Here is a 141333-nt window from a genome sequence, read left to right on the forward strand (position 1 = left end):
AGGCGCGCTACCCCTATGCCAGGACGCCAGCTCTTTACTATTATGAATCTTTCAATTAAGTATTTTTCAGCAACAAAATGTGTCGGATTTTAATTACGCATTATTTTCATAATCTTAATCTGCTTTATTCATAGTGTATATGAACCCTCTGAATATAGTTATCATATTGTTGTAGAAAATATAATTGCCATATGCATTTATTTTCTAACTCCCGCGGTACTACCATAACTGCGCTCTCTTATTCTCCATGTAAATTACAAAAATCTTTTTTCTTGAGCTTTTAACAGAGGAAAAAAATCACGTGAATAAATTTTTGATAAAATAATGGAACGATTTGGATTTTATTGAAATAAGGAAATCTGTTGTTGAAAATTGAGTAAAGGCAATGTTTTAAAAAATATGTAAAATTTCTAGGGCGGACACTGCTCGATAATTGAATTGATATCTTTGAAAAGATTATTTTTGCTGTCTCGTATACGAAATACACAAATAGAAAGCGCTGCAAACTTCAAAAAAAGGATAACAACTTGACATTTTGAAGAATCTATGTTTCAGACAACCATGACTCCAAAAAAAACACAGATTTAAAATTAGATCTGTCTATATATCGCTCTTTCAATAGCTTCTTTAGATTAAAAAAAATTAACTGTGCACAGTTTTTGGTCATTATATTACGTAACAAAAAGCCAACTGTAAAACGAACATTTTCTTTTTTAAATTCAAAGCAAGGATTGAAATTTCGTACGATTTTTTCAAACTTGCATAGTAACATGAGTAACATTTGGTATCTTATCATTAGAATTTTAATTATAATTTAAAGTCAAATTTTGATTTAAATTATTCGGAACAGTGCCAAAACGGATTTAGAAAAAGACCTCTCTAATGCCGAGAATTTTTCCGGCATTAGAGAGGTCCCGCTGCTACAGATTAAAATAGTCTTTTGTGTGTCTTGTAGGCAGACTGCAGTTTCTAATTTCCTTAAACTTTTTAAATGATATATTTATTTTTATTAAACTAAATTCGTTGGCGTGACAGCCCATGTGGGCCAAGGCCTACAGTGCCCATATCTGCTTTCTTGACCGAGGGTCCTGGAGTGTAAGGCATATGTCCCGGATAGGCCGGTGAGCCTATCGCGGACCCCCCAGTGTTTAGTTCTCAAGTATGTTTGGTCCTTAGTTTATCGACCCACTGAAGGGATGAAAGGCCGAGTCGACTTTATTCAGTCCGAGGATCGAACCTCGGACCTGTGCGTAGAGAGCGCGAATATTTATTTTTATTACCAATGATTAATTCAAAAATTTGAAATTTCATCAATGACTGAAAAATAAATAATATTGCATGTAGTGTATTCAGATTTCTATCACAATGAGAATATAAGTGCCAATCCTTACAGATATTTTAAGATTGGCGAATCAACTAAGAGACGTAAGCAAGGAAATTTTATAGGGAAAAAAAAAATTCATCGATCAATAAATCAGTATTATAAGGAAATTTCAAAATATATGCATTAAAATTTTTCATTGCTTCAATGCTTAAGCGAAATATCAAAAATTCTTTTTATTCAATATTATTAATTTGTAAACAATTTTATTTATAAAAACCGCTTGATTTTTGTTGGAATACATTCGTTAGGAAATTGCACTTGTTTCTTACATTTTAATGCTATTTTCTTGTAAAATTTCTAAAATTAAAATTCTAGTGCATATCATTTTATCATATTTATTATATTAATTTATTAATATGTTCTATAAACTCTAAAGTAAAGAACAAACAGTCGGGTGGTTTGGTTTTTATATTATAGTGAAAATATATTATATTATAGCATCGTATATTTTATTATAGTTCCGATATTATATTATAGTACAGCATATAAATATGTAATTTAGAGTTTGTAATAATTATCTGTTTCTTACTCAGCTTTTGTTTTTTATTGAAATGATGTTATGGATCATTTTATAACTACATCCTTTTTTAAGAATATCAAATATTTTCAAAACAAAGTATAATTACATTGTTACACAACTTTTTGTACATACATACATATCCGCCAAAAATTTCAAAAAAAAAAAAAAAATGTAGAAGTTGATATGTTAATGGTTTATAAATATTTAAAATTGAAAGTTATTTTTCACTCACGTCTAAATATTTAAAGATTGAATATTGAACCAACTTAGTTCTTGAATTGATAAATATAGCATATTTTTAAATTTATCTCTTTCTTAATGATAATTTAAGTTCTGTGTCGAATAAATTATTTAATAAATCCCTAAAAGATTTTTGATACATATTTCATTATATCTACTCTTTATAAACCTTCTAAAAAATATTTCTTCCAATTTTCAAAACACTTTCTCCATTAAATCACGTATTTCTATTTCATAAGCATCTTTCCAATTTATTTCATGCAAAAATTCAAAAATAGAAATACCTTATAACATTTTTTTTAAATTCCCCCTGAACGTAATCACATACTTAAATAAACTTTCCAAATACTTGATAGAGTAATGTTTATTCAGAATAATTTTTTTTCTTCAATTTATATATAAATAACTAAATATAAATATAAATAACTAAACATGTTTTTCCCCTTTACAATTAAATCACGTATATATTTTCTTCAACAATATCAATCTTCTCGCAAAACATTCGTCTTCCTAATAACGGTGGTAATTTTCAAAAGAAAAAAAAAATGTAGATAAGCAATCAAAGATTTTCTTTAAAAAGCCTTTCGTTTTGCAAAACATTTTCCATCTGTTACCTGAGCTCTGGAGCCCACACGCAGAGTGGGTCTTTTCTAAAAGAGGACCCTCTCGCTTGAATGAACCGCAAAAAGAGACCGAGGTCTTGTTTTTGGCGGGAAGTCAAACATCAATCGACTTAGATGGGATTTAGAGAGGACGGACAAAAGATTGAGGTTGACCCTATTCCTATCTCAGGTGAAGTATCAGCAACCCTGGAACTGGAAACTGTTTTTGTCTGTCCGATACCGTACGCTGAGTTCTTGCTCCAAAACTACAAAACATAAATATAAGTTAGAAAGGAGTTCAGTTAAACCTTAATATAAATAAACGTCCATGTGACTGTGTATGTCTATTCCATATCCCTATCTAACCAACTAGTCCGAATTGAATCAAACTTTGCACATTTATTGCATGCTAATTGTTTGAGATGACCGCTGATTCACCGCGTATATTGGTTATATTTGTTTGTTTGTTTGTTTCTTATGGCACTTGCCACTGACAAGCCCGCTCGAAGACAGCGATTTACGCCTGAGGGGGAACGTCTCTTATTTTTTATAGCAGCGCCAACTAGGGCCAAGAGTACGACTTTGCCACTCACGCATCATTCATTCGCTTGCACAACCCCTTTTTACAGGAGGGCACATTCACACATAGAACAACAGAAGAACAACCATGCCCAAACCGGGACTCGAACCCGGGACGCCCAGATCACGGGGAAGACGCGCTACCCCTATGCCAGGACGCCGGCTTGGTTATATTTGATTTCAGATAAATCTTTATATATATATATATATATATATATATATATATATATATATATATATATATATATATATATATATATATATATATATATATATAATATAAAGATTTATCTGAAATCAAATATAACCAAGCCGGCGTCCTGGCATAGGGGTAGCGCGTCTTCCCCGTGATCTGGGCGTCCCGGGTTCGAGTCCCGGTTTGGGCATGGTTGTTCTATGTGTGAATGTGCCCTCCTGTAAAAAGGGGTTGTGCAAGCGAATGAATGATGCGTGAGTGGCTAAGTCGTACTCTTGGCCCTAGTTGGCGCTGCTATAAAAAATAAGAGACGTCCCCCTCAGGCCTAAATCGCTGTCTTCGTAAGAGCGGGCTTGTCAGTGGCAAGTGCCATAAGAAACAAACAAACAAAACAGAAACTTTCTTCTTTAGCTTTCAACATTGAAAGAAAATCAAGAGATTGAGTATTTGATGAACTAGTGCGAATGTTTTGATTTTCAGGTTAACAATGCAATCTGTTTTTTGGAAATCGGGCAAAAAAAAAAAATCTTTTAAAAAAAATTGCCAAAATTCTGCAAAGATTCATATGATTATTAAATTGGTATCATTGAAAAGAAATTAATTTGAAAAGGTGTAAAATTTTTGTGCCATAATATTATTTATAATTATCGAGGAAAGACTCTCAAATTCACTTTAATTTTTAATTAATTAATTAAAATTCTAAATATGATTTCAAATAATTCTCTCCAAGGCATGTGGGACGCATAGGTACAGTTTAACATTTTAACTATACCTGCAATAACTTAAGTTCCGAGTTTTAAGTTGCAACTTTATCAAAAAAATCAATATGTAATATATTGTGGTACAATAAACTGTGACTTGAAAAGAGCAGTCATCAAAACGTTCCCACACTAGTCACATTCATTCACAGAAGTTAATTAACCGCTCTCATCTTTTGATGACCGTACACATGGCTTCACAAAACGATAAAACACGATCAAAAATTTCTCACGAGAACCAGTGCATTGTCGTCGAAAAAAATGACATCAGGTTAGCGTGATCGGTAGCATCATGGCTTCCCTATAAACTCCCGCGCAAACCACCGACTTGCCCAAGCGTGAACCCACAATCCCATCCCATCCTATCAATCACTTCGTTCACTGACTTGACAGAGACGATTCATGGTAACTCCACTAGAGGGCGCGATTTTGTACTTGTGTCGTATACCGGTGCAAATTACTTTCAAGGTTTGTTATTCTTCTGTTTCGAAAATTTCAGTCATCAATTATCTAAACAATTTATTATAGAGGTGGATGGATTAGCAAACATATTTAGGATCAAAGAAAAATGTTACTGAATAAAGGAATATAAATATAATATTTTATTTTTGATTATAAAAATAAAAACTTTGCATTTTTACTTCTGAAGAAAATGCCTGTAAATATAAAAACAAAGACATATGAAATGCATTTTAATGAGATCCAAGAGCTGAAATATAACTTTTTTTTTTTTTCATTTCCATGAACGGTATATAGATAGTATTAATTTTTATTATTACTACTAATAAGAATTGCACAAATAATATAAAAGTATTAATAAATCCTATAAATCAAAGTAATACAAATTAGCTTTTTAATGCACTGTCCATCTTTTATTATTGCATTTAAGGTTTTTGATGACTGGGGAAAAAAATCCCACTTCAATAACTAAGACCGGGAGAGTAAATTTTCTTGTAAAAGTTCTTCAAAATAATGTTAAGCAAATGATTAATCATTTTAGAACTTTTTTAAATTTTAAAATGTATTTTAGTTAAAAAAATATTCGATATATGTATGATATTAAAATTGTGCTGCCTTAATTCTAAAAATCTATGAAAACAATGTTATCGATAAAATTAATGGGATAAGAAATTTAAAAAAAAACTTATAATGTATGGGAAAATTAATAAAGTTCACTGAATTACAGAAGATTAACCAAAGCAGTTAATAAATAATAAATTATTTGATGTTGTCTAAATAATTAATTATTATATGGGAGAATTAATAAAATTCACCGGATTACAGAAGATTAACCAAAGCAGTTAATAAATAATAAATTATTTGCGGTTGTCTAAATAATAAATTATTTTCGTAAAACTCGAATTAGAAAGTATTAAGATAAACTAGTCGAATATATTTGACGCTGCTCGGATTTAAATACTTTCGTGTATAATATTTGAATGCAAAAACTAATTTTGTATATACTTATAACACGCACAGTTACTTAATTATATATTACGTCACTTGAACCGTCCCTGGATCTTAATCACTTTAAAATAATTATTTTATATTTTTTTCAGTTTTTAACGTCTTTAAATCACTACTTTAAACCTACAAAAAATATCCAACAAAAATTAGAAAAAAATAATGATGCAATAGATCAGAAACATTTGCTACTAATTTCAAAATAGTATGCATTAAATTTTAGAAGAATTAATTAAAATTGAAAAGGAAAATTTCACATTAAGAAACTTGATATTCCTGAAGAAGTAAAATTTTGAATTTTGAAATGGTGTTAAAATATTTCTTGCGAGCTTATTTGCTCCATAGTTACTACAGAAAAACGACAAAATTCTTATTAATTTTTAATTTATTGAATAATTAATTAACTTTTGTACTTGAAAAGTTGATAATACTCTTTCTGTTTCTCTTTTCTTTAACAATAAATATGCAAAATTGGTTAAAATCGGCACAGTCGTTTAGGAGGAGATGTGGAACAAAGGCATAGTAGCTATTTTTCATATTTTTCTGAAGATAAGTAATTTTACTCACCATTTTCAATAATTTATATGTGTTTTAGCATGATAATTTTTTTGAGCTGCTATAATTCCTATAAACTAACTGCATTGTATTGAAAAAAAAAAAAAAAAGCACAAGTGCAACAGTCAGCAGAAATACCTTTGCACCTAAAGCTATCAAATTTGTAACAAATTTGTCACATAAAATTTCATTATTTTATCAAATATTTTATTCGTTTGTTTTTAGAATTGTGTAAAAAAAATCTTAATTGATAGTAAGTTTAAAACAGAGTTTTCACTTTTATCAACACGATAATTTTTCTAAGCTGTCATTCTTTCTGTAAATTGCAAAATTCTTGAACCCAGAATACAACGGCTGGTGCAATCAAGTTAATCAAAGGCAAGATCAAATCTTAAACAAATATAACAATGTTTTAGACTAGAGTTTCGAATTTAATTTCGTTTTTTTTTTTCATTTATTAAATTAGGTAAAAATTACATGGTAAATTTACTACTTATTCAAGCAGCTACGTTAAGGTAATATCATTACGATTCTTATTTTAAGAAAATACATATTAATATTCCCATTTCTAGAGGACAGCATACAGGGATTCGAGACAATCGACAACTTTGATAGGACTGGACATTTAAACTTCATGTCCTCTTTGTTGATAAGCCATTTAGACAATTTCTTTTAATCCACATTATATTATACAAATAATACACATAATTTGTAAATAAGTAATTGATTTATTACTACTTAAATTTAAGAATTATGATTATTTCAAATTAATAAGTATAAGTGTAACTAAGAAATGCTCTAATAACCATTTTCAGAATGCTTACAAATCTAAATAGCAAATACAGGGTGATCACAAACAAGGAATTCGTAAAAACTATTTATTATTTGACAGATGGTCATTTCGATATATTATAAGAATTTTTATATATCGAATTTTTACATATGTCAGTATATTTCAGTATAAGCCCTTTGATATCACGAAGAATGTCAAGGCAGTATTCCAAATCTAGACAAATATTATACAATTGCAGATTTTAGCCGATTTTCATGAATTCAAATCGGTTGTTTCTGTTCTCTGTCAATTTGGGGTTATATACCTAAAGGATAAAATACATAAAACCTTTCCTTTGATTATGGCATTTTGATAATATGGAATGTAAAATAACTATTTATGTAGCAGTTGCGTTATATGTTAAACTAAAAAACTTAAGAACACGATTATTCCACAGTAAAATTTTTGCAATATGTTTCGTTCAATGTTTCGTTTATTATTATTATTATTGGGAAAAGATTTTAAGACACTATATATTTGAAAAATTCAGACATTTCTACTTCACTGAATTTTGGTTTCATATTGAAAGCAATTTCCAACTTTCTCTTACGATAGTTATCTGTCAGGTAACTGAGAAGTATAGGTAAATATTAATCCTTTCATGTCTATTATTATCACCATATAATTAAATTTATATAAAATTACTAGGAGATTTTGTCCTCTGTTCGCTTTTGCTTGCCAACCCCGATGTTGCCCGCTACTGTACGCGATATTTGTTAGTTCCAGTTAGCAAGTTTTTAAACTCCACTGACCGTTCAATGACGGCAGCTTAATCTTTCCATGCTGAGAAAATATATTTTCTAATTGGCCTATTTCCCAGTCAAAATTCAAAGTCCCACAATGAGAGCATTAATTGCTTGTATCTCCAATATTTAAATCTATACTTATAATAAAGCTCAATGTGTGTGTGTGTGTGTGTGTGTGTGTGTGTGTGTGTGTGTGTGTGTGTGTGTGTGTGTGTGTGTGTGTGTGTGTGTGTTGGCGCTCTACAGGCCAGACCGTTCGCCCAACAGCTACGAAATTTGGCACGTGTATACCTTGGAGGCCGGGAATGTGCACCTCGGGGTTGTTTTTTCGAATTTTTAATTAGAATTTTATTTATTTAAAAAATAAGCGAAATTTTGGCGTGTTTCTGCTATAACTTCCGAAAATATTACAGCGCAAAAAAGATTTTTACATCAAGTTAAAGATCAAAAATTTATCTTTTAAATGATACCAATGTTTTAAACCTTAAAATTAAATTTCTATTTTTAATTAATTTTTAAATAAATATTTTAACGATATTTTTCAACATTTTTTTTCGTACAAAATAAAAATTTAGCTGCACGAGCACGTTTCACATTCGTGGGGAAAAATTAGCTTTTTTCAAAGTGTTGCCATCACATTGATTAAATCTCCAATTAAAAATAAATTAAATCTTTTTGGAAATGAAATCTGCAAAAATATAATTTTCAGCACGTGTCTGTAGGAAATGAAACAAATATGAAATATTATTTTTTTCTAAAAAATAAATTCAAGAAAAATTATTTTATGTTCTTTTACACTATCTATATTATTAATCCAATAAATCAGTTTTATTTTAAGACAAGTTTTGTTTAACATGATCAGGATATCCATTCAAATCAGGGCCGCACAGCTAATTTGTAAACCTTTAGTAATAGACACAGATCTTCTAAAATGGTCTAAATGGAAAATGATTATATTTTATGTAACTTGATCCAATAAATGCTCTAATAAATAACGAATTTTTGATTTTACATAAAGCTTCTGCTGTGGAAATCACGTTTAACAAAATGTTCTTGAAACACTAATATTTTAAATAAAAAGAGTTAATTTCCAATCAACTAAATCAATCACTTAAACTGACTGATTTATGAAAATTTGAATATCACTATTCAATAAAAAAGGATAATTTTAGATTTTCCATCGATCGTTTCAAAGAAAATAGGCCAATCAGCGCGCAGGTTTCTCAAGATTAATTGGCCTAAGATTATGAAAATGTCGAGTTTTTCTAAATTTTTAACATTCAAAACTTCATAAATCAGTCTTAGTTGATAGTGGAAAATAGAAACATTCATTCATTTAATTAAAATTTGGTGTGTCCAGAATATTTCTCAGAATATAATACCTTACTGCATTAAATTTAGACTTCATAATTTTTGAAATATATTTATAGGCCGGAAGGAAATATTATTATTGATTTCATTTCAATCCTTTTGAAAGCAAAACTAAAAAACTGAATTTTATGCTGAATCTGAGAAATTTTTCTTGAAATTCTATGAGATATTACATAAATTATGAAAAATATTCTGTAGTTCACACAAGACTTAAATACCGAGCGATTCTGTTTGCAGTACTCATATTCAATAATAATAATAAATAAATAACAATAAAAGTAATAAATAAAATAAAACGCTTGGTTTCATTAAAAAATATCTTTATATTAATTGCAATCTCAGCATTTCCACTTTAAATTAAATTTGAAGTTTTACCGGAAATGACAACAAATTAGGAAAATATATATAGTAAATTGAACAAGACGATCTAAACAACAGTATAAGTTTGGTATGAATATCAAATTTGAAGATTAAAAATGTTTTGTTTGAGAAGCTATTAAGAGACAAGTTACTTAAAATACTATTTAATTGAAAATTGTAGCGAGCGATAATAATGGTGAACCGGCTGGTCGCCAAAGGCGGCTAGTATTGAATAAAGTTTTCCAATTTTGCCGTCAACTTAGCAGCTTCCCGATAAGCTTTTATTTTCAAATTGCCATATTTTTGCCGATCATTTTCCCCCTTCATTTGATATCGCTAGATGTCCCATTACTATTTTTTTTTTAAATGCAGGGGCATAGCGTGTATTGTTATTAGCTTTTCAGACGATTGCTAGCGTCTGAAAATTTCTGTTACTTGTAAAAGATAAAGAAATTGGAAGGCTATCCATTAGTGTTGCCACAAACGGTGTGTTTAAAAGTAGAATTAACAATGATTTTTTTAAAAATTCATTTGCTGTTCATTTGTCTTTAACTAAAATTTTACTTTTCGATTAAATATGACCATTCAACGTTAAGAGCAATATAAATACTACTATGTAATAATAATTTTCAATAAATATTTACAACAATACTAACAGAACAAGCCTCAAATTTCATCGGTCAGGTGACTCGCTATCTACCGATCACAAAGTGAATAAAACGCAATGTTTATATATTATCTAAAATATGCTAAGTAAATTTCATTATAAAAGTTATAAAATACAATAACTTACTATCATTAATCCTAAAGGAAATGTCAAACGTTCTGTCAATTCACATCTGTTGCTAAGAATCTTCTTGGTCCTGTATTGTGCAAGCGACGACAATAGGAGTGATGCATGTTTTACTATTCTATTTTGTTCATTCTTAAAGTTTGGAACTTTGTCTTATGCTAAAAAAAGAAAAGGGAACGTATTTGGCCTTCAAAAACATACCGTCATTTTAAAGTTAAATATCTTAAGCAGGTAAGTATCGCTTGACATTCCGTGAGATTATGTGAATGTTTAGAAAACGTTCGCTTTGTGTCACAAGTAACGAGCATATGTGCACCATATGTGCGAACTACACCCTTCCGAATCTGATTCTTCTATTAGACAATACTGCGTTTGCTCCATTGTTCGATCTGCACTAAGGGAAGAAAAGACGCAGAGGGGATGCAAAGAAAGTCGCACTGGCTTCTCACCCCCCCCCCCCTCTCCGCTATTTATTGCTTGCAAGGACGGCAGTCCTAAGAAAACTTATTCTGTCCACTTTATGTTAAATTAGCGGTAATGACATGAAAAAAATAATTAAAAAGATACACTATGGACACCAAAATAATGTATGATTATTTTTATAATTAAAGGCAGCACGTAAGTTAATGTGATGAAATTCTCAAATAATAAATCAAAATTTAAAATAGTTTATCTTCTGTGTGATGTTTCAATTAATACTAGAATGAAATATTTGAAATTACTGTTTTGTCTGTAGAGTGTCTATTACAATTTCAGTAACAAGATACTTTCTTTTAACATTAAACAAGGAATATTTAATTTAAAAATTGTTTTAGTTTATTATTATTTGAAAAAAAAAATTTTTTTTTCTTGTCTATCTATTGTTTTAACATATTATTTCAACATGCTGAAATTTTGCATTCTCTCTACAAAAATTCATTCAGTTTGAATGAACCACTCAACATTCCAAACCATTCTAAATTATATTTATATGCAATAATAGTGAAAAATTTCGAATTCTTTTCACTATTCTTGCATCGCTCTATAAAAAATCTATGAAATTTCCTGTATAATTTCCTACAATAGTCTATACAATCAATCTACTTATTTTTTTAAAAAAATTCATCGAACCTACAAGTATGAATGAATTCGGAAGCATCTGTTACATTTCTTCAATCTTTTCAGCATTTCTTTGAATAGCATTTTTATTTAAAGTACAAAAATATTTCAAAGACCACTTCTTCAGACGCGTGAACTTTTACTAACAATATTCCTTCTCTCAGAGCACTATATCACGTAAATAATTACTTCCATTATTAACGGAATATAAAACACATATTCTATCTTTTCCCTAACCACAAACTACGCTCAAATACCATAACTTAAAATATATATAAAGCAACCCACATATCTAATTTGAATTGATTGGGTTTCCTTATCTTAAGTGTATAAAAAGAAGAAAGCCAAGATATAATAAATAACAATAAATAAGCTTACAAGAACGCTTGCGCCAAAGGAGAGATTTTTTTTTTTAATTCCTAAAAGTAAAAGCAAATTAACATTATTCAACAGTATTTGTTCGCTTTCTATCAAATAGTTTTTTGAAAGTGTACTAGTTTATTCAGTATAAAAGTCTTTAAACTCTCTGTTATAATATGAATTTACTCGACCCATTACGGATTTGAAATCAGATTGAACTACAATTCATTTATAAATAACTATCTCATATCAAAATAATATTAAAAAATTTCATTACTAATTTTGTTAAAGTTAAATTTTTATTCCATGTTTCATTACACCTGAAATTTTAATTAGATTAGGGAGAACGTAAATGAACAATTATGAACATTTACATATGAATATACACCTAGAATACGTCAGGTGTTACAACACAGATTAGGGGGAATATAATTTAACAATGAACGGATATTTATAAAATGAACTAAATGGAAAAGTTACCTGGGTCTCAAGGCCCAAAGAATGCCTCACTTTGTGGGGAGGAGGGGGCTTAGAAATTAAAAATTGCTAATAAAAATATTAAACATGACCAATTTATAATTTTAAAATCAGAAATATCATTTCCAGCCTCATGCGAAAATACACTTGAACATTTATTGAGATTTTGAAACGTAAGAGTGCCTTGTCGATAACGTTTATTTTACTTTATAATTTGGATTTAGACCAAATTCAAGAATTATTAGGTAGTCTGTAGTACACTTAGTATGTTTGTGTCAATTTATTAATTAGAAAGTCTGAAAATTCTACCCCTTATATTATGAATTTGTCCGCTCAATAATATAAAACATAAGGTTAATTTTAATAAAAATTTTATAATATTTAGTAGTTTTAATTAAATAACTTATTTTTAGAGATTAAAAATTACACATTCATGATTAGTAAAAAAATATATTATCTTCAGTATAGCCATTCGTATTGAATAAAAATATTACACAATTTCAACATTTCATTTATTTTCCTCCGAATTGCCACTGGCAGCTTTTGATAACATTTTATATTATTCTTAATAAACTATTAATAACTTATGGGAAAAGTTAACCTTTCGCAGTTTTTTTGAACATCTTTTGATATAGTTTTTAATTTTTCAATGGGTAGCGATATTTTAAAATTGTTTGCTCAACTCATATTCTCATTTTAATTAAAAATATTGCAACAGACGATAAAGAGATTTGTGTTTTATAACATTAAAAAAAATATTTATTTATTTATTTAATGTTTTAGGGTAGATTCCTATATGAAGACCTATTGCAATGGTTATTATGGCAAGACTTCAGGAAAATTTCGTCACATATTATATATATATATATATATATATATATATATATATATATATAATATGCGTATTACTATTTGACCATATTTTCTTGTAAACAGGATAACTAAAGTCATTTTGTTTGGATTTTCACTGACTTCGAATATGCTGTTCGAAATGTAAAGGGCGATTTCGTAAATGGGCCGTCTAGGTCAAAGGGGGGGGGGGTAATTTTCATTTCGTCATAACTTTCTTAGTATGGAAGATAGAAAAACAAATCCAATTAGCCAATTCAGCGTCTCATTAAGACGACCAACTTTTGTACTTAAAATTTTTCGGCATCTGCAACATCTTAGAAGTTGGGGGCTGAAAAGTGATTTTAACTTCCTAATTTTGACTGTTTCTAACATCAACAATTTATATTGACAGATAGTAACTTGTATGTAAAGAAGCTTCCAGCTTGCAGAGAGGATTTTTTTTAATGCGTGTATTGTCATTCTGGCGATTTAATAATGCATCATTTACTAGTAGATCTGATATATGAAAATCATAATTTTAGCAATATTAGAAGTACTGAAAATTTTGTTCCCAAATACAGAAGCATAAATAAGAGCTTTATATAATTAAATAATTTATTTTTTATTAATAAAAGATATTGGAATAAATGCATCCCGAGCAAGTCAGATATATCATCCCGTTTTCTAAAACGGACGATTTTACCTAATATGCAAATTACACTTATCAGCATTTAAAGATGACTGCGCTATTATCTCACCTTGAAAAGGGTTGAGTGAGTTCATAACAAAAGAACGCATCACACCCCCATGCAATCGAACATCCCTTTCTTTCCCACACCTTCCGGTGGGGGAGGAGGTGGGATTGTTGCCACTCACCTGAAGAGCATCCTACCATCTGGCCGGATAATATTCGTCATTAGAACACTTTCAAACAGCTGCCGACCCCCGATCCCTTCCCCTTTTGGAAGCTCCCTGGCTTTTTGTTTCACTTGGGGGCTGACACGTGACTTCATTTCCGCTGTGGCTGGATGAACGGAACGTTAAATTTTTGGTTCTTTTATCGTTTGCACAGTTCGATGGAGATACAGAGGTGGCATCACACAGCCTGCTGATTGCTTGATGCTAAACATATCGGTCAGAGTCGAATATGTATTTACCTCCCCCACCCTTCCATTCTGATGTACGAGTTTTAATTCGATTGAGAAGATTTGCCTTTCTAGAGAGCGTGGGAAAAGAGAAAAGGCAATCCCATTCGTAATCTTGTTTCGTGTGCGTGTATGTGCAAAATACGTAGATTGGAACAGCTTTATTTAAACTTCTAAAATGTTATGATCGCTGGTAATCCGATATCACTTTTCCGACTTAATGCATCACTTTAAGCATAATAATGATAAAGAAAGAAAGAAAAAGCCATTTAAAAAAATGTTTAATATAAAACAAAGAGGGTGATAATAATGGAATCAAATTTTGAAAAGGGATCAAAAATTTTTTCATGATACATTTTTTTTGGCGGTTTCGTCGTTCTATAGCGTTGGCGCTTGCATTCGTTATGAAAACGAAACATGGTGCATCCTTTAGCCATTTGAGACTGCCTAGACATATACATTTCTCTAACTTTTTTTTTCTTTAAATAGGTATTAGTAAATGTTTAGGTATTAGTTTTAGGTAAATGTTTAGGTATAGGTATTAGTTTTAGGTAAATGTTTAGGTATAGGTATTAGTTTTAGGTAAATGTTTAGGTATAGATATTAGTTTTTTTTGGGGGGGGGAAGGGGAGAGAGGTGATATTTGTCTATTATATCCTAATTTCTAGTTCTAAGGGGCGGGGGATTCTAATTATATAAATCAAACTATTACGAATTGAAAAAGAAACTTATTGCATCCCTTAAAAATTTTGTGTCCCAAATCCGAGACCAAAAATGAGGCGCACCTTGACACTTGCCTCAAGACAAACATTCGCTCCTCCAAGCTCTTACTCTCTTCCGACGAAAAGGTACTTTATTATTCACCTGGTTGTTCCTCATAATAAGTATTCAGAACGACCTTTCCTTTCAAAATTGTAAACACTTACCTGTTGCAAATTTGGTGACAACAAAGCTGGACAACGTTTTATCAGTAACAATGCTTATCATTTCATTTGTTACTGTACATTTTAAAACATCTGTATTTGGTTATCTACGCTTTGTGGTTTGGGGATAAGGTCTGGGATTCGCGGAAGGAGGGTTAGAATCTAAAAATACGATTCCACCGAAGATTACACCTTGAAAAGTGGGTTTGAAAATCATTAAATATGATGTCAAGATTAAACCGTTCTTCGGCTTATATGCACATAAATTTTGGAAGGTGATATGCTGCTTCATGTGTCGTTCTCTGCATTTTTGAGCATTGTGATATAAGTTTAGTAAAGGGACCCAGATATAGCTGTTGAGTTCTTTTGAAATGGGACGAATTTATTTCTAAACTATGTTCTATTGGATATGCTTTTTTATAATACTTCGTTAAAGTTGATGCGATATATAAAACGACACATCTATAAATGAAACAAAGGCGATGATTCTTATTTATGAACAAATGGTGAACGAAAGCAACGACCCGTATTGATTATTACTAGATTTCAAAAAAAAAAAATCTTGTCAGGATTCACTTTTTAGTAGAATTTAATTACAAATTCAAACAGCACAATAAAAAGTTCATTTATTAACAGCTTATAATTTATGATTGTGAGTAATTTATTTATTTAGAAACAATGAAATCTGTCTAAAACAATTAAGCAAAAAATTAACTTTTTTAATTAAAAAATTAAAAATTTTGACTTCGAAACAATGTGCAAACCATTTTTGTGCGATAATATTTTGGAAGTTATTGGAAAAAACTGGCAAAATTCAATTTAATTTTTTTTTTAATTTTGATCACTTTCAAGTCCGCATTCCCACTCTTTAAGGTGTGTTAAATTTGGTAGTTGTAGGCCAAACGGTCTGACCTACACACACATATTAATTGTTATAGTGCCAACACACACACTTATTAATCGTTATTATCAGTAACAATTCAAATCATTTTTTAAAGAGTTTGACTCTCAGGGGAAATTTTTTAATGACTGTTGTTGGAAATTAAGAAAAAAAATCCCAAAATTAAAGAAAGTTTTGCATCTGTATTAAATTGATATCGTTAAAAAGATAATTTTTTTCATTTTATAATACGTATAATCACTTTTATTATTAGAAGAGATCCAAATTAAAGAAGCACCCAGTACAAAAAAATGTCACAGCGATAAAAAACATAATTTTTAAATCTAAAATTGGCAATAAAAAAAGCACTTTTAATAGCTGGCAAATTAATGAATAATAAATAAAGTGATAACAAATATAATCAAATCTTTGTTAATAATTTTGGACATTTTTGGAATCTTAATGAATGAACAATTTACATAAATATTTTATAGCACTTTGAATGCAAAAATTTTAAAATAAAAAAAACCCTAAATAAGCAACACAATTTATTATTAAAAAGGATATTTTTGTTTCTTTTAAAAAATGAGACATTTATTATTGCATTTTTAATGGAATGCATTAGACAACAATACGCCGGCGTCCTGGCATAAGGGTAACGCATCTTCCCCGTGACCTGGGTGCCCTGGGTTCGAGTCCCGGTTCGGGCATGGTTGTTCTTCATCTGTTCTATCTGTGAGATGTGTGAATGTGTCTACCTAGAAAAGGGGGCTGTGCAAGCGAATGTGATGCGTGAATAGCTAAGACGTAATCTTGGCCCTACTAAAACAAGAGACGCTCCTTTGGCTTAAAATCGCTGACTTCTTCAGCGAGCTTGTCCATGGTAAGTGCCATTATAAACAACGGTCCTTAGTTAAATTAATGGTCTGAAAAAAATTCATTAATAATCACTAAATACGCATCGTACGAAAATATTTAAAAGTTCAAAATTAAAAATAATTACTTGTAATTTTCAGCTTTTACTTCGTGTTATAAGCGATAGTTTCATCACTTTGTTAATAAGAACTTTTAGAGATTTGAGCAGAAGTTCAAATTAATAAAGAATTCGAGTTAAAAGCATTCAAATTAATCAAGTTCCCGTATTTTTTAACCAAAGATAGACATGTCATTAATGAGCATTACCTTTGTTGGAAATATTGATGTCATCATTTCAATCAGGTGATGTTCTGTTAGCAGGAGACTGAAAAACAACCTATATTTTACTATGACAAATAATTTTCTCCAAATCTTCTTTTCCAGGTATCGTGTGCGCCATTAAAATCCAATCAATCAATCATCAATCAATCCAGGTATCGTGTGACAACCAGAACCTGGAATAGCAAGCTGGATGATTGATTACAAAGCTGCTTTATCTCAAATTGTCTATGATGTTTTGCTCGATTTTTTAAAGCACTTTCCACCTAGACTTCAAGACGGCAAAATATATCAATTGGTTAGTTTGAATAGCTAGTTTATCTGCGGAGCTTCTTTGATCCGAAATTACATTCTTCAATCTAGATTTTTTAAAGTAATTATCCCTATTTCAGTTTTCATTCTTTATCAGTAAATACCTACCTTCGTCCCTTCTTTACAATCGTACAGGTAAATATAATAGATTTCGAACAAGTGGGTTTTGGCACTGCCACAAATACCAGGTATGTTCATCAGATAGACATTAGTTTCAAAATGCCAAAGAAGCGTTTAAAGTATATTCATTGCCAGGTGTCTTGAATTATTCCACAGGTAACGTTCCATTTTGCTTCCGATCTCTTAAGTAAAATATTGAACAAAAATGTCTTCAAGCCATTTTTTACTTCTGCATTTTGCTGCTAATGACCGATTCGTCACATAATGGAGCTACTCACCTGGCTTAATGGCTCCAGCCTAACCTTAGGGAGGATACTTCTGCATACTGGGGGGGGGGGGGGGAGAAGAGACTAAGAATTCTATGAATGTATCTGATACGAATGCCTTAAGCACCTCTCACTAAAAAACCCGCTAATGTATCCATGCATTAGTTGCAATTTGTTAATCGCTGTCTTTTACAGTTAGTAAATTTTAAAAGCCAGGACATGTCTGATTTTTATGAAAATTACAAAATTGGTACGATTTTCTTTATTATTTTTACTTTTTAATGTAGAAAAATTTATACAAATACGCTAAGAAAATTTTCAAGGTCCTACATTCTGATTTATACCTTGAGATGTTCTGATATTGACTAATTGATTTTTCTCTCTACACTTTAAAAAAAAGGATATTTTATTTCGCAAAATTATCAGTATAAAAGAAAATAATTTGAGTTAATATCAAACGAAAAGTAATAAAAGATTCTAATACTTGAAATAATAATGCAATAAAATTTTAACTCTAATCCAAAACAATATGTTTTTAACACTTATCCTAAATTTCAATTTAAAAAAAAGAAACAAGAACCGTATTAAGTATAATGATAGTGCAAAATATTTCAGATATTGCTAATTGAATTACAATTTTTTTTAAATTGCTGCATTATAAATTAGATTTTAATTTTTGATTTGATTCTAATCAATTTTGATATTACATCACATCAAAATTGTGGTTAAATATTTTGTACCCGAAAGATAATGATTAACATTTATGTAGGTATAGAAAAAAAAGTTCTGTCACAAGTTTTATTTAAAGAATTCTACCTTTGAAACTGATATTTTTTTAATAATATGCTCTTTCTTTTTAAAAAGTTGCCGAAGTTACTAATATATATTTTTTAAATCTGAAATAGTAGTTGTGTTTACAAATATACAATTGTATGAACGTTTTTAAAAACTACTTTACAAAATTAGAGGAAAGTTCTTGACAATGTCCTTTGTATGATCGATTTTATGTTACTTTAAATTAATTATAATTAATTTTATTTATTTATTTTGTAATCTTTGCCAAATAACAAAGAACTGAACCTGAGATGTGAACTTCAAACTAAGCTAAGAATTGAACTAAGCATGAATATCATGTGCTTGACTTGCAATCAGAATTTTTCATTTCATTAATATTCGTGATCTGACCAGTCATTTGAAGTTAAGAAATTAAAAGTTTTTAGTCTGACTACCATAGGTGCAACGCCATTTTCTGTTTTTGGATTTTATGATGCAAGAGCATTTACGAAAATTATAATATGTTAAAACTAAAGATTAAAGATGTTTCAAGGTGATAATATTATAATATAGTTGCATAAGAATAACTGCAAACGATTCTTTAAATGGGGATAATATTTAAACAAAGAAATGAAATCATGATTTCAAAAATTTTTTTAAAGTGAGCATGAAACTTTCATCAAAGAAATGAAGAAAGTCAGAAAATGAAACTGGAAATGTTTGGGAAATTTTGAATCGTAGACCAAGAAAGCAATGAGTTACTGTTAGAATGTTTTCATCTTTTTGTTAAAATGAGATAATTAAACAAGAATGTTTTGATCTTTTTTATCCAAGTAATAGAAGCAAATAAGTAAACTCCGTATGCCTTACACATAAATAAATAATAATAAAATATCGATTTTTCTTTTTATTAAAGTTAGATGAAGATTATTATACAATAGATGCATAATAACATGAAAAACAGAATGAGACATATAATAAGTAATTTATCAATATTATTTAATCCCACAGTACATTAAGCAATCATTTGTCTATGGTTTTTATTTCCAACTATAAGCTTTACTAGACTGTTCCAAAGAGCAGTAATGAGTGTTTGGAACTTATAAATACAATATATAATGAGCTTTTTTTAACTGCTTTTTGATAAAAATTTGTAGAAAAGATCGAATATATGGCTATAGTGTATTAGAATTAGATTCCAACTGCAAATTTGGAAAAATATCTAGATGGCAGTTGAAGGATAGTTCTACCATTAAAAATACTATATTTTGCATTGTAAAAAATATATTGTTAAAAAATGACTTTTATTTTTTACTGCAGGATTGTTTAATGTGAGTTATGTCAGTGGGATATTGTTTAATTCGTAATGCAAGCATTTGACACTTTTTAATTTTCCCGAAAAAACAATTTAAACATATTTTAATAATTTTCCTAAATTATATACAGTACACTCCCGATTATCCGCGGAATTGGGTGGCGCGGCCGCCGCGGAAAAAAAAAGTCGCGGATAATCCGAAAAAAGCTAAAAACGGGTATAGCAAAAGAGAAAACAGTCATTCCAACTTTGAAAAATCGTTTTATGTACAATAACACGTAAAATAAACAGCAGGAAATGTTTAATTAACGCTTAATATTTTAGTATATCACTCAAAACTAACCTAAAATGCATTTTGTTAATGAAAACAGAAAAGTGCTTTGTACTTACGAGAGGCGTCAAGGATACACAGAAAAATTAATACATATGCACTGTTTTAATACTGTAATGCATTATGTAATTACAAAAGCATAACTGTAAAACTGCACCTTTTTGAAGAAATCAGTCAAAAAAAAAAAAAAAAAAAAAAAAAAACCTTTGTGCGGCAGGCGCAGATAATCGGGAGTCTACTGTACAGTTATTCAAAACACAAATATTATTTTGTGAGAAAAATAAAAATTCGAGCATTCTAGGGTTAAAGTAAACAAAGTAACTTACTTCTTGTGTAATTGCAAGATCTCATTTGCTTTTAGTTAACTTTCTCACTTGATTGTCTCCATTCTCGAACTTTTCTTACTTCATTTTGATTTCGATCTTTATCAACCAACTGAAGACGCGATGACTCTTTGGACGGAGTACCTGGACTCTATAGTCCTACATCTCCAAGACCTGATAGTTATTTTTATTTAGACCTGGGTAAAAATATTGCTTTAAGCCTGGATATTGTTGATGCCTTTGTTTTCTTTTTATCTGTAAGGGAATTGTTATTTAATGGCATAGTACAATTCATTCCTCCTTTTTCTTAATCTTCATACTTAATAATGATCTTACCAAGGGAAGGGGGGTGGAGATCGAGAGAACTACCTGTTTCCCGCTCTCTTCTGTTTCCTTGTAGTTATTGCTGATACGACTTCATCTCTTTCAGTTGGTCTTGCTCTGTAATCTTCGTAAGTGCTCTGGTGGTTGACTTTTTTACTCAGCCCTGCTAAGGGCATATACAGTCAACTATTCATTTTTTAAGATGACTAAACCTTCGTCTTAGTACTTTGCGTCCAAGCACACTAGTAGGTGTCTTTGCCCTTCCTCTTCATTGTAATCAATCTGCAAGGAGAAGTGTCCTAGGCACCTTCACGTTAAGTACTAATTCTACTAAACTCAGTGGCACGACAGCCATGTGGGCCAAGGCCTACAATGTCCATATCTGCTTTCTTGACCGAGGGCCCTGGGATGCAAGACATATGTCCCGGTTAGATGATCAGCCTTACGCCGAACCCCCAGTGTTTAGTTCCCAAACATGCTTGGTCCTCAGTGTATCGATCCACTGAAGGGATGAAAGGCTGAGTCGACCTTGCCCAGCCCGAGGATCGAACCTCGGACCTGTGCATTAGTAGCGCCACTACGCCATCGGGGTTGTTGTTTCTTATAGCGCTTCTCATGGACAAGCCCGCTGTTACGAAGACAGCGATTTAAGCCGGTGGGAGAGCGTCTCTTGTTTTTTAATAGGGCCAAGAGTAGGACTACTCATGAAGTTAGCTACTCATGCATCACATTCGCTTGCACAACCCTTTTTTACAGAGGGGCACATTCACACATCTCACAGATAGAACAGATGAAGAACAACCATGCCCGAACCGGGACTCGAACCCAGAATGGCCAAATCACGGGGAAGGCGCGCTACCCCTATGCCAGGACGCCAGCGGTAATTGATTTTATTCCCGAAATGAAATTTGTGTGATTTTGTACTGTAACTGTAACCAAAGCAGATACTTGACACGTATACGTACCGAGAGAGATTTTAACCTACCAAGACTTTCTTAAGTTTAAATTTTATGTGATTTAAAATATTCTTTTTTTGCCACATCCTCTTTTTATCGCATTCTGGATTTTTAATTAATTTATACATTGAAATTTTAAAATTAATCATGTTGGTCACAAATTCTTTCCCTCTATAAAACATTATTATAAAAGGAAACACTGAATATAATGTAAAAACTTTATTATGGAATAATCGTGTTCTTAATTTTTTTCTTTAGTTTCTATACATAGCGCAATTAATGCGAAAATGGTTTCGCATTCCATTGTTATTTAAATGACGCGTTTTTTGGTTTCATAAATTCAAATTGGTTATTAGTGTTCATTTTTAATTTTCGGGTTATATAAAAAACAGAGTATTTGCAACGCTAGTTGAAGATGTTGATATACTCAAAACTAGGCTCTCAGATGCTGCTTCTGTTGCGACAGCCGAAATGTTGGGCAATTCTTGGCGAGAATTGGATTGCCGTCTTGCCATTCTTCGTGAGTACTTGCATTGAAGTTTACTGAGGTAAGTGATTTATAAATGTCTTTACAATACATCGAAACAATCAAATGTCAAATTATATATACAAAAGTATTAGAATCAAGTTAATAGGAAAAACAAAAATCAAATAAAAATTAAACCAAAAAAAATATTAAAAAAATATTAAAAAAGAATCCGGCCTGAAGACTTTTTCAAGGGTCACCCTCAGGCAGGGATTCAAATAAAGGGATTTTTTCTGTCTGTTATATATATATATATATATATATATATATATATATATATATATATAATATTTGCAATGCTTTTATTTTTAGTCAGATAAAATTGTACTTCTTTCGAATTCATAAAAATATCCATAATATTCATATAAATGTAGCTTTTAAAGTGAAAACTCATTAATTGTAAAGAATGTTTGATTAAAGCTGATATTAAAAGTTTTGAAGAAGGCAGAAATTAATGTAGATTGTGAACAGTAAATTAACCATAAGGTCATAAACGCGACGAATTAAACAAATAAAATTTGATATGCGATCTTATACAAGTGTCGTTCCATATCAAATTTTGATTTCAATCGATTAGAAAAAGTACGTTCCAAAATACATATTCGCACGATAGATTCAATAAAAATGCTAGGTTCAAGCCAAAGATCAATATTTCGTAACTATTGTTTGTCAATGCCATACAAAGATCTTACCCATGATCTACAATTTTATACCTAGAAGACGGGAAAACATCTGCATAATAAAGATGCGGGAAAATTTTGGGAAGATCACATAAATAACATTTTTTTTTTTTTAAGACGCCAACGGACAGTCTGGGCCCATTGGACAAGTTTCTGAAGTACAAAGGCATCAGTTAAGTGACCAACGTCTTGGGTGGCAAATTACCTTGTACACTCACTTGCTTTTGTCCTCATTGACCGCGCGTCTTGAAGCGGAGTTCCATTACATGTATTCACTGAAATGCGAGATTTTTTAAAGATAAGCTAATCACTTACCATATTTCTGTTACTCCCAGGCTTAAGCCCTCCTTCATCTCCCCCTGGTTCAAAGTGTCTACTGAAAAACAGAAAATGCTACTTTTCGACAGAGTTCTCTTCTGTCGGGACCGTTTTATCCAGTAGGCTATTTGCTGCAGCTCAGGGGAAGGGGGGAGAAGACATTAATCCAAGGGCATCTAAAAATTTTCTGTAATTGTTTTATTTTAATTTTGTGACAAAAAAATTCGCCGTCATTAAGACAAATAATGAAATAATTTAAATATTTTTTGCATAGAATGTTACAAAATCAGAATATTTACACCAAACCAAAACTATTCATACTTTTGTTAATCGTATAAATAATTGAAAATATTAAATAAGAGCAAAATGTTTATATAATTATTGTCTTATTAACTTATATATATTATCAAAATATAGCAACTCTATTTACTTGAATGAGATCTTTCTTAGATTATAAATGCATACTTGTTTTCGCATCAATTAAATGATACTTTTTAAAATGTTAAATATACAAAGCATTTATATGTATTTTAGTATATTAATTAAATACTAAATATATTATTGTATTTTATAAATATGGGGAACATTAATAGAAGAAATTAACTTTTTTAATAATGTAAATGATAGAATTAATCATTGCTTGCAGTTAAGAAGTGGTAAAAGCCACTTTGCAAAGCCATGTTTTGATATAGTGCCGATTTTTTTGAAATTATATAGTATCAATTAGGGAACAGGCGATTCTTTTCCTCGTTTATTTTAATTAACATTGGTCATGACTTTTCAAATTCCTTATTAGGTCTCTAATAAGATACTATTAGAGAGCCATTAGAAATTGCTACAATTAAGTGTCCCCAATTATGTTAATCCGGAACTTATCATTTATAGACTTCGTGCATTTTTTCAGAAAAACGATTTCCGCCTCCCTTAAAGTTAACTGCTTCTTATCGGATTTTTTCCAATTTAAAAAAAAATATTTAGATAAACATTTTGTTGTACAAAAGCTGATAATCATATTTCACTTTGTAATTATATCCTTTCAGTTGTTCTTTTATCACATAAGCATCCGCGTAAAGTTTATCTTTTGTTAAAAAAAAAGAAAATCTTGAAATTTCTCAAAAGCAGTTGCTGTTACTTCTTTTATCGTCGAAGAAAGTTTAGAAGAAAAGATTTAAGAAAGTTAGAAGAAAGAGAAAGTCGACACGAAATAAATTGATTTACACATGATGAAAATTGCATTTGTATTTCAAATCAATTTGTTGCCCCCCAAAAGTATTCAAACATTTGGAAGAATTTCCCTTTTCCTGTTAATTACTCAATAGAATCATAGTTATTTTTAATGATTTGGGGTATAAATTATTCTGTGTGGGCATTAATATTCTAAAAATGGGCTAACGTATTGAAAGGTTAATGAAAACAAATAAAATGTTTATTTTTCAACCCTTCATTGCATCCTAATAGAGTGGAGATTTCAATTATTTTTTGGGGGAAAAATTTTCCTTATTTGTTCATTAAATTTATTGAATGTTTACATTTTTATACATTTATATTTTCTTATAATGCTATTAAATTCTTTACCCTTATGTTCATTTTGTATAGTATACCTTACATACAACTTTATAAAAATATACTACCACTATAAAATAATTTTTAACTTAGTTTTATTAAACATATATATATAAACTTAAATATGTATGTTTATTATAAAATACACATGCCTAAATGTTTGTTCTTACACATTTTTATATATATATATATATATATATACCTATATATATATTTTTTTTTTTTTGCTTTTCTTCAAAAAAGCAATCTTGCCATGATAAGGGTTAAATAAACTTAATAGATTATCGGATTATTTTTCGAATAAATAAAGTCGTATATGTTCTAAAATTATTTCTGAATAAAGTGAGACAACGGAGAAAATAAAATGTATTGACAATTATTTTCTGTTAGGAACTTTAAATATTCTATTGGCTTTTCTTCAGATATAATGGATGTAAAAAGTAACCTTTTCACATTTTAATATTGTCTATTAAAGGTTGTAATATGGACAACACTTTTTAGCTAGGAATCCTAAGAATTCTATTAGCGTTTCTTCAGGTATTATTAATCTAAAATGTACACATTCCATATTTTAATATTGTGTCAATTAAAAGTTAGAAATTACTATAATATTGACATTGAAATGAGAAGATTAACATTTTTAGCTAAAATATTATATTTTTAGCGTATTGTTCTTATTTAATACTTAATTCACCAAATTTTCTTTGTTTAAATCGTTTTCATTAATAAGGAAATAATGAAAATCATGTTTAAACATAATTCTAAAAAGTAAAAAGCATATTTTAGATCATTTTTATTTTAATAATATGTTATCGTAATTTGTGTAGCACAAACAGTACTCGAAAAATCTTTTGTAAAAGAAAACGCTGAGGAAGCCATTGAAATAATACTGACCAATCATCAAGCTCAATATCTTCAATACTATCTTGAATTATCAATAGCTAAAAGTCAGTAAGTTTTCCTGGCCTGAAATGATAAGTTAAGATTCATACAAAAGACACTGCACGCAGAAGAAACTCAACCGAATGTAAAACACTCAGCAATCAAACACAAAGGCATCTCTAAGATAAGTCAAGCTTTCTATTGTCCCATCGAAGGCTGACATGTAATCTGAAACTCGTAAGTCAACTTGGAGTGATGTATTGATTTTTAAAGAATGTAGCTTTCATATTTGCCCGTTTTGTTTAGATTACTTCATTCTTTATGATTACGAGCTTTGTAATAATCTCGTTTAACAATAACTACTTAGCCGTACAACCCAGCAGATGTGATGGGGGGGGGGCGGAAATGTAATATCATATTAGTGGTTTTCTTTTTCCTTTTATCCTACCCCTGTTAACCTTTTCCTCATTTATGCCGAGGTCATCAAACGAATTTCAATAGCTGCGATTCTTGCAAGCAAAGTGTCTTGTATTTAACACTTGTGAAGCATTGTTCATAGTATTTTATGGGCAAAATATAATATGAATAAAATTCATTTCTACTCAATTTTGCTAATATCAAAATATAGTAAAGTGTAGCATAAATAAAACACTACAATTGAAACACCTCGTATAATTTGAAGGCCTATTTACTTTTACGTGTATCATAACTGTAATCATAAAAAGAAAAATCAAACTTTGGATTTTGACAAATTTCCTCTTTTCAGACTATCTCAAGTTCGAAAAACACATTTTTGGAATTATGTCTGTCCGTGAACAAGATGACTCAAAAATGCTTTTAGCTAGACGGATGAAATTTGGTATCCGTTTAGCTAAAAGCATTTAATTAATCAACCACTCTATCAAATTTTAAATGAAATTCACAGACAAAATCTATCTGCCAGGTTATCGGAATAAAAATGATTGCCATAACTACAATGCTTAAACAGCTTGATGAGTAAAATTTCGTGAAAAAGTTTGGTATCTAAAATATCGATTCTTATTAAAATTTGAACTTAATATGTCAAAGGGTTGTCTTTCGGCTTGTACTTTGGCATTCGAGTAAATACAATAACTTAAATGAATGATATATGATCTTGTGACTGCAACTGTAGATCCTGTCAAATTTTGGTTAAAATCGGCCCGAAAATAAATCTTCAGAAATGCATATTCGAGCAATAGATTCAGTAAAAACGTTACGATTCACGTCAAAAATTTATATTTCGTAACTAATGTTCAGCAATGCCATGCCAAGTATGCATCTGTCAAATTTTGATTAAAATCGGTCAGAAAATAAAGCTTCAAAAATGCATATTCCAGCAATAGATTCAGTAAAAACGTTTCGATTCACGTCAAAAATTTATATTTCGTAACTACTGTTCAGCAATGCCATGCCAAGTATGCATCTGTCAAATTTTGATTAAAATCGGTCAGAAAATAAAGCTTCAAAAATGCATATTCGAGCAATAGATTCAGTAAAAACGTTACGATTCACGTCAAAAATTTATATTTCGTAACTAATGTTCAGCAATGCCATGCTAAGTATGCACCTGTAGTTTCGTGTCGCATTTTGATGCCAATCGGCCGCCAAAAAGATATCCAGAATACATATTATCGTGATACATTCAGCCAAAATGCTAGATTCACGCCAAAGCTCTGTATTTCATGCCTATTTTTCACCAATGCAATGCAAGTTACTCGCAGATTTACCTAAGGTCCACAATTTTGTGCGAGGAAGAGAAAAAGGATCATTATTGGGAATATGCGAAAAAATTTGGGGGAGAATATTCCCAACAGTTTTTTAATAAATTACTTTGATAGTTTAATTCTTATTAGGACAGTTAAGCTATGTAAATTATTTTACGAAAATAATAAAGAATTCGCAATATATATATTTGTACGTTAAAATTTTTATAATTTGATTTTTTTTCGAAAAATTTTCAAATTTAGTACATAGATTTGATTGTGCATCCATTTCAATATTATTATATTATTAATTCATCGTATCGGAAGAGAAAAACAGATGTACCGAAAATATAGTTTATTTCGAAAAAATAAAATTTGAGAACTATTAGAATCTATATAAAATCCGCCCAGTTAATAAACTTAGTAAAATTCTCCAAAAAAATTTTTTCCAAAAATGCTTAATCTTTTAGATTTGAGCATCCAGCAAATTCCCATATCATTTTTAGTTTAATTCTCTTTTAAATAATGTTGGATATTAAAATTAAAAATAAATTCTTTATCATTTATGTATATACTTTATTCTTTTTTAAAATTGTGTTTAATTTTAATATACAATTCATTATTTTAATATATTTCTCATTTCGGTTTCTAATTTAATTATAAGGTCCAGGATAGCCTGGTTGGTAGGGCGTTGGATTCACATTCCTTGGGTTGCGAGTTCGAACCCCGCCGACAGAAGACTTTTTGTGTGTGTGGTGGCTGGCGCACGTATAAATCTGTTGTGGTCATAAAGTCCTTCATGTCGAGAATAATACCACTGGGGGTACAGGTTCAGTGATGATCGTTCTCTGATTCAGGTCTAAATTACGATCTGTGGATGAGTGCATGAAATGCATGAATGAAGTCAACCCCGTAAAAAGGGTTAAAACGCGTGAGTAGCTAAGTCGTACTCTTGGCCCTAGTTGGCGCTACTGAAAAAACAAGACTCTCATTCGGCTTAAATCGCTGACAGATATCTGTCAGCGGTTTTGTAAAGTGCATAAGTCACGACACACAAGACATAATTTAATCATCATACTTTTGATATGCATGAAATGTTGAAATAAAAGAAGTTAAATTTCCGAGTTATTGTCTCAAATTTTGATTTTTTTTTCCCTTTTTATATTTAATAGTCATATACTATTTTTAAGATTTTGTTTAAATTCTTCTGAATATAGTGATACTTGAGATGGTCAGAGAATGAAATAGTAATCTATAAACTTCACTGAATTAATTATCACTTTTAGGAAATTAAATAATAAATTTAAGTAAAATTTCGGAATCCATATGATTGTTTTCAATCTTTCCGGATAATCTTTCATGATTATTCTTTTAGCATGCTATTTTTTTTTTTTTAGTTTAGAGGATTTTCATGAGAAAATATATTGCCTTAAGGAAAGAAAAGCAGCCCTACAGTTCCGGCAACATCCATCAAGAAACCATCCGTCCATGACCTTCAAGAAGGTTACAGACCAGCTGTATGCAAGTCAATTTAGCCTTCTTCTATATTTGCATACCTATGTGAATACAGTAATAAAAAACCGCAAATCTTAATGGGTTTAAGTCTTTTTAGGAAAAGATAGTATTCATACGAAAAAAAACCCCATTTATGGCCCTTCTCAGGTGCCATGAAATTTATCTTCAAAAGGAATTGCCGCTTTTGCTCACTACCCATTCAGGTTTTATCTTTTATCCATTAAAATCTCATTAGAAAAGTAATTTTCACCCTATACGGTAGAGAGAAGGACTTAAATTAATAAAAATTAGCTTAAAGGAAAGAAAAAAATAGTTACAAATTTAGTTTCTTGGAATCTTACTTGACGATGTGTTTTCGTTATCGCATATTTTATATATAGAATTGTAATGTTTACAAATAATTTAATTTCAGTTTGCTTTTTTTAGTTAAAAAAATAGGATTAGTCAATGCACGAATGACACAAGAGTACCTACGCTGTTATGGAATTAAAATGAAATAATTTGAAATGCAAATTCCGTAACAAAATTCCTTTATAAATAACGGATTAAAATGTAGCTGACCACATTTTTTGTGATTGTTTATATATTTATGAATAATATTTTTTCTTGATCTAAATATTTCTTTTTTCTTTTTTTTTTTAAATAAATGTATATAATTAATTTAGACGATAATTTTAAGATTCTTTTTTACTTTTGATATTTTTTCTGATTTCAGCTTTTAAAGTAATAGTATCTTTTTTACCCTTGATGATGATGATGTCGCGTCTGCGTTACCACGGAAAGGGGGTGCAGTAGCTTCTGAGGGTAAAGACCCCTGAGCACCAGAGGGCAGAAGTCTGACTTCAATCTCATATGAAGATGAAACTCTCACATTCGCTTGCACAACCCCTTTTTACAGGGGTGCACATTCACACACCTCACAGGTGAAGAATATCCATGCCCGAACCGGAATTCAAACTCGGGACGCTCAGATCACGGGGAATACGCGCTACCCCTATGCCAGGACGCCGGCAAAACCTTTCACTGGTATTTAATTTTCATAGCAAAAGCTATATAGAACCTGTTTTTCTATGCTGTTAGTGTTTATTTTTTCTCATTTTATAATTTCATAATTTTGACATTTGTTTCATTTTACTTTCTCATCATTTAAATATTTTTTCTGTATTTCCTAAAGTAGTAACGAAACGAGCGAGTGTAGTAACGAAATCATTGTTATTTTTTAGAATGTATAATCTTTAATAAGATCCATTTTCATTACCATTCATAGCCAAAAAATTACAGGCATGGGGACTATGAGACGGTGTTCTATAACAATAAAGAATTTAAACGTTTGTAGAAACGTTTGCTAAGCAGATACAAAAAGAATATTAAACTGGCAACACAACTTATTGACCAAAAATAGATATTTTTCATTTTATGCTATTTACCTATTAATATTTTTTCCTCTGTTAAAAAATATCGAATTTTTCTCTCGTTGGTTTTTTTAGATTATTAGAAATCTAAATAATTTTTCCCAAATCAACAAGAAGGAATTTCCTTTTCAATTTTTAAAATGTTTAAACTATTGATAAAATTGCTTTGTTAAATTTGATTTATTTCAATTTTAAAAAAAAGTTGCAATTAGAAAAACGAACTACAGTTAAGGATAAATAAAATAAAAACATAATAAGCTACTCCAGCCTAACTATTATCAGCTGATATAACGTGTCTATTTTTTCTATAGCGCTTTAGAACTATAGAAAAAAAAATTCATGATATTAAACAAGTGTTATTATTTAAATTTTATTAAACCGATCGATTATTGATGTTTAAAGTTATATTCCATTTAAATATGGCAATTAATTTTAAATACATTATAGTCTTACTCAGAACTATTTAATTGAAAATAGATATTTTGCACAGCTTTCTCCATCGATTATAAGTTCCACCCCCACTTTTGAAAATGCCCAAATACTATCAATGTACTTTAAGTAAACTGCTTTTCCTACATTTTGTCGTTGGTCTTGAATTCGCTTTATACATCTAAGTGCTAATTGCAGCTACCATTTTCACTGATGGCCAAATCTATGGCTCTTGCGCCAAAAAACCAAACCAAACCATTTTCACTGGACCTAACGATCTACTTCACCAAATAATAGATAAAAATTCTGGCTCACCTGAAGACTCAGGTAATAAAGTCAAACATCACATGGCGGCAGGATAAAAAGACGACCTTAGCAACGACCTTCACAGTCGTTCAGTGATGAAATACAAAAGGTATTTTTTCGGTACTTAAAGAGAATTTTCCAGTTTCGTTCTTTAAATTAAAAGTGAAGGAAAAATATCTTTCCAATTTATTTCTCCGCCTCCCCCCTCCCTCAGAAGGCTAATGAAGCATTTCTAACCTTCAAAAAATGAACGATCCCGGCGATTTGTCGCCGATGAAAGAAAACTGTTTGGATATCACTATCAAAAATAATTCTTACTGTTCTATATACATTTCGTCAAACGCGATATATTTTTTCTTCCCTGCGATTTACCTTCGCGCTTTAATTATATAAAAAAAGCTAATTCTAGAATTCCGATGCACGTTGGAACAAAATATCAAAGACCAAGGATTCGAACATCTAGGCTGAAACCTCGTAACGTGATAATGTTTTAGTCTTAATTCATCCGTTTGTCTAGTATGTATACATATTTGACCACGAAAAAAAAATACAGTTAAGTCAATCACAATGCACATGATGAAAAGAATCAGAATGAAAAGCAGTATTCTCACATATAGTTAAAAATATTTTGAAAAATTTATTAAAATTAAAAATTTATAGGAAAAAATTGGTATCAATGAAAAACTTATTTTAGTATTTTTAAAGAGATATAAAAGGGTTAAATTTAAAGAGTAATTATGCTTTGATTGTAATAACATCAAGCCAAAGTTGCAAGTCATGCTTCAAAAAGTATCACTGCCTTGAAATAGACACAATTATATCTTTTCAACGTATTCTAGCGAAATCTCTCGAACTGTGTGCTTTAGCTCTGTTCAAAGAGCTCTTTCTAAGCCCAAACATACCAAGGTTGATGGACTCTGGAAAATAGGTGAAGAGAAATGGAAATAAAAGCCCTGGAAGTTTTACGAAAAGTCCATCGATCATGGAAATCACAGCGCAAACTCATAGCCCACAAAAAAAGTCATCAAATTTAACATTTTAAAAAAAGTTTACGATTTTGATATTAATTAAATGAAATTGATCTAAAATTTTGTTAACACCCTCTATATTACCATTAATGCGTGCAGTGATTAAATTTCAGTTATTATAATTTTTTTAAAAAATTGAATATCAATTATTGTTTGTTTTAGTATCCCGAAAAGTGCAGTTTTTTTATGAACAGTGCCATTTATTAGGGATGCAGGACTAACCACTGGTACAGCTAGCAGATTTCAGACTTTCCATGGTGAGAATTCACTCTTTAGTTGATCCAATGGCATGCAGACGAAGAACAGGAGGCAAGCAGTAGGAGAAGTGGCAACGGGAACTATGAGTCCTGGATGGGAGCTTACGTAGAGCCAGGAGCTACTACGGAAGAGAATGAATTGCCAAAATATCCAAATTAGGATAAGACAATAAGCAATACAAAACAAACCGAAACAAACAGAGAAGAATAGGGGAGAGTTAGACTATACAAACCGCCTTTTGGGGTTTATTTCAATTACGGGGATCGGCTATTACAAAATCGGGGTCATATTGAGGGATTTTTGATATCCTATCTACATCTTTGTAGAATGTAGTATCTAGACTTTGTATAAATTGAACTAAGGAGGGGGGGGGATTCTCAGAAGGCAATTAATATTTTCATTTCTCTGGTACCATCTGGCATTTGCGATAATTCTAAAAGTGCTGGATTCAAAAACTAGAGATTGCTTTTGGGTGTACAAATCCAAACCGTGTGGGCGTAAGTATTGGACAAAGATAGGTTAAGGAAGACAGGTGCCCTATTGGTGATAGCGAGATTAGAGTTTCTGCAGATGAAAGCATATTGTTTCCTTAAAGCCTAGTTGTATTTTTATCTGTGATATACAGGTGTTGCCTTTGAAGTTATGATGTTTATTCAGCCTCACTCCTAGGTATTTAACTTCGTTTTTCCAGTCTATGTCAGTATTATGCATTCTTACTTTAGGCTTGTAGTTGTTTTGCTTGCAGAAGAGAATTGCTTCCATTTTCTCAACGTTAAATTTAATTTTTCTTCCTTGGAACCCTCTTTCTAAACTGTCTATGTAGGATTCTAATGGGGAAAATATATTATTAGGCTATTTTCCCTGAATCGTGATGGCAGTTTCGTGAGCGTAAAGGCTTAATATTTTTCTGCTCTAGGGAATATCATTCATTTAGAAGATTCTACCTCGCTAAGTGATGAGACGTGTAAGGATGAGGAATTCTTTTCTGAATTCTTTGACCTTGATTACCACTCCATTTGATACTTTTTCCACCTTTATAGAAATGAAATAATAATGACTGTGGCAGGAAACTAATTTGCACAGTTTAAGAGAGAAAACGTCGCACGATAGAAGTTTTGTGTCTTATAAATAAAATATAATTTCTAAAGCGGGACTTTTAAATTATTTCATAAAAGAAAAATGAACTAGCGATGCTTTTCTGGAATTATAAATTTAAAAAAAAACACACATCAATGAAATTAGATTTTCTCGAAGAATAACAAACATTATAGATTCTACTGTTAACAGAGAAAAACATTAAATAAATTAGAGGAAGATGATGAATTTATAATACAATAATTAAGTTCATAATAAATTCCAATCTTTATGTTAAAAAAATAAAAGCAAAAAATTGTTATATCGAGCATCAAAAGAAATGTTCCTTAGATACAAGCAGAAAGCACTTGCTGTGTGTGAAATAGAATGCAAATTTCAACAGCCTTATTACATTTATCAAATACAAATTTTTCAAAGATTCAGTCAAAGTAAATTGTCATTAAATACAATGGAATTTTTAACTTGTTAAGCAGGTAATGACTATTGAGCATTATTTTTTTAAACTTGAAATAGCATTCCGAATTTTCAATTAAAAAAAGATTAATGCTTATTTTTTTTTATAAATACTTATATTTTATATCAATATATGTATATTTTATAACAATTATTTGAATTTGGAAAGGGAATAAGTGTAATAATATTCTAAAATTTTACTACGAAATTGAATAATTCCTTTAAGTTCCATTCTATTTATTATTACTTTTTATATTTAGTAACTCCTTAAAAATTAAATATCGGCTGTTTTTTGTCTTGGTAATTTTGGTTTTTTTCGAGATTTCGTCTCTTTTGTTCCCGTCTTAATTCAAGTGATTATGAAATTATTTTAACAATCTGGATAGTTGAATTTATTTAATAAATTCAAATTGTCCTCATTCTAAATATTTTTTAAACATGTAAATTCAAAATTCATTTTAATTTTAGAATTGAGCCAATTTTCGCTTCCCCACAACTTTAAGAATTCAATTTTTACGTGTTCCTAGATCCTAAGTAAAAACCAAGAGCCTAACTAAAATGCTTCTTCAGCTAAATTCGGATAATCACCATTTAAAGTTATATAAGTTCTCAATGCATTTCCGTATTTTTCTTCATAATTATCATTCTCCTTCGTGCATTAATATCATACTGGTTATATATTTGACAAAGAGCCTTTAAATGCATTTAAAAATCGAAGCTTTTGCTTCATCTTCATAAAGGAAAATAAAGCTGCCAATCAAAAAACTTCATCAAAGTTCTTTCCTAAAAAGCGGTATTCATATAAGATTAATAATTTTTAACTAAGCTAAGAAAAGTATTCTAAAAAATAATTTCCGAATCATTCAAACTTCGACTTAACTGTAACTTCTGAGTTGAGCAGGTTATATTTTTTCCAACAAACTAAATGCTGTGCCGACAAATTTCTTTCAAAAACTATATAAACACAAAATATTTTCTTAGATAAAAACTGAACTGTTTTGTTAAATAAGGAAAAATAAAAATTCTGAAAGAACTCCCATGACTGTTCCTTCAATAAATGTTATATAAAAACTTCTTGGCAGAAACTGGCTTAGAGCTCTTTACTGATTTTTTATTTTTCGAAAATTTTAAGAAAACTGTCCAATTTTTATATTTTATGAAAATTCTTTGTTAAAACCAGGATACGCAGTACAAAGAACCAATTAGAAAGGTAAAAAGCAGAGAAAAAAATCATTTCAAAGAAGTAATTACCAACGCAATGTGGGAAAAATATAGCTAGTACAATTTTAAATGAAACTGAAATTCGAGTGATTAAGAAATTATTTTTAGAACGTAAATTATTTGGTTATTAATGATACTAACTGTGGGTACTATTAATAATATCGACAACTGGAATAACTTTGCCACATTTTTCTTTGTTAACTTATAAAGTAATTGAAAGAAATGTATAAAATTATATCAAATCCCTCATAAATTATTAGTTTCGATAGTTAATTTTACATATTATAAAAACATGACTTTTAAAACAAATGTTTATATGTTGAAAAAAATTTAAAAAAACAACATTCAGTGCAATGTTTTTCTGCAAAAACAGACTGCGAAGTTATGTAAAGCCTATAGAAGTCCTCCAAAAACGCATGAAAAAAAAGCTTTTGAACACAGAAAACATTTTACACATTAGTACTAATTCTTTATTGTAAAGAAAGATATGTAAAAATATTTAAAACATACAAATTAGAGTGCTTAAATTCACAAATATTTAGGTATAAAATAATTGCTATTTTGTCAAAAAAAAAAAAAATCCCCATGGTCTTCATTGTAAGGAGAATGAAATACGTAAACGACATTTTATGCATTAGATGTGTTTCATCATACAAGTTTGGGATGGAGAAGGTTTTTCCTTTTTATCATTTATACGAAGATATGATATTTGAAATACTCCACTTCCATACAAGTGAGCGAATTTATCAACAAAATGCTTAACATTCTTTTCTTCTAAAGAACTTTATCACAACATACATTTCAACCTTTAATTCTGAAGAAACTTACCATTCATCCCCTGAATCACGTTGACCATCAATATTTCATTATGTTCATCAGATATGTCATGTAAAGAAAATGTGCAACCAAGCACAATCATTTCGGCCATTCTTCTTATTGTTCTTCCTTTTATCAGCCCCCCCCCCCAATACCTTAATTCGATTTGCTATTGAAATGCTTGGAAGTAACTGATCTTTTCCGAACTACTGTAAAATTGTAGAATCTTCCTTCCCCAAGACATTTTAGAAATAATTGAACAATCATGTGGAAGATTAGAGCATCGAACAAGATCTTATTTGAGCAAACTGGAAAATACCTATTTGTGCTCTTCATCCGTGGTTCAGCATGGAACAGTGAATCAAGAGCACCAAGAAGTATTTCCTAGTTTACATTGCAAGGACTTGTTCGATGTTCTAATCTTCCTCATCACTGTTCAGTTCAGTTAAGCCTGGCGTCTTTGTTTCTTCTGTAACTCACAAAAATTCTTTGAGAAACATTATAACTTTCAAATGCTTTTCCCTTTGTTATTTCCTTATGAATCATAATAGAAACAGCAAATATCATGATAATCTGGGGATACTCAACTTAGTTCTACTACATTTTGTTATCGTAATTATTTCTAACCCTTTAAAAGGCCATTTTTTTTTCTAGTCATGGTATGTTAAAATAGTTTTAAGATTAAGATTGGCTTAAGTAAATTTATTCATTTAGTTTATTAAATAAATTTAACTTGATTAATTAAATAATGACTAATTATTGATTAACAAATAAAGATACATCATTATGAGAAGGAAATTAAACATCTAAATTTTTGTCTAATTGCAAAATTTATCAGAACTTGAGCCAGTCTACATAATTTCATACAAAAATTGAAACATTTCATGGGAAGCATACTTCTCACGGCCCCTGAAAGGGTTAAAACAATCGCGAAAAAACACAAGATCTGAAAAAAAGTTTACAAGAATTTGAGAAAAAGTCAAAATTCTAAATTGACAAAGTGGCTCCATTTTTACTAAGCTATCTGTTATACCATTGCTATATTATTAAGCCTAAATGTGGTATAAAATTTAGATTTAAAAAAAAAGTAATTCTGGAATGGAATTATACGTTTATTTAAGCAAAAGAAGTAATTTTCATTTGCAGTTGAAAGAATGGGCTGTTTGAACATAATTTTACTTCCAAAAAAACATTTGCTCAATAAGGTTAAAACAAAAGCGTCGACTGAAACTTGTAAACAATTTATACGGGCAAAACTGTGTAAACAGCTCATCGCCAAATGTCTTTTCCATGCTTTGAAATTATTGCCACCTTTATTGCTTGGTTATGGAACTTAGTGGTGAACAAAATGTCACTTGCTTTCTTTTTCTTGCACACTTTTTCAAAAACTGGCAAAGTTGGTTTAATTTACTGTAACCGTCCAATTGCATTGAGCCTAATATTATATAATATGTAAACATATTTTTAGCAGATGCGTGGCCGAAGAGAACACACTTTTGAATTTTTAACTTCGATATATTGAATCTCGGGAGACATATTATATACAAGGCAGAAACGATGGTCAAAAGACGTGTCCGTTTTCATCGCAACTCAGGAGTAAAAAAGAACAAAAGAGGCCGAAATTTTTCTCTCGTTAATTTTATATTAAGATTCCTTTAGGGATTTCTTTGACAAGTATAGACATAGGATAGGGAAATGTAGGTATCTTTAAAAGAATATGGTAAACATTAAGGATTTTTATTCCTTCACTCGAAGTGTTGTGAGAAAATATTGAAGTTGGCAGTTTCATGGAATAAGTGTAAAATTAAATAAAAAAGGTGAAATTGGACCAGGAAATAAGAGAGCATATTAGAATGAAGTTAATATGGGCTAAATTAAGATAAAAATTATGAAATCAATTAGGATTTAAATTAGATTTTAAAATATCATTACATATATATCAATATATATAAAATCATATCTTCTCCAGAAGTCTTCAAATATTTATCGATATTCTATTCCTAATAATATATTCCAAGTATTAACTATGTTATTGAATTTGATCAGAATCAGTCGAACATATTTCTAGTTCGAAACGAGGGTTAAAACAAAGATCCCTTCCCCCAAGAAAATCAAGAATTTTTTTGATTTAAAAAAAAATCCTTGTAATTTCTCAAAATTTGACGTTAATTTTTGAACCTTTGTAGCTTTTTAAAAAAGAGGGAATTAGAGCAGAAGATATGGGAAAACGGGTCAGTTTTTTATCATGTGAGAAACATGATGCTGTTTTGGCTTGAGGTTTTTGAAGCGATTTAAAGGCAACAAATTGTGGAAGCCTCAAAATGCGTAGGCAACAAATTGGCGATTTATCCCTTTTATTTTAGAGTCGGCTTTTACAGTATAGCTTTTGAAATATCTATCGTCTGTTAATGTAGTTTTACTTTGGAGTCGGCTTTCACAGTATAACTATTGAAATATCTATCGTCTGTTAATGTAGTTTTATTTTTGGAGTCGGCTTTCACTGTATAGCTTTTGAATTATCTATCGTCTACTGTTGTAGTATTTCCGTTGGAAATCACAATGTTATTGCTTAACTCGCGCAACGTTTTTTTAAAAATAAACCAAAAAAGTTAAAATATTGTTTGTTTAATCGATAAAGATTGTTGGTTCAGGGATAATTTCAATTAATTAAAATTAGGTTATTAGAAAATAATGTAGAAGGTAGTAACATTTGGCGATTTATCGCCAACTGAAGTTACAACTTGATTTCCAAATTATACATTCTATGAATTCTTACTATTTGTCTTAATTAATTTAAGTCATTAATCAGTTTAAACCAGTTTGGAACAATCACGAGACTATCAGATTATGCATGCATCGATATTTAGAAAAACGATGGGTTTTTTTTCATCCCAAAATCGATCTAACTCCAAAATTTTATTTGCCAGGTAGAAAAATTGAAAATGAAAGTTTTTAAAAATTATCATTATAGAGAGAGGGGAGGGGGGGGGGGATAGATCGATAGAAAAGTTTCGTGATTGTTTGAAGCCGGTTTAAACTGGTTAATGACTTAAATTAATTAAGACAAATAATAAAAAATAATAATGTTCTCACATAATAACTTGAAATTTGCGATAGATTTAATTTTTTTAAAACTGAAATAAGGAATTAAATTATTTCCTTACGCGTACTAATATTAAGATTGTTCATATAACAAAGGTACAAAATATTATATTCAAGATATTGATTTTTTTTTTAATAACATAAATATTTTTACGCACAAAAGATGTATAAAGCAGTAGAAGTAACTACTGTCATTTAATATTAAAAAAAAAAAAAATCTTATTGATGAGGTGGGGGTATGAAAGGTTAAAAAATAAAGGAAAAAACTTATAAAAAATGGAAATAAAAAAAAATTCATTTTTTGTTGAAAACGGAACCTGAATCCGACATGCAGTTTCTTTACCCGAAAACTTATTCATAAATTAAAGTCAGCTTCTGCCCGTTAGAAAATCCGATAAAATAAAACTATTTTTTCAATGTAACTACAAACTAAAAATCAATTCATCAGGAACATTAGCATATGTATGAGGTCAAAATAACCCCACGTGATTGTTGACTTTTCAAAGCTGTATCTGGCGTTGAAAACTTGAAAGAGAATGTAAAATTTAACACGCGTTACAAAAAACCTAACAAATCTCATCACAACTAGATAATGAATCTGTGACATCCTTAGTAATCCAACGCCTGGAAATATGTAATCGCAATCCCTGAACCATTCATCCTATACAAACAGTCACTCGTTTAGTGAGACGAGCAAAACAAAACATCATCATTCCCCGTCAAAGATCAGAATACACACTTTTCCTTTCCCCTCCTGTCAGTCGTTGACCAATCAGAAGCAGTCGTTAACGCCTACCCAAGTCCATTGACGTATCGACTTTATGGATGCAGAAGCAACCTCCCACTTTTGTAGAGAAACGCCTCAAACTTGACTGATGACGCATCCGTAGAAGTCGTGTCGTTCGCTTGACTGGAGCCAAAGCACTTGTAACAAAACTCGTTCACTTTCGGTAGTTGATCTCAGAACACGTTTCATGTTAGCGCTGTGTGGTCGCGAGGTTATGGGTTGTGTACTACTTCAGTGTAGTGAAGGTTTCAGCTGTTGATATTGCCTCATAAACTGTGCTTCTTTCAAAGTCATTGATTGGCTGTTGATAAAACTTTACTTAGAAAATAATTGGAGATTTCATTGACTACGGTATTTATTGTTTGGAAATAAGATTCTTTTTATTATTGGAACTTGAACAGATTATAAGAATCTCTTGGATTGAAGTACTAGCTGTCTTTGTAAGATACATCTAGTGATCAAAGTGACTGACTTGAAAAATCACTTGTTAATAATCTTAACTGAAATATCTCAATGGTGCATTTGTTAGAAAACAGAGACGTCCACAATTTGTCTCATGAACTTGCTGCCTCTTTAAGATTTGGCGAAACATCTGATGCTATGAGTGCCGGCACCAAAAAATCTTCCTCAAGTAAGTTGATGATTTTTCTTTTATACATTATTTTTCCAGATCTTTTGTCTATGAATCAAAAGCAGTAATTATTAATTAATTTCATAATTATTCTCGGAATTAAGAAATGGTGTTTTTGTGCTTAATACATTAATCAGCATCAAGAATTAAATTAATCCCTTTGTAACAGTAAGTCTAATATATGTAGCAAACGAACATTTTTGATAATGAAAATTATAGATAAGTTGTCATTAATTTTAAATTCAAGAGATTAAAAATCCCTGGATGGAGGTATATGCATCTAAAATGTTTTTAAAATCTTATATGGAATTATATAAATTATTTAATTATGATATATAAATTATCTAATTGCCTGTTATACAATTGTGATATTTAAAAAATGAAATTTTATTTCTTATAAGTTATTCTTACAAAGAAATCAAAGATAAAAATTTTCATTTTATCTAGAAATAGCTTATTGGTCTTAAGATTTCAGAATCTAGAAGTAACCATTCAATTAAATCTTAAAATTAAAACTTTTTTCTTTCGTGGGCAAGATGTGATGCACGAATATATGTGGCGTTGATTAGAAAAAAATATTCAGCTAAAGATATATAAATAACATTCAACATATCAATTTATTTATTTATTCCTTCTTTTAACTCGCTGAAATAGTTAGCGCATTCGAAATTAGCTGGGAAAAATTGAAAGAATCAGCGTGCAGGTGGAAAATAATCTGATGAAAGAATCGGTAATAGTGAATTAATGATTTCGAAAAGTATATCAATAGCAAAAAAATGCTGTTTTAATGAATTTTCAAACTTTGTGTTTTGTTGACATTTTGCGATCGTATAGCTTTGTCAATTATTTTGCATCTGCAAAATACACAGAAAAAACTGTCATTATATTTTAGAATCATCAATTGAAATATTTATGATTAATATGTATATATTTCCTGGAACTGGAATAACGATAAATACTTAAATTTGAATTATTGGATTACTTATTTTTCGGAATCATAGATTGAAAATTTTACAATTATACCAGTTTGATTGTTATTGAATGCAACAGACATTTAGCATGCTTTCTATCTTTTATGCTTCTCTCTATAGAATTTATTTTTTACATCGTTTCTTTAATTAAAATAATGATGCCATAAAAATCTGCTTCCTTATTTGTATTTTTAAAATGTTTTAGATAATTATTGCTCAGAAAAGATGAAGAATTTTCATTTTATTATGTAATTAATTTCCATGCTCTTATTTGTACTGTAATTTAAAATTGTATGCTAAACATTTATTAGTTATAAAAAATATATAAATGATTTTTCAAATTATATATATTATAAATGAAAGCAATTTTGCATAATATGCTATTATTTTTAACCAATAACATTTTCTTTAAAGGGGGAAGGGAAGGAATTCCGTCAAAAGATGAATCAAGCATTTTTTAAAAACAATAATCCTCAAATCATTACATTTTATTCTTAATGTGTAAATTAACTTCTAGATAATGCATTGCTAAAAATAAAAATCAAGCGATAAATTGAAATTTTTAATGTTTTATTCATTAATGTTTCTCTCTTTCTCTCATTCTCTTAAAAATTTTTTTTATCTTGAGCATTAGATACCCATAAATAGCATTAGAATACTCGGATATATCAAGCTCGAGGTAATATCGAGTGTTTAATTCAAAATGGGGGGGAAAGGTTTCGCTTCGTTATATAAGATAACTCTTGTACTCGAAATATACATTCGTCTTTCTTTTCCAATTCTATTTGAAGCTATTTATAGATTTTTCTATTCCATTAATTTATGGATACCCTAACTGGTATTATAATTCATTATTTAATTTACAGATATTAATTTTAAAGAGTGAGATTTAAAGATGGTCCATTGCTAGAATTATATTTCTGTACTTCCTTTGGGTTTATTATCTACAGTGTTCATTTTTCATGACTCCTAATTTTATTTTTTTATTTCATTTTATCTATTTCACTTATTTCAACACTCCGGAATTTGTATATTTAAATTATTTTCATTAATTTCAATTCTTAACAATATTTAAAGCATGCCTTTTAATTCTAAAAGTATGATATTTCTAATGATTAATCAAATTTCATGCACCGATTTTTAAAAAAATATAGAATTAAGGTATTGACTCGAATTGCAAATTTTTAAAGCAAAAATTCATATTTCTTATTAAAATTTAACTTATTAAAATTATTCAATTCATATTATTAAAAATTCATATTAAAATTCATATCTAATCAGCCTCAATATAAAAAATATTTTTAAAACATTAATTCTTAGTTTTATTTCTAATCGAAAAGTTATTTATGAAATACTTAATAATTTAATATAAGAAATAAGTTATAAAGCATGCACAAACTCAGAGAATAGTCATAGAATTTTTCTAATCTACCATATCTGAATATATTATTGTAATCGCAGTACCTTTTGAATTGGACAGAAATAAAAGAAAAAAAAAATGTCAGTTGATTTAGCGATTTATAACAATACTTGATCAATAAATATAACAGTCTGCATGTATTTATCGACTGTCTTATTATCTTAATCAAATTAAAAAAAGACTGTTTGAAATTTTTTAATTTATTTGAAACGTTTGTTACCTCCAATTTTTAAAATGGTGATTTTGACTAATTAAACCTTATTGAATACAAAAAACATTTCTGAAATGACGTTTGCAAGTGTTCGAGCTCAATTAAAAGCAATGAGTTAGTTAAGGTGAAATTTTGCATTTTGTCATTTCGCGTAATTTATGAATCTATGATGCATTTTGGAGATTTTTCTTGCTTTGAAGTGAGGCTTTTTCTTAAACACACATTCAGTTTTCTTCCATGCGCATTGAAACTGCTCAAAAACTCGCATCAATAAGGCTTTTTAAACATGCCTATGCTGTCACTAAATTTTAAAAAAGAGCATCGCATATAATTTTAGTTATTACATTAATTGGCCTTTGTTATTCAATTGAATGAAATACACTTATTTATTTGATTTAATTTGAACGTAATTAAAAATTAATTTATAAAACATTATTGATATCAGAGGAAAAGAGAGCCTGACAATCAAATTGGAAGTACTGAATAAATTATTGGTTGAATTTTAGAATTGCCCATACATAATTTTGATAATATTCCAAAATTCCAGGCATTGAAATGACAAATGACATAAAATTAAAAATCAATGGCCAACTGGTAATTAGTTTAAAACGGAAGAAAATCCTTTGGGTATTCTGAAGTACTTTTTAATTTCTTATATAGGCTATGAAAATAAATGTCCCTAATAAAATTAGGTGAAATAATCAAGGGATTGAAATCGGCTTATTACAAACATGAACAAACTTCTTAAGGCTATTTGATTTTAATATACATTTTTTTTTCCTGACTTCCTTTGGTTTAAGTCATTTACTGGGTCAAATCATTTACTCTTATTTTCGTCTTCATATCCTTCTTCGTTATGATCTCCCTAAGGAGACAAACATACAGTGTGAAGAATAGGGAAGGGGGTGACGATTCTGAAACGTTACCGATTCGGAGCAATATTGTAAATTCCAATCAATTAAATATTTGGACCAATAAACATATAAATTATCCTAAAATACTGCTAATGTAGTATGTGAAATAATTTATAGAGGGGGAAAATTGCATGATTATTATCATAGATGTTTAGATTTATCATTATTTTGGATATTATCAAGTAAACATTCTAACAAAAAAATTAATAGATTTTATGTCTTTTGCAAATAAGTAGAAAAATAGGTAATTATATTCTCGAATAGGACATTTGTTTTGCTAATTCATTGCAATAATTTTATAAAATATATATTTAAGCACACAATTTTATTAATTTTTTTTCATCTCCAAAAAATTACTTATTGGACAACAAATTGTTTGTTGCTGTTGCAACAACAAAATTGTGTTGCTTTAAAGTATTCGAACTATAATCTTGATGAATAACCCAAAAAGTATATAAAATCACTATCAGTTTTCATAAGCCAGAACTATAAAAAAGATTAGAGGCGTCAATTAGTTAGTTCAAATATAGCAAAACCCATACTTATATAGTTTTATGAGCGGAAACAATGGAAGAAAAAGTGATACAATGCTTAACTTGACTTATACAATGCTTATACTTGGGTTCACACACTGTGAGCTGGCCTGAATTTGAGAGTCAAAAAACATCTTTGCTTTTGCCCAGCTTAAGCAAAATCTTGGGCGAATATTGGTATCAATTCCTTAATTAAGGCAATGAAACATTTCTTCGATTATTGCAAAGTGCATTTCAAGAAAGTTAATAGTTTTGTTTTTAAAACTACTTCTCTATGTACATTTAAAAAAAGAATGCCCGGATTGCCTGATTTCGGTAACCTTCTCCTATTAGTTTAAAAGCTCTGAAAAATCAGATACAAGAATATCTCATTTCAACATCCTCTACATTTCATCTACACAACCCCGCTGTTCAAGAACCATTTTATAATAACCATGAAAACGATATCCAAACTTAATCGCATTTCTAAAATAACCATACTTTTCCTTCCAAACAAGTTAATCACCTAATGAAACACTGAACTAAAGATGATCCGTTATTAAAACCGAAAGCCGTTTTCGATTTCCTGACAACGTCATCAATAATTGCTTCCGTCCGTTACATTTAATGCCCCGAGAACCAAATCACGTCCGTGTATTGTTTTGATGCTGGATAAATCACGGCACCCACACCCACCTGATGAGTGGATGCGTCGCAAACGGAGCGTGCAGTAGCAGATGCTCCCTTCTGACGTCACTTTCCCCTCTCCCGGGGGGCAGGAAATGGCACGAGAAGCTACTGAATCGCGTGATACCTTCCCAAACGATTAGCCACACGTCGGGTGCGTCTCATTTAGTTGTTTCTTCTCTTTTTTTTTTATCATCTGTTTTACGTCATGAGAAAATAAAGAACCCAAGGTCAGTTGTAGGCCGTATTGAAGGGATCTCTATATCAAATAGAGAAGGGTCTCTAGCAGAGTGGGTCATAATCCCACACGAAGCCTAGAAGAGTATTAGGGGGACTTAGAACCTACCCAAGTCAAATCGATAATCATCTGTTATGAAATCGGTTAAGATTCTTTTTTTTTTTTTTTTTTTTTTTTTTTTTGTCCAGTATAAACCAGTCTATTTTTGATACAAATTCATGCAATAGCGGATATAATTTTCAGTAATATGCTAATTTTATATTCGCTATGATATAAAAAATTAAAGTAAAATTTTCTGTTCAAAGTATTTGATAAAATATATCTTCTATTAATACTAAAAGATTCTTCAATTAGTACCTTAATTCATAAAATCTTTATAACTTCCTTGAATTAGTTTCCTGAAAACTTTCTAGCATACTTTCTAATGAAGGTACAATCACTAAGAACGCTTTGTGTGGCATTGATGTACAATAGTTAAAAAACATTAACTTTTGGCATGAATTCAGCATGTTTACTAAATCTATCGTGTCATCCTTGGCGAGTTATTTGGCGATTAATCTCTGGCATGCGGCGAATAGTATCTGAAAATCGAATTTGTGTTTTAGACGAGTTTTTCCCAACCGACTGAAACTGAAATTTGACACAAAACTACACTTGGAGTCACAAAACCCCATACCAAATTTCACGCTTTTAAGTTATCGTGCATACATGTTTCTGAAAGTACAGACCGACAGAGTGTTAGCCCCTCATTGGATTTGGCTCAAGATCTGGTAGGTGTCTAGACTATAGATGTTAATTCTGTGTGTCGAATTTCATCTATCTAGCTCTTTTCATTTTCTAGTTATGGTGCTAAATTATATGCAAACAGACGAATGGGCATACTTCTTCTGACAGATTTTGCTCAAAATTAGATTTTTAAAAAATCTACAATTTAGGTATAAAGACTGTATGCCAAATTTCCTCCGTCTGGATCAAAGCGGTTTTGAATTCTTTGTCACAGACAGACGGACGGACATATTCCAAAAATGTATTTTTCGAACTGAAAGAGTTCTAAAACGTGGAGGTGCGTGGAAACCACGAGTTCGAATTTTTTGACAATTATTATACTTTATTTATACTACGTATGCAAGAAAGTAAAAGCAAACTAAAAAACATTAGTAGCAAGTTTGAAAATTAAGCCTTAGTTTATATTGCTTTCATAATGATGTTTGTAACTTTTAACGATTCTGCTTAATAGGCGCTTTGCTCTTTAAAATGCAGAACTATTAGAATTGCTTCTTAAAATTATCTAATGAGAAAACTATTACCTTATTTTATGCTTGTTTGAATTTTTCTGTAATTAAGAGTGATTCAATTTTTTTTAAATAAAAATTTTTTATTAACCAAAATTAGATTTTATAAATGTTTAGATTTGATTTAAGTACAACATTTAATTTTTAACCTAAGATTGCCCATAAAAGTCAAGAATTTTTTTTTCAAAAGTTTTTATAATTTCTTTTTCTTGTATCCTAGTGAATTCCTTGGAGAACGAATAAATCTGTTAGGTATTAAGTTTGTTTTTTACTTAACAGACGACATTTAAAAGCTTTTTTAGCAACATTTAAAAAAGATTTTCATGCAAGTATGAAACCTGAGACATTATATGGAAGTCCAGAAATTCAAATGTTGCAATTGTTATTTCAGATTTTCAAGAAGTTCAGAATTGTGATTCGAATGAAAAGCAAAATTCAGTTATCAGACAGCAGACAAGTGATTTTTCAATAGAGAGATTTCTAAGGAAAGGTGATAAAAATGAAGACAGATGTAATATAAAAAATGAGGCACAGTTTGAAAGAAAGAAAGGTAATGTAAATAAACTTAATATTTAAATAAAAGGAAATAATTAAAAATTAAAATAAAATGAGTACTTAAAAAAGGAAGTAATTAAAAATTAAAATAAAATGAGTACTTAAAAATTAAAATAAAATGAGTACTTAAAAATTAAAATAAAATGAGTACTTAAAAATTAAAATAAAATGAGTACTTAAAAATTAAAATAAAATGAGTACTTAAAAATTAAAATAAAATGAGTACTTAAAAATTGAAATAAAATGAGTACTTAAAAATTAAAATTAAATGAGTACTTAAAAATTGAAATAAAATGAGTACTTAAAAATTAAAATTAAATGAGTACTTAAAAATTAAAATAAAATGAGTACTTAAAAATTAAAATAAAATGAGTACTTAAAAATTAAAATAAAATGAGTACTTAAAAATTAAAATTTAAAAAAGAAAGTAATTGAAAATTACATAAATATTTAAAAAAGGAAGTAATTAAGAATGAAAATACTTTAAAAAGTAAATAAAATTAATGGTTTTAGTAAGTAAAACAGCCAATAAAATACAAAATAAATAAAATTATTTTAAAAAATTAAATGAATAAAATTTTAATTTTGTAATTAAAATTTTATTTTATTTTTTTAATAAAAAAATAAAAATAAGATAGTATAAAAAATAATAGCTTTGAAATTTTAAGAAACGCTTTAATACAAACAAATCGGCATTTATTTCAGCATCATTCCTGTATAAGTAAAATATTTAATGTGAAATCCTTAACAGGTAGTGTCCGATTGTAGAGCATACGTCAAACTGTTGTATTTTGAAATTTATAATCTACAATAGTGATTCACAGTACTATAAATCAATGAAATTACTATCTATATTCCAAGAACATAGTAATTCTTAATTAAAATATGTTAAACTCTTAATTGAACGCATATGGCAGTCCATTTTCAAAGTAGAAATTCTGTCTAATTAGAAAATGAAAAAAGTCATGTAAGGCACCAGCCTTTGTAACAATTTGCCTTTTGAATATAAAATTATAGGTGGGTATCTTGATTAACAGGCAGATATCGAACCAAATGGTCGAAAAGAATACATTCATACTCTATTTTCATCATAATACTGTAACTATAAAATGCGCCACATTATATAAATATATCAGTGTGAGTAATGTCCTCGAGAAAAAAATGTCCTCGATGGGTAATTCAATTTTTTAAGCAGCGTTCGCACTATGCCAACTATTGCAACATACAACATAATAGAATGTCACACCTACCCTAGAAAGATCATGCTACCCTGAAAGGACAGTGGTAAATAGTTGTCCAGTCGATACAACCATTTGCCGCTATCCTGATAACGTTGCTTCAGCTGTTCATATTATTAGGACAATACTTGAATAACAGTAGAAAGACGACTATTGCTCTTAATAATTGGCGTCGAATGAATGCAACTTTAAAGATGAAAGATCTACTGCTTACTAAATCGAGAAACTTGCTGACGCATACAAGAATAAAGTATTCGAAACAAAGTTCTTCTAGTTGGTACTCGGTTCGATTTTTATTTACATTTGCTTTGTAAATGCGTCCCTTCCTGAAATACCATTCCCCCTTTCTTACAACACTGCCATCTGCTGACTACCGTTTTTATTTACCTATTTGCTTGAAGTGGGGGTTTGATTTGTACAATTCCTCTGCCGAACAGTTAACTGTTCCTGCGGAGTTGTTTATTATTGTTGCCCCGTGACTAAAGATCATTCGAAAAATAAATAACTGTGAAGAGATAGTCCATGTTTTGTTTGTAACAAAAACCGCAGTTTTTTTTTATTCGGTGATGTGGCCCTTATTTGTAGTATGGTCGTTTCTATATCTATACATTGACTTTGTTTTTTCCTTATAAGGTATAGATTTCGATAAAAAAAATTAATATCGTTGTCTTTAATAATCGATTCTTAAGATCAGATATTTAAATAGATAAATAGAGACGTTCCAGTGCATTTAAAATCTAATGTTAGTTTTGTTTGTACATCGGGATCCAACTTTCAGGTGTACTAGTACAATATTCGTGATAAAATGTGGAAATAAAATTTCGAATATGTATAAATCCAAAATTTGGTTAAAAAAAATCGAAATAAAACCCCAAAATTTAGTAAATATTAACAATTTTGGCCACAAGACCATGTATGAGATGCAATTTATTCCAGCCATTGCGATTTTGAGAATCAAATTTGCAAGTATGCAAATAAACAGAACGTCATACGATAAATTTTTTGATGTTATTATTCCAAACTTCGATAGGTGTCTACAATTCAATATATGTGTGTGTATATGTGTAATAAATTATATCCATCAATGTCTTTGTACTGAAATACTGTATTCACTTGCATATGCATATAAAGAGGCTTCTCCCCCCATAGATTTCGTACAAAATTTGAGTAAAATCTATACATTTGGTGTAAAGGCCGCATACAAAATTCCTTACGTCTAGCAGATCTAACATGTGAAGAATCCTCAATCTTGTATGGTTATTTTTTTATGATGGCAATACTTTCTTCTTTATCTATAATTTTAAGGAAAATAAAAAGTCTCAATGGTAGAAAAGTTTACATTTCTCAGACTTGCAGATTATGAAATTTGACAATAAAAATCTTATCGCCTATTCATAAAATCTCAGAAGTAGGCAGGTTTGTATCGCTGTTTTATCTAAACCATTCTCGACTATAGTAGATTAAGTTTTGGTAATACTGATCTGAATATTTTCTCTTTACAGACCGCCTTCTGCCAGATGTACACTGTAAAGTGTGCAAAGACCAATCTTCTGGGAAACACTATGGTATCTATTCTTGTGATGGGTAAGCGTTTGTACTTTTAAATATGTTTCAACTTATAAGCATTATTTCTAGGGGAATTACCTTTATGCAAAAAGAATTACTTATTTTATGTTAATGTAATGGGTAAAAAAAAATGTTGCATAGAAAGATAAAGTTAAATTTTCTACATTCTTGTTGAACATCGCATTACTATCTGAAATGAAATATAAATGTTCGATCAAAATATTTAAATACAAAGACAAACTATTTTTAGTGTTTTAGGAGAACTGTTAAAATAAAGAGTAATTATCCAACGACTTGGGAGCAAAAATGACTTTACATGCTTGTTCATTTTCCAAAGTAGATGTCTGTATTGAAAGGGTAATACAAGCTGCAAGATGTTTTTGAAAAACTTTTCCTTTATTTATTGGTCAAAGTAAAGGAAAAGGAAGCTGTTTTGTGTCAGTTATTAATATATGATAACTATGTCAACAAGTGAACTTGATCAGTTTTTTTGTACCCTTCTAAAAACATCATCAATCATGTCTACTACTCATCAACAGCTTTAAATAACTACCCCGAGACCACCTGTGAATCCATTTCGCTCGCCACGCTTCTCAAATAAAGCTGCTTCTGATAATTTGGGTCAGAGTAGGGGTCGAAAAAATTAAGTTCTGGGAACTAATTCTCCCCAAACGCTAATAGAATTTCCAACTCACTGTAAAGCGATAGCCCCGAAGTGCGGATGTCTCGTTTTTTGGAACGTCATTATTTGATCATTAGTCTTTCAAGCAATAAACCTGACAAAGAAGGCTACAAAATTTATCGCCAACCAGTTAACTCAAGAACAACTTTTTCTGAAAGATTATATTTGAAATCTTAGATCTGGGTTGTCGTAAGTTGAGTCCTGGCACCAAATCGTCAACGAGTGAAATCGAAAACGGAAGGATACTTCCGAAATAGACCATCATTAGTCCAAGACTGAATTAACAGTATGTTGTCATATAATTTCTTATCTTGAGATTGTTATTATATCCATGACTGAGATGTCTTCTTAGATTGCCATTATATCCATGACTATGATGTTTTATTTGACTAATGTTAGACAGCAGCGGAGTTTAGCAGACTTTGGTACAAAACAAATATCTGTCTTTATGAAGGGGTCGTTGATAAAAATATCACTCCACGGGGGTTGGAGACATAGGGTTGCGCCCCTGCTGCTTGCACAGAACAGCTATTATCGGTCCCACACCACCTCTCCATCAAAGGGGGAGGGGGAGTTCCGAACATCAAGAGAAGGAAATCAAAAATCGGAAGCCGCCAGTCTCCCACATCCCTCGCTTCTGTGTCTGACACCGCCCATAACAGAAGTGAATGTACATTACTGGATATTTTTTTCAGGGGGGAGGAGATATTTATGGTCTATTCAATGGAAATGACAGGAAAGAAAAAGATAAATGTGTTTTTGCTTTTATTCTGTCAAGAGATAAACAAGGCGTGCACTTTTCCAGGACGGCCAACTAGTTCTGTCCATTAGAGCACATAAAAAAAAAGGACTTTAAAGCAGAATGATCAAATAATTTTTATTATGATCCTACCAATTCTGTAGAAATCTTAATTTCATTGTATTTCAATTATCTGTTATATAGTAGATGCCACTTAATGCCATTATCGTTAATGTTATCATTCGATTAATATTATTAAAATCATCCGAACCAACGTATTAAAATATATACAAAAGTATTTATTTTGCGTAATCACTATATCGTTTAATATTTTTGAATGTCAAGTAGAGAATGGATTGATGCTTCATTTTCAACCAGCGTTAACGAATTAATAATCGCGGAATTTATTGCTCCACTTGTAAGAAAAGATCTGAATTGATTAAGAGTCATTTTTCACATGGTATGGATTTCCCACTCTTTTATCTGGTCTAAAGCAATCTGGATTGGTTGAGTTCTTTAAAACAGCCATAAATTACCTTTGTCTGCAATTAAATGTCGAAAGCAAAATGCTAAAAATTCTGAGCAGAGACGAAAATTTACCAAAAATGAGTCACCACAAAGCTTTGGCACGATAAGAAAAGTTGTTTTTTTTCTTCTTTGTAAAATTTTAAAAAGTCAAAAGCTTTTTATGAGCAAGTTCCAAGTAATAAATACTGATAATTCTGAGGGGGCAAGTGTGTAAAAAAAATCTCCAATGATCACGAGATAAATCAAGCATTTGTTAATTTGGAATCTGGCAGTGTACCAGCTTCCAACAATTTTTTTTAAAAAAGCGATAAGAGTACGAATAATATACAAATGATTTGTAAAAGATTAAATGCAACAATTAAAGACATTTTAATTAATATTTTTAAATAAATCATAGATAACCCTGAGATAAGTGGGTTTCTCCCTTTTATTTTCCTTTGATATTATAAAAAGAGTATAACTGATATTACCCAATTTGTTTCTTGTCATCAATCGATTAATGCTTTTATTAAAATTCGTATTATCAAAATTCATAAGTCTCGAAGTGATTACACTAAACTGCAGCTGCTTGGAGATAATAAGTTGAAAAGTATTTGTATGAATTTCTCTGATATCTGGCATCTAAATATCGTTGCATTTTATGCAGTCTTCTCTGAGTAATCATCTGCTATCAGATTTTATTTTCTATTTAATAAAATTTCTATCTGCGTAAATGGAAAACTATATCCGCAATTTTTTCCTCTCCTTAACATCAAATGCAGATATGATTTTTCGACTAAAAACTTGTAATCGCTTTATATGAGCTGAGATATAAAGCGATTACACGCATTTTTATGAAATATCTGTACGCTAGAGGTAAATCTAAAAAATATTTCCCCTCCATATGCACATAAATATTTGACCATTGTTTTGCTCTTCTATTGAGCTCCTCATTAAGATATTTTAATTTCGATAACTTAATACTACAGCATTCATTGTAACACTGCCAAAGAAAGAAAAATTACCGGGGGTAGTTACACAGCCATACCCCACCCATTAACATATACAAACTTCACTCCACCACTCAAGTCAGTAGATTAAAAATCATTTCCCCGCATTTCCATCGGGGATCGGGGAGGCTTCTATTAAAATGACAGCCCGGCCAGTCGGAGCTGGTTGTCACTCGCAACAATGGGTGTCTGCCACCACACTGTGGATATATCACGTGCGACCCTGTCAAGCAGACGCTGCCAGAGGGTCGTGAGAATGAACCAAAGCAGCCAATGCCTGCTCAGAGCATATTTCGAATAAATTCAGCTTGCTTTTATTCATGGCATAATGCTAGGCGTTGTGTAGGTGGCTGGTGGCTACTTTAGAAATCGCACATTGCGTCTAGTTTCATTGCCGAATGATTAGATGTCTTATAACGGATTTTAAACATCAATTTGCCATCTGAAATATGTTAAAATTTCATAATCATGCACTTCCTATCCTACTGTCAAAGGGTACAACAGTTTTTTTTAGACAGATTTTTCCGTCGCAAAAAAGTTGGATTTTTTATAACAAAAATCATATGCACGTATTCTATAATTATTTTTTTTAAAAAATAATTCAATGACACGTTAGTTTTTAACTCTTTTTCAGCTCTATATTGAAGTACAAAGTAACAAATTATGGAGAGAGATAATTAAGAAGTATTATTCAACAATTTTTTTATGGATATGTTGCAGGGAACTTGAATCAAAATCGCTAATATAGTATTTCAAATACATTTTCCGGTAAATTAAGAAGCCTAAGGTTTATTAATTTACACTAAAAGGTTCTGAATTTTGTTTCAATAATCATCTTTGTTTAAGTATGTATTACATAAATTTATAGAAAAATAATTTGCAACTCTAGTGCTAATCTTTTTTTCTTTTTTCTTTTAGATGCGCGGGCTTTTTTAAAGTAAGTACACTTTATTGCTTGTTTAAAAAAAGTTATTAAAAAAAACTTAAAAAATTTAAATTATTCATTATTCTTTTCTTAACTAACTTTGTAATTTTGATTTGCCGTGTAAATTCTTTAACAAATTCAGTTTTACAATGGTATTAAATAAAATTTTTCTTTTATCCACAAATATTGATTTTGGTTTACTAAAAGTAAATATGTAAAAATAGGAAGAAAATAAAATTTGTTATCTTTTTGCGTTCTTTGTTATGAATTATCAATTTTTAATATCATAATCCAGAAAAGAATTTGTTCGACATACATTCTTCTTACGTGTACAAAATTTGTGAAGTATGTGAAACTATTCAAATTTAACTTCAGATTTATATTAAAAAAAAATCACTGAATTTTTTGAATTATTTATGTGTTCATAAGCGGGAAATTTGAACTAAAAAAACACTATCAGTAATATATAAATATATCTTTGCATTTTTACTTTTTTTAAAAATTAATGTAGAAAAATTAATTATTAATTACGGAAATAATTTGCGCATTAGTTTTAATTTGCAATAGAAAGCTTTTTGAAATAAAATATCATATTAGTTTAAACTCGTCTAATTAAAATTTTAAATTCAAATCTGAATTTTTTATATTTTTTTCAACTTTTTTTAAAATAATGATTTGCTGGTGTTCGAGGAAAAAAGTTAAAAGTTTAGTAATGTGAAGTTAATAATAGGATAGCAGGACTTAAGAATTAAAAAAAATTAAGAAATCGGCAAATAATTAAAAACATAATTTTAGTATTCTCTGCTCTTAGATAAATAGTTCAGCATTTTATGTAAGTTTTCTATTTTCCAGTCTTTTTTAGTTAGGACTTATCTGTATTTCAGTTTCCTTACAAAAAAAATGAAATCTACCCATGTCTAATACCAAGAAAGAGTGAAAAATAATTCTTTATATTAAAATTTTTAAAAAAATGGCAATAACGAAAGAGCGAAAAACTGTTATTCGTTACTGAATTAGGATAATGAATTATTGCCGCTGATTTGCTGAATCAACACAAATGAGGTTTGTAATTACTTTTTTCCATCAAGACTTCAGTTAGTTAAAATAAAACAGGGAAATAAAATTGGAAATGGAAATGGATTAGAACAAAATACCGAACAGCACCTCCTCAGAAATATTTGTTGTATTTAATTATAGAACTGCATTTATTTACTTATTGGAAAGTTAACGCATAAGAAAACTTTAAGGGTTACACCTGTTACATTGTAATTTTTTTATGAGAATTAACTTCCTAACCAACCCTTTTCTTGCCATGGAATTTTCAGATTTGCCGCCACTTGATTGCTGGTCCTCGTTGAAAGGCGACTAAATGTTTGTGGGACTGTTTGCACGAGACCTCCCACATTACGTGGGAAAGTACTTTGAAAAACTTTCTCTTTGGTGTTTTTGAAGATCAAGAGAAATCTTCCATTCAAATTCCCCTTTCAATTTTCTGTAATCTTTTGTCTGTATTATTGATCGCCAGAAGTCGCCTGTCAAATAGCTGCACAATGAATGATTACTCTGCCGTATTAGACGAAAGTCGCTGCACGCTTTGAAGGGATAAGTGCTGCTCCCTTTTTCAAAGCCTATCGCCATCTATATCCATCAATTCGCTTTGATGGATTTGGATGAAGGATTCTTTTAAATGGACTCTCCTGTTGATTCATACTTTTGGGAAAGAGCCATCAAAACAGACTGAAGTGGATTCCACAATATTATCTGTTCGACATTCATTTTCTTGTTCCGCAGATTCATTTCTCTGTAACGCTCAAATTTACACACTCAGAACTTTTTCCCACAAGTTTAGACAGTAATGAAAAGTGCCGAAATTTCTGTACGATACACTCCCGAGTATCCGGTTCGCGACTATCCGGCTTCCGACTGCTGTCTTGTTTTTCAAAAACTAAAATCTGTTATCTCTTATCTTAGGGTTACCTTTTCATATCTGTGTATAATTTATGAACGAAAAATAAAGTCAGTTTGAGTAAATTTTCTTAAGAATTAGCCATACGAGTTACATTAATGCTTTACTTATGTTTCCTGTATTTAAGTTAGGCTTTACTGAATTTGTTAAAATGTGAACAGTTCATATCTTTTAACTTACTTCTTCTCTAATTAAATTCTTGAAATAGTGCAGTGCAGTATATAAACATATATAAACTATCAGTACAGAACCGGAGCAGCTCCCGTATACGGCCTATTTTTGGAAATCCTGGTCGCAACTCCAGGATTTCCAAAAATAGGCCTCGCTTTATTGTCTGACATCTTAGAAACCCTAAATCCAAGCCCGTTTTTCTGCAAAACATTTTGAAATTTTTCAACATCCTGAATTTGTACATTAGCAGATGCCATGAGTAAAAATAGAAAAATAAAAATGCAAAAACAAAATAAAATGAAAAAATACAACCTGGCCACGTGGGAAATGATGGGAGCTAACAGCCGTCGACTGATACAAGTGGATAGTACAGTGTGAAATGAATGAAATTTAAAATTAGAGGTTAAGGTGAAAGGTTAAGAGATAAGGTTTAAGGTTACCATAAAGAAGAAAACGTACGCCGATAACGGCAGCCAGAAATGACCGTTTATCGCCAAATTTCTCGCCAATTTGGCGGAGGCCGTATACTGGAGCTGAGCCACAGAACCTTCTATTTTAACTCGACATATTACGGCAACGGCTTCTATGATTAATTTACCGGGCCGAGGCCGTTTTCACATTCTGTGTGTTTTGAGATATATGGAGCTCTTAATACTCAATAAGAAGTGAGAAATATATATTATAATAGTGAGCTTTGGTATAAAAACGTTGTCTTCTGACATTGTCAAGCAAAGAAATGAGTTCATAGAACTCCGGCCCATCTGCCTTTTTTGTTATCAAACCTGCCCTTCCACCACATTAGGCCGCATACACTGGAGTGTACTGTATTTTGAGTTTGGAAATTATAATACCTTGAAACTAATTTTACATTTATTGGTTGGAATTAAGATATTCAAAAGCCGAGTATATTTAGAGAAGAATCTTTTTCCACAAGATTTTTTTTTATTGCTGTTGGCACGTAGCTGCTTTTAATTTAATTAATCACTTATAATAAAAGATTTAACAAAACTTTTATTGCTGAGATTGATTAATTAATTATTGAGCAATAATCAAGATACCTTTTTGTTTGATGTAAGGAACTAAAGTTTAGTCCTATTGAAAAATTTGGCAAAACGTGCACCAATTCACATAATTTCATACAAAGATTAATAAAGATGGGTGAGAATCATTTTTCCCATGGCCCTAAAAAGGGTTAACATACTTATTTTATAGTGTGTAAGCTAATTTTTTTAAGGAATCTAACATGAATGCCTAGATCATATTTAAAAGACAAGCAACATAGAAAATGTCCTATGCTCTTCCTCTTCTACTTTTTCTAATATCCAAGCTTTATCCGAGATTATTAAACAATATTTCGCTTTGATACTGATGAAGTCCTGCTAGCTTCTAAAATTTTATAATGCTGGTAAAGTCCCGATTTCATTTAAATTTCATGATTTAAAACGCTAACATAGTGTCATATTTGTCATTTACAGAGGTCCATCAGAAAAGCTCGCCGATACGTGTGCAAATCGAGGAGCAACAAAACAGACTCTTGCATAGTCGACAAGGCGCACAGAAACCATTGCAGAGCTTGCAGACTTAAAAAATGTATTGAAGCCGGCATGAAAAAAGACGGTAAGTTGATTTCCCAATGGCATTACTGCCGAAATAACGTTTTAGGTTCTTAAAAAAAACTGATTAATTATGAAAATAGAAATATAATTATAAGGAAATAATTAGGGTAAAAGTATATTGCGATTTTTTAACAGGTAATTCACCCGTACTGTTATGTAGTCCTTAAGCCTTTCTATTCATTGCACTATGTATGTCTCTAATTTTCTGTCAACTCCAGTGAAATTTCATTTTTAAATTAAATTTTAATTAGTTGAATTTCAATTTTATTTTTGGAAATTATAGAATAAAGATACCAAAATTTCACTTAATTTTTAATTAATGTAAATTCTAATTAAAATTTTTAAAAAATGCCCTGAGGTACACACTTTTATCCTTCAAAATATGTATGTGCCAAATTTGGTAATTCTAGGTCAAAGGGTTTGGCCTGTAGAGCGCCAATACACATGCACAGACATTCATCTTTATTATAAGTAAATATAAAGATTGAAAACCGATAATTAACCAATCTTTTTGGGAGCTGGGAAATGAATATATTGGCGTCGCTCTATGAATAATTTTAAATAATTAAAAGGTTTTCTCCGCAAATTACTAAGTAGGCTATTTATTATTTTCTTTTTCAAAGATCCAGTTTTAAACTGATAACTGAACTTTTAGAAACCTTTTCCATTTGGAATAAATTTGTAAGAGCATTTTAAAGTATTTAAGAGTAAAAGAAGAACTTTGGTTTGAAAATCTTTAAAAAGTTTTTAAAGTAGATAATAGAATATCGGGATGTGAAATTTATTTCGTTTTTGTCTTGGAAAATAAAACTGAATCGATACTATTAATAATAGATTGCTATCTAAATACCTGTATATATTTTTTTTCCTATTCATTCCTGCTGAAAATTTTACAATATATTTTTTTAAGTTGGAAAAAAAAGTTGAATATATTACTGATAACTAACTCCTGCTTCTCGAAATAGATTCGAGCAATGCATTCTAGTAGATCTTAGAAATACTGAAAAAAATATATATTGTGTCGATTTCAAAAGTCATTGACCATGAGTAGAATGCCTATTTGATACTGCTATCCATCTGTCCATACTCAATGACCTCATTGTAACAACTTAATCATCGTGGAGGCTCTACCTAAAATTCTAGGCTTCCACAGTCCTCTTAACTGCAAAAAAATTCCAGAAGTCGTCGTCACAAGCGACTTCTTCAGACTTTTGACGCCGGTCCAATAAAAGGGGCAGCACAATTACTTTCCTTTCATTTTCTTTTCCTTTTTTTTTTTTTCCCCTTAAGTTCCAGCCTCTTTTGAATCACACCATCTTCAAATCTTCATGAATGAATCCGAATCAAAAGCCAACGCGAGTCATGGGAACCCCTATGGGCGAGTCTAACTTTATAAAACAGAATAGAGAGAGAGGAGAAAAAAGGGGGGAGGAGGATCATTCACGTTTTCGAACAGAAGTGCACTTCCTAGAAGTCTGTCCGCATTGCATAAAAAATGTTCTTTATCGAGTTATTAAAACCAACGGAGCAACAGGACCGGGACGTGCATGATAGGCCCCTTCTCTCTATAGAGTCCCTCCAGGTGTGTGCCCCCTCTCAATGGGGGTCGCGGGATCGATGACAACCCCCTCTGGCGGCACAAAAGCATCCTCGGGAGCAGAAAAACCGAGTTTGAACAGTTGAAGAGTAGATACCATGCTGTGTCTATGGGATCCAAGCACCTGTATTAATTGATGAGTCCATACTATCAATGACGAATGATTTCGTTTTTTTCCCCCTCCATCAATGGTGGTTGTTATTTCGCGTGAGTGTACCCTTGATGAATTCCCGATGTACAGTCGAGAGAGAGGCGTATGCACACGCACAGGGTGGCACGCTGATTTGTTCTGCAACATTACACGCTTTTATTCCTCATTTTCAACAATTCACATTCGGGTTTTTGTATTTTGGAGATAATGAAAGCTGCAGTTTTGATTGTGGTTATTCTTATATTTCATTCTATTTTTGAAACTTACTCGGCCATTCTAAATCCCCCCCCCCTTCCCCCACTCTGAAATGTAGGAAAATTACTTTGCAGAAATGAAAATTTAAAAAAATTACAGTCGAGGTAATGATTTGCAGTAGTTCTCTGTGTGAAAATCTTCTTTGTCTTAAATATCTAAAAATCAGCGAACAGAAAATCTAAATTTTGCTTCAATCTCAATTAATTTTTTAAATAATTCTCATGAGCATATTTCTGTTATCCAAAGTGTATTTGTGACAATTTTTTGTAACCACCGGCTTGCCTTGAGGGTCACCAACACATATTTTCCTTATTTATTAATATATTATGGAACAGTGTATTATTCCCTAAAAATGCAATTTTTTTCCAAGAAACAGTTGTCTTGTAGGCATTTCTATAAACCATAAGCAAGTGTGGATTATCCTAGGTAAAATGTACTTCAATATTTTAGATTTTGTTCAAAAGCCATTAGTTCCAATTCGGATAGTCATATCAGTGGTATTTAAATCAATAACCCAGCTTATTAAAACTTGCTTTGGATAAAGAATTTAACATTTCTTCCATGATTTTATAAAACCAATAAAAATTCGGATTCTCGACTTAAATAGTGATATTCTCTTATATATTTTTTAATTTTTAAACAGCTAAAAATTATTGAGATAATTCAAAATATTTTAGGAAATACTATTATTCAAATGTATCACTTCTATCATTTATAATTCCTAAAAACTTTTCACTTCGTCCCATTGATTGGACACACATTTTGGATGGCTCAGTCTTACAAGAAAGGATGATTAATAAAACTAACTTCCTTTCAGTGCATTACTCGATAGTGATAATGCATATTAATAAATAATACATTTTAGACAAACTTTTTGAAGTTTATAAATTATCTCACAACTTCAAACTTTTCCAATTTATCCTCACAGTACATGACTTTTTATTATTTTACATAGAAAAAAATGTGTTTTAACCTTTTAAAGGGCCATTTTTTTTCTAGTCATATTATGTTAAAATATTTTTAGGCTTGAAATTAAAATAAGAAAAGGGATTCATTTAGCTTACTAGATAAATTTAATTTGATTAATTAATTTGGTTAATTAATAATTAAGTAACAAATCGAGACACATCATTTTCTCTGAGATAAAGAACTGAAGCATCTAAGTTTCTGACTTATTAAAAATATTTGTCAGAGCTTATGCCAACCTACATACAAAGATTGATAAATTGATCGGAAGCATGCTTCCCACGGCCCTAGAAAGGATTAAATAGCTGCAATTCGAGAAAAATACTAAAAAAAATTAGTGTTTTTTTCCGTGGAATTATATATATATATGTAATGATATTTTAACTCTAATTTCAATTTAATTAATTTCCAAGATTTTATCTTAATTTAGCTTAGTAACTTCATTCTAAAAATATTCTCTTATTTCGTGATACAATTCCACTTTCTCTACTTAATTAATTCAAGAGAAGCTTTATAAAATTGCTTAGTCAGCTAAACGCCGATACTTTCACACGCTCAGCGTGAAGGGGTAAAAATGTCCAGTAAGCACATTCTTTCTTAAAAGATCCCTGTGTTTCCCTTACATGTGATTGACATGCGTCAGAAATTCCTATCAGAATCTTATTAATATATTAGCACAATAAAGAAATATTTTCCCTATCAAAATCTAAGGTTATATAAGACGAGGGATAATTTAATTCGGCCCTTCTTCCCTACTTCTGCTTTTGCAACGCTTTGTGGCGGACGCGCAATGTCCGCGTCTTTGCTTGTAAATAATTATGCTTTCCCGATGGATATTAAAAAGTATTTAAAAATGTAAAAAGTATCTTTACTGTCTTCAAACTGCATCATGCTTCACAACAAATAATGTTATATATATATATATATATATATATATATATATATATATATATATATATATATATATATATATATATATATATATGCCAAACGGTTACATTATAAATTAAACAATATCCTAGTGACACAATCACATTATAACATAGTACCTTTCCAGCAATATATATTTTTATGAAGCAAGAAAAAAAAGTATTTCGATTGTATTTTTAAAGCTAGAACTTTTCATACTACATCCGTCCTTGTATTTTTGCAAGTTTCCAGTTTAAACCAAATCCTAGTACCGCTATTACCATGTATCGGTTTTTTTTCTACAAATTTTTATCAAAACGCATTAAAAAAAAAAAGGATTTCCAAGTAACAACCTCTTACCTTTCCTACCCTTTGGAACAATCATGTGAAACTTATAAATGGAAATAAAAATGTATAGCCACATGTTGCACTGTAGGATTAATGTTATTTTGAGATAAAAAGAGATAAAATTCTGTTTCTATAATGTGTTCTGATTTTTGTTTACACACTTTATTTTAACTCGTCCATTTAATCTTGTATCCCGCAGCTGTGCAACATGAAAGAGGGCCCCGCAATTCCACCAAGCAGCGTCAGACAACAAGTCTGTTGACAGAAGCGCCTTCATCTCCTTATTTATCTCCACCCCCAATGGTTCCAGCTATGGATATGATGAGCTGCCACTCTTTCTATTCTAGATTCCTGGGGCCTGCTGTTCAAGAATACATGCCACCTGTTCCTAGTATGAGGTTATTTCAACCTGCTCCAATGGTAAGTCATCTTTATTATAATTATTGCTCTTTACTTTTGAATGGAAACAAAGAAAAAAAATATCATGGAACTGCTTGTTAAAAAATTTTTAAATCTCTTAAATCCTGAAATATAAATTTTAGTGTTCAAAGTTCATTCAGGTTTAACTGTTGGTGCTCTGAGTTCCTCACTTTCAACTGTCAAAATAGTTTTAATTCCAAGGTGAATAGCCTCTTTCCTAAAAAAGTTTTCCTTTACATTTTTGTAACATCATTGTATTTTATCAATCGCTACATAAAGTAACAATATTTAGGGAAAAAATATTAATTAAAAAAAGAGAGAAAGAAAGAAATATTTCTACATTAATTAAGGATATTAGTACTTCAGAAGTTCTGTCAAATTAATAATCAAAACTTCAGATGCTGATTATAATAGACTGATGCTGATTCAGACGGAAAAAAAAATCTAAAAAAATATGGTTGATTTCCTTTTTTCTAATTATAAATTATATTTTTCAGAAATTGTTTTTTTATAAGGAGAAAAAAGTATGAAAAAATGTCTATCGTATTTTATGAAACGCTATTTCAGAAGTATAAGCTTGATTTTCTAAAAAAAGTTGAATTTCTAAAAAAATTAGTGCTTTGAGAAGGGTTTGTTTCCGAAAAGGATAGAAATTCTGATGATTTTCTCCAAGAAAAACAAAAAAAATTTCAGAAAAAAACAACAACCTTAGAATGTTTTTTTTTTTTTTTTTTTTTTTTTTTGAAACAAAATCCCAGAATTCCATCTCAAATCTAGCGAGTTCCTTCTTGAAATAAAGATTACTATAAACTGCAATACAGATAGTTTCCCAAACAAAAATCTATGAACTAAAAATAAAACTATAAATTCGATGATTTCGTCAAATTGCGTGTGATATTGTCACTAAGAAATTCCCAGAGATGAGTATTTCCAGAAAATCTTATCCATATTAATGTGGATAGACTATTTTTTAAAATCAGATATATCTATTTAAATAAATGCTAAGATAATTTTATTTTGATTTCAGTATTATCCTACTCCAGTTGTAACTTCACCAAGAATCCCTACAGAAAACTATCGGGAACTAGCTGCAAGAATTATCCTTCATATCGTTGATTTTATGAAGTCCATCCCTGAACTTACCAAGTTGCCAATCGCTGATCAGGTAGGCGGAGCTCTTCTATTATACTCCTCCCACCCACACAATTCAAAGTATCTTTTCGCTTTTAGACTAAAACTTTCTTTTTTATTCTTGGAAGCCTTACAATCACATTTTTCATCCTTCGCTTTTTTTTCCTTGATAAGCATAACTATTGTAATTAGTAGAATTTTTGACTTTAATAGTAATTTATATAAGTAGATTTGTGAAAAAAAGAAGTTCAAAATTAATTATGAAAACAAAAAATTTTCGCTATGAATTTCATATTCTTTCAGGTTTTTTTTAATCCTTACGAACACAAAGAGTAAAGAAAGTCTTCTGACTTAATTTTTTTTTAAATTTTGTTTTCGAACGATAACTTTCAAAACAAATCTTTTTATTTATCATTAAAGAATTGTTTTCATTCCGAATTTTCCAAATTTAAGTGTTTTTAAAATATTTGGGACGAAAATTTGTATCTGCATAAAAAGAAACTCACGAATAGATAAATTTAAGCTTTCTATATATTAAAAAAAAGAGGAAAAAAAAAGAATATTTCTAATTTTTAGTACAGAGCATCGTAGTTTTATAATTTTTGTAAATTTGATTCGTCTTTTGTCTTTGTCTTGATGGATTTTAACAGCCACTGCATTTTGGACACGATAAAGTTTACATCTCAGAAATTGTCAAAAGAATGTCATGTTAATAACATTACCCAGTGTTAAAAAATTTTTTTAACATATTATAATGTTGTTTAACACCAGAATTATTGAGCAACAAATTCTTTTTGTTCATTTCGGGTCATAATTCAAATAGAAGAAATTTAAAATTCAATAACTTATTTCAGTTCTTAATTGATACATAACATGTTTTATTAAACTTTTAAACACAAAATTTTCTTAACAATTTTTGTCTACCAATATCAAAAGAATACGACAGAAAGCTCCATAAACATTTCCACCATTTCAGTATTTTACACAAGCCTATCGAAGCCGCTGTAATATACATTTGATTCATCATACTTTAGTTAAATATTTCTTAATATACAAAAAAATTTTTTTTTCTCTTCTTTCCTTAGCTTATACTTCTTGAAGAAGGGTGGAAAGAGCTGTTCCTTTTGAAAGCTGCAGAGGTCAATCTAATCCACAGTGTGGGTGTACTGCTAGCCGATATAGGTAAGCTTTTATTCTATTTCGTAGCGCAGACGATATATTAAAGCATCAGTCGCACTAGAGCAAGGCAGTTGGATTGTCATCATCATCATCATCAACAACAACAAAAAAATGACGCCGCTAACTTTTTTATTTACTGTCCGAAAATTAGTGTCGATGAAAACGGATTAAAGGGACAAGTTTGTTGAAATGGACAAACTGATTAACAGTGTTAATTAACATAATTAACAACTATTTCGAAATTTTTCCATTACGGGAATCGCGAATTTTTTAATAATTTGATTCAGTAGACCTTTTTTATGTATGTGCATCGAATTTCTTTCCAAAATTTTTGGAAGTTATTGAGATATATTTAATTCTGCTTTCTGAAAACTCCGCTCAAAAAGAGACAGTGCACCGCAGGCCATATATTAAGTAACTCTCAGCTTTTTAATAATGCCAGTAAAGAGAAAAAATGAATTAAAAATTCCTACAGCCAATATGTTCTGCAATCAAATTTTATGTCGTCTGAGTGAAAAAAAATTCCATCGACACCACTTTTGTGAAGATGAGACAATAAATTAAAGTTACAAAGGTATCCATTTTTTTTTTTTTTTTTTTTTACATGAGATGGTTTGGTGAACGTCATGATACAAGTTAAAAGAATAGCATAGCATAAAATTTAAGATTACAACAAATGCTTCAAGTGAAATTGAAAAGTTAACTCGAAAAATTATTTTTATGTAAAAGAAAACCCGATTCAATATCAAATATAATTCACAGAATCCAAACACGTTTCACATTAGGCAATTTATTTTAATTACAAAATAAGTCTCAGGTTTCTTAATTGAAATTCAATTGTATGTATATTTGTCTTTTTAAAAAGCTTTGAAATGAACAATACTAACAAAGTTGGGGAAAGAAACACCAAGAACATTACTTGAATACCAATAGCAATAGGGCATTATATTTTCCTTTTATTTATTTTGTATAGTTCTTAACTACACCCTAATAACCTTTGTCATCCAGCTAGTTTGCCAGATATATTGATGTTTTATATATAAATTAAATCTTATTTATATTATAAATAACCTTATTATATATTCCCTATTTGCATTCTTAATAAATATCCGGCATTCATCTAATCGAATCAAACCGTTCTATTTGCAGAGGATCCCAAGATAGTACCAAATTCTGATCTAAAAGCAAAACTCCGCCTGCATGCGACGACGCTCTACAATATTCTAGAGCAAATAAAGCAAGAGAGGATGGATTCCATCGAGTACTTCTACCTCAAACTCATTGCTGTTTGCAAAATAAGTAAGTATGCAAAAAAAGAGATTATTTCGAGATTATCTTTAGTTACTGCAACCAGATTCCGATGTCAGTTATATTCCAATGTTCTCTCTTTTAAATCAACAAAGTTTCGGAAATGCTTCAAAATTAATATTATTAAAATGTGCAAATTTCTGAACAGGTATTCAAATTCTGGAGGCTAACTTTTGCTGATATTCAATTAATAATCTGTAAAATTGTTTCTTTACCAGTGGGAATGGTCTCCTCAAAACTTTCTCGCATACTTTCTAATAAAGGTGTTATCCCAGAATATGCCTTGAATGGCATTGGTGTACAATTGTTATGAAATATTAATCTTTGGCATTAATTTAGAATTTTTAATGAATCTATCATATTATCCTTGGCGAGTTATTTGGCGATTAATCCTCCCCATAGTATTCGAAAATCGAATATGTGTTTTAGAAGCGTTTTTCTCAACCGATTAAAGCAAAAATTTGTCACAGAGCTATTATTGTATTGACACAATCATACATCAAGTCTGATATATTCAAGTACTTGCATTTTTAAGCTATCGAGTTGACATGTTTCTGAAAGTACAGACCTGCAGATAATCAACTTTGTTGAGTATGGTTGAAACTTTTATAGATATCTACACTATAGATATTAAATCTGTTCACCGAATTTTATCAATCCACCTCTGTAGTTATTGTGCTAGTTTATATTTGAACAATCGGATAGAGAGACTTCCTCTAAGTAGAGTTCATTCAAAATTTGAAAGAATTGTACAAATTTGATATAAAGACTTATGCCAAATTTCACCCGTCTAGCTCAAAGTGTTTTGAGTTCATTTTTTCATAGACAGATGGATATAATTTCAAAAATTTGTTTTCGTTCTGAAGTATTGTACTGTATTGAAGATTTGTCAAAATCTCGAATTCTAATTTTTTGATGATTATAATACTTTCTCTACACTTTGTACACGAGTAAAAAAAATAGACAAATCAATATTAAACAACTCGAAATATTCCGCTATTATTTAAATTTCCTTCTTCCTTTAGAAAATAGACAAATCGGAAGCAACTCAAACCGAGTATGATCTATACTGGTATACAAAAGCTAGGTTCAAATTACTGAAGGTGCTTTAGGGGAATAAATTAAAAACTTGCATTAAAATTTTGCGTGTTTTATTATTGTCAGAAAAATGCAACAGCGTTTGGAGTTCTTTCTTTTTCAACTTCGTCTATTGCTGAAAAACATGCGCATCGAATTAAACAGCATTTGATGGCTGCAGTAGCCAAACATAATCCGAATTCTATAAATGAACTTTTTTTAAAAAAAATAAATTCTTAATATGAATTCTGCAAAATTATTTATAACATTTTTCTTTATTTTGTTGCAGTCACTCCTGGAGTACCATCAAGAATCCAGAATTTGCAGAATGCGTCTGCGGTTGCCCTCCACCATCAGAACGCTATCGTGTTGTTGCAAGCCCATACGCAACGTTTGCACCCCTTCGATGCTATGCGAGGTCTAAGGCTGCTTAACATGCGGGTAATTCTCAATTCAGCGGTGGTGGAAGAAACCATTACGGAACTGTTTTTCAGGGGGATGGGAAGCATGACTGCCATTTTAAATGGTCTTTATGAAAAAGGAAGCCAACTAGATCATCGCACTGACGTGCTCGAAAAACTGCGAAGTTGAAAACAGAATTTTATTTTTCTTGTATACTCAATCAAGACTTGTAAGATATTCTGCAGACATTTAAAGAGGAAATTTCTTAAAATGTTTGATTTGGCAGATCATCTTCGGGTAAGAAAAAGTGGCTGTCAATATCTTTCCCTATTGCTTTAAGAGAAAAGGGAAAACTATTGTATTCTTTAAAGATCATAAATACGTTGACTCAAGGTTAGTAGCATGCTCGTGTGTGAATCTTTAAGAACTGTTTTGAGTCTCTTATACAAAATATTAATTACACTGTTTTTTTAAATGGTCTGTCTGTATGAGATTGGAAAAAGGCAAGTCTTAATATCCTGGAATTTTTTTCAAGAAATTTTTTAATTATTTTGCCTGTTTAGGTCAGACATATTTAAATATATAGCTAAAGAAATAAGGTGTTATCAAAGGTGTTTTTCAAAGTTCTAGTAGAATTGCAACAGGCAGTAATTATTAATTTTAACTAGATATCTTGATGATAAAGATGGATTATCAGCCATTTGGTTGATAATATACTTCCTTCATAATGTGTATATAATTTAAATTTTTAACTGATCTATTCCCAGTTTTTTAACAGTTATTCAGAATCTTTAGTAATCCGTCAAATATTTGGCACATTTTTTTTGCTTTAAGGATTTTTTTCTGTAATATAAAAGATAATCTTTAATGATTCAGGGAATCAGGATGGAAAGTTTTTGCATTTAATATGCAGGTTGAAATTATAGAAGTTATGCCATTATCTGACGGTTAATAATCTCACCATCATCATTTAACTTTTTTCCATTTTATTTTATGTCATATCTCAAAAAAAAAACAAATTCTGTTTCACTTCATGAAGTATTCATGGAGTAATATACGAGCTGCTTGGATTTGATAATGTTATAAATTATTGTCGTTATAATCATCTAAGTTATTAATTGCTAATTTGAGGAAAATGCAAAGATTGCGATGCCAACATGACGAGTGGTCATTTTCGAGCTTCAAAGGTTCTGATGTAGTTTGGTATTATGGAAGTGATGTCTTCTGATTCTATGAAGATAAGTGAATCATTGCCAAAATACCGTTGATATGATTCTGATACGGCTTATTGTGCAGATGTGCCATCACTAAAAAGTTCCAAAGCGATTATGTGACTTCAAGCTTAGATGTTATTTATGCATCAACTGGCAATTTTATCTATTTAGTATTCAAGATGTTTTATGTGGGAAATGAATAAGAAACTGATGCTGAAAATCTGGAAACTAGTCAATGTCAAATCGGATTTTCAGTGGATGGATTTCCTTTTCCGCGCACAATTCACCTGATTTGATATTGGACATTTGTGTATTTTCAAGAGTTATGACAGTTAGCAGTCTGGAACAAATAAATTCTGTAAATATATTATGCTCCAGACTAGAAAAGATCATAGACAATGTTTTGTTGAAATTTTTATTGAAATACTGTGCAAGACAAAAGAATAGAACTCTTTGGTTGAGTTTAGATATATTAGAACTTGATGCTAAAGACATTATGTTGATTCGAAAAGTTCTAATATTATGTAAATACGAACAAATGACAAACAATTGTATTGTTTTATTCTATTTTACTGCAAATTTACTACAGCATAATCTGTGATATTAAAAAAATTGTAAATACAATGCACAACTTGTAAATTATGTGTGATGATTGTATTCATATGAAAACTTTACTATATAAAAGTTTCTTAAAAAATGACCTTTTATTTGTGTTTCAAAAATAGTTAAGATAATTTATAAAATTGTAAGAAATGTAACTGATTTTTGGTTAATCAGTATGGCAATAAATTATCAAATGGTGCAGGTCGCTGAAGATTTAACATATTTCTAAAAATTAAAAATATTGCAATTAGGCAAACTGAGGGTTTAACTTTAAAAAAAGAATGACATTATCATCAAAAAAAATTTGAAATCACAATTATAATAATTTTTACGTACTGAGACTGAATACAATCTCAATTTTATTGATGGTATCAATAATTAAACTTCTATTCTATAAATTTCCTACTTATAATTTTTAATCTGTCATTTTACTTTAAAAAATAATTTATAAGAGGGGATATTATTTTTTAGATGGAAGAATATGCATAAAAGAAAGTCAAATTTTCAAAGCATGAGATTAATAAGTACGATTTTTTTTTAAATAACATTATTAAATATTCATTTTTGCTAATAATGTACTGCATCTAATAGGCCTTTTTTTTAAAAAAAAGAATAGTTTGTTTTATCATCCCGCTGATAAAACAAACGGGAGATATTTAAGCTAACAAAACAAAACAAAACAAAAAAACTAAAATGTAAGATTTTGATTTTAGTTTAGAAAAAAAAAAAAACTGGCACAGTGATTTATTCTTAATTTATTGTTTTTAATTTGACTTCTTGTTTTTTTTTTTTTTTTTTTTTTTTTGTACTTACGTGTATCTTTATTACAAATGCATATGGTTTTAATAATTCAAAGAGAAGTAACAATTTTCTTTCACTTGAATTTTTGAAATGAGGCTTTTTGAATTATAAAGCCAGTAGTATTTTAAACATTTAGGCAATGCCAAATTTAGCTTTTAAAAAGATTTTTTTTTTAAATTTTCTTTTATTTTTTTAATAAACATTTTCGGGGTGTTTTTTTTTACTTAATTTTAACTTCCGATTTTAAATTACGAAGATGTATATAGAATTTTAATGTTACATATTATAGGAGGCTTACTTAATAATTTCCAGTCTAATCTTTCTTTATTAAACAATACAAGAAAGTACCCTTTTTGTCTTGTGATGAGTTTTTGATTTTATTAAATAAATTTTATTGATATAATTTTTTAAAATTGTTTTTAATATGTAATATTTAAAATAATATTTGTAATTCTTTTATTCAAAATGTTGCGCTGGCGCAACGTGGTCAAATTTGATTTTTGCATCATAAAGCGTATTAAATGCGATGGAACTTGATTAATTCAGAGTGGGAAAATTTTGATTAATCCAAAAATAACAGAACTTAAAAATAACGATTTTTAGATAAATGGTAACAAATTTAATTTTAATAATTAAGCTTTTAAAAATATAGTAAATGAGAAATGACTAATTTTTAAAAAATGAAACTTTGAAATATAAAAATTGTATTTATAGTTAAACTATTAATAAATTCCATTAAATAATTCTAATGGACAATATTTTGAATAGTAGGATAACTTTAAAATAAATAGTAAATTCTTATTTAACATGTTCAAACTTATTTTTAAAATGCGGACTTTTTCATTTTTGTTTTTTATTGAACACATTGCACAGCAGTAAAATCCTCTATTAAATTAAATTTTTTAAAAATAATTTATGAATACTGAGAACACATGATATGCACGGATTTAAATAAAGAAATTATTCAAAAACAAATATTTTTTTTACAATTAATTATTTTGGCTTCAAATCAACCAAAATAAATTCAAATTAAAGGTGATATTTTAGCATTATACTAATGGAAAATTCAAGAGAATGAAGAAAAATATAAATTACTGTCGAATTCAAATCAAGAATTCAGTTAGGTTCCATTGTATATTCATTCGGATTGGTCAGACTGAATGTCAAGATAGACGAACTTTCTATAGTTCATAGCATTATACTAATGGAAAATTCAAGAGAATGAAGAAAAATATAAATTACTGTCGAATTCAAATCAAGAATTCAGTTAGGTTCCATTGTATATTCATTCGGATTGGTCAGACTGAATGTCAAGATAGACGAACTTTCTATAGTTAGAAACTTGAAATTAATGGCAAGTACTAAAACTAACAAAAAAAATCCAACTTTGGAAAATATCACTAAAAAAACGCATCCAATCTCTAGAAATATAACAAAATATTAATAATATTATTAGTATTGATATAAAAAATCTACACGAATTTCAAAATACTCGTGCCTTTCAAAACTGATAATCATCAATAAAAAGTGTTAATTAATGATGCAATGGCTCTGTATAAAAGCATACTCATTGATTTTATGTAAATCATTTATTTAAATAAAATCATGATTGAATTTTTCCTTTCATTGTCTTCCTTTTATAAAAACTTATTTGTCCAACAATGTAATACTATTCATTAATGGAATAAAGTTCGCCGTTGAGGATCTTGGTTGGAAAATACTCTAACGGATAATTTCATATTAAAACAAAAAGCATTTACCCCTAAGATAGGTAATTGCGTTAAAAAGTCAGTTCTTTAAAGAAATTATTATTTTTTAAATTTAATATAATGTTTGAACGAGTTTCTTTATAAAACCATTAAAGTTTTGTTTCTATTTTTGGAGAAGCTACACTAATTTTAATAATCGTATTTACGTATGTTTTAATGCTATTTCACATATTTAGATAATATTTTCCCAAATTCTAATCTTTGATATAATTTTCTTACGAAAAACCTCATAAATTAAAATCTAATGAATATTTTTGTTCGAATTTCATATTATAGTTTCTGAACATGTTCTGCAGCTCCAGAGCTAGAGAATAAATAAACTATTCATTTAAAAATATTTTATAGTTTATAATGCTTCACAATGCGAAAAAAAAAAATTCATGTTATTGATTAGTTGAACCCAAATATTTAAAGAATGTATAGAAATACCACTTCTTTCTTTGTTCAGGAACTAGATAATATATTTCTAAAGCTGTCTGCAAAGTTTTCATCATATATGGTAATCCTTTAAATTAGATTTTTTTTTGTTTCTTTTTTTAGCCAAACGAAAAGTTACTTTTTTTAAATTTTCAAAAAACTCTCACCCCTTTTCCGGAATATTTCGATTTCATAAATGTTTTTCCAATCTTTTTTTTATGCAAAAATTCAAAGTTTAACAATTTTAAAGGGTTTTTCAAAAAATTCTTTCAGAACGTCACATACCTTACCTAACCGTGACAATTTGCGATTTAGTTTTTGTTATTAGATATCATTCATTCTTAGAGCAATGTTTTGACTTTTATGTTAATTTTACCAGGAAATATACAGTATTCATCATTAGTAAGCGATAAGTATTACAATTGACAAAAAAAATAAAAAAATAAATCGAACTTAAGACTTTGATGAATTTCCACATTTTAGACTCTTTTGACTCCGAAGACACATTTTTGGAATTATATCTTTTTTGAACAGCGTAACTCAAAATCGTTTTGAGAGAGACGGATAAAGGACTATATGATATAAGGACATCAAACCAATTTGTAGATTTTTATCTAATCTGAACGAAATCCATTCCGACGATGCCTAGCTGTTCGAGTAAATGAATACATAAATTAAAAAGCGAAAAAAATAAACAAACTAGATAGATAAAATTTAGATTTAGCATCTAAAGTGCAAATCTGTATGAAATTTGGAACCAAATTCGTCAAGGAGTTGCTCGAGCTATCGGTTTACACTTCTGCATACATGCAAACGCGGTAATTTTAAAACGATGTGATATACACAAAGGAAATTTGGTATGTAATCTTGTGACTACAAGTAACAGGTGACTCTTTGTTGAATTTTGGTTTCAATGGGTTGGAAAAAAGCCGCCCAAAGTGCATATTCCGTAGTTGCGAAAAATACCAGGGATTATTTGCCATAAATCGCATTCCAAGAGGCACACTTTTCATAACTATTAAGACAGCGGTAACCTGGTGGTAAGGTCTCGGTTTGTGAGTTTTAGGTTCGAGACCCGATTCCACCGAAGAACCTTCGTGTAAGGGGGGTCTGTTGCACGTTAAATCCGTCATGCCAAACGTCCTCCCGCTGGTTTGGTGTGGAGAGGGGGGTGCCAGCTCAGGTGTCGTCCTCGTCATCTAACCTCAGTTCAAAATTAGGAGGTCCGTCCCAAAATAGCCTTAGTGTTGCTTTGCAACGGGACGTTAATATAACTAAACTAAACTTTCATAACTATTGTTTGCGATTGATATGTGACTAATAACATGTAAGTAGATTATTAAAAAGCATATGAGAAAGCTTTGGAAAGACTATTCCCGTTGATTTAACCAGTGTTATTCAAATATTGGTGAACCAATGTTTCCTTTAGTAGCGAATTGCTCGTTGGTGGAAGTCTCGCTTCTTGTCTCCCCCCCCCCCTCCAAACGAAGCAAAAATACTGGATAGATTTTCCCTAAAAGCTCTCCAGAAAACATCCACGTATTCATCTAAGTCCGGTATTTACTTCAAATGATCCAAGGTCGCTTTGCTCAATGCTGTACTTTTCCTTCATCCCGAGTCCCTGATTCTTAAACAACTTAAAAACAAGTTATACTAGCTTTATGTGATATGTCAAATTTTGACTCGAACATTTGAGTCAAATAAATCTTTTTCCCACGCCTTGCTGTTTATCTAATATTCTTCACCTCATTTACCTTGCATTTATTTTTGACAATTTAATTTATTGCTTCACAACACATTGGCTGTCAAGAGAAATTGCAAATTTTTTCTTCTCTAACATTTGATAAACCGCAAAGCATTGGAAAAAGTTCCAACTATTCAGTATATAGTGAGGGAGAGTTAGAAGAAAATATCTGCGACGCCATATCCAACACAAAAACAACTTGTCATTTTCATAAGTATACCCAGATTCGAATCTATTTATTTTCTTTCAAATATTTTTTCAGCCATTACCGGAAATGCAATGAGGTGGATAGCCCTTGTTGATCATTCTGCAAGAAAACGAAAAGTAAATAACACAGAGGAGGAAAAGTTTATTTTCCGAATGCCTCTCATTGTGGGATTTTTGGGTGACGTCGCTTTTGAGAGTTCAACTCCGATCATTGTGTTGCTCCGACTTCCATTGGAAAAGTCGCACCGACCCTATAGGGCTTCCAGCAGCAAATCAGAAACCATATGCAGCACCCAAAGCACCCCTGCCTTTCAGTGCTGACCCCCTCCCTCAATACAAGAGGGTGGATGTCTCCCCCCTTCGGAAAAGATGAATAACAAAGCGGACATTGATTTCGCTACGATTTGGATAAGGAAATAAAAGTTGGACTTTTTCTTATGACTTTCTCTAGCAGTAAAAGCTACTCTGATCATGAAGGAAAAAATAATACATTGTCGCAAAATATAAGAGAAATGTAAATACATTTTTCAACAAAAACAACTTAAATCTCTATTTAAGGAAGTCTCACCATTCCATTTAAAAATTTCTAAACCAAGTAGTAAAAAGGGAAAAGGACAAATTGAAATCTACCTACCAGATTTAATGAATCTGACACGTATCGGAAGCTGTAAAATAGTCTGTAACCCTACTTTGAGCAGATTTAAAATGCATTTTTTATATAAACTTTTAAATATTTTTGTAAAGATTGAAGTACATCAGTTATACCACTTTCTTGAAATTATGAGTTCCTTCAAAACGTATCAAATGTTGATAGCAATTTTTCTTATGATACTTGTTTAATGACCTTTACATTATCACATTTCTCCTGTCACAGTAGTGTCTTCGCAATATTTCATAACACTTTGCACTTTATTATGCTAATGAAGATATTCAACCTCAGAATGTCTTCTTCATTAACATGGAGAAAATTAGACAATTCTTTCTTTCTTCAACTGTTCCGATGTTGTGCAGATACTGCCATTTCTCATAGCAACTCATTTAACTGATTTTGTTGGAATTTCTAGCATATGAGAAACAGCAAAATGTTGGGGAGAAAAAATAATAATTTGCCTGAAGAATTTTGGTTCTGAATTTTTTTTTTCCCTTAATAAAATTGAAAACAAATAACATATATTATTATTCAAAATCAAGTTTCTGCAGAAAGTTTCGTTAAATAGGAAACTTCGTTAAATGGAATTTAATTTAAAAGAATTCTATAGTGCTGAAAAAAGCGAAAAATAAATAAATTGATTAATTAAATATCAAATTCTGGATTTGGATTGTATGTATCACAGGATAATTTTAACTACTCGCCATAAGCAGCAGGAAGGTTCTCGCCGCCGGTGTCTTGGCATAGGGGTAGCGCGTCTTCCCCGTGATCTGGGCGTCCTGGGTTCGAGTCCCGTTTGGGCATGGTTGTTCTTCCGTTGTTCTATCTGTGAGATGTGTGAATGTGCCCTCCTGTAAAAAGGAGCTGTGCAAGTGAATGAGTGATGCGTGAGTAGCAAAGTCGTACTCTTGTTGGCGCTTCTAAATAAACAAGAGACGTTCCCCCACCGGCCTATATTGCTATCTTCGTAACAGCCGGCTTGTGCATGGCAAGTGCCATAAGAAACAACAACAACAACAGGTTCTCGGCTTAGCTCTGTCGTATATTGATACAACCCAGCACATTTTGTGTTTAACTTTGTCTTAAAGTAAAGAGAAACGATTATATATTTTGAACCTTTACTTTTTAGCTAATTAGATTAAAATTTGTCACATATCTGCAATTTTGATCCCAAAATCGCATCCCAAATATCATTCAGCTGTCTCACCGTATTTTTGAGTTCTCGTGTTCATTTGTACACGGATAAACGAACAGATAGACAATATGCAAGGCTTTAAGGATAATATTTTGATAGACAATGCTCAAGGTTTTACTTCAAAATTAGATACAAAGTTTAAATTTAATGCAAAGATTACAAACTAACATTTTTATAGTTTCCATGGATTCATAGTGCTATTATGGTCAAAAACTCACAGTTAGACTAACAAACTTTCAACTGATAGACTTGTCCAAAATTTAAATATAAAATTATGATGTAAAATTTTCTTATCAAATTTCATAAGTCTATCTCATTTATTTTTAAATTATCATATTATTTATATATATATATATATATATATATATAACGCTAACGTACATGGCACAGAAATCAAACTTTTAACTAATTCTCAAATGGCAACAGTTAAATATAAACAAGACATCATACGAACTTCAAACTACTTCATTCATTCAACGTTTTTGCAGCGATACTGAATCAAGCGCTTTGCAGCTCCATTAATTAGCTCTCAGCTAATTAATGGAGCTGCAAAATATTGTTAGAAGTGTTCTGAAGATAGTTCGCCATATCACCAAAGACGACATTCAGTCAGAGGTAAGAAGATATAAAAGAAATCAAGCGCAAAAACAGCTTTAAATGTTGTCAGATAAGTAATCTTGCTAATGTTTAAGATTAAAATGGTTTCTCGCCAATATATCAAAATCGTGCCAATCGTCCAAAAACTCTATAAAAATCTGCAATATTGAGATATTTATACCAGAAATGTTAACTAACGGCTTTTAAAGTTGCAATAAAACATTGCCACGGTTATATTTGGTGAGATATCGCTCAAAAATTTTTCAATTTTGGTGCCCGTATATTAATTTTAAGTCTAAAAATGGATGCTCCTATTTCCGAAACAATTGTCTTATAAAGGGTGCTTTTTGTTTAATCTTAAGACTAAAAAAATTACCCTTTTAATGATATAAATTTCATTTTCGTACATTTTTTCATTTAACTTTGTTAATATTTTTAATTTAATTTGATATACTCTCAGAAACAATGTTTTTATGGGATTCAAACTCTCCATCAAAACATTCAAATACGTACTTTTGCCAATCATACAATCCGAAGTAAGATTTTCATTTCTGCTTTTATTTCGTAATACATACGCTTTGTAAATTGCAGTTAACTGTTTCAATTGAATTCGTGTGTTTTAGTTGTATTAAATAGCTAAATGAAATGCTTTTTTTTAAGAAATGCATACTATATTAATAATTTAACAGCCAAATAAGTTAATAGTCTGGACGAACAAACGGGTCGCCAAAGGCGGCTAGTATAAATGATTGCGTTTACAGATAGGCAAAAATTTTTTCTTTATTCAGAAAGGTCCAAAATGTCAAATTTTAGAGAATTTCTGTAATGATTGCTATCCTATCTCTGTCTCTGCTTCTAATAAAGGTGTGTGTGTGTGTGTGTGTTGGAATTCTACAGGTCATATTATTTGATTTAAAGCTGCAAAATTCGGCACAAATATACTTAAGAAGGCGAGAATGTGCAGCTAGGAGCTCTTTTTTTAAAATTTTAAATAAGGTTTTGCTTAGTTAAAAAACAAGAGAATTAAGAAAGAAAAATTTCACCATAACTTCCGATAATATCACAGCACCAATATAACTTTTATAGCAGTTTTCAGCCATATATTTTGTTCTTTTTTAACGTAATTAAAAAAATATATTTTAGATATATTTTACAACAATATATAAAATATTGATTATAATAAGAATATATAAATATATGATTGCAATACTAACTGAATTATTGCCATTGTTGATATCAAACTCAAATCGTTTTCATTCTTGGGACTCGTGAGTCCTCCTGGCTTTTTTTTTTTTTTCATTGTTGATGATCAAGATATGAAGATACTATTTATTTTTCTATGTTGAGTAAGTTTCACTATAAGGTATGCCTTTATAAAAATTTTGATATTTTGTTGCTTTTACAATTAAGATTTAGCTTCAAAATCAAGCAATGATTTAAAAAAAAATTTTTTTTAAGTGTGTGTACTTTTACTCTTGTGCCTTGCTACTCTTTTTTGTGAATAACTGGATGTATAAAGATATAAACAGAATACTAAAAAAATGCATATCATAATTAACAGCATGGTGTAAATCTTTCAAAATAGTACTAGTTAACCCTTTAAAGGGCCATTTTTTTCTATCATATTATGTTAAAATATTTTTAGGCTAAAAATTAGAATAAGAAAAGGGATTCATTTAGCTTATTAGATAAATTTAATTTGGTTAATTAATAATTAAGTAACAAATCATGACACATCATTTTGTGTGATATAAAGAACTGAAGCATCTACGTTTCTGTCTTTGTAAAAAAAAATTTGTCAGAACTTATGCCAACCTACATAATTTCATACAAATATTGATAAATTTGGTGGGAAGCATATTTCCCACGGCCCTAGAAAGGGTTAAATACCTAAAAAAAATTCGAAGTTTAAAAATTTAGTGTTGAAGACCAAGCCACACAGAATATTTAATTGAAATATTTTGCGGTCATTTAGGCAAGCGTATTAGTTGGTTGTCAAAGGCGGATAGTATAATAAAATGGACAACCATATTTGTAAAAATAATTAATTGCTTAATCCATTTATTAAATTAGTGATATAACCTTTTGGTATAGGTAATAAGATTGAATTTTTACTATACAAATATGTGAGAAGATCATATAAGTAACGACCATAATTTATCAAAATGCTTCTTAACATCCAGGCAGAATTATTAACTTACGGAAAATTGCATCAAGCGAAGGCAATGTTTCCATTCGGGTAACCACCTTTTATTAAACTGCCCTAACCCTTCCCTCTTCACAAGGTCCCTCTGAGTGGGCGACTGAATATATCTGCTTGACAGAAATATTATCTTATATTATATTATTAAATTTGACAGATTAATTAAAACCTTAGTTACTGTTTGACGGAAAATTTTATTTCCAATGATGGATCTTAGTATTGAGGTAATTCATGGTGTTCTTTGGTTCAAATTGCAGATACAGAGTTCTTAAATTTTTTTCCTGGAAAAGAATCGTTATATTTTATTTCCTAAACCGAAAAGATTTTAATTCTTTTATTACAAAATCATCTTAAATATAGAAGCATTAAAGTAGACGGAGAGCTGCTCATATATTGAACAATCAGCTCGCAGTTGTTTTCCAGGATAAAAAATTTATTTGGTTTAAACCAAAGAATACCTATTCTAAGTGGCATCGACGTTTTATAATTAATAAGATTTTTTTAAATGCAGGATTACTATTTCTATTAAAGTTCCCGAAGAGGCTCGATTTATAAATATTAACCCTCTGGCTGCATAATTCTTTAAAATATCAATTTAAATGCGATTTTTGCAAATAAGTTCTAATATTTTTCATAGAAAGTGAACTGATACTATATGTTACACGGTAATAATATAATATAATAAAAATCTGTAATCGTTAAAATAAACACTCTAAACTGCGAAATACGCGGGATGCAACAGAAAATGGATTGATTGCCAACCCGCGGAAGGCACGGGATACGCAGCTGGAGGGTTAAACTTGAATGCTTCTTTTCTCAAAAAAAAAAAAAAAGGCAACAAATCGAGCAAAAGCCTCTTTTCCTCTCAAAAATTTCAAAATTAATTTTTTTATATTGAATTTAATTTTATTTCTATACAAGCACTTTTTTTAAGTAGTTAGAAAACTGAAATAGCGAAATCCTTAATTGTAGATCATTTTTTTTAAGTTGTAAGCTCTAAAGGGCAAACCGGTTAGCTAATCGACTTACCCTGTAAAACATATTCAATTATTTTTTTTAAATCATGCATCCTGCTATTAATAGATAGTATCCTAACTTATATACTCTATATATACTCTGTATACTAACTTATATACTCTGTATACTAACTTATATACTCTATATATACTCTGTATACTAACTTATATACTCTATATATACTCTGTATACTAACTTATATACTCTATATATACTCTGTATACTAACTTATATACTCTATATATACTCTGTATACTAACTTATATACTCTATATATACTCTGTATACTAACTTATATACTCTATACTATTATATACTCTGGATTCCCAACGAATTGATGCAACTTCCATTATATCACTTAGCTATTCCGATCTCTGAAAAAGGGTTGAATTGTTTTTGAAAATTTTTTGGCGATGCAATTGAAATTTGATTTTTAGTTGGTTAATTAATTCTATTTCTAGATACTACTTTTCATTACCTTCTACAACGATGATGTACCATCTTACGAATTCCCGTGCGCTATCAATTTGATTTGCCATTTACTGTGGGAAAATTAAACCTACTCTTTTATTGAAAGAATTTCTGTCTAATCTTGTTTAGGATTGTCAGATAGATCCATAATGTCAATAGTGAGCTGTCTTGATTTCGCAGGATAATTTAAGACGATAATGTTTTGCCTTTTTTTTATCGCGTTAATGCAATAACTATAGTAATTTGGATTGAACTTTAATCTCTTTTAAGATATGTTGTAAAGAATGTAAAAATTTAGTTTGGGTTAATAAATGTGTCCTCTAGCTAAAACGGTAAAAAAAAAAAAATAGTGGGGATATGGAATTTTTATTTCCCCGTGATTTAGGGATTTTACTCCATGGACAATGAAAGAAATTTATAAAGCCATATTTTAAAAAAATTATTAGGTATGACTCCGAAATTTGGTTTACAGGAAAGTAAAACAGAGAAACACATTTTTTCTAGACGAATGACTTCGTTTGCTAGTTGTTATTAAAGCTTACAGAACATTTTCAATGGAGGCAATTCCAATTTTAAGTAGCTGCACTCCCCCCCTCCATCGATTTCATTTTAAAGAAATTTAGTTAAATGGCAGAAGACATCCAGTTTTCTATAAGAAAAAGAATTTCAAATAATATGATAAAAGTTGATGATGAAAAAGATTATCCCTTGGAAAGTTGATGTCATTCCATGGAAATATATTGATACTGCTATGGGAACAGAACACCGTATTTATACAGATGGATCAAAGATGGAGGATAGGATAGCAGGAACATAGAATTCGGAGATTTCAATGGTATTGAACAAGATTGTTATCTTAAACCTATGTCTTTAACTTAACTTTATATTGAACAAAATCATGTCATAACTGCCTTTATAGCCGAAGTTGAGGTAATCTCTAGAGCAGAGAATTTAACTATTACAAACATACTAGTAAAGGTATGTATTATTATTGATTCTAAGTTGACGCTAATATCACTAGAATCATAGTTACATAATTGACAGTGAGACGTAAGAGAAATTCTACTGGATATGAAAAATAAAATTATAGATTTTCACCTAGATATTAACTTGGTTTGGATAAAAGCATACCATTGTTATTATGCAAATGAAAGAGCCGATTACCTGGACAAAAAAAAAGCATTAATGAAAAAAGTTATAGACAGTAATATAATAAATTTAAAATAATGCTGAGAACAAAAGTATAAAAGGATTGTCGATGCATGGCAAATTCGTAGGGGAAATTCGAATAAAGATATCAGAACAAAGGAACTCTTTTCCAAAGTTAAATTAAATCGCACAGAAGGTAACTTCTTATTAATTGAAATTTATACTGACTATGGTAAAAATTTTAGAACTTACCACATAAGTTCTTTGAAAAGGAATTGCCATGTTAGTGTGTAAATTCAAAAGAGACTTTAGACCATATAATTAAAGGCTGTTCTAAATGAGTAGTTTGAGAAGTGAATGAGTGGCCTTTTGACTGACAGCAATAAAAGTTGAAAAATCTTATTCGGCATCTTGTTGTAAAATAAATCATGTTTCTATATTATTGCTCAACTTTTATCAATTGAAATTCAGTAATTATTGCCTTATTTTATTTTTGTATAACTTTTTTGTGTTTTGTATAGCTATTATTATATAGTAATTATTATTTGAATTCTTTTATTGTTGTATTGTTAGGGCATTGTTACTATTGTTGTTATATCTAACTATTTACAGGAAAGCGGTTTTTATGTTGATTACGTTCATGTGGCTTGGTGATTGTTGCTCTACTCCTAGAGGCGCATTCTCCTAGAGGGCTTTGGCATTTGTGTCGGTTTTCGATTTTCGGTATGTGCCTTGTTGTTTATGTCTACGTCATCTAGTATAGTTCGTCAACGGATTCTGAGACGACCACATTTCGACGACTCCATCTCATTAAGAGGTGAGACGCGGAACGATGAGTGCATTTCCGGTATTCTCTTTGACCTTGGATTTCCCCTATTAGATACTAGTAAATGTAAACATCTCCTCCTTTCGTCTTTCCTTTCACCCCTATTTTGACGAATTAAACCTATCCTAACGCATGCGCAAAAACGGTAGGCTTTACAATCCGTTCCTGAACTATACTTCTGTTTGGCTTTTAGCTTGACCCGAGTTTGTTTATCTTTCTTTTCATCAAAAATATTTTTTCCCACAGCTTTTTTACGATTTAAAAAATATAATGAAAAAATTAGGTGAGTTAATGTCTCATTAAGACGAACAAGTTTTACACTAAAACTTTTTCGATAGCTGCAATCTGCAATTGCTTAAAAACTAGGGGTTAAAAAATAGAATATTTTTAAAATATCTGTATTTACAAATTTAAATAAATAAATGAAGAGATTCTTCCATTATTTCCTTCTTTTAAAATTTTTTAAAAGCAGGTGGACTGAAGTTTAATAGCTTGAAGAAAACTAACTAAATAAGAATAAAGGTGCGAAAATATTTATTCACGGCATTCCATAAAAAAGTCCTAAAGATTTCAGAAGATGCGTGTGCTTTAGTTCTATTGAAATGTAGCTGGTTATAACTATTTATTTATCTAAATGTTTCAATACAGATTATGTTTAACAATTATTTTACGAAAAATATTAAATCATACTTTATCAATATAATCATTATCTATGATAACTTCAATATACAATATTTCATCGTTTTTGGCAAAGGATTGAAAGAGATTTGAAAATAGTAACTTAGATTATAAGGAATCCACCCTTGTCTTCGACCTTAGCTTACCAAGAGGACCCCCCCCCCTTCCAACACCCATTTTCTTCTTTCTAATAATAAAATCTTTGATAAAATGTCTATTTATGAAAATCTAAATGTGCTTTTGCTTTGAATTTACAGTATCAATTTCAAGAAGTCCAATCAAGGCATGAGCTGTTAACCAACATTTCCTCTCCAATTCCCAGGACACCCATCACACTCCCCTCCTTAACTGCGACGTTAACTGTCAACTCAATACAATGCACACTCCCCCCTAAAAACCGAATAGTATATACACTCCAGTCTGTCACCACTTCCACGAGTAACTACAAAACAGTGAATAGGAAAAGGCGGCTCCGTGAAAAGCCCTCTCCATTTTATGCCTCACCGCGCATGATCCGAACCGGAACAAAATACTCTCCGACCCTCGTCAACAGGGCTGCCAGATCGTAACATTACAAAAAATGATGCCAAACGTTCTATAAATAATTCAGAAGTCAGTCAAATTCTATGGAAACATTAGAAAGTTCTTGTCTTGAAAACTTTCGAATTTAAGAAGAATTTTAAGAATTTTAGTAAGAATTTTTTTAGTGCAATAAGTCTCCTAAGTTAACAAGGAAAAAAAAAGTGCTTATAATTTGATTATAAACCCTTTTCACTCGGATGGTGCCACTCACTAGCCTTCAAGAAGGTGCACCATTTTGACGTTTTATTTATTTTTCAATTTTAATTGTTAAAACCGCCTACAGAATGTTCAAAAGATGTAGATTAGTTTTTCAGGGAAATTCAACTTAAAGCAATTATATATATTTATTTTTCGTAACAATAAACAAGCCCTTGTATTAGGTGAATAATTATGTATCGGATTACTTTTCCGAGTGTAAAGGGTTAAAAGAATTTTGAATACAAATCTAATTAAAATTATTAAAATATGTTTCTTAATAAGATGCCTATGAACAAGAAATAAATAGTACCAAATTTTGTAATAGTAACACACCACATTGTAGAATATTTCGAGCGCCTTTGTCATGAAGCTTTTCGCTTGCCATGTCAGCTTGGAAGTATCATCAAGTTAAAAATGGAATCTCGTGGATCATAAATAAAGTAATTATAATTACCTATAAAATAAAATTAAATGAACTATTCGAAATATACAAAGTATTCACAATTATCTTATTGGAAATTCTATTATATTTCCTTTCTAGATTAATGCTTAAAATCCTATATTGATATCCACAAAAATGCATAAAATAATTGAACATCTTTAATTTTTACGATACTTAGAATATATTTTGATATGTATATCAGAATAAAAGAAGTAAAAAAAAATTATTTTTTAAAAATGTTCGTTTTATCAAATTTTACACCGTTATCATTAATATACAAAAATGGCATATGATTTTTTATATGTTTTGCTTAATGTTAAAACCTTCACGGTAATTTATAGCAAACATTTTCTATTTATTTTACAGTATGTATGGTGTGATGTTGATAATGCCATAACCAAAAATATTTTTTATCGATTCTAAACATAATAGAACCTTAAGTTTGGAGTAAAAATACGAATATGACACGAAAAATACGAATACCCGTATATTATGTTCCTATTAAATTAATAAATACAGTTGGCATGATTATTTACCTTTATAGTTTATATTAATCGTGGTACTTATTCATAACAATCGATTTAAAAATCCTGTTACCGCAAAACGAGAAACACCCTCCCTGCCGTAGCATTTGGGGCAATTTAATGACAGTTGTCACAACAGAACGGAAGCGGTAAATATGGCTGAGCCCTAATGGCTAACACTGGCCAAGATATAGCCCTCTCCCTATGAGTCCCATCATTGGAGTGGATTCGACTCGTCTCCACATCCTATTTTATCCGCCAAGGAAGCTAGAATCAGCCACCATGCCAGAAGAATATCATCCCTATTTTTGGAATATTCCCCTATGGGAGAGGTTTATTTAATAAGAATTATAACTGGTTCCTCATTATGCAAAGCTCAATTCAAATGCACACTATATTATAAAAATATGCGAAAAGTTGAGGAAAATTGTACTCCTTATGATTTAAAAGTAAACTGCAAGTTGGTCTTCTAATATATATATTAATCATTTTAATTAGAGAATTCATGCTTCGAAGCCTGCGACATCAGATAAAAACTCTTTTAGAACTATTTTTCACGCAAAACGACAGTTTGTCAAATCCAGCCAACAAAAGGCTGTTCTGGCAACCCTACGATGTCACCACCCCGTCATTTAGCGCGTCCATTGTGTGGCCCGTGTTCTCATTCTCCGAGACAAACTTTTAAAGGGAATTTGATGGAGTTCCATTCCAGCTAGTTCTTTTTTTTTTTTTTTTTTTTTTTTTTCCCCCGAGTCCCCTCAAAGACTGAACGATATACGAGGGAACGGTAAGTCATAAAGGTAGGGGTGCTCAAAAGAGAGATCGGATTTTACCTTTTGATTCTTTTTCCTTCTCCGCTTTTGTCGTTCGGTTTTCATTCTGCAGGGGTACTTTTGGTACAAATGGACTTACAGAGTCTGTCCGGGGGTTGGGCTAGAAGAATGGCGCAGATTTGCCTGCTTGCACGGGATGATTGCTCAGGAAAACATTCTGGAAGAGGGGCAGAAGCGAAACATCGAGTTTTAATAAAGATAGGTTACCAAATGACAAACGTAATCGCATATCGGATTATGACTTGTGATGATAAGATTGACTTTTCATTTTGTAAGAACAGTTTATGTCATTGCTTGATATTCTCTTATTGATTACCATCTGTCAAGCAATGACGTACTGCAACAAAGTCTCGGCCGAGCACACTATGATTTCAGTTCCCCTGTATTCTAATTAGCCTTAAAACGTAAAATAGGCAAGTATCTTTATTTTGTCGGCCTAGATTTTGTCAAGGCTGGCATTTAAAGTATATGTCTATGCCGTGGTCTGGTGATGGATGGCTCATTAGAAAGTTCCAAATTCCAATCCGGTTTTGGATTAGAAGATTGTTATGTGTCTGGGTGGGCACGACGTACATTGAATTGATTATCAAATACATCAATCAAATGATCAAACATCTTTCCGTTGATGAAGAATAGAGGCAGATTTTTCCAAAGAATCGTTCATAAGTTTAAGCTTGCTGCACATTAAATCGAATATCAAAATCAATCGTCTTTCCAATGACTCGCAGAGAAGTTCTAAATTCCAAATCAGATTTGGGTTAAAAGATTGTCATATGTCTGGGTAGGCACGACGTATATTTAATTGATTAGCAAGAATATCAATCAAGTCGGCGTCCAAAATTTTTTTTCCAAATTTGAGAAATTGGCTTCCAATTTTTTAGGAGGCCGATTTCTCCAAAAAAATTGATCGTATGTCTCAGCGTGCTGGACATTAAATCGAATATCAAGATCAAACGTCTTTTCGATGCCATGGCACTAACATATAGAGATAATAATACCAGTTCAGTCAACGTTCTCTTTCCATGATTCCCTTTACATGATGATTACTGTTCAAAATTTCGAAGTTCATCCCAAAATGCGTCATTTTGGTGTTTCAAAATAAGACATTGACAAAAATAAAGACTAACCTTGCTACATTCAACCTTTTACGCACACGACAATACTAACTATCAAATAAAATAAATTCATGATATGCAAAAAGAGTATTACTTTCAAAAACAATAATTCTTCTGAAAAAGAATCAAAAAAAGAAAAGCTCAAGAAAGAAAATCCGGTTGCAAATATACTGTTAAGAAAAATGTTTTATTGTAGAAATTGTACATGTAGTGAATATTGATTGTTTTAAGATTAGATATACCCAGCTTATAAATCGATTCTTAATCCTTTTAAAGTTCAGAATTCAAAACTTCAAAATTCTTAGTACGTTTTTTTAATGTTTTTAGATTGACTATTTTCACATATTAAATTCCTAATATGGTTTGTTGGTTGATTAATTGGAGTTAAGATATATATTATTAACAAAGCATTTTTGACACTTGCAACTGAAATTTGATAAATAAGCGGTTAAGGTCACGAACAATTTCAAACATAGCGCCATTTTTAAAGCTCAGTTTATCAGTTATCAGTTCCCGCCAGTACTAATGGTAGTTAGGACTGTCAATAATGGGATCTTCAAAATAATGAATTTCCCCAATTATTGTCACAAAGTATCAATAAATGGGTATTCCATTAGAATTTATATTCTTACAAGTTAATTTTTATATTTATAATAGATTGATGCTTTTACTTTTTTAAAAATAACAGAAGGATCCAATTGTTGATAGGGCTGTCAATAGTAGGATCATGGATGTGTCAATACTTGATTGAAACATGCCAATTACTGAATTATTGGCAGCCGTCATAGCACCCACCACTGCAGGTTCGGAGCCGCCCAGTAACGAACAACCGTGAAGCCATGGTAGTACACATTTAACTCCAATCATCCGAAGAAGCCAGCACCTTATTACCAAGCCCTTTCAAGATAAATGGCCTTGAAAAATCCGTCAAGAAATGTAACAAAGAAATTTTGTCAAGTGTACTTATTTTGTCTCTTCAAATGAGTATAAAAATTATCCGAAAAAGACGAAGGCAAATAAAGCAGTTGAGGAAGAAAAAAAAATATGAGGAAAAAAAAAAAAAAAAAAGCAGAAAAGGTGAAGATTAAATTACAAACAGCATCAGGGAGGAAAAAGAAAAAGGCAATGACACAATCATAGGAAGGATATATCATAGCCAAAAAGTCAAAGAAAACCACAAGATCAATCCGATGAGAACAGTGAGGTAAAAATAGCCATAAAGAGAAGAACATTGAAGAAGGATATAAAAGGAAAAGCATTGAAGAAATCAAAATTTCAGCAGAAATGGACGCAAATCGAGTAATAAATAGGGATGGCTTCATCACAGCCATAATATTTAATGGAGCGGAAAGTTTCAAATAAAAATCGTTTATGGTTCTTTCTGTTCCAAAATATAAATCTAAATTATCATTCCTTTCTTATTATTTCTAAAATCAGTCCTTTTCCTAACATTATTTGAAATCTGAAACAGACAAAATTTCGAATGAATCATTTTTCTTAAAAACAATTTGAAGTTTAATTAATTTGAAAAGTAAAGTAACGAGAAGAAGCAAAACGCGAAGCTTTATATTTTTGTCAAATAAGTAAAAATGATCATAAACTATTAGTAATTAAAACGGAAATTTCTATAGCTTCTTTATTGTCCCAGTCCTTCCATTCATCTTTGGGATTTTAAATGAAAATCTAAATAATTTTTGTTGACTTCACTGTTTTTTTAAGCAATTTTTTTGAAGGATGGCGTATTACCATTATGTTGATGAAATGCAATTTCTCATATTTTTGTCCCTAGCATCAGACTTAAGGGATGCCATTGAAATAAAATATTAGTGCGTTTATGTTCCCTTATTAAAATCTAATGTGATTAGTGGATATAAAAAAATTCCTTTGTCATTGGTGGCTATGTCAAATCTCTAATAACATCTGGAGGAATCTTATTAAGTCCTGGACACCAATTATTCTCGACAAGTTATTGTTTTAAAATCATTTTTTTAAATTTCTGACTTTTTTCCAGAGGGTGTTTTGAGTTTTTTCTCGTTTTTTCATTGTTTCAAATTTAATTAAGAAGATGCATCTCACAATTGAAGAATTTATCTTTGTTATATTTCAAATATTATGTTCTGATATTTGAATGTCTTGGCTGTGTTCTACCAAGAAAGTTTGACATCTGGGGTTTGTCTACATGATAAAACATCAATGCTTGACATTAATTTGATTTGATTTTTTTGGCTCAAGGTTCCTGAATGGATAATGCACCTGAAAACCAATCTTGCCTCCACCGCATTTTCGATAGAATTATTGTTCAAAAGATCATGCATAGGAACGATATATTTTTTACAATAGATGTAAAACTTTTTACTTCATTTACCAGTCAAGAAACATGTGATCAAATCGTGACAATTCTGACTTCAATACTTACTTGGGTCGGGCCCTCATGCACGGAATACCACGCGCTCAGCATACATAATAAGTCACAAGTTAATCGGACCCCGACTTATCAACCTACGAATCCTTTGGGTTGAACAGAAGCGCACTTCGTTCACTCTGTCACTTCGGATTATCAAAGGACCCTGGCCATTATGGGACGTCCCCTCCCAGCCCGATCCAGATACCTATCTCAACAATAGACTTTCTGTAATCGTAGACTGCTTTGATGCTTCAGTAAGCGATTTCTTTGAATCAGAATTTTTTTTACATTGCTGTGCAAAGGAAAGGCGTGGACTTAGCTTTCAAAGATTTGAAAGAATAGCTACAACATATAGTTCAGTTTATACATTATATCCATTCCATAGGGCAGATAATATTTTTCTTGAATAAATATAAAATTTTTGAGTAGATTTAAGGTTGAAAAGTTATGTTTCCGGAGCTTAGTGTTAAAGCTTAAATTTTCTGCTTAAAATCATGTTTCCGTTATCCTTTTTTTTTTCTCTCTTTCTTTCTTTCTTTCTTATTATAAAAAGTTTCTATAAGTTTTCTGTTTAACATAATAAACTGTTATGTTTTAACTTTGAACAACATGTACATACTGTTCATTCTCAATATTATGATGATTCATTCTATTTAGCGATTGTTTTATATTTATTTACTATAGATTATCGGTGTGTGGTCAATGTTTCGCAACTTCTTATTAGTTAAAGTTCCAATAAAATTATTAAATCGATTGCTCTCAGGATTTCTACCTATACTTTCTGTTATAGAAAGTATAGAGTTGTTGAATCATCTTGAAAACATTGGGATTAGAGAATATCCCATGGTTATGATATATTATAAAATATTACAAGAAGTAATGCACTTAAAACGGTGAGTAATGAACAAGATAAAGAAGAGATAATTTCAAAATCTTTCCAAGAAAAATTGCTAATAACATCTTAGACAAAGGGGACGGGATTATAGTATCAAGGAAATGTTACAGGTAATGTATTATAATCTTTGCACTGGCATGAAAATTTTAAAAAGATTTGTTTATGGATACATTGCATTGCATTTTCTATATTGATTTATAATCTATATCAATCTATATTGAAAGATCTATATTGATTTACAATTTATTTCTACAGCGTTTCTTCAAATGCAACATTTTGCGTTTTGCTATCACTCGTGCTTTAATTTTTATCTTTTTTTTCTATTTATGCTTTTTGATTTAAACACTTCTTTTTTACTTCACTCCACTTTTTCACATTTATTTTTTGATTATGTATTTTTACTTGGATTTTCTCTTTGGTTTTATATTGTTATGTGTGTGTATTTTAGTCCTTTACTCTTCTGTTTAGTTCTGTAAACTTCGAAACAAAATTGCCCTCGGAAGTAGAATAGTTTGAGAAGAGGTTTGTTGAATTTTCGCCAAAGTTCAATTTAAGATCCTTTCTGCCTGTATATCATTTCTAATTATTAAGTTCATATTAATTTCTGAAAAATCTTGATCAAAAAATTTATCAATAAAGATTTTTTTTTTTTGCTTCAAAATAACAAATAACTAGATCGGTAAATCTTGATAAAAGATTTATTAAGCAGGATTTTTCGCTTCAAAATAACATAATTAAATTGGTAAATTATCAAGAACTTTAAATTCTGATATCGCAGAAATAATTTATCAGGACAGTTTCATCTTCTCCATCCTGGATATGGCCGCACCCCTTACTATCTAAATTTGAGAACGACTTAATATTAAAGCGAATAATAGATATTTTGAGAGAGAGCCATTTGTGAATAATAAAAAACGAAAGGTCGACAGAATGCGGACTGTAATTTGAGTCCCATTTTGGTGGCTCTACATCTGCGTCATGAATACTTCCCTGTTGTCATGGTAAAAGGCAGATAGCATCAGGGCTCGACTTTAAATGCTCCATCGGATACAAAACGGAAGCTTTTCGACTTTTGTCGTCGAACACCGGGAGAGGTTCTTTTTTGTTCGACGCCCCTCTTAAACGTTTGGGCGCTTGGACGGGCCTAACAACAATGCCGGGTGTCGAGTTGCGAATCAGTTCGCCGCTTTTCTTCACTCCTGAAGACTTTTATTTATTGTCATCAGATTCATGCGGGAGAGAGCAGTTCATAAAAAGGAAGGCACGCCTCCTTTCGTACCCAACTAAGGCCGTCCCTAGGCGGAAAAATTGTTTGCAAATGCCTAGGACATTTGCTCATTTCTGTCAACTTTGAAATTAAATCTATGTAAAAATTTGGCATCCATTTTTGAAAATTTAGTTATTTGCAGGCGTTGTTTTGTATTTATTTCTAAAGCTTAGGCCATTCATGTGGCCACAATCTAGTAAGCAATTGCAGAAGACTTCTTAACTCTCAGCTGGAAGGGGGTGCTTCATGCTGGATCATAAATGATGGCTTCAAACTACCACTACTCTATTTTTGGTTAAGTTAAACAGATTCGTCCTGCAGCTTCTAATTTCGTGAGCTTGACTACTGGTGTAAATTTTCTTTACGTTCAATGCCGTGTATATACAATAAACCAAATGATTATTTGTACACCACTTTTTTTTTCAATCTTGTTTGAATATAATGATGAAGTCGAAGCATTTATTCGAGTTGTATTAACTCATAGTCAAAACTTGTGTGTCTATTTTCGAATAAATATAAAAAATTATTTTAAAGTAAAAAATCTAATTTTAAAAGTACGAAACGTGGAAAATTGCTGAAAAAAGAGTATTTGTACAAAGTGCGTTCATGTAAGTACTTTTTAATAAAATTTTTCCATGGTTACTTTAAATTTTAGCTATTTACAATGCTTTGTAGCGTAAAGATTATTTTATGATTTATAGATACATTTTTGAAAATGGCACCTAAAATCAAGGAAAATTTCTTTGGACATGAGAAATCATATTATTAGATCTCTATAAAAGTGGCAAGTCTTATCGGAAATAGGACTAAAACATCTATTATTTCTATGATTACAAAGCGAGGCTTAGCATTTATTGACATTAGGTTATATTGACGTGCTGCGCTATAATTTATTAAACAGAGTTAGGAAATTAGACATGGAGGACACTTTTATCTTTCAACTAGGCAATGACCAGAAGCATATTGCTATAGTTACCAAGACATGGCTACTTTATCATGTTCCAAGACGACGTGAAACTCCTTTACAATCTCCTTATGTTAATCAAATTGAAAACTTATGGGTTCAGTTGGACACTGCAGTTCGTATTAAAAATTTAACAAATAAAATAGCTTCAAAAATAAACTCGTTGAAGCATGGGGAAATATAATAGATTCAATGCCAAGACATCTTGCCAATGGGTAGTTTACATTTTTTTTATTTATTTACTAGGAAAAAATTTTTAGGTGTACAAATAAATACTTTGCCAACTGTATATTTTTATTGTCCTTAGAAAATAACACTGGTTCGGAGAAAATCATCAAACCTTCTGATGCAAAACTTCTAAAGGAAGTCGGAGGTGATTTCGATGCAGGAGATAATTTTTTTAAGGAAAATTCGCAATCAACTAATTCTGAATGATCCGAAATGGTAGATGGGAAAAAAAATCAAAATGAACGCCTAAAAAGACTTATTACGGAAATAAGCGTAATACAATGTCATCTGTTTAACCAAATTCCATGTATTCGTGCAACAGATGAATAAAGCGAAGGCTTATGACTATTTTTTGTAGGATATTGATTATGAAAACTGTAAATTTATTCAGTTTGAATATAAGTTATCATGCATTATGAATTGAAAGCCGTTTTTAAAAATCCTCAAAAGAAAATTAATTATCCTCAAAATAAGAAGGAAAATCGAAAATCCAAGAGTAAATCAAGAACTGAATATAACAACGAAGTGAATTTTAGGAGGTGATACAGAGGTCCAGGAGAGAAATTCGAGAAGAAAGGATAGAAAATTCGGATTGAAAGTGTTAGTAACATGTAACATATAATTTATTTGGAAGTTGTGTCACGTTTGAACTCAAAAATATAAATTGAAATTATTCAGTTTAAAAATATGAATTTTATTATTTATCATGTTATTTTTTACTCGCTGTCATTTTTTAAAATTTTATATAATGACAAATTTTTAACAATCTGTTATTTCGTCATATATTTATAAAATGGGAAAAATAAATCTGATCAGAAAAATTTTAAATATTATTTTTTTAAATTAATATTATTATAATATATATTTCCATGAAAAACTGAGCTTTGAATGAAAAAAAAATTCTAATCTAAATTCTAATAAAAATTCTTACAATTTGTGTATTTTACAAAAATTGTAAAAAAATATATATATTATAATATTTAAAATATTTACTGAATATATAAATAGAATCTCATTAAATATTTTATTTGAAAAAATTTTATCAGAATTTTTAAAACGTAGACCGCACCTTCTAAATAATGTTCATAATTTTCAAATCTCTAATGAATGAGTAAAGGTATGATTCAAATTATGTGGTATGAATAGATATTACATTTCTGAATATAAAAGCCACAATTTCTCGGAACTGCATTTTGATTTCCTCTCTTCCACTAAGGCATGAAAGAATGAGAGATATATGTGATTATATAATAGTCATACAAGCTTTAGGAATGTTTATTATACATTGACAGAGTGATTTGCATCACGAGTTTCCTCATCGTTTAAGTTCAGGTAAGAATTCACAGGGACTTTGCAGTTGGTTTCGCATTTAATGTTGATTCTCGGGCAATTTGTTACCTGCTATTTATCCTATTTAGGTGCTTGCTTAATATGCCCTTTATGATATTTTCTATTATCGAAAGCATCAAAACAAAATTTCCTAATTGTAACTACGTGTATGTTACAGTTCAGTCGAAGATTTTAAACTTAGTTAATTATATAATTTTTGCATTGTTTAATCCCTTGATATGCTGATCTTTTTTTCTTAACCTCCCCATCTACAAAGTTATTTAACCTCCAAATTAGATGACGCCTTTATAGTCGGAACATGTATTGCTATTCCAGTTCCTGTAATAACATGAAACACAGCTGAAATATTGAGGCTTTACCAAGTGGTTTTTTAAAGTTTTAAATGACTTAATTTCAGATTTAAATTAAAAAAATTCAATAATTCGATGCACGTCCAGACAAATCATTAAAGAGCAAAAGGTTAATTTGATGGCAAATTCTATTCTGCTAATTTATTCTTCTAATAGAACTAGAATTAACAGAGATGACTGACGCTGTACTCACCTTCGAATATTCGAAAATTTGAGTAATGGAAATTACATTTTAAGTCACGATTCTTTTCCCTCAACAAAGTTTCCCATGGCTGCTTACTTCAAGTTATTAAAATAAATTCGCAAATATTACCATGTATCACCATTTTAACAAACTCTTTTATCAGTTTTTGAAACTTCTTATGAGAGGATTCGTAAATATTATTAATTTTCGCTATTTCCTCTGTATATTCTCAGAACAATACATCCTCTTACTCAACAATACGAAACTCTCCATTTACATAGCTATATTTACTTTCTCATGTATACAAAAAAATGTTGTAATTATCAAAAAATTTAAATATAAAGATTTTGATGAATTATGTCTGTTTGTCTATCGTCTTTTCTGTAAATACGATGACTTAAAAAAGCTTTGAAAAAGATGTATAAAATTTTTATATAGTTTTTGCATCAAATTTTGATTGAAATCTATTCATTGGAAGTGCATCTGCCTATCTGCCCGAAAGTAAGCGAACACGATAGTTACAAACATAATACGCTAAACAGATGAAATTTGGTACACGGTTTTATCATATAAAGTTTATATCCATATCAAATTTTAAACCAAATCCATCAAAGACTAATTATTTTTAAGTCTTTATATTCAGTTATATTCATTACCATTTAAATAAATTTATTGTGTCATAGTGTTGCTTAAATTATAGTTCGGTGCCAGATTTTGATTTTGATTTGTCCAAAAAATGCCCAAAATGACTTCCTTCACTCAATCGCTCATGTTCGGGGTGTTGATAATGAAAATCTAGTCATTTATTGCATTCATGGTCTTGCCGAGGAATTTTTGGGAACTTACTTCCATTGATTTCATGAAAATTCGTGGAATTCGCTCAGATCATTAAAAAATACTTAAGAATGGAACTGTCTTTTTTTTTTTTCTCTAAATAAGTTCTTGAGTTGCAGAAGATCGTTTCTCGATAGCTAAATTTTACATGCCTTCTCATGGTGAAAATTGGCTGCATTACCCAGTTCACACTCAACTTTCTGAAAAATTCCTTCCATTAATTAAGAATTGAAAAATATAGCTATATTTTCTGGTATTGCACATTTAACAGAGATTTCAATTGTTAAACACTGGATAATCAAAGTTTTTCCTATTCATGTAAAGATCTAAAGAACATTTGACATGTGATTACGCAATTTTTGTCTTGAATTATTGGTCAATATCGCAATTATAAATTAATAATATTAAAAATGTCTTATTTTGTGCAATGTCAGGTTAATCATAACAAACAAAAATAATTTAAAAAAACCTTCAATCTTTTATCATTTATATTGCATCATTAATCCCCAAACTATATTATCTAAATGTAACTTGTGCATCGAATTTGCATATTTTTTAAAATTAAATTTTTTGAAGATGTTGCAACTCGATTTAAAAAATGGTATGCAATTTAATAACATTTAACGAATTTAAGTCATTTGAATTTATTCTTTTAAGTTCTAAGTAATTAAAAAACAAACAAATTCAAACAAAACATTGTTAGAAACGAAAGTGTCACCAAATTAAATAAAAAGGAAAACAATGCTATTGAATGTTTAAAGTAAACACTATGATTTTTTAAAGATACTAGCGATTGAAAAAATAAATTAAAAATAATCATTATAACAGTAATTTTTTTATATATTCTTTTTTGTGTCTAAAGCCTACAAAAAAGTATTGTAATCGTCAAAAAAATTCGACCTCGGAATTTCGATGAATATCCATATTTTAGAAATTTCTAAGACCTAAAAACACATTTTTAGAGTTCTACTTGTCGTTAATAAGTCTTGGTCGGTAAACAAGATAACTCATAAACACCTTCAGGCCCGTGGTGGCCTGCTTGTGAACCATAGGATTTCAGGTTCGAGACCCCATTTCACCGAAGAACCGCAGTGTAAGGGGGGTCTGTCGCACGATAAATCCGTCAGGGCCAAATGTCCTCCCGTTGGTGTGGTGTGGAGAGGGGGTGCCAGTTCAGGTGTCGTCCTCGTCATCTGACCGCGGTTTAAAATGACGAGGTCCGTCCCAAAATAGCCTTAGTGTTGCTTTAAAACGGGACGCTAACATAACTAAACTAAACTAAACACCTTCAGAGAGATGGAATTCGATGTGTAGTTTTTCAATACAAAATTTGTAGATTTCTTTGTTTTTGCCGAAATCCGTTTAAGAGAAGTTTGTCTGTCTGTTCGAGTGTACATGAACGCGATATCCGGACTGCGGCCTGGCATAGGGGTAGTGCGTATTCCCGGTGATCTGGGCGTCCCGGGTTCGAATCCTGATTCAGGCATGGTTGTTCTTCTGTGTTCTATCTGTGAGGTGTGTGAATGTGCCACCCTGTAAAAGCGAATGTGACGCTTGAAGTAGCTAAGTCGTTCACTTGGCCCTAGTTGGCGCTACTGAAAAAACAAGAGACGCTCACTCGGCTTAAATCGCTGACAGATAACTGTCAGTGGGCTTATAAAGTGCCATAAGTCACAACACACACACACACACACACGATATCCACAAAATGTAAAAGAACTAGATAGATAACAGGTTAACATCTAAAATATAGATTTATATCAAATTTTGAGCCAGATGTTGAAGGTTTGACATCTGCCGATATGTTGGTCCTTTTCGCTAGCTTCTAAATACGATAACTCAAACAACAGAACGATTAAATAAATAAAATTGTCAAAGTTATAGTTTTGTGCCAAATTTCAGTTTCGTTCGATTGAAAGAAAGAGGTCCAATATGCACGTACGATTTTCACCTCTATAATGCGAAAGTCTAGAATGCTCATGTGCAAGAGACTAAAATATCTGAGCACTCGTGGCGTTCACAACGTTGCCATGGCAATTTTTAATCGTTTGGAAGGAAACAATAACACATTTTTATTTTCTTATATATGAAGTATAGATAAATACTGTAATCGTTAAAAAATTCGAACACGAGATTAGGACGAATCTCCATTTTCCTCATCTCCTTGAATTCGAAAAAAGCATTTTTGGCATTATGCTTATCTGTCATTCTGCCTGTAAGTGAACATAATAATTCATAAATGCTTCGACTTGTAAGGATGAAATTTAGCATCTGGTCCAAATTAGCAAATTTATAGATTTCTGTTAAATTTTGATCGAAATCCTTTCAGAGGAAATCTGTATCTTGCCGTCCGAATACAAGTGATCTTGATAATTGCAAATGTAAAAATCTAGATAGATAAAATTTGGAACGCAGTCTTAGCATCTAAAATGTAGATTCCTATCAGTAGATTCTATTGTAAACAAAATCTGTCTAAGACTGAAGGCCGCGGTGGCCTGGTGGTAAGGTCTCGGCTTGTGAGCCGTAGGGTTTTAGGTTTGAGACCCGATTCCACCGAAAAACCGTCGTGTAAGGTGGTCTGTTGCATGTTAAATCCGTCATGCCAAACGTCCTCCCGCTGGTGTGGTGTGGTGTGTGGAGAGGGGGGTGCTAGTTGAGGTGTCGTCCTCGTCATCTGACCGCGGTTCAAAATGACGAGGTCTGTCCCAAATAGCCCTAGTGTTGCTTTACAACGGGACGTTAATATAACTAAAACTAAACTGTCTAAGACTGACATCTGCCAGCCTATAATTTCGCATGCATGCGAACGCAATAACTCATAAATTCAATGATGTAAATCAATAAAATTTGGTATATGATTTTATGATTATAACTGTAATTCTGTGTCAAATTTTGATTTCAATCTGTTGGAAAAAAGACGTCCAAAATACAAATTTGCACGACAGATTTGTACAGATTCAGTTTTAATGTTGAATCCAGCCAAAAATGTTTTGCTTCATGAATAATATTCATTAGTGTCATGTTGGGCATTTTTGGCCTTAACCAAGACTCACAATTTCTTGAGGAAGGTGGGAATTAGACAATTAATGGAAACTATACGAGAAAATTTCAAGGCGACCATTTCCGCTGTTTAAAAGGTAATGTAAGAAAGTTTCAAGGAGACCATTCCTCCCTGTTTAATTTTAAGAAACATGCTACATCAAAAAATTTTGAAAAATTTCTGCTAAAATTGATGTTGAATAAGAACTCAAAAACATTTGAAGAGAGGGGGGGGGGAATAGGTTAAATCTCCAGTTCATAGCTGGAATACTAAAAACTCTATCCGAAATTTCTCTTCCAGCTTGTGTTTCTATGGTTCCTATTCATACCATTTTCACAAAAGAACCATCTTTATTTTTATTTCTACTTATTTGTCCCTCATTCTTATTTCATTTTTCCTGAAATATGGAACCCCTCCCCCTTTTTTGTAATCGAAAAAGCTCAAATTCGAAAGAAAAAAAAAAAGAAAGAAAAAGAAAAACTTCAGTTATGTCTTGACTGGTGTAAAGTTTCGACGACAGGCTGACATCACTTCAAGAGTGGTAAGAGGGGGGCGGGGGAGTCAAAAGATTCGAAAGTGCGATCACTTTCTTTACACTTCTGGAATAATTTAAAAATGCTTCTGTGGACAGACTTTTGAGGCAGTAAAAATTGTAATATTACGCATGCTCTGTCTACACAAATGTATAGTTTGAGACCATCAGTTCTTTGTAGGGCTAATTAGACAAGGGCCTATATTATTTTGTTTTATTGAATAAATCAAGTAATTAATTAAATAAATATTATATTAAATGTGAAATCGACACATAGTAGATAATTAAGTGCTTTTTAAACATTGCAAAATTGCTTTCCAAAAAATTAAATGTGAATGTTGGCACTCTATAGACCGGACCATTTGACATAGAGACCATTTAATAGAAACCATTTGTCATAGAGCTATAAAATTTAGTTCATGTTTACTTTGGATACTTTACTTCATGTTTAATTTGTACTTGAAAAGGTTTTTTTTAAAATTTTAATTAATTAAAAATTATGAGAAAATGTGATGTTTTTTCAATATTATTTCCGAAAATATTGGAGCACAAAAAAGATTTTTACATCACCTTAAAATACAAAAAAAAAAAAAAAAAAATCTTTTAAATTATACCAATTTTTAAAGCACAATTTTTCTTTCTAATTTTAATTAAAGTTTAAAAATATTTTAATTATATTTTACAACAATTAATTTATTGTTGCGATGAAATTAAAATCGTTTTAACTATTACTATTAATATTTCATCTTGATATTTTTTCTATTGTTAATGGTTAATATACGAACAATCGGCTTATTTTTTAAGCTAAGTAAGTTTCAATATAAAACATGCTTTTAATAAAAATTTTTGAAATTGTAATAATTTAATAAATTTTTAATGCATCCATTTTTAAACAATATTGCTCTTTCTTATAACATAAGTGGGACATATATAAAAGAATAAGCGTAAATACATAAGCAGAAAATTAGGCAATAAACCAAGTGTAAGGCTACTAAAATAATATGAGGTATATGATTATCAAAGCATAGATTTCGAACAAATACCTCAAGATAATGAGAGATCTTAACATAGTGTGCATAGTAAAAAATTCATAGTTCTCAAATACTTATTTTAAATGATCTTTTAAATAGATGAAGATGATTTATTTATTGTTGCATCACTGACCAGATTTCAAACTATAAGAAGACCTTTAAAATTGACCTTGGTCAGATGACGGGGGCAACAGCATAATCAGCATTCACATCTCCAACTTCCACATCAAAAAACATTTGACTCCAGCGTATTTAACGTGCATCATTCTAAATATATCGCAAAAATTTCTTAATATCGTAGAAAATACCATCAAACATTTGCAGCCTTATATTTTTAATGAAGAATTATCATACAGAATATTTCAACATGTTGTCTATTTGAATTTTATACTTAATTATATTCAGTGCCTTTATTAATTAATTATGTCCTTAAATTTCTAATGATTCATCAGTTTTCTATAAGATATAACATTTTCAAAAATGCGAAGTTATATTAATTTAATCAATGCATATTTTTAAAGAACAAAGGATTCATTGAGATGCTCTGTTTGTACTTATAGACATTATCATATTACTTCGCCTCGGTTCTCGTTAAAGGCATTATTAAAATTTGTGATGTTTGTTTAAAACGGAAAGGTATAAATGATTTGAATTGCTGTAAACTATGCAAATTTCATAAAGCTCATTATTATAGTAAATACTGTGGAATATAACTAAAGTTTCAATTTTTTCCTTCAGCTGAACCTGGCCACTTTTGGTTTATAGAGATTAAAGTTTACTAAAAAGTTAATTAAATATTTTGATTAACTATATATTAATATAATTTCAGCAAAATATTTCTAAGCTTCAAATTTTTAAACATAAAAAAATCATACTATTTTAAAAGCCTTACACCGCTCTGTCGGCGCAGCATAGCCAAATGGGGCTCTTGCGCCAAAAAAAATACCAAACCAAACAACCATTACACCGTTCTGCTTCCCTCTGGAGGGGACACCTCGAAATGAGAATGAGATGCTTCTGGTATGGTGGTTGGATCTCGCCATCTTTGAGGGTACATGAAAAACTGGCTCCTCCCATCGATGGCGGTATGTACTTCCGTAGGGAAGGGTTATACCGTGGCCAGTGATGGCCTTTAGTTCTCAACACAGTTTCCGCCAGCGTTGCTGTTGCGACAGTCCGGTCAGTCCGTATTTATTATCCGTGTGCCTTCGGGTGTGTTGGAGAGTCAGTGATATGACTTTCACCGTTCTCCTCATTGTACTACGCATTTCCCTAATTTTCTGTCTATATCTTTTAACAACCATTATATCACAGGAAAGAGAAGTAGTTATGGAGTTTAGGTATTTGGGTAATTGTTTAAAATAAATATTAATTTTAAAAGAAATACAAGAAAAACATTGTGCATCTGAGAGTACCACAAAGAAAAAGAATAAATACAAGCGAAGCTGGAGAAAGTAAAAATATTTTGTGTCACGGTCACAGTTAATTATAGTGATGATGTTTAAGTAGAAATAATTATTGTACAGTTGTCGATGTAAAATCAGTAAAATAAAAATTATGCGGTCAAACAAACAGTTAAGAAAGTAAAAAAGAGATTTTCAATTTTGTTGTTGCCAATCCGTTACACAGTATTTAAAGCGCCTTAAAAATTTTTAATAATTAATTTAAAAATTACGTTACGTACCTCAAAAATTTTTCATCGCTGCTGAGTTCTGAAAATAATGCTTAATTGAGTAAAAAACAAAATTTCAAAAATTTTACTAAAAACAATGTTTTATATTGAAATTTTCTCACGACGGAAAAAATAAGTCGAATTTTCATATTCCAATCATGAGCAATGGAAAAAAAATATTCTAGAAGGAAATAATAGTAATCACAATGAAAACGATTTGAATTTCGCTTCAACAATGAAATAAGAAGTTGTAAAATATTCTTAAAATATTTTTAATAATTGAATGAAAATAAAAAAATATATATATATACAGTAAGAAAATTGGTAGCATAAAAAACATATACAGGTTGCCCACTCTTATCGTGGACCAATAACTAATTTCTAAACCTCTAAATACAGATATATAGTTACAGTTAGAAAATTATTTAAATTACGGGAATAATTATATTTTATTTTATTCGAGTCAATAAATATATTTTTCAAAAAGTTACGGAATCTTATGTGTTTCTTGGTCCTATCCATCAAAAATTAGTTAAAAATTGTCAACATTCTAAACCATATGATTAAAAAAAATCCCACCATTTTATGATTAAAATTGATCAAAATATAGCTGTTTAACCTAAATAGGAGACATATACAAATTTATTTTAAGGTACAATTTCAAAAAGCAACACAACGTTGCATAATTTAAATTTGTAAGTGATCCTATATAATCTCTATCGAGTTTCCAATAGTATCAGCAAAATCTGTTTAAAGTAGCAATTTTTAACTTTTTATAAGTAAGTCAGTTTTAATTGCAAGAAAATTGTTTTTTTTTTTTAAATATTACAGTGTCAAGAATATTTTACTAAATATTATTGATAGAACCGGGGGACGATATTAAAAGGTAGAGGTCGTATCTTTTGGGGAAATGTATTTAATGATTGAAACAACATAAAAAATAATTCTTCCTTACATTTAAAGCATTATTCAACTATGTCTATCTCTATTGGTGTAGAAATGAGCTACCAGGCCACGACAAAAATGAATGCACTGCATATTTCTTTAATTTTAAAGCTCCGACTAGGTTCTATCTAAACAGGAATTCTAGGTAAACAGGAATTTGGATGAAAATTCCGAATTGTTTATTTTGCATTTATTTATTTATTTTGCAGTTTCAAAAAAAAAAGTAGGTTCGTTTCTGTTTCCATCTTTATTTTGTCTCTGTGTCAATTAGAAGTCAAATTATAATAACTTACTGACATGTAAGTGATACTTATTTATAAGCATTTAAAAACTTTAAATGCATTTTCTGACGAATAAGTTTTTCATAATTTTACTATATCAGTATCGTCATATTTCAAAAAATATTCAAGATATCTTAATTAAATTTCTAATTAGAGCTCATTATGTTATATAGAATGTAACGAATTATGGATTTGATGATGTATGCTCTAGAAATGGATTTGTCATTGTTTAATGCAAATATTTTTGAAAAAAAAAATTCTAAAACTTCATAGATAATTTTATATATTACACACAAAAATTTTATTTTTGAATATCGATAATAGTTAGTTTTAGGAAAAATAGTTAGTTACATCTAAGATATGTTACACATGTAATGTTACAAAGAAAAAAGAAAATCCGTAACATTTTTTTTCTTCCTTGAGCGATTCTAGTTTCTGTAAATAAATGCTAAAATTTGCCTCAAAATACGCCTTTTCTTCAAAAGCTACATATACAATTAAATAATTTCCCTTTTATTAATTTTTTAATTTTTATATTAATAAAAATCATATAAACGTTAAAATATTTCTTTTTTTCAAATCCCCTCTGAACATAGTCAGATATCTTAAGTTGGTGTAAAAATCTTTTTAGTGTTTGTTTTTTCAACAGTTTCGGAAGCTATCGTGAAAAATGATAAAATTTTACTTAATTAGAGCTTAACTAATTAAAAATAAAAATTTAAAAATCTCTCCTATGTGTACGTTTACACTATCCAAGATATACAGAGATATATATGAATATTATTGGCACCATCTTCATATTGGCACATCATCCATATTTGGCAAACTTTAATAATAGACAATCTCTCTGAAAATTGTAAAAGTTATTAAGAGATGCTGAGAGAACCTCAACAAAAAAAATTAACAGAAATTTTTGCCATTCCGAAGAATAAAAAGGAATTTAAAAAAATATTCTGCAATTGATTGACCAATTTTTATGAAATATTGGCCATTAATTTTTCAGAAATTCAAGAAAATCTGAAAATTGTCTTAATTTTAAATACAATTGTATCTTAATTAGACAAATTAAGTTTGTTGTTATAAAATTCGGTGTCATTATCTAATATGTATTGTCTTTAAATATTATTTCTTATTTTTTTTTTTTTAGCTTATGCAATGGCACATCCGTTACAGCATTTACTGTCTCAACTTCTACATATGCCTTTGAACTTTTCTTTTCCATATCAATTTTTAACCGAGGTCCAGAAAAAAAAAAAGACCTTTGTGTCCCTGCAGCGCACAATATTTGTCCTGTGTTTGTCAGCTCCACATGATGGAGAGCTCTCCAGCGGAAGAGTTTCAGGCGGTCTCCCGTCGAGGGCGCTACTGGTAATTGCCTTCCTTTCATTCAAATGTGAACGGTGTAGAATGCCAAGTGCGAGAAGAAGTTCGAGTGGTCTGACATTTAATCCAATTTAAACCTCATTGTTCGACGAAAATGAGGTGAAAAGATTTCTGCTTTGAACGTTCCCGCTGCCAAACTTCATAATTTTTTTCAAAGTTTTTTAAATCCGCGTGAGTTTGTCATAATAGGATAAACTGGGAAATAGAAAATTAAAATTTAGTTCGTAGAATGTGTCACCAAAGAAGTGAAATCTCAATCAGTTTCGTTTAAAGAGCATTTGTGTGTATGCGCGTGTGAGTGTTGGATTGATTCTCGCCACATGCGACGATTAAATTGAACTTAAAAATTCGGAAGCATTTTTTTTTATTTGGATTTAGATTAAAATTATGATAATTCAGTAATGCAAATCAATTTTATGATATAAAGCATTAAGAAATTATTCTGTAAATTAATTTTACTGGGTCCAATATAAGAGATTCTTCTTAATCCTTTAAAGGGCCATTGTTTTCTAGTCATATTATGTTAAAATATTTTTAGGCTTGAAATTAGAATAAGAAAAGGGATTCATTTAGCTTATTAAATAAATTTAATTTGATTAATCAATTCATTTGGTTAATTAATAATTATGTAACAAATCAAGTCACATCATTTTGTCTGAGATAAAGAACTGAAGCATCAAAGTTTCTGACTTACTAAAAATTTGGTGGGAAGCATACTTCCCACGGCCCTAGAAAGGGTTAAAATATTTTAGATGAAACAAAAAAAATATTTCATATCAATATAATAAAACCTACAATGAAATTCACTACGGTCAGATATCGCTAACAGCTACTTTAGTTGAATCTTCATTCTGATTTAACAAAAAGTTTTTAAAAACCTTAAACTGATAATGAGGTAATTTTTTATGCTCAAAACAAAGATTCAGTTATATTGAGAATCTTATTAACATTGTACTAAAACATTTTTATCTGCATTTAGATTGAAAAAAAATAGAGATTAGAATCTACAATTCTGTATAATGCCTATATATGGCTTGATTTTATTTTTTTAAATTTAAAATTTATTCTTAATATAGCAGCGCCTATGTGCACACACACACACACAAAAAAAAAAACTTAATATCTTTGCAACACTCATGAGAATAAAACAAGTATGAAAAATAACTATTGTAGGAAATATACTTTAGAGTAATTTTAAAAAATTCTTAAAAGTAGAGAGAAATTGTAGGAAAATAAAACTATTAAAAAGCCTTTGTTTTTCATTCTAAAGCTCCTATCATTTTTACGCATCGATAGGTGCTGAAATTATTCAAAAATTTATAATTGTTCATTAAATTTTTTTAAACCAAATTAAAATTTTGAAATATCATTGATATAGTTTCTTAGTGGACATATATTGCGCAAATATAACTACATGTAAAATTTGAGATTTCTAAATATTTTGAATGATTTTATCATCATGCGTATTGTCGGACGTTAGTTACCAATAGTATGAGACTTTAATCATTATTATGCTAACAGATGTAGGTTTATTAAAGATGAATATCTTAGAATAGAGGTTTCTATAATATACTTCCGCCAGATAAAAAAGTTTAAATAAAAATTCAATTTTTAAAAACAGATTCAATTTTTAGATCCTAATTTTCATAATTAGTTTTTTTCCCCCTAAAAGATTTTTTAATGAAATATTTTTTCGAAGTGGTTGAAAATAAATTTTAATCGGAATAACTTTTCTTCTTATTGAAAAACTTGATATTTTTAAATATCAATATAACCCCAAAAAATGTCAAATAGTGAAAATAATATAAAAATCAGACGGAGATTATTGAACTGAAATGTTGCAATGCAACATGTATATATAAAAACAGTATTATCATTTGATGAGTATCGCTGAGAAGCTTTGTAAGCTAATTTTGTAAAAAGAAATTTTGCATTAATATTTGAAATTTGTAATTATCTTCATTTACAGAAATTAATGCATTTCTTTTGTAACAGTTACAAAACTCCAATTTTGGCGACTTTTTAGAACAGTTATTTTAGAATTTTTCCTTCCGTAAAATTCTTTTTTTTGTGTGTGTGTGGGGGGGGGGGTGTATTGCTGTATGCCCATTGCCGTCTAGAAACTTTATCCAATACAAAAAAAAAAAAAAAAAAAAAAAAGCACTTTTATTAGTATAGCTCTTTTTCTGAGTATGTGTGTGTGTGTGTGTAGTGGCACTCTACAGGCCAGACCGCATACCTTAGAGGTGCCAAATTTGGCACATATATACCCTGCAGGGTGGAAATAAGCATCTTGGTGTGTTTTAAAAATTTTAATTAAAAATTAAGATGAATTCTGGCGTTTTTTCGCGATAATACTCGAAAATATTACTACACAAAAATATATTTAGCATTTTTTCAAAATTTTAAAAAATTGTCTTGTCAAAATGTTTATGCCGATTTAGTAGTCGTACACATTTTATCTGGATTTGGAAAAATTTTTAAAACATTTTTTTTTGTTTAATTTCCAAGAATAGCTTACGTTGTTGCTCTAAACTTCAAATCATTTTCATTATTTTATCAAATATTTGATCGCGTGATTTATTTGCATTGTTGAAAACTAAAGAAGAAAGATTCTGTTTACTATCTACGCAGTTTTCACGATGAATTAAAAAAATGGTTACGATACGCGCCAAGAAGGTAAAAGAATCGCGCAATTACATTTTTAATAGCGCTGTCATATCATGGGATTGGCCTACATATAAAAAAATCACATATACAACGGACAGAACTTATATAAGACAATTAAAATAACCCAGGTTTACTGTTTGACGATTTGATGGATTCAGGAAATCAAATTATATCTGAACGATTTAACTGAAATTAAATATAACTATTATTCTCGGCGAATCAGCTGGTCACCAAGGACAGCTTGTTGTTAATGAAATGTCTAGACATCAGAATAAAGTGTAGTTGCCAAAGTTGATTATTTTTAAAGCGATTACAATTGATTTGGTGTATTGTTTGTTATTTGTAATATTGCTTTTTCTTGCAAAATCTTAAGATCATCAACTGAAGAAGATACTAAAAAATATTACCGGAAAACTATGAGGAATTTCTAAATTTTGCTTGTGATAAGGAATTTCTAATCTGAGTACATAATACGACATAGAGAGTTATGAAAATATTTACTAAAAAACAGAGTGCAATTGTTTAAACAAAGACCAAAATTTTGCCAAAAATAAAATAATATATGATGACGAATACATATTAACAGATACAGTTACAGATACTGAATCAAATGAACCAACTCCTGCAAAAAAAGAGGCAAGAGAAGTGAAATGCAAGTCTTAATTCTATACGTCAAACCTCTTCTTGATTACTTAGAACATTAAAAAAATAATAACTGCTGAATAACCTTGGAAAATCTATGAAGCACCACTCAGTGAAAGGGTATCCAAAGGTTGAAGCAGAGGAATTAAGTATCTTGCATCAAGCAGAAATAAATAAAATGCTAACATTTTAAATATTATAACTACTCTTTCAATTTCGAATATACAATTATTTTTATTATTAGATGAATATTTAAGAATTCAAGGAACAAAATAAATAATTATATTTCATGTTGTACATAATGTTAAGTTATATGTTGTAATAATTAGACTCTATTTTGTGTTTAAATAATTATATTTTATGTTGCTTGAGTCATAAATTTATTACAGTTTGGTTTGGTTTAGTTATATTAACATCCCGTTTTGAAGCAACACTAAGGCTTTTTTGGGACGGACCTCGTCATTTTGAACCACGGTCAGATGACGAGGACGACACCTGAGCTAGCACCCCCTCTCCACAACACACCACACCAGCGGCAGGACGTTTGGTCATGACGGATTTAACGGGCAACAGACCCCCTTACACGACGGTTCTTCGGTGGAATCGGGTCTCGAACCTGAAACCCTCCAGTTCCGAGGCCGAGACTTTACCACCAGGCCACCGCGGCCAAATTTATTACAGAAAAAAACTATAAAATTTAACTTTTAGACATTTTTCCAATCATATTACTCATAATTAATAAAATATTATTTACCACCATATTTTAAACAAAAAAAAAAGTTTCACTCTTATGTGATTTTAACCAATTGAATTTTGAATCCTTGAATTCTATTACATTAAACCAACCAATGTCCTTCAAGAGCAAGTGCCACCCATTGATTGACTGATCTTCCTAGAGATGGCATTTAGAAATATTTAAAATCGTCTGAATCCTACTACTTATTATTTTTTTTTACATTAATAAGTATCATTTTATTTATAAATATCATTTAGCATTATCATATACGATTTGATTTAGTATGATCATCAGTATTATCACCTTATTTATTAATTTCATATTTTTCCAAATAGAACTATTTATATACTTTTAACGTTTAGAAATTAGTTATTGGACCAGAATTACAATCGGAATGAACACTTCATATTATTTTCTAATTAGTTAATATCTCAGAAATTGATTTCTTTGGTATTCTACATTATAGTAATTAGAAAATACTTTCTGCATTATCTTACATTCTGCAATATAATGCTTGAGTGATATTCTCCAATTTAGGCGAAAGGTTATGTCGTGTTTCCGTGTTTTATTTTCTAATCAAAATGGATATTAATGTTCCGCAACAAAATTTGTTGATCGAACCTCAAAAAGCGTTTTAATCAGAAAGGTTTATGAGTGATTTACTTTTTTGGTATATGAAGTATAGAGAAAGTATATTAATCGTCAAAAAGTTCAAACTTCAGATTTTGACGAAAACTTCACGTTTTAGACCACCCTGAATTCGAACAAAAACAATTTTGGAAAATATCCATCCGTCTGTCTGTGACAAAGATTACTCAAAAGCGCTTTGAATTAGACGAATGAAATTTGGTATACGGTTTTCAGATAAAATGTTTATATTTCTATAAACTTTTGAGCAAAATCCCTTCCGAGGAAATCTGTCTATCCGATTGTCCGAATAAAATTTCAATACGATAACTACAAAAAGAAGAGCGCTAGATTAATAAAACTTGGTACATAGATTTAACATCCATAGTGTAGACATTATTAAGTTTTGAGTCAAATACAACAAAGGGTTGAATGTCTGTCGTTTTATACTTTCAAGAAGATGCAGACATGGTTGCTCAAAAACGCAATTAACTTAAAAATATCAAATTTGGTATTTGATTTTGTGACTAGAAGTGCAATTTTTGTTTCAATCTGTAGGAAAACATTTGTCTAAAACACAAATTCGATTTTCGAATGTGGGCCGCGGTGATCTGGCAGTAAGGTCTCGGCTTCGGAACTGGAGGGTTTCAGGTTCGAGACCCGATTCCACCGAAGAACCGTCATGTAGTGTAAGCGGGTCTGGTGCACGTTAAACCTCCTGGCCAAACGTCCTCCCGCTGGTGTGGTGTGGTGTGGAGGGGGGGTGAGTGCAGGTGTCGTCCTCGTCATCTGACAACAGTTCAAAATGACGAGGTCCGTCCCAAAATAGCCCTAGTGTTGCTTTACAACGGGACGTTAATATAACTAAACGATTTTCGGATGCTATTAACTGCATGCCAGTGATTAATTCCCAAAAAATTCGCCAAGAATCACCATAGGTTCTTTAAAAATATTAAATTTAAGCCAAAAGTTAGTATTTCATAATTATTGTATGCTAATGCCATGCAAAACGTTGTCTGGGCACTGCCCTCCCTTTTTTTTAACAATTCGAAATAACATCTGAAAGATTAAAAAGCACTCAGATCATGCAGTAACAAAACTTGAACGGCGTCATTCGCGATCAAGTTATTTTTTGCAATAGCATCATTTTCGTTGCAAGAACTTTTGAAACCAATGTCATAGACAAACATCAAAGTACAATAACTGTGAGTGTAAAATTCTAAGGATTATTCTAACTATGACATGTAAAAAGAAAAAAAAAAATGTTTGAATAAAAGTTTGATAAACCGTCTACTATTACTACATTGTTGATATTTCCATCTACCAATATGCTATGCAAATATACAAGCGTATGGGCAAGCTCCAAAAATCCTCCATTTTGAGATTTATGTATCCGTTTGTACCGAAATCATCATTTGCATAAACACATCTGCAGCGCCTTTCTGTATCTCTCTAACGTATCATTACTTTCATGAAAGTGACGAAGGCAATGCCTGCGAAAACGGACGAGGCAGTAATTGAAGGTATTGCGTATGCAAAGCCGAAAACTACCACCCTCCCTAATACCATAATATGGTGTTCTTGTCCAGATTTCGACCTTCCCTCGCCCCTGCATGCCATGCAAACGCTTTTAGAGGGGTGGGGGTTGTCATACACCATTCGTATCGTTTTCAATGGAGAGAGGGGGAATGATATTTGAAAATGAAGCCTCTTTGGTGTCAAGCGACACCTACAGGGTATATTATGTTGAAAACCCTCTTTTGAAATATAGAGGAACGGAGCGCTTTGTCGAGTTCTTTTAGCCAATGGCATTATGGATTGTGATTATAGCCGGCATATATGTTGGAGTAAGATTCGTCTTTCAAGGTGATAGTGACATGAAATTGTATATTTGGCAATTTGAGATTCAAACAAAATTAAACACATGGCGTTATCGCTTTTTTTCTTCTCTCTTTTTACTACTGATAATATTTAAATACTAGTAGGAAGGTAATATCGAAACAAAGGAATCTTTAAATTTTTCGAGCTATCATTTGTAAATTTTAAAAATATATCGCTTTTTTTTCAAATATAAAATAAAGTAAGGGAAAAATTATTCTGATCATTAAAAACTTCGAGTCGAGATTTTGATGAATCGATGCATTTTAATCCTCACAGTAAAAAAATATTTTTAATAATATCTGTTTTTCTGTCTATGAACATATAATAAGAAAATTGATCAAGCTAAAAATCTGAAAATTGGTAAATGGTCTTTTAGTAAGATTGATTTGTTCAAGTTGAATTTGCGTATTTGGCAATTGAGGTTCAACCAAAATTAAAAATATAGATTTATCTCTCTCTCTCTCTCTCTCTCTTTTTTTTCTTCTGTTTTTACTATTAGTAATTTTTAAGCTATTAGTAATTTTAAGCTAATTAGTAAGCTATTAGTAATTTTACTATTAGTAATTTAGAAAAGTAATATCGAAACGAATGCATTTTTAATTTTTCGAGCTATCATTTGTAAATTTTAAAAAAGTATCATTTTTTTCCTTCTCTTTATTTAAATATGAAATAAAGTAAAGGGAAAAACTATTCTGATCATCAAGAAATTCGAGTCTAGATTTTAATGAACCTATGCGTTTTAACTCTAAAACGTCCACCGGCGTCGATTGGACACCTAAGCCTGTTTAGTTTGATCTCCCTTCCCCATTTTCGCAGGGAATTTGAAAATTTTTCTTGACTTTTAATCATTTTTCATGGTGATTACACAGAAAAAGTTTTGTGGTTCTAGGTTAAATAGGAAAGATTTTACGACTAAATATACCTGGAACGTCCGCTGGTGTCGTTTCGATACCAAGGCATTATAAATAGCTGTCGTTCAACAAACAATAGTTCACTAAGTAAAACAAACTGTCCAAAGTACTATCGCACATTTGTTTGACCTTGAATGCATGGGTATTGGATTCGCAGCGGAAATGAATGAATTATACTAAAATTGTTGTGTCTAAGTGTTTCGTTACATAGCATTTACTTATCTGCTCATAAAAAAAATTCATTCGATTTTCGAACCTTGTGCAGAGCAGACACCCTGAAATGATGGCATAGAAAAGGTCTAAGCCCTGATGAAATTGCTAATTTGTTGCGAGAGCTTTCTGAGAATGAATCGGATGGTGGTGAGATGTTTTCTTCGAATTTAGATTCCGATGAAGACATAAGATTGCAAGAAAGTGACCGCGAAGAATCTGAAGAATGTGCAGATGGAATTGATAATATTCCAATAACAAATACTGAATTTAAAGAAATTACAAATTCGCTAAAAACGCAAAAAAAGCGGAAGAGTGTAATGGAAATGCAACTAATCTTGCATGAAAATGGTGTGCGGAAAAAGTACAGGAAAAATTGAATATCACTGTATCCATTGCAAATGAGGTATGTACCAAACATTATGCATAAAAACGATAAATAATGATTTAAAAACCTGCATTCTCATAAAAATTACGATTTTGCTTATTATATTAATATTTATGAATATTATTGCTTTATCTCATTTTACAAGATAAAGTAATTTATTTTGTTACAGTTTTTTATGATATAAAGGGTCATAATATATGATGATTACATGAAGTAATATTAAAAAATCTAAAAACTAATAAGTAAACAAATTTACAACTGAACATGTATTCCTGCAATTTAGTTACTAGCCGCCTTTGGCGACCAGCCGGTTCGCCAATCTTAATGTTCGTTAAAATTTTCATAATTAAATATTTTATGCAATTCCTACTTTAATAGCTTCTTCATCAAAATATTTTAAAACTTCAAATTTTGATAGGCATATAATTCACTCATAATATTATAAACGCCTTCAGTCATAACGTAATATGTATCTCTCTCATTTCCTGTTGGCTCCCATAGAATTCATACTTTAAATTAAAGTGGAAAGGATTAATCTGCAATTAATATAATAATATTTTTTACTGAAACAAAGTATTTTTTTTTTGTAATATGATTATTGAAAACAGTCATTGAGTGTTTAAACTTTATGGGCACTAAAGAATATCTTTCTTAATTTATGTAATATTTCAAAAATTTGTCAACAAAATTTTCTCATATTCATCATGACCAGATTGATTAATTAACAATGTTTAATTTTAAATGCATCAAACACTAAAAAAAAAAAAAAAAAAAAAAAAATCGTTTAAAATAATCAGTTGAAAACAGGTTAAAAAAAAACTACTTAAAAGACGATGGTCTTAAAACTATAAGCATACACAAAAAATATATAACTAACATAAATACACTTTAATTACAAAAGCATGCAACTAATCTAAAAATAATTTAAATCGTCCGTTGATATTGGTTGTCATGTCAACAATCAGAACACAATGCGCGTGCGTGAATTTACAACGCTAGTTACGGTAACGCAAATGCGTGAGTTTTTCTAAGCCAGTTGGGGTAACGCTATGCAGATTAGAAATTTTTATTTCCTTTATTCTGTTTTATTTTAATTCAAAAGTATTTCAGAATGAATCTGAAGGATCGATTAATTAACAATGTTTAATTTTAAATGCATCAAACATTAAAAAAATAAACAGAATCGTTTGAAATAATCCGCCGAAAAATACTAACCCTAGCCTCATTACTGTTGGGAGAAAAAAACAACAACGAAAGCCTTACTCATTTGGCAATGGGGAAAATGGAAGATTTTTTTGGCGGGAAAGTTAGTTTTTAATTAATAATTAAAATTTCAAAAAAAGGAACCCCAGGTGCACATTCCCGACCTCTAAGGTATACATGTACCAAATTTGATAGCTGTATGTCAAATGACCTGGCCTGTAGAGCGCCAACACACACATACATGCACACACACATTGAGCTTTATTATAAGTATAGATTACAATTATTTTATATATTTTATATCGCTGTGTCGAAACGACACCGGCGGACGTTTAAGGGTAATCGAAACCCCGGACATTCTCATTAAGTACAAAATCAATATATATATATATATATATATATATATATATATATATATATATATATATATATATATATATATATATATATATATATATATATATATATATATATATATATATATTTTAAACTTATAATTTCAATTTAATTAATTTCTAAAATTTTATCTTAATTTAGCCCATGATAACTTCATTCTAAAATACTCTCTTATTTCTTGATCCAATTCCACTTTCTCTACTTAATTAATTCAAAAGTAGCTTTGTAAAATTGCTGAATCGGCTAAAAGCCTAACTTTCCCACACTCTGCGTGAAGGGACAATTACCGCTGACGAGACAAATACTTTTTTAAAACCGCCCTGTGTTTCCCCTACCTTCTCGGCGCGTGTAACGAAAATCCCTATCGAAATCTCATTATATATTAGCACTATGAAGAAATATTTTCCCTATAAATTTTTCTGGTTATATAAAACTAGGGATAAAATGTTCAAGTGCTTTTTCCTCATTCCTTTCTGTGTCGTTCTGTGTTCTCATCGCTTGTACATATGCCTGCTTCTTCAAAATGAAATTAAACGACGTCACGAAATCGAAAGTCTTTTCACTGTCTTCAAAACTGCATCCTGCTTCACATAAAATAATGCTTTTATATATAATACTAGCTGCCTTTGGCGACCAGCCGGTTCACCAAACTTAATGTTCGTTAAAATTTTAATAATTAAATATTTTATGCAATTCCTACTTTAATAGCTTCTTCATCAAAATATTTTAAAACTTCAAATTTTGATAGTCATATAATTCTCTCATAATATTATAAACGCCTTCAGTCATAACGTAATATGTATCTCTCTAATTTTCTGTTAGTTCTCGTAGAATTTATACTATAAATTAAAGTGGAAAGGATTAATCTGCAATTAATATAATAATATTTTTTACTGAAACAAAGTATTTTTTTGTAATATGATTACTGAAAACAGTCACTGAGCGTTTAAACTTTATTGGCACTAAAGAATATCTTTCCTAATTTATGTAATATTTCAAGAATTTGTCAACAAAATATTCTCAGATTCATTATGACCAGAACGATTAATTAACAATGTTTAATTTTAAATACATCCAAGACTAAGAAAATAAAACGAATCGTTTAAAATAATCTGTTGAAAACTGGTTAAAAAAAATTTAAAAAATGATGTGCTTAAAACTATAAGCGTATACAAAAAATATATAACTAACATAAATACAATTTAATTACAAAAACATGCAACTAACCTAAAAATAATTTAAATCATCCGTTGATAATGGTTGTCATGTCAACAATCAGAACACAATGCGCATGCGTGAATTTTCAACGCCAGTTACGGTAACGCAAATGCGTGAGTTTTTCTACGCCAGTTGGGGTAACACTATGCAGATTAGAAAATTTTAATTTCCTTTATTCTGTTTTATTTTAATTCAAAAGTACTTAAGAATGAATCTGAAAGATCGATTAATTAACAATGTTTAATTTTAAATGCATCAAACATTAAGAAAATAAATAGAATCGCTTCAAATAATCAGCCGAAAAATCTTAAGCTTAGCCTCATGAATGTTGGAAAAAAAAAAAAACTGAAGCCGTACTCATTTGGCGGTGCGGAAAATGAAAAGATTTTTTTTGGCGGGAAAGTTAGTTTTTAATTAATAATTAAAATTCTAACTAAAAATTCAAAAAAAGGGCTATCCTATCTTTTAAGTTAGATCAAACTGCACACGGTGTGCAAATTTGATTAAAATCGGTTAAGTAGTTTAGGAGTCCATCGCGGACAAACAACGTGACACGTAATTTATATATATTAAGATAAATCAAATTTTGCTCAAAACAATATCAAATTCCGTTTAATTTTTTATATAACCTATTATGCATATGTCAATACTGCAATACCGTAATTGAGAAAACGAGCTCGATGAACGAAATCTGCGGTGAGATTTTATAATTCAAACTATCATTATATTTCAAGTTTTATATTAAATCCATTATCGGATTAATTATAATTCTATGTGTCCATTCGTAGACATGTTAATGTGATTGCTCAAAAATGCAATCCAGAGGAATGAATTTTAGTTACAATCTTAATAGAAAAATTATAAACCCAATTCCAGTTTTAATCCAAATTTACCAAAAAGTTGAAAGTCAGTTGTATATTATAAACGAACACAATTACTGAAAAATGCAATAAACTAGAGAAAAGAGAAATTAATGCAATTAACTAGAAAAAGATCTTAATAACAAAACTATAGATATCTATCAAATTTTGGATCGAATCTGTTAATGGAAAAATGTATTGTTCTAAAAGGAATCATACGAAGCAAAATAATAAGTACACAATATTGAAGAAATATACGAGAAAATTTAAAGGAGAATACTCAAACTTTTTATCAATAGAAAGTTATCATAATTAAAAAAAAAAAACTTTTAATGAAAAATATTAATACATTTACCTTCTCGGTTTTGAGTTCAATCATTTCTTAGAAAATGTGCATAACTTGTGTAAAAATTCCAATTTTTTAAAATTTCCGGAGAGTAGACTATTAAGAGAAACCAATGGAAAGCTTTCTCCCCAAAACGTTCTCACGCACTCTCTACTAATTGCATTTGTGTATTTTAACCGACCATATCCATTGGAGGAAAATAGTTACAAAAGAACCAATCAGAGTGCAATCTTTGGCAATTAATCGCTGGGCTGCCGTTAACACATAATACGTATTTTGGCCGCAGTAGCCTGGTGGTAAGGTCTCGGCTTCGGAACCGTAGGGTTTTCAGGTTCGAGACCCAATTCCACCGAAGAACCGTCGTGTAAGCGGGTCTGGTGCACGCTAAACGTCTGGGCCAAACGGCCTCCCGCTGGTGTGGCGTGGAGGGGAGAGGGAGGTCCAGCTCAGGTGTCGTCCTCGTCGTCTGACCGCGGTTCAAAATTAAGATGAAACGTTCTAAGATAGCCGTAGTGTTGCTTTAAAACGGAACGTCAATATAACTAAACTAATAGACGCCCTTTTCCCAACCTATTACAACCAAAATCTGATGGAGAATTATAATTTAGTCACAGATTTAGATTTCATTTAATCAAGTCATTGCAATTTTGAGTTATCGCGTTTACATGCGCGTGAAAATACCGATAGGCAGATTATAAACCCTTCAACAGATATGGTTCAAAATTCGACATGAATCTGCACTTTAAAATAGTAAATCTGTGTACCAAAATGTATCTTTTTAATCCTCTTTGTTTTATAGTTATTAAATTAACTTATATTCGCGCAACCAGACATACATTCGTCATATTCAGTAAAAACATAATTCCAAACAGACATTATTCCAGAAATAGTTTTTGGTATAACTGACATTCATTAAAATTTGAAGGTCAATATTTTTGACATTTAATATTTCTTTTTAATATATTTTTTATATGAGAAAGAAACAAAACAACGTAGTTTATCAGTAATTTCCCAGTTTTGATTTCAATCTTACTGTTTTTCTAAAAACTATCGTAAGCCAAGATTTCCAGTTTTAATATTTCTGGAAAAAAAAAAAAAAAGCATTTTCTACAAAGAAGGGAAAAATTAAAGTGACCTCATTTGAATAATAAAAGCGACTAAACTATTTAACTGAATCTCAGTTTAAATTTTAGAATAACATTTAATGATACTGTCAATAGCTTAATACTATAATCAAAAATGAATGGCGCCCAAGCAGTGGTATTATTTTTACTCCATATTTATAGAGTGGGACTTGGTTAATTAGAAGGATTTTAATGGTAATTCGAATATTTCTTCTAATGCTTTAAATTTCCTGTTAGGTGATATTAAAGTATCATCTATAATTGGAATTTATTTTTTCTAATTTGAAACCATAACTAAAAATTTTTATTTCTGGATTTTTTCAGTGATTAAATTTTTTCACACTTAGGGTATTAATTTAATAATGTTATGATTTTTATTTTTCTTCATGAATAATTTACTAGGATCCTTTACTCGAGGACTTTGTTATTTTAATATATTCAGAAAAAAACAACCGAATAAAAATCCCTTGATACTTTTAAAAATTTCAATTCACATTGATTTTCTTATCTGCTCTAATATCTCCCTCACGGCTTCACGACCATCCTCATTGTGTTCCGTATTACTCCCAGACAACATATTTAACTATATCACAGCACCAATTATTACGTTAAATGAAATATCATTATTAAAATTCGACAATTCAGTGAAATTGATTCAATTGATGAGACTGTGAGGTTCTGTTCAAAATCTTATTTTCTAAGTTTTCTCGAAAATGGAAAATGATGGGATGCAGGCAACCCTTTATAACGTATCTAAAGGTTACCAGCTTTCGTATGAAATAATAATTCGCGTAGTTGGTACAATGGTTGAGGCTGGAGGATTCTGACAAAGTTTTTACCTAATCGAAAACGTAGCATGGTGTTTTAGAGATTTCTTTAAAAAAAGATAGAAGAAGAATTAATAGGGATCACGTCACTATTGATGACGCATTCAAGAGTCATAAGTTTTCATGTAAAATAAAAATTGACGCAATCGATCTAATGATTGATGCTGGAGAACTGATTTTTGATATTGTAATTATTTTAAATGTATAGATTACTTTATATATTATACTTAATGTTTATTATTAATTATGTTAATAATGAAAATTGTTTAAAAATAAATAATTTTTGCCATTATTTGTCTATAATTTGCCATTTTCTTTTGCTTTCATTTTCAGACCTGGATTTATCTTACTTTGAAATTTTGGATAAATTGTATTTTATTATAGTCACATTAGCTTCAAATTAACCAAAGTCCACAAAGTTTGGTCTACGAAATCCCTCCCTTAATACAAAAATCTCCTCTCTCCAAAAAAAACTTTAAACATCTTGTGTCATTCATATCTCTCCCCCTTGTTTCTGTCTCACTACACCACTGGACACCATCCTCGTAGATCAATCTGTGCATCACTTCCTGTCAATGAAAGGGAGGGGGAAGGGATTCTTTTCCGGCGGAAGGAAAAGTGATTTCTTGATCAGTGATTTTGGACGCCCCCGCCACGAGACCTATCGAGGGATGAGGTTGAGCATCAACAGGTCACCTGGCGCGCGAGTGGAACTGTACCGTAACTTTCGCCTCACCCCCGAGGATGCTCCGGTTTTAATGAGTGGGATCTGCGCTTCAATAATCTCAGCGTCCCGCCATTCCCGAGCAAACGATGAGGGGATAATCGGCCAAACGATTTCTGTATGTCCAGAATTATAGGATGTGTCTAAAACAGCGGAAGTTGTCTCTCTGAAACTTGCTCGCATATTATCTAATAAAAGTGCTTATGTGCTTATTAACCGTATGCCATTGGCAAACAATAGTTATGAAAGAGACTATTACAGTGCGATCTTTGGCTATTAATCGCTGAGATACGGTTAATCCACAAATACCAGAGACCGAATGTGTATTTTGGTGCTCTTTTTTCAAACCGATTAAAATCAAAATCTGACATAAAATTACAACTGTAGTCCCAAAATCACATATTATATTTCATATATATAAATTAGGGTTTATACAAAAACCGACTTTTTAACAAAACGGTTTTCGAATTCAGTATTTCCAAAAACCGGTTTTAGCCGGTTTTCGAATTTTTGTCAAAAAAATAGAATAGGGAAAAGTATTTTATTTAATTTATATAAAATAACTAAAAACAAAATCAATATCAAAGTCAGAATATATAAAAAAAATTTAAAGATTACATATGCATATTACTTATACAAAATAACGAAAATTCAAGCAAAAATTTCAAATAATGTTTATATTATTTTCACTAATTTTAATTTCTCCTAAGAAAATAGGATTTTAAAAAACATAAAACACCCACTGAACGATGGTTAAGTCTTGTTCGTAATTCGGACACAATATTGCCAGAAATTGAAAATACTTGTTCACTAGCTACTGAGCTTGGTTTTATAGTTTTCATATGGCATCAAATAACAAATCTAAGTATTTTTTTCTTTTATTCGTTGTTTCAAATAATTAAAATTCAGCTTCCAGTGTCTTTGCATTTGTAAGTTTTTCTCCAGGGTCTTCAAGAAACTTATGAATTGATTTTCCCATAGCTTCTTTTAAGAAAGTATTACTCTGATGAGTAGTTTCTTCGATTTGCTCTTCATCAAAATTGGTTTCCACAAAAGAATTTGGAAATATTCTGGACAATATCTTTCCAGACAACTTAATAATTTCGGTTTTTGAAGCTAAAAAAAGTACACTAGATTTCTTCGCTGAACTAGAAATGTTTTGTGGATTTTGCAAATACAGCAAAAGAATTGGTAAATTCTATTGGTCTTCTTTCTTGAATTCGTTCTTCTAAAGTATATAATAATTTCAAACTTATTTCATGGTTTAAATTTTTTAGTTCATTTAACAGAAATTCAAATATACCTTCACTTGTTAATAAACTGGCATCTCGTCGCCTTAAGCCCTCAGCTACTAGACGAATCGATCCCAAGATTTTATGAAGTTCTAAAAGTTTAGGTTATTCTGCTTCGTTCCACATATAAGAAGAACCAATATCATTCAGTACTAAAACAACGCATTCTTTTGTTGCCAGAAATCTTCCAATCATGTCCTCCATAATATTCCACCTTGTTTTGCAGTCAAGAATTAAATTTAATTTCTTTACTTTTTCTTTTTTTTATATATATAATTTTGAAGAATGGTATTTCTTACTGGAGATTTTCTAAAGAACTTACACATTTTTCTCATTTATGAAACTGATTGTTTGTAATTGTCAGACAAAATAGGAATAGAATGTGCTCGGTTACAAACATAACAAAGACAACCTTCATAATCGTTATATTCGTATTCGTCTTCATCTTCCGATTCCTCACTTGAAACATTTATTTTGGCTCCAGCTTCAGCCAATTCTCTAAGTTTATATAACACATCAGTAATTGAAAAGTGGATGACGAGTGAATAGCATATAACAAGCAATGGCTTTGTAACTTTGAAAAAATGTGTTTGCTGCCCGTTGCATCGAATAAATAGCAAATCAAATACGTTTAAAATAAATTTTTACATAATATGAATTCTTTAAACCAATTTTCACAATTTAAAACTGGTTTTCAAATGTGACAAATTTATTTTAAAAACCATTTTTTTTTTAAACCGGATTTGAAAAACTGTTAAACTCTAATATAAATCACTGAATTTTTGAATAATTGCGTTTAATGCTTGTGAAAACAGAAACCGGTAAACGCTCAACCCGAAGATGAATTTGGTTCCGTATTTGATACAGTTCTGTATACCAAACTTCACCTATACGATTCTGTACACGATTTCCCCTGCGTACCAAATTTTATCTCTCTAGTTGTTAGAATTTTGCTAATTTCGAGTCCACTCGTACTCGAACAACAAGATAGATTTGCTCTAAGTGAATTTTATTTTAAATTTGTTGGAAATTTACAAATTTTGTGTAGAGACCATATATCAAATTTCATCTGTTCAGCTCGGAGCGTTTTTTAGTTATCGTGCTCGTTAAACAGACAGACAGACAAAAAAAAAGAAAGAAAAAAAGAAGGGGAATCGTCTAAATATCGTGTTCGATTTTTTTGATAATTACGTACTTTTTCTTTTTTTATACTTCACAAGAAAGTAAAAATTCAAGGAAAATACGATAAATTTAATTTGAAAATTCATAGCATAATAATGTTTCATTCTTGGATCTACTAATTTTCTTATTCTAAAATAAACTTTATTACTTTTTTTTAAAAAAATATGTGGGCTGAGATACCCAATGTTGTTATTTTTCTGTTGATAAACTAATGATAAATTAACTATTTATATAATTTACAAAATTTTCATTAATACCATTCTTAGACTTCAACATTGTCGCAAAGTGTGAAATACTTATAATATAAGAAATATTTAAGCAAAAAAATGATGTTATTACATATCACCTCAGCATGTACAGCAAGCATCTTTAATATGGAGTTCAAAATATCAAATGTTACAACGCAGAATCATTCTGTTATCAGCAACTTCATTTTAATCAATATGAGAAAATATCATTTGCACCAGATAATTTTAATTTTTAAAAATAATAAGGCTGAATGTATTTGAGAGTCTGTTGGCGCTCTACAGACCAGACTTTTTAGCATATGGATAAAAAACTTATCCCGCCTCACAAGGTATATATACATGTGCTAATTATGGTAGCTCTAGGTTTAATGTCCTGCTCTATAAAATATCAAAGCGCACATTCGTATTCATGTTTATTACTAGATGCCCTTGGCAACCAGTTAATCCGTCAAGTATTTTAGTTGTATTAGGGTTTAATAAAATCGCTAGACATGGCTATGACGTACACACACACACGCACACAAAGCTATTTTATAACGTCGCATTAATATAAATCCAGTAATTAAGATATCAAAAAAAATATTACTGTAAGTTATATTAAATTATATTTTGATAAATTTATCAAATTTAGGGGAAAAAACATGTTGAAATAAACTCCAAAATCAATGAGAAATCTTATTTTTTTATTTTAAAGTAGTACAAAAATGGTTTCTGTGCAATAATATATTCCGAAGTTATATATGAGAAACGTAAAATTTCTATCTTTGAATAAATATCAGATTAACACTAAGAAGTTTTTTTTTTTTTTTTTTTTTTTAACTAAGCGCTTAGAACGTACTAAAAACTAACACGTTGTTACTTCCAAAAAGTAACAGCATGTCGAAACAGGAAGTTCTTAAGCCAAAGATCCTTCTGTAAGTAAAGTATTATAACTGTCAAAAAAGTCGACCACGAAATTTTGCCACGGTTTGCTCCTCTCGAGTCAAAAAAAAAAAAAAAATTATCGCAATAACTTGAACCTAGGAAGAAAAGGAGAAATGGAATTTAGTATTTGATCATTTACTATTAATCCCAAAAATTGTAGATTTAAATTTAATTTGGAAGGAAATTTCGAGAAGAGTTGACTGTTTATCGATATATCTGTTTCGTGAAGTTTGCCTGAAAACTCGGAACTTCAACGACCCGGGTAATTTTGACGTCAAATCTGTAGATCTATATTAAACTTTGCACACAATTACAAAGTGAGATGTTTTGGAAAATGGAGAAATGGAATTTAGTATTTGATCATTTACTATTAATCCCAAAATTGCAGATTTAAATTTAATTTGGAAGGAAATTTCGGGAAGAGTTGACTGTTTATCGATATATCTATTTCGTGCACGTAAGTCTGAAAACTCGGAACTACAATGACCCGGGTAATTTTGACGTCAAATCTGTAGATCTATATTAAACTTTGCACACAATTACAAAGTGAGATGTTTTGGAAAATGGAGAAATGGAATTTAGTATTTGATCATTTACTATTAATCCCAAAATTGCAGATTTAAATTTAATTTGGAAGGAAATTTCGGGAAGAGTTGACTGTTTATCGATATATCTATTTCGTGCACGTAAGTCTGAAAACTCGGAACTTCAACGACCCGGGTAATTTTGACGTCAAATCTGTAGATCTATATTAAACTTTGCACACAATTACAAAGTGAGATGTTTTGGAAAATGGAGAAATGGAATTTAGTATTTGATCATTTACTATTAATCCCAAAATTGCAGATTTAAATTTAATTTGGAAGGAAATTTCGGGAAGAGTTGACTGTTTATCGATATATCTATTTCGTGCACGTAAGTCTGAAAACTCGGAACTACAATGACCCGGGTAATTTTGACGCCAAATCTGTAGATCTATATTAAACTTTGCACACAATTACAAAGTGAGATGTTTTGGAAAATGGAGAAATGGAATTTAGTATTTGATCATTTACTATTAATCCCAAAATTGCAGATTTAAATTTAATTTGGAAGGAAATTTCGGGAAGAGTTGACTGTTTATCGATATATCTATTTCGTGCACGTAAGTCTGAAAACTCGGAACTTCAACGACCCGGGTAATTTTGACGTCAAATCTGTAGATCTATATTAAACTTTGCACACAATTACAAAGTGAGATGTTTTGGAAAATGGAGAAATGGAATTTAGTATTTGATCATTTACTATTAATCCCAAAATTGCAGATTTAAATTTAATTTGGAAGGAAATTTCGGGAAGAGTTGACTGTTTATCGATATATCTATTTCGTGCACGTAAGTCTGAAAACTCGGAACTTCAACGACCCGGGTAATTTTGACGTCAAATCTGTAGATCTATATTAAACTTTGCACACAATTACAAAGTGAGATGTTTTGGAAAATGGAGAAATGGAATTTAGTATTTGATCATTTACTATTAATCCCAAAATTGCAGATTTAAATTTAATTTGGAAGGAAATTTCGGGAAGAGTTGACTGTTTATCGATATATCTATTTCGTGCACGTAAGTCTGAAAACTCGGAACTACAATGACCCGGGTAATTTTGACGTCAAATCTGTAGATCTATATTAAACTTTGCACACAATTACAAAGTGAGATGTTTTGGAAAATGGAGAAATGGAATTTAGTATTTGATCATTTACTATTAATCCCAAAATTGCAGATTTAAATTTAATTTGGAAGGAAATTTCGGGAAGAGTTGACTGTTTATCGATATATCTATTTCGTGCACGTAAGTCTGAAAACTCGGAACTACAATGACCCGGGTAATTTTGACGTCAAATCTGTAGATCTATATTAAACTTTGCACACAATTACAAAGTGAGATGTTTTGGAAAATGGAGAAATGGAATTTAGTATTTGATCATTTACTATTAATCCCAAAATTGCAGATTTAAATTTAATTTGGAAGGAAATTTCGGGAAGAGTTGACTGTTTATCGATATATCTATTTCGTGCACGTAAGTCTGAAAACTCGGAACTACAATGACCCGGGTAATTTTGACGCCAAATCTGTAGATCTATATTAAACTTTGCACACAATTACAAAGTGAGATGTTTTGGAAAATGGAGAAATGGAATTTAGTATTTGATCATTTACTATTAATCCCAAAATTGCAGATTTAAATTTAATTTGGAAGGAAATTTCGGGAAGAGTTGACTGTTTATCGATATATCTATTTCGTGCACGTAAGTCTGAAAACTCGGAACTACAATGACCCGGGTAATTTTGACGTCAAATCTGTAGATCTATATTAAACTTTGCACACAATTACAATGTGAGATGTTTTGGAAAATGGAGAAATGGAATTTAGTATTTGATCATTTACTATTAATCCCAAAATTGCAGATTTAAATTTAATTTGGAAGGAAATTTCGGGAAGAGTTGACTGTTTATCGATATATCTATTTCGTGCACGTAAGTCTGAAAACTCGGAACTTCAACGACCCGGGTAATTTTGACGTCAAATCTGTAGATCTATATTAAACTTTGCACACAATTACAAAGTGAGATGTTTTGGAAAATGGAGAAATGGAATTTAGTATTTGATCATTTACTATTAATCCCAAAATTGCAGATTTAAATTTAATTTGGAAGGAAATTTCGGGAAGAGTTGACTGTTTATCGATATATCTATTTCGTGCACGTAAGTCTGAAAACTCGGAACTTCAACGACCCGGGTAATTTTGACGTCAAATCTGTAGATCTATATTAAACTTTGCACACAATTACAAAGTGAGATGTTTTGGAAAATGGAGAAATGGAATTTAGTATTTGATCATTTACTATTAATCCCAAAATTGCAGATTTAAATTTAATTTGGAAGGAAATTTCGGGAAGAGTTGACTGTTTATCGATATATCTATTTCGTGCACGTAAGTCTGAAAACTCGGAACTTCAACGACCCGGGTAATTTTGACGTCAAATCTGTAGATCTATATTAAACTTTGCACACAATTACAAAGTGAGATGTTTTGGAAAATGGAGAAATGGAATTTAGTATTTGATCATTTACTATTAATCCCAAAATTGCAGATTTAAATTTAATTTGGAAGGAAATTTCGGGAAGAGTTGACTGTTTATCGATATATCTATTTCGTGCACGTAAGTCTGAAAACTCGGAACTACAATGACCCGGGTAATTTTGACGCCAAATCTGTAGATCTATATTAAACTTTGCACACAATTACAAAGTGAGACGTTTTGGAAATTACAAGTCATTTTTTTATGCCATTCAAATTTTTGATATAAAAAAAATTATTTTTTCAGTATACCTACTAATAAAAGTGTGTTTTCAAAAATAGTTTTATTGACTCTGTCTTACTTCCTCGTATATAAAGAATAGAAAAAAGTATTGTAATCGTCAAAAAATTAGAATTCCAAATTTTGAAGAAGTTTCACGTTTCGAACTACTCTGAATCCAAAGAACAGATTCTTGTCATTACGTCTGTCTCTCTGTCTATGAGCTCCATAACTCGGGAACAGTTCGAGCTAGGCGGAAGATGGACGTAACGTTAAATTGACTTTACATCAAATTTATATATTTTTATCAAGTATGAGCGAAATCTATTCAAAGGAAGTCTGCTTTGCTGGCTGTTAGAGTACAAGTGAATTAACTACAAAATGAAAAATATTAAGGAGATAAAATTTAATGCAAAGACTTAACATCTTAAATATAGATATACTTATCGAATTTTGAAACAAATTCCCCAATAATTGACAGCCCTTTGTATTTTGCATTAATGTAAAAGTTATAACTCATAAATGCAATGATGAAAATCAATGAAATTTGAGATATTATCTTTTGACTATGAGCGTAGTTTTGTATCGAATTTTGGTATTAACCCTTAACTGGGGACGTGCAGTCTGTGAGACAGCTAGAGATGGATTTTCTGTCACCCCTATTCTATTGAATGGATTGACCCTGTAGCTTCCTGCTTTATGACTTTGAATACACGTGCACTTTTTCAGCCGATTTCAGTAGATGCTTTTTAAAATAATTCAGTTATTTCTTCGAGCGCGGTCTCTAAGACCGCATCTCCCTGTTAGTGTCCCAGTGATAAACAAGGCTTAGCAGTTGGCGCTAAAACTTGTGCCCCGAAATATCATCCAGTTTACTGATACTATTATGAAGCAGTACTCCAGACACTTTTAAATGAAGAATAAAGGGATTTTAGTGATAAAGATAATTGTACAGAAGAGTTTTTCGATGAAAGTTTGCATTCAACTGACTTTGATATGTATGTTCAAACATAATTAATTTTTCTAGTGATAATGTATTTGAAAAATTTATAAAATATATTAATATACCAAGAGATATATATACATAATTTATACATTGACTTTTTATACTAGTTCTTAACCTGTATATTTAAAATGCCCTAGAAAATAGTGTTATGAAAATCATACAAGCCGATAAAAAAGGGGCCAATTTTACCCATTGTCATTTTTTTTTAATTTTCATATAATTGTTGAATTTTACATTATATTGTCTTCTATATATCTTCATATACTGTAAAAATAAATATGATTTAAAAAGTAAAAAGTAATATGCTTTTTCAAGAACATTATTTATTGTAACATGTAATTTGAGAAGAAAATGTATGTTCCAACGCATTTGCTTTTTTCAATGATAATATATTTCGGAAAATTTTTAAAACATGTCTATATATCAAGAAAAATATATGCAAAATATACTGGCAGTTTTTCATACTAATACATTCATTAGAAAATTTAATTTGAGTGTAAATGAAATGCGGTCTCGTAGACCGCACCTCCCCAGTTAAGTCCTAAAATTTCACCTCCCCAGTTAAGGGTTAATCAATCCACAAAAAATCTTGAAAAATGTACAGTCACGTGATAAATTCCGTAAAAATGCTAGATTCATGTCAAAGATCTATATTTCATAACTATCGTTCACAAATACCGGGCAAGGAATTGGCGACCTGCCTAAAATCCACAATTTTACACGGAGGAAGGGAAATAAGACCTTTATAGAAGAGTGCAAGAAAGTTTTGGGAAGACGCTGTTTTAGTCTCATATCATATTACAAAGTAATAAAAAATATGTTTTCGAAATGCTGTTCGTCAGGAAGGACGAGCAGGCAAAATTTCATATTTGTATGCAATTGTCAAAACTAATAAAATGGTCAGTATGAAATTGAAAATACAGACAAGGTTTCAGTATTTAAATAAATAGAGACGCAATAAATCTCTCTCGTTTATGAAGACTTCCTAAACTTTCTTTTCTGCCTAACTTTATGGAAAAAATATTCCTGGATTCTACCAGCCTGAGTGTAAGAAGCGAAATAGATTAGAAAAGTAACAACGGGCGTGATCCCCTCCAAAACCTTCTCTTATACTCTCTAATAAAGGTTTTATCCCAAAGAACGCTTTGCATGGTATTGGCGTACAATAATTACGAAATACATTTCACTCCCGATTATCCGCGGAATTGGGTGGCGCGGCCACCGCGGATAGCAAAAATCGCGAATAATCCGAAAAAAGCTAAAAACGGGTATAGCAAAACAGAAAACAGTCATTCCAACTTTGAAAAATCGTTTTATGTACAATAAAACGTAAAATAAACAGCAGGAAATGTTTAACTAACGTTTAATATTTTAGTATATCACTCAAAACTAACCTAAAATGCATTTTGTTAATGAAAACAGAAAAGTGCTTTGTACTTACGAGAGGCGTCAAGGATACACAGAAAATTAATACATATGTACTATTTTAATACTGTAATGTATTATGTAATTACAAAAGCATAACTATAAAATAACACCTTTTTGAAGAAATCAGTCATTTGTGTTTGCTTCTTGCTTTGGAAGCATTTTCTCTTTGCTTGGAAGCAAAAAAAAAAAAAAAAAAAAAAAAAAAAAAAAAAACTTGGTGCGACAGGCGCGGATAATCTGGAGTCTACTGTATTAACTTTCGGAGTAAGTTTAGAATTGTTACTGAATCGTGTGATCCTTGGAGAATGTTTTTTTGGTTATTACATCTTGTCATGCCGTTAAACAGTATTCAAAAATCGAATATCTGTTTTAAACAAATGTTTTCCTATAGATTGAAACAAAAATTTTACCCATAACTAAATTTGCAGACAAAATCACATGCCAAATTTCATATATTTAAGCTCATTGCATTTTTGAATGATCGCATTTACATGTTTCTGAGAGTATAAACGGACAGACGTTCAAACCGTTGTTGGATATGGCTCAAAATTTAATAGATTTCAAATCTTGAATTTAGCATGACTTGACGGGAATTAAGCATTTTTACGGAGTCTGTCGAATGATCCTTGGCGAGTTTCTTGGTGTTTCTTTCTCCGAAAATAGAATTTGAATTTTATATGTGTTCTTTCATTCCCATTAGAAGAAAAATTTGACATAGAACCACAATTGTAGTCACAAAATCCGATACTAAATTTGATATATTTAAATCATTGCATCTTTATCACGTTTACATGTTTCTGAAAGTAGAGAACAATAGACATCCAAAACTTTGTTGGATTTCGCTCAAACTTTTATAAGTGTCTACACAATAAATAATAAATCTGTGCACCAAATTTTATTTATCTAGCTCTCTTCGTTTTGTAGTTATCATGTTTCGTATCTTAAATTCAAATAGCCGGACAGGCAGACTTCCTCTGAACGCATTTTGCTCGAAATTTGATAGAAATCTACACATTTGATTCGAAGACCATATACTAAATTTCATCTATCTATCTCAAAGCGTTTATGAGTTATCTTTGTCACAGTACAGACATTTTCCAAAAATGTGTTTTTCGAACTCAGATAGGTCTAAAATGGGGATATTCGTCGAAATCTCGAGTTCGAATTTTTTGACGATACTGTACTTTCTGTATACTTCATGTACTATAAGGTAACTAACTAATGGTTCTACAAAAAAAAAAGGAAGAAAGAAAGAAATTCGATTAAATGCATTGATTTGATTAATTTTGTTGAAATTCTTCAAATTAGAAGGAATTTCTGAAGATTTTTTTTTTTTTTTTTTTTTTTTGTTATTGTTGATATTGGAGAATATGACAGAAGAAAGCTCTGCCCATATTTTGCTACTTTAAAATTCCTTATAAAAATTGAAACCCATGAAATATGATTTTTTTTTTTTTTGCAATATTTTGTTAACTATTTTTTTAACCCTATCTAGGGCCGTGGGAAGTATGCTTCCCACCAAATTTATCAATCTTTGTATGAAATTATGTAGGTTGGCATAAGTTCTGTATACTTTTTTAGAAAGACAGAAACTTAGATGCTTCGGTTCTTTATCTCACACAAAATGATGTGTCTTGATTTGTTACTTAATTATTAATTAACCAAATTAATTAATTAATGAAATTAAATTTATCTAATAAGCTAAATGAATCCCTTTTCTTATTCTAATTTCAAGTCAAAATATATTTTAACATAATATGACTAGAAAAAAATGGCCCTTTAAAGGATTAAGCTTCGGAAAATATGTCGCTTTCTTGTTGTTGATCTCATAAGAATAGCGAACATGTATAAAGCCCGATTTAAATGAAAAATTGCCTTCATAAAGTTGATTGCATTGAAGTTTGCGCAGTATAAATTTCAAAATTTGAAGAAATAATAATATTAAACTTGGATGATAAAAGTTTCAAATTTTCCAAATTCTCTTATCCCCATATAAAAGATATTCGATAAAAACAAAGAAAAAATTAACCCATTAAAAAAAATAAACTCGGTTTATTGAGTTCTATTAGAATTTATGGTTTTTGAAGACTACGAATCATTAACTCAGTAATCCTAATGTATTTCCAAGCAGTCGATATGTTGAAAAAAAATAGTTTTAAATACTAATAATCGATATTATGAATAGTAATGATTCTCTCTATTTAAATAAAAAAGATTAACAAAAATGGCCTACGAATTAATTAACATTCTCCACGAATGGCTGAATAAAATATTTCGTCCACTCGTATCTAAGTGTGTCAAATCAAGTTGAGTTGTCGATAGCTGCAGTTAAAGAAAAGAAAAACACTCACCGATATTCCATAGTGCGTCATGTTCTTCTTTAATCCTAGAAAAAGGATAAGGCGACTTAGTAAGGATTTACGTTTCTTACAGACTGGTCCGACAAGGAGATCCCCTACAGCTCTCCCACTAAACTTGTGGTGGTTCACTTAACAGATACTATTCTACCCAACCCTTTGTAGCTTTCCGCTTTCAGAAAAAGAAAAGGAGGATTAACTTTTTTTGAGGGGGAGGGGGAGAAAGAGGGACGTTTACACACGTGATTGACTTTTTACAAGCGAAAGGGTTGACTAAAGTGCCCAAGACAGCAAAAGATAGTCACAGGTGCAAAACTGGAATTCTAGGAAGTCATTCCCGATGAATGAAGTGTGTCAGACACATACATTTCACAAGATCTTAATACCTTGGGTCTATTTAAAAGCCAGAGTTTCGGCTTTTTTGAGACCATTTTTCTAAAGTGAGATTCCAACTGATTCCAAAATTGGGTGAGAACAAGAAGCGAAATTACCATGGTAATTTATGACTGTGCAGTAGAAAAGTCATGAGGTTTTGAAATAACTAAAGATTCTCAAACGGCTTATAGCTTCAATTCAGAGTATATACACTTACTCAAAAAAATTATTGGGACACTTGGCATGAATAACAACAAAGCTATTTATAAAACCATTTATCAAATCAAAACAAAAGTAAAATGAATCGAGAAGTATTTTAACATTTGGTGAACAATTTGTAAGGAAAGCTTTATTCTGATTTCAGAATTATAATTTGATTTAACTTTTCAAGTATAATTCAAAGAGAAATAGGTGCCAAAAAAGTATTGGGACACTTTTAAAATGACAAATTCAACAAATATATAGCAAATAAATAGAACTGAATTTACTACCACTTTTTTAGACAATAATTTTAAGCATAAAAGTTTCAACAACTTAGCGAGAAACAACGATATATCGGTTGATATGATTGGAAAAAGGGAAAAATCAGTTAGCTGTGTAGGACATGTCTTGAAATTGAGTAAGTATACAGTTTTTAACATTATTTGTGGGTTCAAGAAAACAAATAATGTTGTAAGCAAGCAAAGATCAGGGCGTCCAAGGACATTTAATGAATGTGAAGAGTTTTGGAAAGAATTTTGGAAAAGTGTAATTGTTGTTGATGAAAGCAAATATAACAATTTCGGATCGGATGGCAAGCAAAGGTACAACAATGCATATCAATGATTTACAGCCTACTGTTAAATATGGAGGTGACAATCAAGCACTGGTGTTGGGAACTTGCATTTTATTGAATGGTACAATAAATAAATATATCTATCTTGATATTCTCACGCGAAATTTAAAGCGAAGTGCGCGCAAGCTAACATTGTAAATTGCATCAAGATAATGACCCGAAACACGGCTGATATTTGCAAGTTATGGGTCCTATACCACTGTCCTAGTGTTATTAAGATTACTGCACTAAGTCCAGATCTTAATCCCATTGAGCATGTTTAAGATTATTTGCAACCCAAACTTTATGAACATCAAACTTCTAACAAGACGGATTTAAGAAAACAGTCATCGAAGAATGGGCCAAAATCGATCGCCATTTTGGAAAAAATTGGTCCAATCCATGCCAAATAAACTACGAGATGTCATAAAAAGCAAGAGTGGCCCAACAAGATATTGCCTTGTAATTTTGTATTGTTTTTCTTAATTTATTAGAAGAGCCCCAATACTTTATTGAGCAAGTTCATTTTCTTGATTTTTTTTTTATTTTCAGTTATAGTTATAATTGCATTAATATGAAAATTTTGTTTGAATTATTATGATTTGTATATATCAAAATAATATTTATTTCTTTGTTTTTGTTTCATTTATATAATTAACTAAAATATTATCATAACCAAGAGTGAACTTGTTGCATCCCAATACTTTTTTACAGACTGTAGTTCAATCGAATGTACTTGACAAGGGAAAAAAAATACAGAGCAGCAATTTTATTATTTTAAGTTGTTGAGTCGGCAATTCAAAACAAGTCTCTAACTTTGTTTCCAGTTACGTTAAAGGATAAAGATGAGAAGCTGTAACATCAATTTTTCCCTTTAAATAAAATTATATTAATCTGAACGAAAGAGTTTAAACTAAAAAGTTTTAGGAATTAAAGAAAACTTAAGAGTTGTGGAACGTTATGACAACTTAATTAAGTCAGATATAATTTTTTTTTTTTTTTAAAGAGAAAATTTGGGAAAGCATTTTCATTTTTTTTTTTTAAATTTCACTGAAGTACATGTTCTATAAAAAGTAATAACTAGCAAAATTTTCTAATTTATATCTGTATTAATTTTTGAGAATTTTGATTTTGTCGAAAAGAACATAATCAAGGAAAAATATCTAGTATTTTTCAAAATTAGCGAACTGAAAGAAAGTCTGCTCTAAAATTGTTATTCTATTACTGCAAATGGTACCATAATGATCACTCTTCAAAAAAAAAAAAAAAAAAAAAAAAACTTCTGAAAATTAAATTTGAAAAAGTGAAAAAGAAAAAACATTTTACCTCATGACTAGTGAATCTCGAAAATCATGAAAAACTAACGTTCAAGAATGCAGTAGTCATTGGAAAACGAATTTTGGTTTAATAATTAAATAAAAATAGCAATTACAAATTTTCACCATATTTTTCTCGAAAATCGATTATTATAATACCTTTTGAAATCTAAGAATAATGTCTTTAGAATAGGATTGTTTTCAGTACTCAAAATCTGGCTGTTAGAAGAGTTCTTATAGGCATTTTTCAATGACCCTGTTTTGTTTGTTTCTTTTCCCCAAGAAAGGTGAATTTAAAAACAAAGTTATAAATTTTGGTCTGAAATTTTTACAAATTATTTTCTTTTATTTGATAAACGATTCCTGATGGCATATCCATTGGTCATTATCTTCCATATGAAATAAAAGTTGACGGATTCGTGACAGTATTAGTTGTTGAAGGATCAGTTCTTTGCTTTTCTTAATTACTTTAAATATGTAGATAGCAAAAAATTAGATCATCGCTGAGTTAAAATAAAATGGCCCTCTACAAATATCGATAACTTATTAGAAAGAGTTATATGCAATTTAATAGTTTAATATTAGTTATTTTAAGTGGGTTTCGTAGATTTGATACCTCTCATCCGTCCCATCACCTCGAATTGAATTGAGAACAATTAATAATATCCTTTTTATTATTATTATTATTATTATTGTTCTTTATCCTGAGCAGCGCATATCATATTTCAACTTTTAAAATTTTTATGTTTTAAAATTCTTAATACCCTTACAAAAAAAACATTTTGTCTCTTAATCTAATTAAAGAATATTCGAATCTCTCATTAAAAATATTAGATAATAATAATCCTAATAATAATAATGATAATAATGCTTTGGCTTAATTAGTGTATCCTTATTTCATTTTCAAATTCACTATTTATATAATAATAGTAGCATGCATACAAAAAATTAATTTTATGTAATGCATGAAATAAAATTAGTATTACTGAAAACTTTTTTTTATTGTTAAAGTGTTGAAAAAATATACCTGGAACTATTGAGGAAAAATGTAAAAATTTTGATTAATTTTTGATTAACTTAAAAACTAAATAAGATTTTTAAAAAATCTTACTTTAAGTATATATTATGTCCAAAAATAATTATGTAATAAATTTAGTAGCTCTAAGCGAGAAGTTAATATGTAGCATAAGAAGTATACAAAGCTGAAATATTGCAATGGTAAAAAAAAAAAAAAAAAAAAAAAAAAAAAAAAAAAGACGGATTTGAGATTTGTTGAATTTTTACCTTTCAGACCTCTCTATGTCCGTCTGTCTGCTTATGAACGTGATGGAAACATGTTGAACAAGACAGATGAAATTTGGTATAGACTATACTCCAAATTTCCAGATTCTTATAAAATTTTCAGCGAAATCCATTGAGAGGAAGTCCGCTTATCCAAATATAAGTTAATACAATAACTACAAAACATAGAGAGCTAAATGGATAAAATTTGAATCCAACATCTAAAGTGTAGATAACTATCAAAATTGGAATCAAATCCTGCAAGAGATTGATCATCAGTTGGTCTGTACTTTCAGATGTTTGTAAATGCGATTACTCAAAACCGCAATAGCTTAAATATATGGAATTTAGAATGTTATCTTGTGACTATACTTGCATTTGTAGCGTTTTATCGCCAAGATTGCATGCCAGTAGACTATTTCATAAATATTGTTCTCCAATGTAGCAAATAATACGCAAGTACAACTATTACAAAGTATGCTGGAAAATCTCAGGGAGACCACGCTAGCTGGTTTTCAACTAAAACTATACAACTGTAACAATTTTATATGAAATCAATCAATAGTATGTTTATTCGTGCGTATGTGAATGTGATAAGCTTGTAGTGAAAGCTTATAAACCAGTTAACAGCTACGCTACATGGGCAATTGCTTTTGTATTGTGGTCATGTTACACGGCTGCGAACCACAAGGTCCCAGGTTCTCACCTCGCTCATACCAATCCGCTACATTGGTGACCTCGGACGATGAATCTTTAACCTTCGTACAGCTGTTGTGGCGCCATCTACCTACAGCAAACCAAAGTCGTCAGACTCACTTGACGCAACAACAGCAACCACTCATCCACACACGCTCGCCATAACGCTTGGCGCTATTCAAATGGGTACAGGCACATTAGACTCAACAGCTAATACATCACTACTCAACAGTCATACCGTTCGTCTCTCCTCCGACTCACTGGAAGGAGAGTCTGTAGTAAAAGCTTATAAGCCAGTTAGCAGCTACGCTACATGGGCAATTTCTTTTGTATTGTGGTCATGTTAGTCGGCTGCGAACCACAAGGTTCTAGGTTCTATCCTCGCTCATACCAATTCGCCACAAGCTAAAAGCGCAACACGCGTGATGGGGAATTTCATTACATAATCTCTACACTAAAATTATCTTAATTAAATTTAGATTAAATGTACCAAGGAGTAAACTGTCTGTTTGTTCATGTGTTTATGAACATGGTAATCGAAAGGCTCAATAAATTTGATGAATGAAATTAAGTATATGTTCTCACCAGCAAAATTGTTGGTTTACATCAAATTTTATGGTCAAATAATCCATAGCAAGAGGCTCAAAATGCCTGCTCGCTTTTCTTTGCTGTTTTAAAAAGCTAAACTCAAAGTGCATCACATTATGTAAGTATATAAGAAAGTCTACAGGAGAACCCTTCGATTCATCTTTGAGTAAAAAATACAAGTCCTCACTTGACTTCGATAATGAAAAATTCTTGACCAGTGATATCCCTGCATTGACGTGAATTAAAATCATAAGTGAAACCATAAAAAGCACTTTTATTTTGTTAGACCACCCCAAAATAAATGACGGCTCTTCATGGGCAGTAGGCCTCGCCTAATCATTTCCGCCAATGCCCGGAAATCGGGGGATCATCTCATTGTTTGGGGGCACGTGCCTGATAGGAAGTGGTGAATCCCGCCCAAATCACTGGACTTTTAAATTTTTTCCTCTTTTATCCACCTGGGGCTCGTCACTTCCGTTCCGTTCTTCAGTGAAGTCGTTCATGCGGGGTATATTTCCAGAGCGCACGTGATTTTTGCTTGTAAGGGAGTGCGGGATCAAAGATTGGAACGATAAATTCATGAAAGTGAAATCGATATCGAAGAGAAAGAAAGGGAAGGGAAGTGATGTAATTATACACAGTGGCAGATTTAAGTATGCTGCGGCCATAGGCAAGGCATATTGTAAGATTTATTATTTTAATAAATAATTTAGATAGCTTAACTCTTCAATATTTCTTTAACTTAATAAACATGATAAGAATTTATTTTAGCTTTTTTTATTTTATTAAATTTTAAAAATATATCCTTTATTTTGTTTATTATTTTTCTAGACAATCCAGCAACCATGTTTGTACATAATATCATTGACGTAGATAAATGTTATAATAACTAATAAAATATATAAGGATCTGACGAATTATATTCTATAAAATATTAATATTAGCCGAACATTTTATACTTCAAATATTTGTATTTTCTATAAATTTATTTATTTCTCAGCATGGAAATTGAAATTTTTAAATTGACCACCTTCTTGGCAGCCTTAGACAGTTGTCTGATTGAAAATCCGTCGAAAAGATCAATATTGTCTGATTGGGTAATATGGGTCTCATCGGCGGATGTTTAGAAGAGAGTTTTTATTTAAATTAAGCACAATTACAGTCACTATATATTTTCTACTATACGGATTTATTCAGACCAGGCCCTCTTCATATAATTGAATAATTGACGAAAAAAGCATTTCTAATGGGGGAAAGGAAAATAGCATACAGCATATTAGTATTGCAACCTCCAAATCAGTAATTTTATATTTTATATACTTGTGCATAGAATTAAAATATTACATCTTGAATACATCAATCGAAGTCAGATGTTTCGTGTCGTTATTCAGGAAAGCTTAATTTAAGTATCATTTCCCCTCAGAGCAATACGGATAACTGGAGTTCAGACAACCGGAGTTCTATTGCACTTCATTTTTAAGATGCTAATTGCTCTTCATAATATTATGTTGTTTTTGAAAGGTATCATAACTTAGAGGAAGTGGGAAAGTAATTTAGTATCGATTCATATTTTTTACTACCCAACATTTTTTTTTAATTTTTTATAAATTTTCATCGCTATTTATAATAAGAACAAGTGTGTGTGTGTGTGTGTGTGTGTGTGTGTGTGTGTGTGTGTGTGTGTGTGTGTGTGTGTGTGTGTGTGTGTGTGTGTGTGTTGGCGATCAACAAGATAGACCTTTTGACCTAGAACTGCTAAATTTAGTACCTTGGAGAATCAACTAAAATTTTAATTAATTAAAAACTAATCGAGATTTTGGCGTTTTCCGGAAATAACTTCCGAAAAGATAACTGAAAACGAATTATTATTTTTACAACTATTTATTTCTACAACAACTTAAATTTTCAAAAATTATCTTTTAAACGACGCCAATTTATTTTTCGCACAGATTAGCCCTGAATTTTAAATTTTTTTAAATATATTTTTTAAATTAATTTTTAACAATAGAATTCAGTAATATTATAACATCAAAATTTTTTTCATTACTTCATCAAATATTTAACAGTATTATTTTCTTCCCATCCCTGAATTCGATTCCATTAAGAAGGCCCACGTACATTATAAACAGAACACGTGTAACGCTGTTAAAACAACACGGTTTTAGTGTTTGTCATAATTTGTAGCTAAAAATTTTCTTGGGGGAATCAAGAAATTTAATGAAGCGTACGGGATGAAAATTCAGTGACGAGGACGAAACGCATGAAGAATACCTAGACGCACAGCCCATAACTTCCTACACTTGGATAATGCTATTTACATTTCAGCTAAAAAAAAATTGTTTTAACTTTTTAATTTAACTTTGCCGAATGGTTCGGACATGAATACTCTTGGCGAACCAGTAGACAATTAAAATCGATTAAATAACTTTTTACAATTTAAAATTGTATATTGCAAGCTTCCATTTGAACAAAATGTAATTCTGACCAAACGATGTTTAGTTTATAATATTAATAAATTGCATAATCTTGTCGAATGAAATTTCTCAAGTAGTATTTTATTAATTTGAATTTTGAAAATTCATAGTCATCGTATTTTTGGAGAACAACATGTATAGGTTTGTGTACCACCACCACTGAACGAAGCAGTATCGACAGGATTTGTTGTGGCCGATTATTGTCTCTACCATAACCTGTCCATAACACCAGCCAATTCACCGAGCTGACATCCTCTTCGAAATTGTTGGCCCCAGCCACTAAGTGGTCAATCTCTGGCCTTCTTCCTCATCTTCCCGTACATCTATCATTCAGTTAAACGAGCAGCAGGCCCCCACTTTTAAGAAAATCTAAAAATTCTCTATATTCTTCCAAATTCTCTTTCAGTAACAAAGGAAATCCAATCACTTTAAAACATTCAAACAGTTGGTAAAAAACTGTTAAAAATTAACATCATATCCTTCAGTGTTTTAAGATTTTCTACTGCCATCAGTGTTGTAAGTAAATCATTATTTTCAACTTTAAAATTCCTTTTTAATTCCTAGGGGCCGCGGTGGCCTGATGGTAAGGTCTCGGCTTGTGAGCCGTAGGGTTTCAGGTTCGAGACCCGATTTCACCGAAGAACCGTCGTGTAAAGGGGCCTATTGCACGTTAAATCCGCCATGCCAACCGTCCTCCCGTTGGTGTGGTATGGCGTGGAGAGGGGGGTGCCAGCTCAGGTGTCGTCCTCGTCATCTGACCGTGGTTCAAAATGACGAGGTCCGTCTCAAAATAGCCCTAGTGTTGCTTCACAACGGGACGTTAATATAACTAAACTAAACTAAACTTTAATTCCGAGATTTCTATACATTCCTTGTAATGATAAACAGTTCCAATTCCTCCACGGATACATGTATTTTCCCGCATTATTCCAATTAGGTGAATAACGACTACCTGTTGATGGAAGGTTATAATTTACTTTTATGCTTGTCATTGATTTTATTCATATGCTTAGTAAATTTTCAATCCTAAAAGTGGAGATCCCCTAAGATCATGGTCCATTGGCCCTTATAATTGCCAGATTTAGCCCTTGTGCCTTAAAATATAACCCTGGTATTTACCCATCATTGTGCGATCGCTATTGATAAAAACTGGCAAAAATAAGCCACCAAATTTGGTGAGAAAAAATGTCAGACACTCCAGATCTAGAGTAAACAGTTAAAAGTTCATATGTAAATGTATTTTTATTTTCGCCTTCTTATTATTATATTGACCAGTATTATTTTTCTCTTTATATGTAGGTATATTTTAACGGTGGAGAAAACTGATAAATATATCATACTCGGTTTAATATGGACGTTTGGGTAGAGTTTTTGGTTCAGATTTCATCCACCGCTTACATTTCTCAACTCCAAAATCTATTCCAAAATAGCCGTTGCTTTACTATAAAAAATGGGACATTAATATAACTTAGCGTCGTTATCTATTTGGCAAATTAAAATGAAATTCATTATTATAGAGTTCAAAATAATATTGCACCAAACAACAACAAAAAAATGCAGAAAAAGTATAAAAAAATTTTTTTACAACAAATCTTTTATTAAAAAAAAAAGCTTTTGTTAAGGTAAATGGCTTTAGAGGTGAACCCAAATCTGGGGAGGTTAAAACCACAACAAATAATCGTTTGGGGGGGGGAGAGAAATATGAAAATAAAGTGCACTAAAGTACACATTCTCCCATTCTGAAAGGACATTCTGACCTCTGGGAGCACCCACATAAAGAACTGCCTCCCCTACATATCGTCAGCAGAACTTCTTTGAAATACCCGAGAGGCATTTAGGCAGACGACAATTGACATTCCTCCTGTTGCCAACAGCCACTGCTATGATGATTATTATTATCGTGTGCATATAGAGTCCTCTGAATAGGGTGCATCAAAAGAAGAAGCAGAAAAAAAGACTTAATGCTGTTGACATTTTCGTGAACCTCTGTCAATCAGTTTAGCTTTTAACTTTTTTTTGTGCATAACTCACATGAAAGGAATTTCTTTTAGATTTGTTTCGACCCGAAATTTTATTGAGAGTTTTGGCGTTGTCAGTGCTGTAGCTGACACTACATCTCAACTTTTAAATTATGGATTTTGACAATGATTGAATGGAACAGCATTCCTCAGCCCTTTATGATTAAAAAAATGGCTCTAAAATTGAAGAAAAAGAAAAAGAAGAAAAAAAAAAGAAAAAAACAACGAGAGTAATCTCTCCAAAGCTTTTTCGAAAACTTTCTAATAAACTTGTCTTACTAGAGAACCGCTTACATGGCACTGGTGTACAATAGTTACGAAATATTAACCTTTGACGTGAATTCAGCATTTTTACGGAATTTATCGTATTGCTATTCGAGTTATTTGGCGATTCATACCTGGCATCTGTTAAAAATATACAGACATCGAATTTGGGTTTTAAAACACATTTTTCCCCACAGACTGAAACAAAAGTTTGACACCAAACTGCACTGTCACCTATAAATTGATATATTTAAGTCATTGCATTTTTGAAAATGTTTCATGTTCACATGTTTCTGAAAGTACAAACCAATAGATAGTCAACCTTTGTTGAATTTGACTTAAATTTTGGCAGTTGTATATATTATAGATGTTAATTCTGTGTACGGAATTTCATCCATCTAGATCTCTTCATTTTGTAATAATCGAGCAGCCAGACAGATGGACTTCCTTTGAACAGATTTTTCTCAAAAATTTGATATAAACCTGTAAATTTGTTGTGAAGACCGCATACCAAATTTTAACCGTCTATCACAAAGCGTGTTTGAGTTGTCTTTGTCACAGACAGACAGACGGACATTTTCCAAAAATGTGTTTATCTAATTCAGGGTTTGGTTTGGTTATATTAACGTCCC

General features: G+C 30.5%; 1 protein-coding gene across 3 annotated transcripts; it reads left to right on the forward strand.

The window, feature by feature from the left end:
* Window positions 1-22114: 22114 nt before the first annotated feature.
* Window positions 22115-69557, forward strand: LOC129975667 (nuclear receptor subfamily 2 group E member 1-like). 3 transcript variants are annotated; one of them, XM_056088781.1, is made up of 10 exons: window positions 22115-22549; window positions 47412-47570; window positions 50316-50397; window positions 54236-54254; window positions 57855-57996; window positions 62421-62641; window positions 63669-63806; window positions 64858-64954; window positions 66101-66250; window positions 67626-69557. In XM_056088781.1, the coding sequence occupies exons 1-10, from the start codon at window positions 22501-22503 to the stop codon at window positions 67925-67927; spliced, it is 1359 nt and encodes a 452-aa protein (XP_055944756.1). In that variant the 5' UTR covers window positions 22115-22500; the 3' UTR covers window positions 67928-69557. The 3 variants fall into 3 exon arrangements, with proteins under 3 accessions (XP_055944756.1, XP_055944755.1, XP_055944757.1); XM_056088780.1 differs by lacking the exon at window positions 22115-22549 and adding an exon at window positions 40342-40775; XM_056088782.1 differs by lacking the exons at window positions 22115-22549; window positions 47412-47570 and adding an exon at window positions 40342-40775.
* The last annotated feature ends 71776 nt before the right edge of the window (window positions 69558-141333 follow it).

Source organism: Argiope bruennichi, chromosome 7, assembly GCF_947563725.1.
Source record: "Argiope bruennichi chromosome 7, qqArgBrue1.1, whole genome shotgun sequence".
NCBI lineage: Eukaryota > Metazoa > Arthropoda > Arachnida > Araneae > Araneidae > Argiope > Argiope bruennichi.

Excerpts from the sequence above, each read along its gene's own strand:
- LOC129975667 (XM_056088780.1), top strand. The coding sequence starts at position 40,658 with ATGGTGCATTTGTTAGAAAACAGAGACGTCCACAATTTGTCTCATGAA. Across the intron at positions 40,776-47,411 it reads CACCAAAAAATCTTCCTCAA|ATTTTCAAGAAGTTCAGAAT; the intron begins GTAAGTTGATGA and ends TTGTTATTTCAG. Across the intron at positions 64,955-66,100 it reads TGTACTGCTAGCCGATATAG|AGGATCCCAAGATAGTACCA; the intron begins GTAAGCTTTTAT and ends TTCTATTTGCAG.